This window comes from Melanerpes formicivorus, unplaced genomic scaffold, assembly GCF_026170545.1.
Source record: "Melanerpes formicivorus ecotype bairdi unplaced genomic scaffold, bMelFor1.0.p_v2 SCAF_2, whole genome shotgun sequence".
NCBI classification, from domain to species: domain Eukaryota; kingdom Metazoa; phylum Chordata; class Aves; order Piciformes; family Picidae; genus Melanerpes; species Melanerpes formicivorus.
Genome location: NW_027142354.1, coordinates 20659908 through 20780363, shown reverse-complemented (window position 1 = coordinate 20780363; position 120456 = coordinate 20659908). Strand labels below are relative to the sequence as shown.

The 120456-nt window shown below is 42.1% G+C and overlaps 4 protein-coding genes and 1 long non-coding RNA gene across 6 annotated transcripts; 2 read left to right on the top strand and 3 right to left on the bottom strand.

The window, feature by feature from the left end:
- The first annotated feature begins 5344 nt into the window (after positions 1-5344).
- On the top strand, positions 5345-23254 carry LOC137445642 (solute carrier family 22 member 2-like). Of its 2 annotated transcripts, XM_068147532.1 has the most exons (11): positions 5345-5774; positions 7172-7275; positions 11571-11725; positions 12498-12666; positions 13437-13551; positions 14109-14215; positions 14382-14596; positions 16489-16597; positions 17311-17423; positions 18376-18475; positions 22095-23254. In XM_068147532.1, the coding sequence occupies exons 1-11, from the start codon at positions 5364-5366 to the stop codon at positions 22210-22212; spliced, it is 1716 nt and encodes a 571-aa protein (XP_068003633.1). In that variant the 5' UTR covers positions 5345-5363; the 3' UTR covers positions 22213-23254. The 2 variants fall into 2 exon arrangements, with proteins under 2 accessions (XP_068003633.1, XP_068003643.1); XM_068147542.1 differs by lacking the exon at positions 22095-23254 and having other exon boundaries at positions 17311-17437; positions 18376-18460.
- Positions 23255-24235: 981 nt separating this feature from the next.
- Positions 24236-34388, bottom strand: LOC137448309 (solute carrier family 22 member 2-like). The gene is made up of 11 exons (XM_068152719.1): positions 33905-34388; positions 32316-32419; positions 31125-31279; positions 28848-29016; positions 27845-27959; positions 27633-27739; positions 27316-27530; positions 26398-26506; positions 25917-26029; positions 24884-24983; positions 24236-24403 (listed from the first exon to the last, which is right to left on the bottom strand). Exons 1-11 carry the CDS (start codon positions 34313-34315, stop codon positions 24337-24339), a joined length of 1665 nt encoding a protein of 554 aa, XP_068008820.1. The 5' UTR covers positions 34316-34388; the 3' UTR covers positions 24236-24336.
- LOC137448316 (uncharacterized) lies at positions 33666-55981 on the top strand. The gene is made up of 3 exons (XR_010989048.1): positions 33666-33796; positions 54434-54526; positions 55212-55981. It is a non-coding gene; the product is annotated as an uncharacterized lncRNA (long non-coding RNA).
- On the bottom strand, positions 36731-96253 carry IGF2R (insulin like growth factor 2 receptor). Its single transcript, XM_068152706.1, has 48 exons — positions 96039-96253; positions 88296-88429; positions 84554-84678; positions 82882-82980; positions 81513-81642; positions 80021-80141; positions 78487-78601; positions 76993-77155; positions 76659-76839; positions 75725-75828; positions 75177-75341; positions 74724-74864; positions 74211-74357; positions 73187-73318; positions 72680-72827; positions 71326-71503; positions 70640-70755; positions 70066-70228; positions 68186-68365; positions 67566-67667; positions 66711-66812; positions 65932-66106; positions 63565-63732; positions 62704-62847; positions 61255-61433; positions 60816-60903; positions 59073-59279; positions 58743-58873; positions 57967-58064; positions 57137-57273; positions 55961-56151; positions 55203-55329; positions 54747-54869; positions 53487-53749; positions 51695-51907; positions 50299-50448; positions 49080-49241; positions 47840-48047; positions 47305-47451; positions 46618-46852; positions 45555-45691; positions 44478-44592; positions 43419-43565; positions 41495-41679; positions 40843-41029; positions 39600-39764; positions 38823-38892; positions 36731-38437 (listed from the first exon to the last, which is right to left on the bottom strand). The coding sequence occupies exons 1-48, from the start codon at positions 96185-96187 to the stop codon at positions 38036-38038; spliced, it is 7449 nt and encodes a 2482-aa protein (XP_068008807.1). The 5' UTR covers positions 96188-96253; the 3' UTR covers positions 36731-38035.
- A 10084-nt stretch (positions 96254-106337) lies between these two features.
- Positions 106338-107327, bottom strand: MAS1 (MAS1 proto-oncogene, G protein-coupled receptor). The gene has a single exon (XM_068147520.1). It carries the CDS (start codon positions 107325-107327, stop codon positions 106338-106340), a length of 990 nt encoding a protein of 329 aa, XP_068003621.1.
- Positions 107328-120456: the final 13129 nt, after the last annotated feature.

Below are 120456 nucleotides of genomic sequence, written 5' to 3'. Positions count from 1 at the left end.
ATTCTCATGGTGTAATTAAATACCAAGTGCAAACACATGTTTGAAATAACGTAAGCAGCCTAATAACATGGTATGTAGTCTCCCTCTGTAGTCAGCTTTTAGATATCTAGCACTCAGTTCTGATCTGAAGAGCTGAGATCCCATGATGCAAAGCACTGGTGTACCACAGGCTCTTTGGCAGTCCAAATTTGCTTAAATATTTTTTGACAGCCACCTCTCTCCCAGCAGGATTCACATGAATTCAAGTGTTGTCTGGCCACCTGCAGTCAGCCTTATTGTAAGCTCAGCACTTTATGCCCTGGTTAATTTGTCAGACACATCACCATGTTTCAACACATTGTTCAGATTAACTGTGTACTGCAGGTTGCTCCAATCACTGTTAACAGCCTGCACAGATCAGTGTAAGTTCCTGCTATACAAATGGATATATATATGGAGATACCTGTCCTTCTCTATTGACTGAACAGGCCTGGTCAACACTGTAGACAACTAGTTCTGCCTGGTTTTTACATGGCTGACATTAGCCTGTGTGAAGCCCTACCAAAGCCCTACTGAAGCTGTAAGATAGATGGTCTTCCTGTCACCACAAGAAGGACATCCTGCTTCTTCCCTTTCCCCACTTGTTCATCCTGTACTCCATAAGCTGGAAAGAGCAGCTTCCAGACATGTGGTCCTGTTCTTTCCTATGCACTGATTCTTCCTCACCCCTTCACTGAGTCCCTACAACTGTCTACTTCAGAATAAATTTACCTACTTAGTTTTATGGAGTACAGGATCCACAAGTGCCAGAACAGGTGGTAGGAAAGGGGATGGGGAGTGAGACCTTCACACCAAGAAACTGGACTGGCTCAGCACATCTCACATACCTGCAACCCAATGAAAAAACCATAGGCCAATGGGAGCACTCACTGTTTTTTGGGGTGTTTCTAATGATTGTCCATGACATTCCTCTGGACCTAGCATGTGCTGCTTAGGTCCATTGGTGGCACATGATTATGGCTATGCTCACAGCTTCCTGTTAAACATCTATGCTCTTGTTATACACACAGGAAATAGAGCTACAACAAGCTCCATATAAAAAGGCATATGACATGGATAACAGAATGATTTACTGGAAGGTAATCAGTGCTGAAATGATCTCTCATGCAAGAAGACTTGTAGGAGAACACCTCAGGAGGCACCTGAATGGACATATCTGCCTGAGGCACCTCTATAAAATCATTTTAACCTAAGCTCTCAAAGACTTGAAAATCAAAACCTTTGAAGAGCTAGCCTGTTAGATGCTTCTGCCTCAGTTTCTTGGTCATCAGAAATAATTTTATGACTTGATGCTTTCAGATCTTTGATCCAGGGGTATTATTTGACAGCCATGATTTCTATATATCATTATCAGTGTGCCTTGCTGTTATGGATGGATTACATCTGTCTTGTATCTGTAATTTTTTTATAGTGTTTTAGGCTTTGTTTTGTTCACATTTCACCCAACCCTGTGAGAATGCATCTAAAGCTCAGGAAGGGCAGAGTGCAAGAATGCTTACCCCAGCTTTTGGAAGTCTGACATGTTTTAAAGCAGGCATAGTAATGCATTATTTCTGTAACCTGACGGGATTACTAATTACACACAGTAAACCTGTCAGAGCTGACACTGTTTCACAAACCTGCCACTGCAGGGCAACATGGGTCTTTTGTTGGAAAGGCACAGATGCCTTCTGCTAACTCAGGCCTCCAGCTTTCTTTGCTTTGCTCCTCTGGCTGCCTTATGTGTTTTATGTTGATTGATTTTATATTGTGCTGCATCTGTGCTAATAAATAAAATGGGCAGGCCCATTATTGATTGCTGGAAGCATGGGACATGGCATGGCTTACATTTGTATACACCATCCCCAGACAGGGTGATCTTTTCCGTCTCACTGATCAGAAAAAGCCTGGATGGCATCGCTACCCCAAACCTGTCTGGGTGTTGTGAGGACAATGGGGAGCATAGATATGGGAGAGTGTTTGAGCTCATTAACAATCCCATTTAATTTCTCCTTAACAACATCACTCTAGCAAATGGTCATGCTACCTCCATTCATGTATGCTCAAACACACCAGGACAACTGCAGAAGAGAGGGCTCCAGGGAGATCTAATGGTGCCTTCTGGTAGCTAAAGGAGGCCTAAAAGAAAGATGGGGAGGGAGTTTTTACAAGGGCTTGTAGTGATAGGATGAGGGGAAAGAGCTTTAAGATGGAAGAGGGTAGATTTAGATTGGATATTAGGAAGAATCTCTTTACAGTGAAGATGGTGAGACAGTGGAACATGTTGCCCAGGGAAGTGTTCAACATGAGGTTAGACAGGAGTTTGAGCTACCTGGTCTAGCGGAAAGTTTCTTTGCCCATGGCAGAGGGGTTGGAACTAAATGATCTTTAAGGTCCCTTCCATTCCAAACCATTCCATGATTCTATAATGAATCCTTGTTCTGGTCCCAGTGAAATGAAATAAAACAAATAAATAAAAATTAAATAAATAAATTTTAAAAAGCAACCCTGCTGCAGAACATTTTAAAGTGATCACACAAATTCACTTAGGTGTGTTCAAGTGACAAAAGTCACAAGTGCTTACGTTGGTGGGATGGACCACTCAGGTCCCCTAAGATTGGTGTTGCAGTACACAAGAGAGAGTCTTGTCAGGATATTTGAGTGCAGCTCAGGTGTCAATAAGAGAAAAAACCTCTGGACATCATGCAGTAGCTGAAGCCACTCAGTGGTCACTTTCACTGTAGGACAATATTTTGCTTACTGGAAATACAAGAGATTACTCAAGTGACACTGGGCATTTTCCAAGAGAAAGAACATGAATCTGCCTCAAAAGCCAACATAAAACCTTCTGCTAGCCTAATTGGCATATTAACACAATACTTTTATCACTCTCCTAAGCATGAATATACACTAGGTAGAATCAGGAAAGGGAGCAAAACAGATGCTTTATGCCCTTCTTGTTGCATTTAATTTTATTTTGGCTGACCCAAGTTTTAGCTGTTAACAAATGCATACACTGCTGAGTGCTCTGTGTTGCTGGTGGGTACAAGGTTTAAAAGCTGCTAGCGCAGTGAGCTCCTTGAATATTAACAGAGGGAATAGTCCATTCCCTACTTCTGATGTAGAAGCGATCTGAACAAAGTTGGCTAAAAAATTTAGTTGTAAGCAAAGGTCTGGTGTTTTCTTAGCGTGAAAGATGTTTATTGCGAAGTATCAGTCCCATTTGTGATTCATGACAGTTCCTAGGTGTATGAATAAACCAAACCAGGTTGGAAGAGACCTTCAAGATCATTGCGTCCAACCCATCAACCAATCCAACCCACCCAAACAGCTAACCCATGGCACCAAGCACCCCATCAAGTCTCCTCCTGAACACCTTCAATGACGGTGACTCCACCACCTCCCTGGACAGCCCATTCCAATGGGCAATCACTCTTTCTGTGTAGAACTTCTTCCTAATATCCAACCTGAACCTCCCCTGGCGCAGCCTGAGACTGTGTCCTCTTGTTCTGGTACTGGCTGCCTGGGAGAAGAGACCATCATCCGCCTGTCTACAACCTCCCTTCAGGTAGTTGTAGAGAGTGATAAGGTCACCCCTGAGTCTCCTCTTCTCCAGGCTGAGCAACCCCAGCTCCCTCAGTCTTTCCTCATAGGGCTTGTGTTCCAAACCTACCACCAACTTTGTTGCTCTTCTCTGGACTATGCTTGTTGCAATTCATCAGGACAAGTTATTTAATAGCCCTTTAAAATAGCACATTATTTATCACCTTTGTTTTCCTCCAAGGTTAATTGTTTAGTTTTGTGCTTCATAAAACTCAGAGTGCTCCTCAGGAGAGGTTAACTCAGGGACAGCAGCTCAAGGGTTCCCTCTCCACGAGTTTTTGCAAGCCCCCTTTAGGTACTGGAAGGCTGTTATAAGCCTTAGAAAGAAAGGTAATAAAATGTGGTTTTCCCTGAGGCATCCATGATCCCAGGCCCACTGGTCTCAGCATGGGGAGCAGAAATACAACTGACAAAGCAGTTGTGAGGAGGTGAACACTGCCACAGGGTGGGAGAAATGGCTCAGACGTGTGGAGCCTGTAGCTATTGAGACATATGTGAATGTTACAGTTCCACTTTCCCACAGCCTGCCTCGTTAAGCCCACTGATTTCACTTTATTTTAACAGGTGCCCTTCTCCCCAGTTGCCTTCCCATCCATTTCAAAGATGCAACACTGTTATTTTTCACTCCCTTTTCTCACATGGTTTGGAGGTACAACATCTCTTATCACCTCCAGGGCTTCACAGACATGAAGGCCATCTAAACATTTCATTATCATCCCCTTTTTGGGTTCCCACAACAAAACCTCTCTGCAGAAAACTTGCAGGCAGATGTCTTTGCCCATAGATGGGTTTTGTCCAAGTCCATGCTGTTAATGTTCAGCTGCACTGACATTCTTCCAGCCTACCATCATTACTTAAATTGTTTGACAAAAACTAATTGTTTACAGTGCAGGAACTCAAGAGACAACATGAAAAGACCTTATGCAGCTGCAGCTATGGGAACATGACATGAATCATTCCCCTCAGAAAAAGAGGCTGAGAATTTCTCCATTGCTTTTCCACATTAACAGTGTCTGACAAATTCACATGAAATAACTGTAAAATATTGGTGAGGGAGGGCTATTTTACAGCAGCCTCTGCCTGCAGTCTCCCCAGAGCGCAGGGCAAGAAGTAGAGAGCAGGGTGGGTATGCAAGGGCTGATGACCAATCTTCAGACTACTCTCAGCTCCTTGGGTTTGGGACAGTCATGTTTGAACTTCTACAAGTTACGTCTGGGCAGTTCTGACTCAAAAGTGTCAGCACTTACTGTGGTGACTGGATTGCTTCACATTTGGAGCACAACAATATTCTTTAGTTATCAGATGCCTAAAATCTGTCCTGTTGTGTCTTCTCTACATTGCACTTGCAGCATGCAAGTGGTCACTCAGTGTAATATTGAGTATAAGCTTCTCCAGTTGTATACATAGAAGGGACAACAGTGCTTTCATAATATTTACAGCCTTGGACAAAGCAATTCTCACCTACAGACTTTCAGTGACAGAGTGAAATGGCAATAATCTAAGATTTCAGCTTGGATGTGTCATATGCAAAACAAAGTAACAGAGGCCAAAATGGGAGAGCCAAGGTGTGTTTAGAAATGGTGTTTGAGAAACAAGGGTTGTGATGCATGACTTGACAATTGACAAAGTTAATTATTTGTTTATGAGTTTTGAGCAAACACTCTGGCTGCTATTTAGCACGCAGCAAAGAGCAAAGCCCTGGAAAGCAACTGAGATAGTTTAATGAGTTGCAACATACAAAGATGCCAACTCTGGATGACATTTTAGAACAGATTGGAGAATTTGGCTTCTTCCAGAAACAAACCCTCTTTGTTTTATGCCTGCTATCTGCTGCCTTCACCCCAATATATGTGGGTGTCATCTTCTTTGGGCTCACCCCTGAGCATCGCTGCTCCAGTCCTGGGGTGGCTGAGCTGAGCCAGCGGTGTGGCTGGAGCCTGGAGGAGCAGCTGAATCATACAGTTCCTGAGTGGCATGGCCATGGGGTTGGTTTCAGCAGTCGCTGCAGGAGGTATGAAGTGGACTGGAATGCAACAGGTATCAGCTGCACTGACCCCCTTTACAGCCTTATGGGCAACAGGACCACTGTCCCCCTTGATCTCTGTCAGGATGGCTGGGTCTATGACTCCCCAGGGACCTCTCTCGTGACTGAGGTAAGACAGAGCTGGGCAATACTGGATTGGTAAAGTTTGCTTTTGGCACAGAGCATGAGCAAAGATTTATATGGATAAATAATGGGAAATTATTGATTCTCCTGGCAGGTTAGTACTGCAAGCTTGCCATCAGCTGGACAACAGCTGTCCTCATAATTCAGTATTTCAGTCACAAAATTTAGGACAATACCTTGTGGCCCAAACCGAGGAATTTCTCATTTGGGAGATAAAATGAATAGTGTAATGAACAAGAAGTAAATGGAGCTAATTTTGTCAGATAATGAGTTAGCAACATTCTTTTTTTTTTTTCCAACTTACACTACTTAAATGAGAGAGTTTAGAATGAGAAAAACTGCAAATTGTGCAAACCAGTATTAACAGTCTAAAAGCCTCAGAGACACCTGAAACATAGTAAGGACCTCAAAAGAGATCTTTTCTACTTCTCCCCAGTCCCAAACTTGTGTTAATTATACCTAAATCACCTAGCACCTAGCAGCTGCTTCTGTAACACATTCTTAATAAAACTGCAGTGCTGGATACTTCACAGCTTCCTGGGGCAGGGTATTCATATTCCCTTGCTTCACCATCATCATTGTCCCTTGGGACTGCTGGGTGGAGGCAGAGAAGAGCACTCCCAGCCCTCCTCTGCATCAGCTGAGTCAGGGAAACCACTTATGAACTGTGTGGTGCAGCCCCAGCAAATTTGTCCAGATTAGAAAGAGCTAAAATATGCAGCCAGAGACAATCATGCTTTTTCTGGGCTGAAGTACAGTTACACTTGAATGAGTATTTCCAGCTATAGAGAAGTTAATACCAGTTTACCTCTCCTTGCTGGGTGATTGCTGGTAGTCTGTTAATTGTAAACCAAAACCAAGTAATGGAGAAGCAGTTCACTTTAGACAAAGGTCAACCAAATCTTGGGCATTTTGCCAGTCCTAATGAGGAACAGGACAGCCACCTCTTCTCTCCCCTCTAACAGGGCTCATGGCAGCCCTGACACCCCTCACACCTGGCACTACTTACACACAACAATATAACACACAGATACAGATAGGCCTTGGCATCTGGGAAGGAAATGATGTTCCAGTGTCCTCCAAATTTCAAGCAGACGGATAGGGGGGAGTGGGGTAGATTTTTCTGAACTTTTTAATTTGCTCATTTGGTGTTTCTCTTGTTTTCTTACTCTCCTTAAGAGTCATTGCGCAATCATTTTCCAGGGTGTAACTTTCCCACCAGTTCTGGGAAAATATGGACAAGATGGATTGCAGCTGTCAGTTTAAGAGCCTAGAGGGTTTTTTCACCAGAGCCCATTTTCTAGTAGTGTGTCACTGGTCTCCCTACTGAATAGCCATGTTCTGTGTTAAATGTTCCTGTTCTAACTGTGGCTACCCTTGCAGTTTAACCTGGTGTGTGAGGACTCCTGGAAGCTGGACCTCTTCCAGTCATGTGTGAATGCTGGGTTTTTTATTGGCTCCATGAGTATTGGCTACATCGCAGACAGGTAGGTTGTATGCACAGAGGTGTAAGATGAACTGTTTCATCTGGTTATATCTGCTTTCTGCATGTAGCTGAACAACCTTCACAAGTCAAAGAGGGAAAAATGCAATTAAAACTTGATTCAAAAGGCACATGTGCCACTTACAAAGGTGTGGATGGTGGTTCCCTGTTTGGAAAGGCGGCTGTGACCAAGGAAGTAATCGAAACATCATGATGTCGATCCACTTTTATGGCCTCTGAGTTCGCTCCATGGAGAGTCATCACATTCACTACCAAAGAGATTTTTTTCTTTCATGGTAGCAAAATGCAAAGTGAACTCAACCTGTCCCACAAGAGAGAGCGGAGCAGAGAGAAAGCAGTGGGTTAGACTTAACTAAACAATTAAGCCAAGGTCAGCTGACAAACAGGTTAATCCCTCCCAAGCAAAGCAAACAGCAGAGATCGGAAAAGGAGAGAATTGTTTTGGTACAACTCATCTTATACTAGATATTTATCCAATGAATTTGTTCAGAATAATATTTTGTTTTCCTTTTCACACCCAACAGTGATTTATTTATATTTTTCTACTTTTCTGCTCAAAATCTGTAACTAAATTTTAAAGGCATAGCCTGAAACCACCACAATCCACCCCTTCTAAACAATTTCATTGGCTGTTAATACTATCCATCTAATCTGGCCAGTTGTCTAATGATTTTGGAGGTATTCCACCCTTTTCCCCAGTACTCAGCTTACGGGATGCAAAGGTGAGGATATATAGCAGCTACTCACCTAGGCATGACAGGACATGAGACAGCACTGAACAAAATGTCTATTATCAAGCAAAAGTATGAAATAATATGAGGGAGTAGGAGGTCATTGCTGCTAAGATAAAGCACATGAATGCTCTAGCATCTAGGGGCTTTCTACTGCTCTGCTTACCACCATCCTGCCCTAGTTCACTGTGGTCCCTGCACTGCAGACACCCGAGAGCAACACAGTGTGTTGTGCTTAGGGCAAAAACAAATAAAAAATCTTCACATTTAGTACAGGGACTGGAGAAAAGGCCCATGAATTCTGTTTGCTGGATCTGAGATATCCATCCCCTTCTTGTTCAATAGCCTGAGTGCAACTGAGCGCTACTTTTACTATGCATGAGACTGATGGAACCCACCACACTTGAGAAAACTGCTGTGAATGTTTCAAGTGATTCAGGAGAAGTTTTCATACATTCCTAATGTGTTCCTCTCTGAGGAATTAGACCTACTCATTTACTCAATTTGCATCTGGACACACATCTGGGAGCTGACTTTCAAGAGTCACAGGTGTCTTGGAAATTGCACTTCCGTGTCCCTAGAGAGTTCCTGAGGTCAGTGCTAACATGGAGCATTGCACATTTGCCTTTCAGGGCTGGAGCACTGGGAGAAGGTTCCTCTCAATGTCTGATAAAATTCTCTTGGGGTGGACTTTAACATAAGAAAAAAATGCCTGTACTTAAGCCCCATGACAGGACAAAAGTTTGAGTGATGGGATCTGTTGATGTTATTACAGACAAAAGAAGCCCTATTTTTTGGCTGGCATAGTATCATAGTATCATAGTATCATAGTATCATAGTATCAGTCAGGGTTAGAAGGGACCACAAGGATCATCTAGTTCCAACCCCCCTGCCATGGGCAGGGACACCCCACACTACATCAGGCTGGCCAGAGGCTCGTCCAGCCTGGTCTTAAACACCTCCAGGGACGGGGCCTCAACCACCTCCCTGGACAACCCATTCCAGGGCTTCACCACTCTCATGGCGAAGAGCTTCCTCCTCACATCCAGCATGAATCTCCCCACCTCCAGCTTCATTCTATTCCCCCTAGTCCTATCACTACCTGAGATCCTGAGAAGTCCCTCCCCAGCCTTTCTGTAGGCCCCCTTCAGATACTGGAAGGCCACAATTAGGTCACCTCGGAGCCTTCTCTTCTCCAGACTGAACAGCCCCAACTCCTTCAGTCTGTCCTCATAGGAGAGGTGCTCCAGTCCTCTGATCATCCTTGTGGCCCTTCTCTGGACACCTTCCAGCACGTCCATATCCCTCTTGTAATAGGGGCTCCAGAACTGGATGCAGGACTCCAGGTGGGGTCTCACCAGAGCTGAGCAGAGGGGGAGGATCACCTCCCTCGACCTGCTGGCCACACTTCTCCTGATGCAGCCCAGGATCTGATTGGCTTTCTGGGCTGCAAGTGCACATTGAGAGCTCATGTTGAGCTTCTTGTCCACCAGCACCCCCAAGTCTCTTTCCTCAGGGCTGCTTTCCAGCCAGTCACTGCCCAGACTGGATTTGTGCCTGGGATTGCCTCGACCCAGTTGCAGGACCCTGCACTTGCTCTTGTTGAAGCTCATGATGTTGGCTTGTGCCCACCTCTCCAGCCTGTCAAGGTCCCTCTGGATGGCATCCCTTCCCTCCAGCGTGTCTGCTGCACCACACAGCTTGGTGTCATCAGCAAACTTGCTGAGAGTGCACTCAATGCCACTGTCCATGTCCCCCACAAAGATGTTGAATAAGACAGGTCCCAGGACTGATCCCTGAGGGACTCCGCTTGTCACTGGCCTCCACTGGGACATGGACCCATTGGCAGCCACTCTTTGGGTGCAGCCATCAAGCCAGTTCTTTATCCATCTAGTGGTCCACCCATCAAACCCATGTGTCACCAGTTTGGAGACCAGGATGTGGTGCGGGACAGTGTCAAAGGCTTTGCTCAGGTCCAGGTAAACGACATCAGTTGCTCGCCCCTCATCTATTAATTTTGTCACCTGCTCATAGAAGGCCACCAGGTTGGTCAGGCAGGATTTGCCCTTGGCAAAGCCATGCTGACTGTTCCCAATCACCTCTTCACTATTCTTTTGAGCCAGTAGTGCCTCCAGGAGGATCTGCTCCATGATCTTTCCGGGCACAGAGGTGAGACTGACTGGCCTGTAGTTCCCTGGTTCCTCCTTCTTACCCTTTTTGAAAATGGGGGCAATGTTTCCCCTTTTCCAGTCTGTGGGGACTTCCCCAGATTGCCATGACTTTTGAAATATAATAGAGAGGGGTTTAGCAACCTCCTCTGCCAGTTCTCACAGTACCCGTGGGTGTAACCCGTCAGGTCCCATGGACTTGAACACTTTCAGGTTCTTCAGATGATCACGAACCTGATCTTCACTTACAATGGGCAGTTCTTCCTCCCCGTCCCTGGCATTGTCTTCCATAACATCAGGAGTGTGGCTAGAGGCCCTTGCAGTGAAGACTGAGGTAAAGAAGTTATTAAGTACCTCAGCCTTTTCCTCATCACTTGTGACCATGTCACCATTTTCCTTTCTGAGGGGGCCTACACCTTCCCTAGTCTTCTTCTTCCCATTAATATACCTGTAGAAGTTCTTAGTGTTCCCTTTAACCTCCCTGGCTAGATTCAATTTGAACTCTGCTTTGGCTTTCCTAACCAGGTCTCTTGCTGCTCGGGCAGCTTCCTTATATACCCCCTGTTCTACCTGTCCTTCTCTCCACTTCCTGCAGAGTTTCTTTTTAAGTAATAGTGTGTCCAGTAGCTCCTTGCCCATCCAGGCAGGCCTCCTAGCATTCTTACCTGCTTTTCTCTTTGTTGGTATACAGAGCTCCTGGACACAGAGGAGGTGGTCCTTGAATACTGACCAGCTGTCCTGGGTCCCTCTTCCCTCCAGGGCTTTGTCCCACAACACTTTGGCTAGCAGATCCCTGAAGCGATCAAAATCTGCACGCCTAAAGTCTAGGGTCGTAAGCTTTATTGTGCTATTTTTGTTAGTGGACATTGGCTAATACATCTCTGTCAGCTAGAAAACAAATGTCTCTCCAGTGTTCCAGTGAACTTGTTTCTTTTGGAAATAATTTATTTCTGACTATCCATGAATTGCAGTGATACAGGGAATAACAAATAACAGAGATGTACCCAACTCTCTTCAAGAAGAGTTCAAGATTGATGAAAAAATAGGTAAAGGTCACAGTTATCAAACAAGATCCCCATTAGAAAGCTATTTCATCTTTGAAAGGTAGGCTGAAGAGCCATATTAGAGCATTTCCTGAACTCATTAGCTGAGTCAACCAGAAGTGAGCAACAGCCTGAAACCACAGGACAGGGGATTCCCTTGACCTTCCATTCAGTTGAAAAATATTGCAAAGGAAAGAGCAAATAGAGACTCCCGCTCAAAATGAACAGAGAAAAGGGGGACAGGGATCATCTCCAGCCTCCTTGAATCATTTGGTTTACCACCCTACCCTACCAGCAGTCAAGTTCTTTCTTCTTCTTTCTTCTTTCCTTCTGCAGGTTTGGCCGTAAACTCTGCCTCCTGGCCACAATCTTCATCAATGCGGTCTCAGGGGTTCTCATGGCCCTTGCACCAAGCTACGCCTGGACAGTGATCTTCCGTCTGCTACAGGGACTGGTCAGCAAGGGAGGCTGGCTGACAGGCTACGTCCTCAGTTAACGGTTTCTTGCAATTACACATCCTGGGCAGCAGTCTTGTGCTTTGCAGCAGAGCTGAACCCTGTGCCATCCCATCTTTAAGGAACTGTGTGCAACAAGAGCAGACAGTGACACTGTGGTTTTCACTGCCAGACTGCACCTCTTTGCTTAAATATAGTTGTATAAGACCCAAGTTTGCACAAGCCTGTAGACATAAATGGAATGACAAGGAGGCAGCTCTGAATACTAGGGAGTGTTTGTACCCAGAGAGGAACATGATAAAATGAAGGACAAGGTCAAAAGACAAGAAGTAATTGAAAATGCTGCAAGAATGTATGACACTGGGAAAGGCAACAAATGGTGTTGTGAGAGGTTAACACTGGTGTTTCACACCCTTGGTACCAGAACCATTTTTGTTGTACTGTTTCACATGTTTGGCAGATAGGGAGATTTTGTTCCCAAGCCATGCAGGAAGAGGGAAATTAAAGCAAACAAATGCCAGTTGTGTATTTCACTTTCCCATTTAGTTCTTAGCTAGAACGAGGTGCAAGAAGAAAGTAATGTTTATCCTTTGTTAATGGGTGAGAGCCTGACAACCTTGAAGGCAGAGACAAAGTTCCCAGCTGAATAGAGGAGGAAGGACTTGTCTGCAATTTAAACTTTACCATCCAAATCCATGCCTGCACAGCACCACAAAGCCACATATAGGAGCTCCACATGTTTCTAGCTGACAGGATTTACACTCCCTTGACTCTCCAAATCCATTTATTTCTCTCATATGATTTGCAGTTGCAGAATTTGTTGGCTCCACTTACCGGAGGGCAGTTGGCATCACTTACCAGCTTGCCTTCAGTCTGGGACTCCTCGTCCTCACTGCTCTGGCTTATGTGATTCCACACTGGAGGTGGCTCCAGCTCACAGTGACACTGCCCAATTTCTTCCTCCTGCTCACTTACTGGTAAGTGACTGCTCTTAGAACTCACAGTAACAATGAGCCAAAACCAGGAGACTGTAACTGGGCACTGAGGCATCGGCAGAGCCATCTGCTGCAGCGCGACATGGAGGATTTTCAAAACTACATCAGATCAGATCTGGCATTTTTTTGTGGTTTTGTTGCCTCAGCTAGACACTTAGTCTGAATCATCTAAGAGTAAGTGACTGTCTGAATCCTGTTGTAATGCTTCTTTGTTTGGAGTTGTTGCCATTCATCACAGAATAATAAGTCCTTATTTCTTGAACACAACTTGACCTACTGTGAGATGCAAGTTTGTCTAATCATCAACTAAAAATAACTTCTTTTTTTAATGCAATCCACAGACTTCTGTTAGCTATTTGCAAACAAACTGAGTGAAAAAATTTGGGTTGAGGGTGGTTTGTTTGGGGTTTTTTTGAAGTTTAATTTTAACAAGGACAAACAGAAGGATCACGTTTGCAGCTGTTAGTAATTTCTAAAACATGTCAACAAAATGTGTCTCAGGATAATGGTTCCAAATGATAATAAACTGATTTAGTCATTAAAAAAAACAACAAAAAGGCAGGTTATGTTGTCATTGCACAAATCAGTGTGCAGTCACTGACAGACAGCATTACAATGGAATTCAGTGTCACCCTTGGATATTCAATACATCACAGGATCATAGTCTGAGAAACTCAGTTCCCTTTTCATTTTCTGTGTACCAGTAACCTGCATTTTCCCTCCCTGTAGCTGTCATGCTGTATGTGTTGCAGGTGTCTGCCAGAGTCCCCTAGGTGGCTCATAGCTCAAAAGCAAAATGACAAAGCTATGGAAGTTATTAAGTACATTGCAAAGGGAAATAAGAGGAAGCTGCCTCTCTCCTTCCAGGTGACTGAACTGCCTTTGCTGCATATATGCAAACCTTGGGGCACATCATGTTATGGGTTTATGATTGCTTTTGGTTTAGAGTAGGGAGCAATTTGACAGTCAAAAGCATTGCAGTTCTCTAAAGGAAAGGCAAGTAAGGTTTTTTTCTCTTTGACTGCCTAGGACCATTGCAGAGCATACTTGGGAAAAGAAGCTTGCCAAAACAGACAATAGAAAAGTAAAATAGTAAAATTCATCCCTGAAGTAGTATCAACCAACAGTAAATTTGCCAAATCTCATGTCTCAAAATTCTAGATCATCCTTATTCTTTTTTTTTTTAAGCTGCTTCATCCCGTGCAGCAGTCTCATACACAGGACTGCACAGATATGAAAGCTACATAAATTTTCATATATCCTTTCCCCAAAATGCTCTGGAGAAATTATTTTGTCTTCAGTTCTTTAGCTGGCAAATGAAAATTTCATCCTCCCATTAATCCAGAGGAAAATTTGTTGCAGTATTTATCACCCTCTCCCCTACCCACTGTAATCTCTTGTTCCTCTGTCACTTGTGCTCCTAGAGTCTCAGTTATGAAGATGAAGTTGGAGAAAAGCTGAAACCTTCATTTCTAGACCTGGTCAGGACAACTCAGATGAGAAAATACACCTTCATTTTGATGTACAGTTGGTAAGGGAAGGTTTTTGCAGCCCAAATGGAGGTGTGTGATGCAGTGCCCTAAGTCATCTTTGTTGATTTAAGCCTGGATTGCTCCCAACCAGCTGTGAATCTCAGTTCTTTGCATAAACTCTCTCCCAGAGGGTTTGGCTTCATCTGCACCCTATTCTCTGCCCAGGTTCACAAGCTCCGTCCTCTACCAGGGGCTCATCATGCATATGGGAATAGCTTCTGGGAATGTGTATCTGGATTTCCTTTATTCTGCACTTGTCGAGTTCCCAGCTGCCTTCATCCTCATGCTAACACTAGATCGCATTGGTCGCCGTTACCCCTGGTCCGCAGCAAACCTGATTGCAGGTGGTGCTTGCCTCCTTACAGCGTTAATGCCAGACAGTGAGTAATACAGACCTCCTCTGGCTATGAATTCTAACCCTGTCTCTTCATTATTGCTGAGGAAAATGGAAACCAATCTTTGCTAACCTGGCCTATGTCAGTTTCGTAATCCAATGAAGACAAATACCATAGAAGCTAATGTATGTCCCACCATCAGTATTTATACCAGCTAGTGAGAGGCTGGAGAAATTGAGAGAATTACATTTCCCAAATGGCAACAAATCAGATGGCCAGCCTGCAGCTCCTAGAGCACAAGGCATAACATAAGTCTGCAATTTTTCTCTGACATGAAGTTTAGATTTGAATGCACAGCTCAGAGTTTTCATGCAAAACCCCCCGGTTTCTGATTCTGAAAAGGCAAATCATATGGGCACATGCACACACTGCAAACACTGTCTGGGTGCTTTCTGTATCTACAGATCAACAGTGCTGCTGCCATAAATGCAGGATGTTGAGCAACCACCACAGGCACTTGGCTTTTGTTTAGCTAAGCATTCTCACTGGGACCCTAACCTCAAAGCATTATGTCCCTTAAGGGCCATTAAATTAAATTTCTTTCCTTTTACTTCATGGAGTACAACTATACTGAAACCACAGATGTAATAGTGCCACACAACTATCAGTTTGTGGGGAGACAAGGCCTAAAACCACAACATTTTACAGAAAAATGTCATAGATTTTTTTTAAAAGCCAAAATGTCCAGGCAATAGAAACTTATCTCAACAAGTGGCTGGGGAGTGCAGGGACTACACAAGGGACCACTGAGCCTTGCTGGGAGAGTGCAAGGGTGGGAACCTCATGAGCTCATTGTTGCTGCCTGTGACAGGCTACGGAGAGCAGCAGTAGCTGGGTGAGAGCCTTACAGCAGTGACAGTCAGAGCCAATGAAGACACTGCTACCAAGCTGGCTCAGCCCACCAGGCTTGACAGCAGCACCCACCAACAGAGACCCTAGACTTCTCACCAGCCCTGAGCTGAGCCACCTTCAAAGCCCATGGCAGCCTAGCTCTCCACAAAAGGTCGGTTGTTTTTTTCACCTAGGCTGGCTCTGCAGGGGACAACACGGCAGACAGAGCCCTGGTGGGGGAGTAAGGACACTCCTGGGCTCCCACATCTGCAGCTGCTCCAAAACACATGCAACACTGCTATCTCAGCTTTGGAGAGGCTCTGCCAGCAGGGCTTACCAGCAGTAAAATACTGCTCTGGGCTGTTGCATCCCTTAGCTGATTAGATGAGGGAGGGACTGAATGCTTCTTGTGCACTAATAGAAGCAGCTGAAGCCACAATCCAAGGTCAGTTTGGGGTCTAAAATCCCACATGGCATGCGAAGGTGTCTTGTACTGACTCTATGCAGAGGGCTAAGATAATAATTTATTTACAGCACTACAGCACAGACTTCTATAGCTCCAGGTGTGAAAACAATTGTAGAGCACACACACAGAGACAGGGGCACAATCTAAACTTGTCCCAGCCTGAAAGTCATCAGGAGTCTCTGTGCAATAGCACAGAGTATTTTACTGAGAAGCAGATTTCAACTGCTAAACAATGCAGCTGCCCTCTGTCTCATTTCATTGTAAGCATGAAGAGGTTTCTGGCATAAGCATTTGGTTAATGCACTGGATAATTCAAATTATTTTGTATTATTGATTTCTTGTCTCTGTGACAGCAGCCTATGAAAGTCTAAAATCTTGGTTATTTGCTGGAATCACAAGACAACTGCATTATAAATTCCTTATTGAATGAAAGGGAACACCATCAAGTGCTGTTCCCTTGACCTTTTATGACAGCAATCTTACTGGTTTCTTAAATTAAATCTTTAATGACATTTTATGCCAAGAGCAAAAAGAAACATGGTTTTGTATTCCTACCTTAATGTGTAAAATGTCTTTCCAGCTCTTTATTGGCTTAAAATGGCTGCAGCTTGCTTGGGCAGAATGGGAATTACCATGTGCTACGAAATCATTTGTCTGGTAAATCCCGAGCTGTATCCAACATTCCTCAGGTAAGTGCATAATTTGCTGCTAGTTGGCAAAAACCCTGTGTGTTTCTCTTAAAGAGATCACAAGAGGTCAGCTCAAGGCTGTGGATGCAGCTGAGGAGTCTGTGACTCATGTACTGCCCTGGAAAAGGTGTTTGCGTGTGTAAAACACACCTCAGTAAGGTGGAGGAGAACTCCTGGGTGGTGCAGCAGAAATCCACTGCTTTCCATGGCCAAAGATCCTTCCCCACTTCAGAGCCCAGCACTGAGGAAGCAGGTTTCTGAAAGGATGTTTAAGCAACCTTCCCAAACATCCTGCAGGTTCCCCTTCCTGTACCCTTCAGTAAACCAGAAGTCAAATGTTCATTAATCTCCCTGTTCCAGTACAGGGACGGTTTTAATGCATTGCCTTGTGTAACTCTCTCTGTCCTCACACTTGCACTATTTCTCTACGGGAGAATGCTCTGCACTTGCTTTCTTTAGAGCACGTTCACCACAGCAGGGGGCAGGGCCTTTCTAACCCCCTTTCTAAGCCGCAGGGTGTAATCTCACTTTCTCTCCACGAGGGTCACAATCCAACCCTTCTCCCATCAGCTGCACATCCCCTGGGCAGGGTTCTGACCCACTCTTTACAGCCTGTTCCCAGATGCTGCAGGTTCTGCCAGTGTGCTGGGCTGCAAAGCTGAGGCATCTCTAGTTAGAGCTGTGAGCATGCACATGTTTGTCCAACTTTGCAGGAACCTGGGAGTCCTTGTTTGTTCTTCCTTGTGTGATCTTGGTGGGATCATAACACCCTTCCTTGTGTATAGACTAGCAGAACTCTGGCACGAACTGCCCCTGGTCATCTTTGGTAAGAGCTATGAGGTGGGTCAGCTGGTCACAGCTTAGATGAGTGAGTTTGGTGAGCTATTTCTTGCCTTTTAAAAAGAAGCAGAGATGTGTATATATGTATGTGTGTGTACACATGTAAGGCACAGACTGGTAAGTCTGTTTCATGTGTGGGTGTTTGGAAGTTGTGCCAAGGCCATCCCTTAGCCTTTTCTGCAGAAGAAGTCTTTGACTTCCTGCTGAGCCTTCCCCAAGGAAGGAACATCTTTTGGTCCTGCCCCTTTTGTGTCCGTGTGGTTACAGGACTTGTGCTCCAAGTAGGATAGCCTCCTGTCTCACTACAAAAAAGTCACACTCCACTTCTTGCTGCCACCTCAGAGTCCCAGTCTGTCAAGGATCCTATGGCAAAGCAGCATGTAGCTCTAATATTAAGAGTATCAATCTTAAAAAAAAAACAACCAAAAAAAAAACCCAAAAGGGCTACCCTGACTGTTGCACATATTTAGATCACTGAGCTCAAATGCACCATCTGCCCTCAGTATGGTCATAGCAGGCTCTTAAAACTTAGAAGATGAAATCAGAAGGTGAAATTGGCTAGATGGGCTGGTTGCAAACTTTTGTGCATGTCCTAATAGAGCCAAAAGTAAGGATGAGAGTTAGAGTCACCCCAGTCCCATGCCAGCTGGACAGCTAGAGCCCAAATCTGTTTCCTTTGCACTGTGTGCACAAAGCAAGGGAGCCAGACCACCTCTGGGACCATGGCCCAGAACGGCTTTCCAAGTCTCAGATGCACCTCAGAAATATGTGCAGCATGAGAAAGACATAGTTAAAAAGACAGGAGTTATAATCACTTCAAGAAGTCCTTACTCAACTGTCAGGGTAGTTGTGATTCAACAAAAATTAATTAAGAGCTGGGAAATAATCACAAATGTGACCATTGTGTTGCCTTTGTGATCCCTGTTCTGTGTTTGCAGCTGTGATTAGCTTAATTAATGGCGGCTTGGTTTTGCTTCTACCTGAGATGAAGGGGAAAAGTCTGCCTGAGACCATTGAAGATGCTGAAAATTTGCACAGGTATGACATTAGGAACTCTCCCACATAGCAGAGCAACTCTCCTTCACAGTCACAAAACCTACTAAGGAAAAAATGACTGCACATCTTCAAGGAACTGCTGGATTTTGTAATAGACATATAAATAGAGTGGATGGCTGGTGGGTAACTCATCCCCAGTAGCAAGATCAATCTCTGGACTCTCTTGCATAAAATGACCAGAATTCACTAATACTTTACATGGGAGCCAGACAGGTGAAGGTGTGGTTTCACAGATCAGCTGAAAAGCATTAGCCTGGGTTTTGGTTGCTCCTTAGGCAGGGCATGCAGCCATTCTGCCTTGACAGGCAACTGTCAGCATGGAGAAAGGTATCCTTCCTGCCACAGCTGGCTGACATAAGCGGCTGATGGAGGCTTTCAAGCAGGAGAGCACCTTGGCACAGTGGCAGGAGCTTTTAGCAGCCATCCTCTCTGCCATGGAAAGGTGAGGCAGAGGGGCAGAGGCACAGGTTCCTGGAGAAAGATGACATGGAAATCCTACTTGAGCTGGCTCTTGTGCCTGTGCAAAGTAAAGCTGAGGAACACATCCCTCAGTCACACCATGCTCCTGAAAAATTAACTGTCCCATCTAAGCACCTGAGTGTGCTAGGTGCACCCACATGTGCCCCACCCTTGCTCAACACCCTGGTGTTATGGTTGATATGCAGCTGTGGCAGTGAGGGGACTGCTCATGTCTCCAGAGATGCTCACACCCAATGAGGACAAAATTGGCTGAGATGCTGTTTTAAATCTGGGGAAGTAAGGCAGGCACTTTTTCTTTCTAGCATGACTCATACCTTGAGTACTGTGTCCAGTTCTGGGCCCCTCAGTTTAAGAAAGATATTGACTTGCTGGAACGCATCCAGAGAAGAGCAACGAAGCTGGTGAGGGGTCTGGAGCACAAGCCCTATGAGGAGCAGCTGAAGGAGCTGGGGTTGCTTAGCCTGGAGAAGAGGAAGATCAGGGGAGACCTTATTGCTGTCTACAACTACCTGAAGGGAGTTTGTAGCCAGGTGTGGGTTGGTCTCTTCTCCCAGGCAACCATCAACAGAACAAGAGGACACAGTCTCAAGCTGTGCCAGGGGAGGTTTAGGATGGATGTTAGGAAGAAGTTCTTCACAGAAAGAGTGATTGGTCATTGGAATGGGCTGCCCAGGGAGGTGGTGGAGTCACCATCACTGGAACTGTTTAAGAAGAGACTGGATGAGGCATTTAGTGCCACAGTTTAGTTGATTAGATGGTGTTGGGTGATAGGTTGGACTTAATGATCTCGAAGGTTTTTTCCAACCTGGTCTATTCTATTCTATTCTACTTTCTAAATACCTCTTGGATGGTAATACTCCACAGGCACTACTCAGACTTACTGTAGCTGATGCAGAGCCCAAACTGATTGTGGTTGTTTGGGCTTTTTTACTGGTCTGGTGAAAAATTGGTTGTGGGAGGAGAATGATCCAACCTGGCCAGAAAGGAATGGCAACATAGCACAGGGTAGAGCATGGAGAGGGCACATCTAGAAAAATATGGAAACTCAAAGCATACAACCATACACCCAGAATAATTTTTTACAGAAGGGAATGTCATGTTATAGAATTTCCAGACAGCAGTGGAGCTGCAATGAGGCCACAGAAAGTTTCCAATTTACTTGTTACTCTGATGTTCTTCAGATTAATCGAATCTCATTTGAAAAAGGTGCCAGTGATGAGACATCCACTAAATTTATATTTCAGTGAATACAGGCATAGCGATTAAATGCTGGGTCATGGGAGGATGTGATGAAGAGGTTAATTGCAAATTATGAAAATTAATTTTTATTACTTCGAATTATTAACAACCGATTAATCGCTATTTTATATACAGATCCTAGGGCATGATTGTGAGATATATCCCATAACTGGTTTAGTGTGTACAATTTGAACCCAATTAGGATATTTACAGGATTAATTTCGATCAAAATAACGACGGGTGCAATTTCGCCGCTTGTCCACCAGATGGCGACTCGACAAGATGCTCACGGCTGCTTAACTCTACAGAAAGATTACAATGTGTCCGAGGCTTGAACTAGAAATTGTCACGCGAGCTAAACGCAGGAGGCTTTGAACTGAATGTTAGTAGGTGCAGCACACATGAAAGATACACTGGGTCTTTTGTTTGTAGCGAAGCAAGTTGCTAGGTTATGGCGAGCTGCTGCTGCCTGGCCAGTTTACGCCGGGGCTGGCGCCTGGGCTGGTCCGTGCGAGGAAGGGGCTTCCGGGGCTGAGGCTGCAGCCGAAAGCCGCTGGCGGGCCCGCGGGGCGACGCTGGGCTTCGCTCTGGGCGGTGTTGGTGGGAGGGGGCAGCCTCCTCTCTTCTACAGCGGCGGGGAAGGCGTGAACGTAGACTCTCTCTGGAGGCCGGCAGGTTCCCTTAGAGGGCTCCGGCGGTCCCTCGGGGCTGCGGTCCCTCCTGGAGCTGCTGCTTGGAAGCGGAGAGGACGGCACGGTGCGGTCCCTCGGCGCGACTGCAGCTGCCGGGGCTGATCCCTGCCGGAAGCTCGGTACTCGCAGGGCCGGCGCTGGCTCCCTGGGCAGCGGCCCCGGGGAAGGGGCGCAGCTGCGCGGAGCGGCAGCTCCCATTGGCTCAGCTCGAACGGAGCGAGCGATGCCGATTCGTCTCGGCGACTGCTTTCCTGTTTTAAGGTTACAAGGCAGTCCTTTGATGGGTTCAAAGGAGAGGGCGGGACGCTCTCTCACGGGTCCCCACTTTAAATTACCCTGGGGTTTGCAGGGCGCTCAGGGGTTGGCTCCCTTCTCTCCCACAACAGAGCGGGGTCATGCAGGATGGGGTTGGGCGCTGATCCTGCTTTCCGAGCTAAGCACACACGGTTGTGGCTCGTCAGTCTGCTGCCTCATGGCTGTAGCAGACGCTTGGACTGCCGAACTAGGGCTAGTCCTCCCCCAACTGAGCTTAAGGTTTACCCTCGGGGGTCCAGTGTTCTTTAAGACATGGCAGGCTCTTCTTCCAAACGGCAGGGCTGGCCAATGCGATGCTGGGACTTCCAGCGAAGGACCCTCCTTTGCGACTCCTTGGGTAAACGGAGGCTCCTCGGCCCATTCCGGGGTGCTGGCTTCTCTGTGCTGCAGAGGCCGTTAGTTTGTGTGCAAGCGGAACTTAACAGAAGCAATAGCAAGGAGCTTAATAGCTATGAAGCTTGATAGCAAAGAGAGAGTGACTTGTTTACAAGGCAGGGTAATACCTGTAGGTTCTCAAGGCTGGATTTGGCCAATGGGCCATCTCATCAACAAGCGGCTTTAGCCTACAGAAAGTGTGAGACTACAATTATGTCCTTACTTGGCAGTAGCACAAGCATCCCATGCAGTGGGTGCACGTTAGTTGTTTACCCCTCAGAAGGTAAGTTGGGGTTGTTCATGCTGTCTGTCTGGTGCCCTGGGCCTTTGTTCCCCTCAGCTCTGGGCTGAGTACCCACTCTGGAAAGGAAGGTGGGAGGCGGGATGTGCCCAAACATGCTGGGACAAGTTTTACTGCATTGAGGGCATAATTCTGGGCATATGGTGCCTTTACCACAGAGCAGTATCTGCCATTTGCCTCTTCCCCTTCTTTTCCACAGGCAAGAAACAAAGAAAGAAAAAACAATTTATCTCCACGTTCTGACTTCTGAAGCTGCTCACAAGGATCATAGAAGCAGAGAAGCTGTCCATTTAGGACCATGGAATCATTTAGGTTAGCCAAGTCACCACTAAATCATGTCCCTAAGCACCACATCTACACATCTTCTAAACACCTCTAGGAATGGTGAAGAAATTTTTCCTACTATCGAATCTAAATCTCCCCTGGTGCAACTTAAGACCATTTCATCTTGTCCTGCCACTTGTCAGTTGGGCAAACAGACTGACCTCCTCTTCAGGGCAACTGTCTTTCATATAGCTGTTGAAAGGGATAAGGTCTCTCCTGAACAGCCTTCTTTCCAGACTAAACAATTCCCTTAGCCAGTTTTGATACCACTTCTGCTTTAGACCCTTCATCATCTTTTTTGCTCTTCTTTGGACATATTCCACTACCTCAAGGATTCCTTTTACCCCAGAGGTGCCTTTGTTAAGGCAGGGAAGTAAAAGATGAGTGGCAGAGCAGCTGTAGCAAGCCCAGCTCTTGACCCCACATACAGGGGACATGTCAGAACAATGTGATGATCTTTTCACCATTGCACTCTCCCAACTGCCAGCAGTCTGTGGCCTGGGGACTTCCTGAGCCAGAGGTAGTCTCCCTACCTTTCTGCTCCAGTCCCTCATGGGCCAGCCCTCCACAATTTTTAATGCTTGGCTTTTGAACGCATTCACAATCCTGGCATCCCAGGGCAGTTGCTCATACAATGCGAGTGGGAAAGTCATGAAGGAACACTTTGTTTTGCTTGTTATAAAACTAAGCTGCTCACTCACAGGTCACTCCTGTAGAGACTGGGAGTGTATTTATGTGGCCAACTCACCTCCATCAAGCTACACCTGATTCTATGTGAAAACAAGCATCTAGACATCAACTGATTTACTGTCACAATTCCCCCTACATCACTTAAAATCTTGGTAAAGATAGTTCATCTGTGGCTTCTGATGATCAGCAGATTGGTTTTGTGAGACAGGTCCTGCAGTGCAGCAGCAGGCAACTCCAGTACAGAGCCTGTTTCAGGAGCCCAGAGCATCCAGAAGCCCCTCTTGCCATTCTTTGATAATGAGAAATAAGTATATAAAAAAATAAACATAAGCACTTTTAAGCCCAGACTGGCCTTTTATGATTTGGTACCTCAGATTTTGACTGGGTATTAGACAAGCTGGAAAACAAAAAGGAAGGTGAATACCAGTTGTAGGCAGTGAAACCTCAGGACCTGGAAAGCTGCATCAAACTGCAACATCATCAGGAATCAGTGGAAAAAAGCCCATCACAAACACCTACTGTGGGTGGCATGAACAATAAAAGGACAGTATGCCCTTCCTATTAAAGCATATTCATGTTGGTGTTTATGTACACTTGTTTTCCTTATGCCATAAGACCAAACTAGTTAATCAGGGGTAAGGATGGAGGTGGCAAAGGGAAAGATGAGCCTAATAAATTATATGGGTATGTAGATCTCATTCAATAGCATAGTGGAAAGCCACTGCTGTTGTGCTTCTGAAGGTGGAAAGGTCCTCTCCACAGCCCTTTGGAAGCACTTAATCCACATCATATTTATCAGTTTGTGTATATTCTCTGGATTGGGGTTTGTCTCCTGACCAGTTCCAGTTCTGGGAAAAGGTCCAATTTCTTCTATAAACACATATGACAGGGTGCCAGACAGTAGGGAGAGGAGTGGAGTAACTTCAAAATAAAATCTAACATGTTGTTTTGATCCCACAAACAGGGGAGCTGAAAACCACATCAGCTTTGTACTGGCCTGTAGGATGTGATTTTCTGCCAGTTCAATAACAATAAGCCCTAATGAGTATCTGATACACTACAGACTCTGTGGCCATGTTTGGTGGGATAAAATTAGCACCTGAGTCTCCCAATAGCAGCGATGTTGGCATGGTGTCAGCACTGACAGCAACAGTAGAGGGCAGGAACAGTGCCCAGAAAGTGCTCTTTCAGACCACATCTGCATCCAGGCCGTCCATCTGATGATGCCAGGGAGAACACCAGTAAAATTACAGTCATTGTTTCCAAAACCCAGGTACTGAAGGTTGATAGCATTGCAAATATAGAGTAGGTAGCCAAAAAGAAAAAAGAGGCAAGACTCTTTATAGAGTATTTATTCCAAACTGTCTTCTACATTAGTCCACTAAAGCAGACAATCAGACTGCTGTCGAGAAAGAGTTATGCCTTCTTCAGTCTTGTGCTGGTTCTGATGTTTGGACATGAAGATAGATTTGTTTTGTCTTTGGAGCACTTTTCCTGCAAGAATAGCAAAGTGTGAGCAGCAAACTCAGAATTGAGGTATTCAGTGAGCACTCAGATTCAAAGTTCCTTATGTACTTTGCCTCTCCCCCAAACAAAATGAGCATCTAATTCCTAAATATTCTAGATTTGCTCTAGCTCCTCACTGGTGCTTCACTCACTGCATGAGTGGCTGCTATCAAAACCGCTCTTTTTCTGATCCACAGTCAGGTTTTTTTAAGCACCAGTAATATTTTTAGAGTGTGGCTGCAGGTTAAATGACTAGTGCAGTTATTCACAGACCAGAGAATTCTATGCTGCTTGTTTTCAGATGTTTAGGCACACAAGTGGTAAAAGAGTCCAAGATATTTCTAAGCTCAAGTCTGGAAATTAACTAGCAGTTTCTTTGAAACATAAGAGGCAGTCAGGTAAAGCCCTGGGCTTCCCCAGGTAGCTCCAGGCAGTGAATGCTGACAAGAGTTCATCATCTTGACTCACCTGTGAAAGTTTTCAATATCTTCAACAGTCTCAGGCAAAATTCTTCCTTTAGTTTCAGGTAGAAGCAACACCAATCCACCCGCAATCAACCCAACAACAGCTTCAAATCAAAGAGATACACAGAGCTTGTTAGCATATACACCACTTTCTACTGTCTAACACAAAGGGCTCATAATGAAGTTTTATTTCACTCTTCATACAAGAGCTGCACATTAAAGTGCTATATGCAAAACTGTCATTCCACCTCTCAAGGATGTAGCTGCCATGTAGAGCCAAGTTCAGTTGCACGAGGGCATCTCAGACTGCACAGGCAACCCTTCCTTCACAGAAGGAAATATGGGAATATGCCAGGAAATGCATTACATTTTTCTGCTGTTCACATATGATTACAAAATACATACAGAATGTATTATTTCCTGAACAATTTAATTTACCCATTTTGAAGATGCTTGGCATCCATATTTTACATTTACTAAGCACCCTCTTAAATGTCCTGTCTGTTAAAAACTGCATATTGCCATTCTGCATGCTTTTCTATAAGTAGTGCACTGATCTAAAGATTCAGAAAAGTTTTGAAGACCCTAACCTGAGAGTTCAGGTCACCAGTCTGCAAACACTCATCTTCCACTTATTTACCAATCTCTTTCCAAATAGCTGGAGAATAGCCAGTTAACAGAGTGTTGGAAAAGCTGGAGCAAAACTCCATTAAATAGACGTTTATGTGAAACTCTAGGGTTTAGCTCCTGGACTGAGACAATACATCTCAGGGAAATGGAGTAATTCATCAGATTCAAATCCATCAAGTATTAATCTCAGCAAAATGCTTCTCAGCTCTTTGCTGTCTGTTGAAGGAGACAAGAATGCGTAAACAAGTACCAGGTTGTTACAAATAGAAGACTATGGCTTGTACAGATAGAACAGGGCTTCTTCTGAGCTTGGAGCACCTGCCTCAGTGGTGTTTCCCTCCCTTTGAAACTTGCACCCCACTGTTGCACCACAGAAGTGGCCAGCAAGAAGGTACAGTGGCACTTACTGAAGACTATCAGTGGTAGATCATGCCAGACTTCCACCAATCTATAGACAATGAATGGGACAATGACACCACCAATATCACACAAGGAAGAGCAGACCATCACCCCAAGGTTCCTGGTTCAACAAAAAAGGAGTGATGTTAGTCTCAAATACTGCAGATAGAAAAGGATGGATTATGACTCTAACCCTTGTGCAAGACAAATCCAATTACTACATGGGACTTCAGATCCTTCATCCATCATGCTTGTCTCCACCATTCCCTTTACTTCAATCACATGAATTTTCACTCCTCCTTAAAGTACATTAGTTTTCTTTACTAAACTACTTTTTAAAAGCATTTTAAATGCTTTTTTTATGTTCAGCAGTCTGTGTAGTTGTGAATCATTTGAGGATAACTTCATTTAGCCTAAAACGTAACGTATGCATAGGCCTCAACTCTTTGTTTCTAGGCCAAATATCAGTGGGGAGGAGGGTGCACCTACCTGATGTATGTTGGATACAGTTCAGTGCTTACAAAGCAAACCATTTCAAAAGCCATTGTGATTCCCATTCTCCCAATGCAAGCAGCAGTCACTTTTAGCCAATGTATGTCTGCCAAGAAAATGCATTTGACACATTTAAGAATATCCCAGGAATTTAGCGGGTGTCAGTTAATACACCACTGTTATTTTAGGGTGACCTCTAATCCCAAGTCACCTGATGGTTTGTTTTTTTAGGGACCTTGTTTCACCTGTCATAAATCACAGAGTAATAGGGTTTGGAAGGGACCTCTAGAGATACCTAGTCCAACCTCCCTGCTAACACAGGTACAGCTAGATCAGGCTGCAAAGAAACACCTCCCGGCAGGTTTTGAAAGTCTCCAGAGAAGACTCCACAACCTGTTTGGGCTGCATTTGCCAGTTTTCCATCAAAACAAAGTTTCTCCTTAGGTTCAAGTGAAACCTTCTGTGTTCTAGTTTGTAGCCATTGCCCCTTGTGCTGTCACTGGCCACCACTGAAAAGAGCCCAGCTGCATCCTCATGACCTCCCCCTTTTAGATATTCATATGTATTTAGACAATCCCTTCTCAGTCTTCTCTTTGCCAGGCTAAAGAGTCCCAGGTGCCTCAGCTTCTCCTCATAAGAGATGCTACAAACTCCTGATCATCCTTGTGGCCCTCTACTGGACTCTCTCTAGTAGCTCCCTTCATGAAGGAAGGAATGGGAGCAGTCACCACTGCATGAGCTGTGGCACAGCAACTCTCCCAATGCAGCATGGGAGACCCATGCTCCCTATGGTGGACATGGACTTACAGACCTTTGGGCTTGGACCTTAGTGAAAGGGAGAGAGAGGTAGGTGCTATTCTTAGGGAGCAACACCATGGTGGAAAGCCACCACATGGCCTATCCCAGGTGACTCACCTTCCGGGATCAGAGCAGTGACAAGGCAAGCTGCCCCAGCTACCAGGTTTGCCACAGCCCAGGGGTAACGACGACCAATGCGGTCAATGGTGACAAGGATGAAGAAGGCAGCTGGGAACTCGACAAGCGCAGAATAGAGGAAATCCAGATAGATGTTCCCACCAGCTATTCCCATGTGCATGATGAGCCCCTGGTAGAGGACAGAGCTTGTGAACCTGGGCAGAGAAGAGCATCCTGGCTTTGTTAATCAGTCAGAGAACAGAGGTCTGTGTCCTGATGGAGTCTTCAAAAACAGCTCTCCAACATTATGTTCTTACCAATTGTACATCAAAATAAATGTGTTTTTCCTCATCTGTGGTGTCCTGACAAGGTCAATGAGTGCAGGACTCTGCTTTCCACTATCTTCCTCTTCAAATTTAATATCCTGCAGAAGAGCCAGCAAAAAGGAGAGTAAGTCTCTACTGGAAGAAACTGATAGAAGCTACCATCATGATGCCTGCTTACATGCCCAAGCAAACCCTGAGCTCACCTCAAACTGGGAAGGCATCTTTTTCCGATTTTTTTTAGCCATTGCACTGACAACTTCCATAGCTTTTTCATTTTTCCCTTGAGATATCAGCCACCTGGGAGACTCTGGGAGGCACCTACAATGTGAATGGATGCTATTATATATCAAAACAAAAGCCTACACACTGTTCCCACATAGAGAAACTGGACAAGGCATTTTAGTTGAGGTGGGGGTTTTGTTTGTTGGGGTTTTTCTGGGGGTGTCCTTCCCCATTCTGCCACAAAAAGTAGCACATTCCACTGCTGAAACTGAAACAGAAGCTGTGAAAGTGGCTTAAGGCAGAGATAAGTTTGCTAAAGATAAAATCAGGGAAGAGCTCTGAGAGTAATGCTGTCATTTTATTCAGCCTCTTCACCACAAACTGGCTCCTCTTAGGGAGCCATGTTCCAGCTGTACTATCACCAGTGAAGTAGTAAACAAGCTAGACTTTTCTTACAAATTTACAAATATGGGGGGAAAAGGAAGACAACAAATGTCTTTCTACCATTCCTAACTTCTCAACGCATCCAGGCTCCAAAATGCTTGAAAAATTTCAATCAAAACAGAGGAGACAACCCAAAATAAAGCTGAACCTGTATGCTTTCTTTTGGTTGGACCACAAAAGGCTGGAACTATTTATCCTTAAAAGAATGGGTAAACAGCCTGTTACAGTTATGTTAGCATTCAACAATCTCTCAGTAACCATCTTTCCAGTGTAAGATACCAAGGCATTTCTTTTTCTTCAGGAAATACTTCATGAGATAATATATGCTATCAAACCACGCACTCCCAGTGTTTTTCAAAGCGGTCTCTTTTTTAAGCAGAAGTCGGATTCCTATTTTCCTCTCCTTTTATGCTGTATATTTTGCACTAAGTGGCACACATGACCAAAAACGGTGCCAAAGGGCCCTCAATATCAACCCTTGGGAAGAAGGAGAGGGTGACTTCTGGGTGGTAGGCAGAGGTACAATGAAAGTTCATTTACCAGTAGTAGAGCAGGAAGAAGCAGCTTGGCAAGGTGACAGTGAGTTGCAGCCATCGCCAGTGAGGGATGGCATAAGCAATAGCATCAAAGACCAGGAGCCCAACAGAGAAGGCCGTCTGGTAGAGGATGCCCACTGTCCTCCGATACTTTGGACCAACGACTTCTGTCACTGAAAATACACACACAAAGAGGTGAATGACAGCTCAGCCATGACTGTCCAGTGCAGCAGTAACTTGCTCCATGATGATACTGGAAGACCAATGCTGCACTAGGGCCTGCAGACAGGGCAAGACTAAAGAAAGTCCTGGTAATCCTGGGCTTCTTGTCACAAAGCCTCTGGACAAAAATCCACTAATGCCCGCTGGGGAAGGTTTGCTGCTCTGTCACCCAAAATCTTAGCAGAGGAGAAAACACTGCTCCAGCTCTTACACTGGCCTAAGGCGTCCAGTACCATCCTGTGCTGTGGAATTCTCTCAGTAAATCAAACACTCCTCAAGGCCCACAGATGGATTTCAGTGCAAAAATGTACCACCAACTTACATAATGTTTCCAACACAGTAATAAAATATTATGTTTTGTTTTCTTTTCCAAGTGCAGCCTTTCAGCTTGCATCCAAGTATACAAGAAACACTTGTACCATGAGTTTGTTATACACCTCCCTGGTCATGACAGCTTCATAACTCATCTGCACTTTTCAATTGCACATCACAGGATAGACCCACAAGTGAAGTCTTGATATAGAGCTAAAAGCAACAGCAGGCAGGCACAAACACACTCATAATCTTGCTTCTAGTTTTGCAATTTCGAAGCAAACTGATTAGAAAGAACAGAAAGCAGTTATTCAGCAACTGAAAGAAGTGCTGTGTCTTGGAGCCATGGATTAGCTAATACTGGTTGGCAAAGCAATCCATAAGAAACATCTCCTACAGGCTCAGTAGGACAGAGGCAAAAGCAGAAGTAGTATAGACAAGCGTCCCAGGAGAGTGCAATAATGCAACTGGTCTGTCCTAGTAACCTTCTCTCGGCATTCAGTACTGGCCACCCCTAATAAGAAGTTTAAAGGGACTTCAGGGCTTTTAAGGATTCTATGCGACTTCTCTCTCACAAGAGAGCTTCAAGGAAAATCCAGAAGTAACAAAGTGTACCTGAGGGAAAATAGCAGGACAGGGTAAGGCATTGTCCTGTCAGATGCTCTAAAACAGCATATATGATGAAGATTTTATTTTTGACAGCAAAATATTTAGGAGGCCAAGCAAACATCTAGAATATGCAAAACAATAATCATGTCTAGGAAGGCAGCAATCTAGGCTGTGAGCTAGATGTGTTTACTTTATTGATATCAGACATATGAATAACTGCATTAGCAAGATGTCTCCACTAAGAAACTTTGCATTATAGAGTGCAGGCATTTACATTTTTATCACCATGACAGTGAACTGCATCACTCAGCCACCTGATATCCTAATCCAGATAAGGCTCTGCTGGGCAGCATTTAGGACATTTCACTTGCTGCTTTGGTGTTTGCTTGGAATTGGGGCTTTTTTGACAAGCACCTGAACACCACACCAGAAAAGTCTCAGGCAGCTCTACCATGCACCAGAAAGCTGAGCTGGCCCCAACTCTGCTGCCACACAGCTATGTTTCACTGCCAGACATGACCAATGCAAGGTGCTGGAAGAAACACCAGCATAGCCTGGCTCCTTGCAATTGCCCAGGCTGGCCTCCACTCAGATAAGTTCATAGATAAACGAACAGCTTGTCTTTTTGTCAGCAAGTACATGCTGTTCCTCAGTTATTTTTAGGCTGCAAACCCTCTGTTTGCCCTTTAGTGCTCTTCGTGTCATAAAAATGCCTCCAATGCTCCCTGCTGTCAGCCTGCTGCTCTAACGGCCTCCTCCGTCTGCAACTGGGCTGGCGCAGCTGGAGTCTGCCTTAAGGCCATTTCCTTTCCCAGTTGGTGCCCTAGGGAAGAGAGGGGAACCTGGGGACCCACATTTATGAAGTGGAGGTACACCATAGGGAAGGACCTATCTCGAGGCAACAGCCCTAATATACTGTTGCTTGCCTGAGCTTTGAAGGCTGATGTTGCTTCTCCCTAAGGACAGTGCTTGAAAAAATCATGAGAAGTCAAAGGGGGAGAAAACTCCTTGACATCAGCTTGCAGATAAGATCTTTAAAAGTCACAGGCCATGTTCGTTAAATGGCTTTTGAGATGGGCTTTTCAGTCATCTTTTGCAGCAGTCTTGCTTCTGAAAAAAACAAAAAGTCTGAACTCACCCAGGATGTAGCCTGCAGTCCAGCAGCCCTTGCAGACCAGCCCTTGCAAGAAGCGAAAGATAACTATCCACAGATAGCTGGGCACGAAAACCAGGATGACTCCACAAACAACATTTGCAAGAATTGTAATTAAGAGGCAAAATTTACGTCCAAACCTGGGTTGGAAGATGACACAAGCGAAGCAAAACAGCAGTCATGAAAACAGTTGACTTGAAGAGCTTTGTGCATCTCAGGAAAAAATCCAACTCTGTTATACAAGGGATAGATGCATACTGACTTTATTTTTAGCCCATTACTCCCTTTTCAATTCTCTGAAAAATTACCATGCCAATTGCTCTGCAATTCCACAAAGGCTTTCAGGCTTCTCAGAGGAAGAACCACTTCCCAAGTTAAATAGCAGCAACAGTCCTGTACTTACAGATTTGGGCTGAGACTGTTATCTCTGAATTTCAGAATAGGCAGCTTAGCAATTTGGCTTTTATAAAGAAATGAAAAATAATTATAGGCTGATAATGTGGTTGTGATAAGTCTGTATACACCAGAAAAATATATTTATATACCCCAATCTTTAATACTCAAAAATCTTCTATGCATGGATCTTGCTAGGATTAGGCTGCATTTCACAGCTGGAACAGCTCAGAGTCAGAGCCTGCTGTACTAACAGTCTCTAGGCAGGAGGGCAACAACAGGGATAAAGGACTTTCAAACATCAGCATTTGTTTCTTTTTAACTTTGGCCACTTGGACAAGGGTGACTGCCTCTGCTGGCTCTCAACAGGGCTGCCAAGGTGCTAGGACAGAAGGATTTTCAAACCAGCACTCTTGCTCTGTATCTGGTGATCTCCACAGCAGCTATTTCAAAGTTTCTCCAAAGGAAGCAAGATGTTTCCAGGATCTGCATTTCCCCAAACCAGAATTTCCTGGCTTTGGTTAACATTCTAAGGCTCTTGTGTGGCATAGCAGGGAGTTTTGGGCATACAGTCCTAAAATAGTCCTCGCAGGCTCTGCAGGACTCAGGCCAAGAAAGATTTGTGCATATTTAATACTGTGACTGAGCATCCAGGTTGTTGACTTTGTTTTGAGAAAAGCAGAGATGATACTAGTTGCATAACCATTCTCTGCCTTTACCTAAGCTTAGCTGCTGAACACTGATAAGGGAGGTCAGAGAGTTTTACTGTCAGCCCACACATACCTGTCTGCTATGTAGCCAATGTTCATGGAGCCAAGAAAAAAACCAGCATTCACAGAAGCCTGGAAGAGGTCCAACTTCCAGGAGTCCTCACACACCAGGTTAAACTAAAAGAGCAACCACAGTCAGAAGCAAGAGTTTGAAATGAGGAGCTAGCTTACATCCACAAGTCTCTGGTTTTATTTAAAGCTATGCATCTTTAATCAACATGAAGCCTAGCATTTGTCCTGATGCACTGTGTGAATTCCCATGAGGATATTCTTCCACATGTCAGTTTCTCTTTGGAGAAAAGTAACATGCTCTATTCTGCTACCCTTTCCCTTGCATGGCTGCCAGAGCAAGAGACAACGTAACAGCATCTGAGATCCTTCACAGAAACAGTCACATCCAGCAGTAAAATGCATTGTTAAAAACACACAGAGAGACATGTGGCATTTCTGGTTATCCTGCAAAGGAAGCAACCTGCAGGTCTGGGTTTGGACCATTTTCAGAAGAAAAGGCAAGGCAACTGATGTGAGAGCATGACTCCATGAATACACAGGCTGCAAGTTTTCAGCTTCCCACAATCTCAAGAGATACTTGTAGAGGCATCTGCATTACAGCATCTGATCAAGCCTTTTGCAGCAAAGATGTGGCTGCCATACTGCTTTTTTGTAGAAGTCTTGGATCATCTTCAGCTTCAGGGGTACACATCAAACCATCTAAAAAGATCTGGTGCCTCATTTCCTCACCTGAATATCACACAGTCCATACATTATGGAAATAAGTACATCACCTAAAATCTAGCTTATGTATCAATATTGAAGCTGATGGAACACTGAAGTTACCTGCTCTTCTGTGTTAGATGCATGGGGAAAAACCCCTGACTTGTACCATCTCTAAAAATTTGGTGGAACTTTCTGTGATGTCATCCCAGATGTTACCAATTTAAAGTTAAAGCACCTAAACCCCTAAAGTACTCTAAGTAGTTTAAATACCATTTTCAGTTTATTCACACATCTTCTGAGAATGCCAAAAAAAGCTTTTTCCAGTTTATTCCTGATTTAAACTGCTTAACTGGGGGGGGACAATTATCTTTTTCCCCACCCATAGCCACTCAATCATATTTGAAACAAACTTGGAAAGACAGACTTTTTTCATTTGGAGACCTTCAAGTCTGGGCGTAGATCGCAAGCAGACTGGGAGATCTGAGCAATGTACCCAACTCCGGGATCAGCCAGTTTTGTTTGCAGTGATGCAAGCTGCTGCTCTTGCAGGTGCTGTTTACACACCTCCACCAATAGGACCTCTCATGGGATGGGAGTTGCATTCAGAATTGGACTTTATCTAGCTGAGGATTTATTTGCTGAAATATATTCTGCTCCCCAGTTGGAGATACAAGCCTCCTGAAGCAGCCAATGCAGTGCTTCACCACAAGGACAGTGGTAAGATGACTTGCAAAGCACCTGGTACATGTTGACACTGAGAGAAGATCCCTTGTCCAGGTAAGCAGGCATCTTTTTTAAGACAGCCAAGGCTACATCAACCCACTCCCACATCCCTCAGCTTGTCTGTAACAGAGGTGATAAGGGAAAGGGGGCATTCATTTTTACCTCGGTCACGAGAGAGGTTCCTGGAGAGTCGTAGATCCAGCCATCCTGGCAGGGACCAAGGGACACAGTGCTCCTGTTGCCTACTAGGCTACCAAGGGGGTCAGTACAGCTGATGCCTGTCTTGTTCCAGTCTACCTCAAACCTCCTGCAGCGGCTGCTGTAACTGGCCCCATGGGCACTCCATTCGGGAACTGTGTGATTCAGCTGCTCCTCCAGACTCCAGCCGCACCGCTGGCTCAGCTCAGCCACCCCAGGACTGAAGCAGCGATGCTCAGGGATAAACCCTAAGAATACAACACCCACATATACCGGGGTGAAGGCAGCAGAAAGCAAACACAGAACAAAGAAGGTTTGCTTCTGGAACCTGTCAAATTCTCCAACATGCTCTAAAATGTCATCTAGCGTCGGCATTTTGGCATCAAAAGCACCCCAAAGACTTCATCTAGGTCTTCTCTGCAACACTGATATATTTAGTTGGCAGCAGAGCTATTTAAGTAACAAAGACATTTGACCAAAAGTCAAGACTAACTCCATAAATTATTAAACTACATGTTGCAAGCTTTACTTTTTAGGTTTTCTTTGAAATCAGACCTTAATTCACCCAGGGAGAATTTCCCTTTAAGCCCCAGTCAGAGCACATGTGTTCCTTTTCTCCAGAAAATCTACTAACAGCTCCTGCACTTTGGGCTTTATTAGCCAAACTAACTGGTCAGAAAAGAGGCATTCTAAAGAGCGAGTGTTGATGGAGAATTCCAGCAACATGTAAGTAAATGAAAAGTTTAGTGTAGCAGTGAACAAGGCTTACCAGCCAGGTTCTATAAAGAGTAGGTAGCACACTGTGAAACAGAAGTGTCTCTACATTAAGGAACAGCTTTCCTACAAACTCCAGCAAGTTGTGTGTCATCCTCGCAGCCATACTCACCCTCCACCCTCCATTCCTGAGGAAAACCTCTCTCAGGGAAGATAATTTTCACCTGATTACATTTTTGCAGTGATATAAGAGATAAAAGGCATTCGCTAAGTACACACTGGGAATAATTATTTTATATAATGGGTTCCCAAAGTTATGTCCAAAACAAGACCTGGAGAAGACCTGTAAGACTTTAGGTAGAATCCATTGTGATGTACCTCCCTCTCCCCCCACCCCCCAAAAAAAAAAAATTCCAGTTATATCACACTCCAATACTTCATGCTTTCCGTGGATTTACACTTGCTTCTCCAACAACTTTTACTGATAATAGCTGCTTCCATCAGAAAGAAAAACAGAAGTGAAGGTAACATTTTAAAGATGGAAAGAAGATGGTTAGTACCTTACACAGTTCAGGCAACCAGGGAAAAAAAAAATAAAAAGTTCAAGATCTCCTTTCAATACATCCCAAAAAATAAGCAAGCTTAGAAGGACATTCTGGTCCAGTTCTTCACATGCTCCCACTGCACATCAGCCATAAGAGCAACAATGGCTTCATCAGCTGTGAATGCTGCTTTGCAGAGCAACATTCTTAAGATCATTCCCTGCATCTCACAGATGAGGTAGAAAAGGGGCAACTTCCCAGGCAGGAATAACTGAAGCAAGTAAAAACTCCCCTCCTATACAGCCACTTACAGCTATGTTACCCCAAGCTCAGCACGACACCACCCCACCCCACACAGATTTCTCCTCCCTCACTACAGGGTCTCCACGTGGAGCTGGAGAGGGGAACAGCAACACACAGGTGCACAGCAGGCAACTAGCAGCCAGAACACCCAGCCTCCCTCAGCAGGATATGTGCAGTCAGTCAAGGCCAAGGAAACTGAAATCAAAGCCCATCTGGGAAGAGGGTGAAGTTTAAAGCCATTAAGCTGTATCTTAAAAGCACACCCAGCAGCTTTGTTTAACCAGTTGATAATGGTGTGCATTAAGTTCCAGACAAACTAAAAAAGATCTAGTCTGGGCCCTTTACCTGCAACTTCCAATCACCCAATCTGCCGTCTAGAGAGGGGCTGGATGGCACTATGACATCTGGGTGGGTATCTTAGAGACTCACTTTCCAGGAAGTTGTGCTATTGACTGGCAGGGTTTCTACTCCCAGCCAGCCATTTGTACATACTCATGTGGTCCCTACTACTCTCATAATAGTTCCTTCTCTATGATTAAGCAGGGTATTCTACTGGACAAACTGCCTGAAGTCACACATCCATCTCTGAACAAGGCAGGATTCAATAAGCCCACCTACAAAGCTTTAAGAGTGGGCAATAGTTTCAAGATTAGGCCCTGAAATCACTCACTGTGGTCAGCAGCATATTAGAAGTACATCACTGATGTTGCTCAGATGGGCATTTCCACGGAAAGTACCTGTGTTCTACCTAAGCCTCAAGTCACAACAAAAAGACCATGTGGTGTTATGTCAACACATGGGAAGCCATTTCAGGCCGTGGTTCACGGATCAAACCCCAAAATGCCAGCCTTAAAGGCCAGGAAGGGAAATAGCATTCTTCAACACCTATTGAGAGAACTGCTGTAATGGTAGCTGACAGTATGGAAAATTCCACTGTCAAGCTTCTTGTTCCCCCAGTCAGCCTAACGCTAAACACAAAAAAATGCTGCTTTGGTTATGACAAGAAGTGGCCTTAGCAGAACTCATTTATAGTGTCATTGGTAACTACACAAGAGGAAGAAAACCCAAGTCTGATAAAAGAAAGAATACACCACTGGGGTTTACCTATGTGTTCTGATCTCTGTCATCAAACATTGGTTCTTGTCTGGATTTTCATAGCTAAGTTATTTGCTATCACTTATCACCAGGCTGATGAGCAGCATTGCACACTAGCATAAGAAAGATTCCAGACTTGAGATGTGGGACTTTGAATACCCACTTCATACCTTTTATTGAAATTGCTGAATACTTCATATTACACTATTTTGATTCAAAATGGAGTTTTTATAAAAAGAAACCATTGTTGAAACTGAGTAAGCCAGCCAAGAGGAACAATGAAAAGTTTCAAAAAATTCTGACCAACACACATACTTGTATGATGCTTTGAAACTTCATCACTACCCATAATTTATCTAGGAAACCCCTGGAGAAGGACAAGACTGCTAGAGCAAATTTGAGTTGCATTCATTGCCAGCAAATTTTTAAATCAATGACCATGGCCAAGATCCTTGCATGAGAACTAGAACACAGGTTATCAGAAAACTCTGACCCAATTTTCCCCCTTGCAATTAGTACCAGAGAGAAGTATTGTCACGACCAGGTCTCCTCTAGCTGTTGGGCTATTCTTGGTGATGACAGACTTGGCAGTGCAGACTATATTAAATTCTGTCTCTATGTCCTTGAAAATCCTGGCTCTCTGCGCAGTCAGCCTAGCTCAGACATAATCTAGGGGGATAAACAAAACAATAAAAATCTTTGGGCGCTTGTCAGCTGCTTAGGCAAATACTTAAGTCAGTTATATGACCAGTACCATCAAAACATCATGCAAAAAGCCAGCAACCATTTCAGGCTAAAGCTATAGAGAGTTGTACCTTTCAGTCAATACCTTTAAACCAATGATCTGTTTAAATTAGAATGAATATTCAAATTTACAGGATAAATTAGACCAGTTCCAAAATTTACATCAAATCATCCCCATAGTTACATTTTTTCCTTGTCCCAGTGGGTGACCCCATATAATATACCCTGCCGGCAGGAAGAACATGTTGCTATTAAACAAACCTGAGTAGTGAGGATCAATAAATACAAGGAGTTTAAATGCTAGTAGTCAGACAACTTGAGTCTCAGGAGCCAGGGGCTTCAGTGAACCTTAATTCTTTTCCTTTTAAAGGTTTCTCTTATTTTGAACAAGCATTTAACATCCATGCTAGGGTTTTTTCTTTTAAAAAAACAAAACAACACAAAAAAAAAGTGTCCTGGCTAGAGAGAGTCAATGTAACTCAGCTATCTGGATGTCAGAAATCCAGTCATTACTGAACAGATCATTGTAAACAACCAAGAAATCTTTCTCTTCTTCCCTTTTCAATGGTTTCTTGTTAAAGGCAAAATTCAGGAAAAAAAAAAATCTTTTGGGCTGAAGTCTTCATATTTGGTTGGAAATGTTGTCCTGTTATATATAATCTCTCTATATATATTTGATTAGGCACAAGAGGAGTTATTAAACATTCAGCATGTCCTCATCACTATCATCATGAAACGATACTGTATTTGTAGAGTTCTGTGCCGCCTGCTGGCCTGGCTTGGGTTTTGCTTTCCTTTCCTTTCCTCCATTCAGCAAACAAGCTTTGTCATCACTTCCAAGATTGGATGGCTTCTTTTGTGGGTGCTTTCCCTTGTCTAGTCCTCTTCCTGACTGAATCTTTACATCTGGAATGGTTAACACTTCATCCTCACTGTCCAGGTCATCCACATGGAGAGAGGTAAAGGCTTCAGATGTAACAGACTTTGTAGTAATGTGACCATTCTCCTGCCTTCCTTTTGTTGTCCTTTGATTTGGTGCTGCTACTTCCTCCATAAGCCACTCTGTTTCATTCTCATTAGCTTCTTCTTCACTACTTATCTACAAGGAAAAAAAAAACCCACAAACTAAGAGCCTGTAATATCCCTCCAGACTCTGCCACTTTCTAATATCCCCAACCATTAGATTGCACACCACAGGTGGCCTTAGGTGCCATAGCACACTATTCCTATCACTTTTTGTTATGTCTGAAACAGACTTGTTTTCCTGTACATTTGTGTTATTTGGCTATTTGTGGATTGCTCTTCAAATTCTCAACTATTTTCCTTTTCTATTTCACAATATTAACACAGGTATCTCAGCTGCGTGGCTTTCCTGAAGCCACTCAGTATGGTTTCCATGCTCTCAAATACTAGGAATTCGGGGGGGGGGGGGGGGGTTATTCATATTAAGAATGTCTGACAAAAAACAACATCTGATTTATTACCTTTGTGTACTTGTAGGAAACACCTGATGTTCTTCTGCAGCAGTTTGTTATCTTGTTTATTACAATTTCCCTAAAGAAGAAGAAAATACTGCATTAGGATGACTGTATTGCCACTACTAGCCTGCATTTTTCCCTCTCTGAATTTTACTGTCAACACAAAGCATTTCACTAAGCAAGCTGCAAGCTATCACATAGTGAGACTTGACCCTGAACCACTCCATAACAAAACTCTGTCCATGATGATGTACATCTTGCCCCTTATCACAGCTTAAGAAAACACCTCTGGCTTTTATAGCTATGAAGGAAAAAAAAAAATTAAACTTGTCTGGAAAGCAGAAAATTGGCAAGACTTGCACTTCTTCATTGCTGCTGTCAGCTTGACACCATGAAAAGAGTGACATATCAAATGCTAATAAACTTGACATATTATTTTATGCTCCTTAGTTAGCAGCCATCCACAATAGAGTAGCCCAATTTAATTGTGTGCTCCCGCCCTCTATACATGAACCTTCAGACCAAACAAATTAACAACAGAAAAAAACACACATAAAACCCCCCACAAAAAACCCACAAACAAACAAAACCCCCCCCAAAAAAAAAACCCAAAACCAACCAACCACACATAACAGCAAACAAATAAAAAACCCAAACATCCATACAGTTCGACAGTCAATGCTGCCAAGTGAAAAACAGAACTTTAAAGCTCACTACTTCTCTTTCACTGAGGCAACCGAGTCCTATCAAAGAAATTTCTAGAGTCTCACAATGGTTTCTTACCTCCTCTCTCTTTTGTAGAAGAGCAAGATTATTAGGCATGCAGTGAGAACAACCAGGAGGACACTCAGCACAGCACCAACAGCCTGACTTCTCTTTGAAAGGCCTTTATGTACCTGGGCCTCCTGGTCAGTTTGGTGCTCATTGCTTCCTGGCTCATTGGTTGATCTAAAAAGAAATGTGCAAAGAAAAGGATGAGTAAGGTGTACTGACCAGTTGCATCAAAACCTATTAGAACCACAGCATTCAAAGAAATTAAGCACTCCACACCATCCTGTCAGTCCTAACACCTATAATGAATTGAATTCAGGGGATTTCCTTATAAGTAAAAATCACTGGGCATGGGGGAAGAAATGTATGTAGTACTGCACTGACATCCTGATATGCTTTTCAACTGATTGCAATCAAGACTCCAGCGCATGATTAGGTGCTCTGGGCCTTACACAGCAGTGCTTATGCACACGAAGCTGCTACATTAGAACCAAACCTGCACCTAAGCAAGTTACAGAAGCTACAGCAATTATTTACCTCCCAGCTGACTATGGCATCTCACAAGTATCAATGGTTAACTGCCTGCTTCAACCAGAATAACTCGTTTCCCTGCGTTTTTGAGCTAGCAGCCAGGATGTGAACAGTCACCAGGTCAGTAGCCACCAGTCTCTCCATTCTTCGCAGAGAGACTGCCTACATGCCAAGAATGACAGTAAGCACCTAGATAAAGTCCCTCTGCTTTTAATACTGTCACCTCTTTATCCAAAAAGGAGTAATCAACTGCAGAAAGACTTCATTATCCCTCCAAGACCTGTAATGACTTTCACTCTGTACTAAAGAACTAGGCAAACACAGGAGAAGGCTAGTCTGCTATGGCTTTGAAGTTTTCCAGACAGTAGGGCAAGCAGGGTGAAAAACCTTACCCAAATACTGGTTACTTCTCTCAGTAACATAAACCAATGCATCGTCCTAGCTACAGCCAGTTCTACTTAGTAAGAACAACAATATTAAATTTCACCATGACTCTCCATTTCCCCTGCAAACAAGCAGCTGCTGGACCAGATCAAGCTGGCAAACATTTATTTAGCAGTCACATGCCAAACATCAAACACATGAACACCAATTCCACCTACCCATGAGTCTACTGCTTTTTTAGCTTTGCACCTTTGTTTTTTTGCAGTAACCATGATGAACAGATACCAAAACCATAAAAGTGCTGACAAAAGCTGATTTCAGAAAATAGTTAACTACTCACATTAATGGACACACAGCAGAGGTGTACCAGGAAAATAAATACTGGCAATCTGCTGTCTCGTGAAGGAATTCAGGGATGCCTTCCTTTGCTTGTTGATTGCAGTGGAAGAAAATGGTTGAAGAGACAAACTTTGATTTATCTTTACCACATTTGGAGTCTGATGAAAATATGACATCCAAGTCATCATCTACAATGAGAAGAAAACCTTGTAAGTTTACCACTTCCTTGAGAACTCTATTAACACCATACCCTGGAAAGTTATGTATTTGTTCTGCAATAATTTTGCAGTATCTGCAGGTGAGCTTATACATTTATACATAGCTGATCCCGTCAGCTGCACTGGAACATTAGGTTAAGCCCTCCAGAAGAAAAAGTAGCTAAATAAAGGAGATCACTGCTTATGCAGTACAACCACAGTGGAAAACGAGACCAAGTCATCCATCTTGCATCATTTCTACTGAGGTCTTTCAACAAGTGTCAAACCCAAAGACTACATTTGCTACTGAGATTATACAATATGAAAAATACAACCAAAATTCTGTTAGGCAGCCTCTGGATACCTTTACAGAAGTGTATTAGCATAGGAACTGTTTTCTGATGAATCAATTCACACAGCGTATCAAGCAACTCTAGCTAATGAGCACGTACTTACCCTCAACATAATATTTAGCTTTAGCGGCAGAACCAACTCTCCGAAAGCGACGTTCATTAGTTTTCACCTGGCAGATGTTCGCTCCAGAGCATTCCGAGAAACTTGAGTTTCTTATACCAGAAAGTTGAATTTCATACACATATTTATCACCATTTGTCCGTATGTCACCAGAAGCTGTATACAACCTGAGGAAACAGGGGATCCATCCTTACGTTTAAGGTCACAGATTAAGGTTATTCCCAAGACATGACTGCCAGTAGTGGTAACTGCTACCACCGGCTGATTCCAGAGGAAGCTGGAGTGACTGGCTCAGCAGACAGAAAAGATGCAGAACTGAGGCGTCCTCTCTGGACATTACAAATTATTACATTTAGCATAAGTATAATCTTTCTAAGCAAGCACAAAAAGCAAACTTTTCTACTTACATCACTCACAGTGAATGTATGAACATGTAAATACCTCCAAAAATATTAAACTGGAGAAAATAAAAGCATGATCCATTAGCCCATACACAAGCTAGCCTACTGACTGCAAGAACCACATTGTGTTGTCTGTAGCTATGATAAGTCATATAGCTGAGCTGTTTCCTCCAGAAGGGTAACTAGTCCTACCATAAGGTGTTACAAGGTGTCTACATCTACCTGAAGGGAGGTTGTGGCCAGGTGGGGGTTGGTCTCTTTTCCCAGGCAACCACCAACAGAACAAGAGGACACAGTCACAAGCTGCACCAGGGGAGGTTTAGGCTGGATGTTAGAAGAAGTTCTTCACAGAAAGAGTGATTGGCCATTGGAATGGGCTGCCCAGAGAGGTGGTGGAGTCACAATCCCTGGAGATGTTTAAGAGGTGACTGGATGGGGTGCTTGGTGCTATGGTTTAGTTGATAAGATAGTGTTGGGTGACAGGTTGGACTTGGGGATCTTGGAGGTCTTTTCCAACCTGGTTAATTCTATTCTATAAATACTATTTACAATTACATCCTTTCACACTGCTAGTCTGAGTAGGAATGCTGAGATACATAGCTATTTATTGTAGCCACCTGCTTGAAGGCTGAGCTTGCTCAAATACAACTTGTCTTTAATCTCACATTACACCAAGTTCTATTTTTGTCTGTCTTCCTCTCCTCCTTTGTCCATGTCTGTTTGACTTGCTTTTTCTCTGCTTGTAGTGCTATCACCATGTCTGCACAGCAGTCTTGCCCACAGCACTACTGCTCAGTCACTCCAGTGCTGCATGCTGGTGGTTTGTGCCCTACAAACAGGGTTTAATTCTTCCCATAACACTAGTAGGGGCAGTTTTCTTTTGATAACTCTAGGACTGGTATTATATATAGTTCTTGATAAGAGATTCTGGACTAGGGTTTTGTGCACTGTGTACAGTTAGTCGAACTGGTCTTCCCCCTGCCTCTCCTGAGTTCATTTATGCTTGACCATTCCTCCAGAGCTGTCCTTCCTCACTTCTAAGGCTTTGAAGCATGGGTTCCACATGGACTGTCTGAGCTGGAAAAAAGGTGCTATGTAAAAAGCCAAGGAGTATTCTAAGTGAAAGGAAAAATAGAAGGGAAAAAAATAAAGTTCTCTGGCACTGAATTAATGTCTACACACTATGGAAGGAGCAATAACCCACAAAATAGAGATCTAACATCAAGGCATGAATTTGCAGGCTTCAGAGCAGTCTGAAGTACACCTGGACATGCTCACAGCTATAAGTCAAGCTGTCTGATGTGGTATTTATAAGCTGTTTAAATCACTTATTGGTACAAGGTGAATCGAGTCCTATTTCTATTTGACAGCTAAGAACTGTTAAGGCAACACAGAATACTAACACCAAGCTCTCTTTGTTTGGCAGAACTAAAGTATTGGGGTTTTTTTGTTGTTGGGGTTTTGTTCATTTGGGTTTTTTGAGGGGTATTGTTTGTTGTACTTACTTGTAATAAACATCCCCTAAAGAGAAGTTTTTCCCAGTTGCAGGATTAATAACTGTTCCATTCACTACCTCCACCTCCTGCTGCTTCACAGCACAAGCTGCACGTGTGTCCCAAGTGATGTAGTAAGCACAATTTTCTTCATCAATCCTACCAAACAGACACAACTGATGATTCCAGGAAACAGTAACAAGTGCTTAGTATCTTGAGAAAGAGAAGACACGCAGCAGATAACTGAAGTGAGGAAATGTCTTGCCTAAGCAGCATGCCGAGAGTAAGCTAAAATAGTCAAGCAGCACTTAAAAAAATCTGTTTGAATTGCAGTGCAGTCTTCGGCATTTTCAAAACTCAAAAAGGTCTGCTGTATTTGAATTTCCTACAATGAAAGTTCTAGAAGTCACACAATGTATCAGAGGGTTTCATTGAAGTATTTTACCTAGCAAACATGTCAGGCTGCTCCTGGCAAGTTTAACATGCTGCACATTAACTAGGACAGGGCACATAAGCTAATCAGATTTTGTTACCTTTTGACTCAGGAAGGGCATCTTGCTCAGTTTCCCTACCCTACAAACAATATACTGTTAACCAAAATGAGACCAGAAAAAAAGCCATTGAGCTTTCTTAGTATTTGTGAGCATGCTTATACACCTCACTTTAGACAGCTTCTGGTTATCTGTATTGATGCAACAATAAGCCATGCTCTATTAGCACAATCACCTGCAGGAAGATTTCTCTACTAAAGAGATTTCGAGCAAAGTTAACAGTGGTTGGACTGCAACTGACATTTAACATAATGGCATGCCATTCATTGTCACATCAGATTTGGAAATATAAAACTTAAATTTATGCCCAGAAAGTTTTAGATGAAGAAAGAACACAATTGTTTATGAAAGTGAACAGGTGCAGAGACTCCAGAAGGTCCATGTCTTACCAGTACAGACCAAGTATTATTTCAGGGACTCAGGGAATAATGGGTAGTCACCATCCTAAGACTTACAGTTTACTAAGGAGGTATGAAAGAACAAACTATGAAGATCAAGGCTATGTTAATTTGTTACTCACCTCTGCAGCATGGGCATGCCAACAGTTTTTGCGCACTTCAGCTCTATAATTGTCTTCACTTTCTTGTTTTGCCTACATTCCTGCCCACTGGAATAACTAACATACACTGTATCACCTAGAAGAGAAAAGTGGTGACACTCAAGGTTTCTGAAAGCACCTATCAGAAATTCTCTTTGCTCATTCTCCAGACTTCAAGATTAACTTCTCCCGCACAGGCCATGTATCAATTACAGTACTGCAGTAGTCTGAGGCCTTCACAGTGATGATCATTTAAAAATCATTCTCAAACACTTTTGTTTTTCCATCACACTATGTGTTCAAGTCAACAGTATGGCTGTAACAAATGTTTACATTTAAGATGTACTTTTTTAAACCTAAGAATAAATAAAGATACTCATTTATAAACAAACTCCAGCAATACATACCACTGTTTGCATAGCTAAATTTCCCTTCATTTCAAACACTCAGTAGCAATTAAAAACATTGTTTAAACTGAAACCTTGAGTAAGGTTGAGATTTGTTAAACTAGTCATCTGTCACATGCTGCTTTAATTAAAGGAGGTAGTGATCTCAAACAAGTCTTTCATAATGGCAAGAAGAAAAATAGTTCCCCCTCCCACAATTAGAGTACCATAAACAAGCTGAGGTGGGAAAGGGATCTCTGGAAGTCATCTGGTCCAAATCCCTTCCTCAGACAGGGCCACCTGAAGCAAGCTGCCCAAGACCATGCCCAGAAAGCATCTGAGTATCTCCAAGGTAAAAGACTCCACAACCTTTCTGGGCAACTTGTGCAAGTGCTTGATCACCCTCATTGTCTGAAAGTATTTTGTGATGTTCAGATAAAAAAAATTCACCTTCTACAGCTTTAATGACAGCACTGTATTTGCTCCAGTGTTTTCTCATGGTTTAAACATCACTATCAGATTTGATTAGCAGTGTTTACTGGCCTTGCTTTTAAAAGATCATCCACTGGTAAAGAGGTTTCAAAATAAAGGCTTCACCAGCCATAATTTGAGAGTCATTATAGCTAGATTGTACAATTTCACTATCTCTCTACAGGAACAAAAGTAACTCTACCTGTCACATTCAGCTTCTGTGTATGAACAAGTCCAAGAACTTGAACATCACCATTTTCACTCTTCCTGCAAACACTGGCTCTCTCAGGGCAGCCTGTAGGTCCCTCATGTACCCTCTGACAGAGATTCACATAGTACCTATAAAGAACATGGTAGATAACATTTCTTTAGAATTAATTTAGGTTAAACTGAAAAAGTGTGACATAAACTTTAGAGCCCTCATGGGAAACTATCCAGGTTGAAAAAAAATAAATATTTGACATAAAAAAAACATGTGCTAAAGTTTAGCAGATTGCTTCTATTGCTAAATAAATGTGTGCAAAAAGAATTGATCATTTACCAGATTAAGTCACTTGTTAATTTTGACCTAGGATGAAACTAGAAATTGGAACAGAGTCACAAAATTCCCAAAAGGTTACAGTACTACCCTAAATTCAGTGGCTCCTTGGATCTATACCATTAAGTTTTATTAGAACAGAGTAAATAGTATCAAAGTGGTGAACAAAAGAGTTCTCATAGTTTATCCTCAATTTAAGATTAAATGCTCTCATCCTTGCCAGTTAATTTCTATTTGTTAACTGGAGGAGGAAGGCTGGAGATGTTGATGACTTCCTGCTATTCATCTTTTTTCTCTAAGTTGACAAGGGGAGAAAAAAAACTCTGCTTAAACTTCAGACAAAGTTACACACTGCAGTCAAAAGACAGCAATGAAATCATTAAGATTTTTGTTCAGCATGATTAAGAAAAAAAATTGTCTTTATACCACAAAATTATTTCATTAAGGCAGCAGTTTAAAAAGAAAGCCTTGAAAAAATTTCTGGTTTTGACTTAATCATCCTTTTTAAAGTATTATCAATAGAAGAAAGAAGTGAGGAGTAAGAGAGCAATTATTCACCCTCAAAAAAATGGACTCCTTCAGTTTTTTTGTCTGCATGCTGTGTTAAGCATTTATAGTCTTAAGACACTGTCAGCAATTTAAACAGACTCTGAAGAGCAATCAAACAGAAGTCCTATGCCATATTGTATTCGTTAAAGCTGCTTCCCGGGAGTTACTCATTACTCACAAGTTCCCATTGTGGAAAAAGATCCATGATCCCGTCAGAGAAGAGAGCATTCTGAAGTCATAAGTTCTGTGCTTTTGGACAAACTTGCACTCCATTTTCTTGGGAGGACAAACAGCCTGAGTCTTCCATTCAAATGTCACAGCACAGCCAAGTGTCTCACTCAGAAGGTATGGTCTCCCAACACCAGCATCTTCATCACATGTGAAAACAATAGTAGATTCCCTTCTTGCAGTGGCTGTAAGGGGGAAGGTTGGAAAGCGGAGAGAAAATAAAACAAAAGAATACCAACTTGACTTTGCAAAAGGCTTTCAGGAAAGTATGGATTTCAGTGTAGCAATTTTGCAGTTCCACCAAAACCTGTAATCAGATGTAAACGCTTTACCTAGCAATTTTATTCCCTTAGCTAGCTTTCATGCTTTTTAGAAAATAGTCTTCCTTCCCAAACAATTGATCTCCATCAATTATCACTTATTACTTGAACATTCATGATCTAAAGGCATGAATTTTTTATTTTAGAAGTATTTTGCTCACTTGAGTAGTCAAGTTCGTTCCAGAGATTCCTTGTCTTGCCCATTCCAAGCCCTTTATTTTCATTGTATTGTATCAGAGGCCTTTCGCCCAGCCTGATAATGGCTACCTCCCCATATTAGCTCAGATCTTTGCACATGAAATATAGGAAGTTCTTACCATTTCCACAAAATCCCCACTGTCCATCTCCCTGGTAGTTTTCAGTTGTAGCACACCATGGCCTATTCTTTTCTTCTGTAATACATTCCTCATAGGTCTTTCCTTTGTACTTGAAAGGGAAGACACAAAGCTCTCCCTTTTCAGTTACTGAGAAAGAAAGTTACATCCTCTTAACAACATGCAGTAGAACAGCGGGCACCATATCCAAGGCCTGTACTTCAACACTAAGAAAAGTCACAGGCAAAGAAAGACAACAGAAATACTGAAACACTGAATCTAAAACCCAGTTAGAAGACCAGGGTGTACTGTACAATTAGCTATGATCACTCCTCCAGAAAAGTTGCACTCTCTCTTCTAAGAGATGCATGTTGATGTTGCAGATTATTACAGTGCATGTGATTTAGCAGAACTACACGTTTCTACTACCACGCAAAACCCACGTTGCTTCCCTCATATTGCAGCAAAACCTCACATTTTAAAGGTAAAAAAAGTTGAGAAGCTTTTTACATAAAGAATGAATCTGCTTCAGTCTCACCTGGAGGACACCGATCACCTCCTGTGTACTGCAAGATGACCGTTTCATCCTGGTGGCTATAATCCATTCTCATTTCCTTTATGTTTCCAAAAGATGATGCTCCACTTGCAGATGTTAGACACACTGCCCCATCTTTGCATTTTCCCTGGGGCAAGTCTGCTGCCTTACTGCATACACCAACATGGTAAAGGTTGGATCCAGAAAATACCTGTAGACATCCAGAAGCATTATGAAGAGCAACTGAAGGAGCTGGGGCTGTTTAGTTTGAAAAAGAGGAGGCTGAGGGGAGACCTCATTGCTGTCTACAACTACCTGAAAGGACATTGTGGAGAGGCTGGTGCTGGTCTCTTCTCACAGGTAGGTAGTGATAGAACGAGAGAGAATGGCCTCAAGCTGTGACTGGGTAGTTGAGACTAGACATTAGGAAAATTTTTTTTCATGTAAAGAATGGCAGGCATTGGAATGAGCTGGCCAGGGAGGTGGTTGAATCACCAACCCTGGATGTGGTGCTTGGGGATATGGTTTAGGGGTGAACCTTGTAGAGTAGGGTTATTGGTTGGACTTGGTGATCCTGAGAGTCTTTTCCAACCTGAATGTTTCTGTGATTCTGTGAAACAATGCTGCCTCAGAGCCTGTAGGCAGTATTTTCAAAAAACCACTCAGGTGTTTTATACACCAAGTCTCATACAGTAGAATAGAATAGACCAGACCAGGTTGGAAGAGACCTTCAAGATCATCGCATAATGCAGGAAGAAAATAAGATAGCTAATTTTGGAAGACTTGCCTTATTTAATATGGCAAACCTGTGGATAAAGTACTCAGGATCAAGTCTGTTCAGCAGACTTGTTTTCATATCGGGACTCTACCACAGGTAGATTTCTCCTTCCCCATCAGCATAACAATGAATCTCCTTCTCAAAACCATTAAAAAGAACCCACTTTAATGTTATTCCCTCTAGTATTAGTCCCTCTATCAGGGGCCAAACACATCAGCTCCAACCACTGCTGCAGCACATGCTTTAGTCTCTTCTCATACCCCAGCATACTTAAAACCCGATACAGTTTTAAAACACTGATAGTAATGGACAATTCACAAATTAAAAAAACACCACCACCACCACACAACAAAACACACAAAAAAACACCACAAAAAAAAAAAAAAAACCCCTAACAAAAAAAACAAAACCCAAAAAACCCAAACAACCCACCACTCCAATCCTCACACCACCTGAAGGCATTACCTCAAATGATCTTCCAGAAAGGCTGGACAGGTTAAAAGTATAGTGTAGCTGTTCATCAGTCACAGAGCAGCCTAAAGTTTTGACTTTATCTGGACACACAATTGGAGTTTCCCACTCAAACACAAAGCTGCAATCGAGCTTCCTTATCATCTTTGGCTTGCCCTGTTAACAAAGAACACAGTAGGTTTGAGAATTTGTTGTTCTATCTGCCTTTCTCCCTCACCCCACAACAATTAACCTCAGTTATCACCAAGGCTACACTTCACTGACTCTAGCACAAGCACCCTGCCTATTAAACCCAGCACCAAAACAAGCCACAAGTGAAGTACAGCCTACAGGTCTCTCCAGAAAACAATCAAGACCACAACTGAAGCACACAAGATTTCTTACTAATTAGGGTTGAGATTTTAATGTTGAGCTTAGTTGCAAGCAGCAACAAAAGCAAGAGCACTGTGTTTCTGTAGAGGACATTAAGAAAGTTCAAGTTAAGGTTTAGAAAGAACACTTTCTTTTGACATAGTTTGAATAAAAATGCAAGTATGGTCTCTGTAATGCTTAGAGCTGCCTAGAGTTTCAGGTCATGCCCTACATTCATGGAAAATGGTTCTGGTGAGTAACTTCAACAAGCTCTAGTTTGTCAAACATCACACTTAAGTGTGTTTGCAGTTTGTTGAAACATTCAGAAAATTCAAGCAGTGTTAGATTCACACCATGATATGACTTCTATTTAGTGTTCAGGTGTCAACACAAAATAAAGGCACAAGTACCTAAACACATTTTAAAGCTACGCATGATTATGGAAAGGGTTACAATACAGAGGAAACATTTCACAGGGACAGCTTCACAAATAATTACACAGGTTCTTGCATTAGCTTGTGGTACGAGCTTTTGGACCTACAGAAGGGGCAATAGAGCATTAAGTTTAATGCCAACAGTAAGTTATTGCTATGTTACTTCAGTGGAATCTGATCCTTGAAACCATCAGAACCTGGTACTCTGAAGCCCAAAGTTCATGCACTTTATGACATTTTGCTTGGTCATGAATACAAATACCAAGTATATAAGTAGTTAAGAATGCAAATATTAAGTATATTCATTGCTGAAACAAGTGCATCCTTACATGCTAGAAACAAGTGCTTGATTCAGCTTTAACCAAAGCTAACACTGGCTGCTACCCACTTCCCATTGCATTCCACCAATTGTTTAACAGATATCTTACCAGACTAGTTCCTTGGCTGCAGTGAAATACAATAAGAGAAGTATAGTTCATTTTGTTGTTTATCTGACAAGGAGTAGTACTGTTGTAAGTGATGTAAACTTCATTTCCTGCCTCATTTAACTTGGGAGGTTCAGTAACACGACCAATATCCTATACAAGCAAAAATACACATTAAGGGACATAGGGAACACATCTGGATTTCAGATCAGCCCAGAGATTGATTAGTTCAGATTATTCTGTTTGGTTTACATGAGAGCACAACTATTGTACTTTTGAAAACTGTATTCTATACTCAGAGAACATTTGTTACATTTCAATCTTAAAAAAGCACAAGTTGAGCAGCTCGAAACACTCTTTGAATAAAGCTTGGCAAAGGCCAAGAAGGTTCTACATCTTACAGGTAGATTCTGCTTTAAATCACTGTGCCAAAATACCAACACATTACTTTGAAATTATGTAGTATTAACAATGGTCCTAAATCAATGTGGAAGTTCATGGCAAACAATCTCAACCTTATGTGCATCTTCCACAGCTCACAAACAAGATCTCAAAAGGCGTGAGCCTCCATCTCTCAATGTAGCAACAGGGAAAAGCTAACCCACATTCTGCCACAGGCTTGCTATTTAGGCAGCTGTTAAGTTCTTACATGAAAGTACCAAGTGCATTTTGGAGCATGCTAGGACGTACCCTGTATGTGTAAGGGTATGAAGACTGGGGAGGGACCTCTCAGGATCTCAGGTAGTGATAGGACTAGGGGGAATGGAATGAAGCTGGAGGTGGGGAGATTCAGGCTAGATGTGAAGAGGAAGTTCTTCACCATGAGAGTGGTGAAGCCCTGGAATGAGTTGTCCAGGGAGGTGGTTTGGGCCCCGTCCCTGGAGGTGTTTAAGCCCAGGCTGGATGAGGCTCTGTCCAGCCTGATCTGGTGTGGGGTGTCCCTGCCCATGGCAGGGGGGTTGGAACTGCATGATCCTTGTGGTCCCTTCCAACCCAGACTGATACTATGATACTACTATGATACTGTGATATTGCAACAGGCTATCATGGGACCAAGGACACCCTTTCTGTGCCACAAATGGCAGACTAAGAGGCATTCTGCTTCCCAGTCTCCATATACAGTGCACAGCACTACATTAAAAAAATAATCTCTACAGAGATTCATATCTGTCATGGGATACAATCTTCTGACCCAGAAAAAAAACACTGGGGTTTGGCATAGGAAAATACTCTTCATAGAGAAAGCAACAACAAAGGAATTTTGAAGGGTAGATTTTAATTTTGTATTCAGTTTCTTTAACCCATTTTCAAGGCTCTGGTCCAAATCAGGTCTCTAATCAGGCACACTGTTTATACTAGCAGGGAAACATATTTCAGTGATTCCAGGCATAGTACTTACTATTGGCGATTCATTAACAGGAACCATGCAAACAGCTGCTCCAGGTGGGCAGCTGACATCTTTGATAGGATTGAGAGGCTCACAGATGTTGATGTAGAAGTCTGGAGAAACATCTGTTACATCCTCATCCACAAATGCCTCATAATACCCAGTGCGATGGATCAGAGGAGACAGGTCAATAACAGAAGTGCCATTTAATACTGTGCACTTCACCTACAAGAAAACAGGGTTTATTGCTCTTGCTCTTGTATTATTTGCTTTGATTTATCCTTCATAGGACCAGAAGCACTGCTGTATTTAAAAGTTTCAAATCTATAGATTATCTATAGATACTAAGCACCTACAGACTGCATATGAAAAACCTCAATCATTTAAACATTCTTATGCAGTGGAGAACAATACCAAGAATCAAAGCTCTGGCATACATACTCCAGCATGCATAGTCACAATGTCTTCACAAGATCGGTAGATACTACAGTTCTTTCACCTCTACATCTTCTACACATTATTGCACCATCTCCAATAAACAACTTGGTTATAACAATGTGAAATTACTGTATTGCAACTTGATGGCTTGAGCACTGTCATTTCCTCAGAGCCTATTTTATACATTATTGAAGTGCATAAGCTTCCTGACAGCCCACCTGGCATTTGGGAATTTTATTCTTGTTTACATATCAGATAAAGAGCAACTAACAAGATTACTGTTTAATTTCAGGACAAACAATCACCACTGCTACCTAATGATCACCACACTGAAATAGCTAGGGTCACTGTGAATACACTGAAAAGGGATCAGAAAGGCACAAATTACTGAGCAGAGTTAACAGGCTAGAAAACACAATGTTTTCAGGCACTGTTGATTTGTATTGCAGCATGACATGTTACCTAAAGAGGAAACCAGAGCCATACATAGCAGAACTCCTACAGAAGGAGGGGACATGTGACAGCTCCTCTCAGGGAAAGAAAAACTGGAAAAAAAAATTTCTAAATGGAAGTGAGATCTGTGATAGTATTGGGAGAGTGATAACTAAGAGAAAAAACAACTTGTCACAGAGAATTTTGCTTCCACTGCAAGTAATCATGACAGCAAAACCAATGATTAGGCAGATTCACAGAAGGTAATGTTCAGGTGTTAAGAAAGGATCTGCATTCACCCTACAGCTCATTTAGGCTTCTATTTATATTGCTGACTTTTACTCTGCACATGCAATACTGATAACAGCTAATTAACTAACTTGAGACTAGCTCAAAGTATTGTCTGAAACACAATTCACCTAGAGTTGAACATACTACATTACTACATGTTACACAGCATGTTCTAAAATCATGCTATTAGATTTTATCAGTCTTTGCACAGAGCAAACATCAGTTTGCCTTTAGTAACTTGCTTAGAAGCAAAGACTATCCCCAAGCACAGAGATGCTGTCCATCTTCAACTCCACCTAAGCTCTGATGGCCTGTCACACTGGAAGTTCTTAACTGTGATCTCCCAAGAAGCTTCCATTTAAGATGCACAAAAAAATCAGCAAAGTTCCAGAGAGGAGTCAATATTAAGTATTAAAAGTTTCAACTTGGTTCATGATACGGACCAGAAGTTTGCCAGGTACTGTTCACCCCTTCTCAAATGCATTTTCCAGTGATATTTTTAGAACTACTACATGAACTTGTTTTCTGTAGTAACTACAGGAAGAGACCTTTCCCTCAAGGAATTTAAAACATACATTCCTATTATACTTCATTCCCCTTAAAATGTAATCCCACAAGTGTTTTCCCTAGAAGCAGTTCTTACCTCTTCCTCACAAGCCAAGGAAGTATGCCAAGAGAAGTAATTAGTGCATGTCTGCTGATCATAAGACAGAAAGACAGGCAGGCTGTCATCTCCAACATCAGACTTGCATACAAAGATAAAATAGCTTTTTTGCTTCAGGTTACCGTCCACAGGGCAAGGATCTCCATTTTCATAGACAAGTTTTAACACCTGATCTTCATAAGTTAAAGTTTTACTCAGTTTTCCAGCATTAATTGATTTTGAACCATCAGTGATGCAGACAGCTAATGTACAAAAGAAAACAAAATAAACCAGATCAAGTCAGATGTAATTGCCCTTCATAATTGCACCTTACAACATGAACAAGCAGGAAACTTAAGGTTTTCATCTCACTTTAATTTTCCTATGAAAGACAGGCTTTCTCACACCATCTGGAGCTGCCATTAAACTGAGTTGAACTGCACTGAAGCAAAAACTAGATGTTGTCTTGAAATCTTCATTAGCCAGCAGAAGTTACTGCATCTACACCCATTTAAGAATTTGCTTGGTTACCACTTCTCTAAAAAATTAAGCAATTACCACAAAATGTCAGATACACAGATTTTTATATATATATATAAAAAAAAATTAAGATGCCTCTTAAAAAACCAAATCCATCCAGTATTTTCTTCTAACCACACAAAAATAGTTTAATTCACAAGCACTACTTCTAACATTTAAGACGCTTAAATATTATCTTATGTTCAGTTTGACAGAAAAGCACTTAAACCAGCTTAAAATACAAGGCAATCTTCTGATGTTTTAGAAGCATTCCAAACAGAACACAAAGCTACAAGGAGGGCTGGCAAAGGATCAGTGTGGACACAAGGCTCAGTGTAGGTGTATTACAGCAATACATCACCACTGAGCAATTTTTCTGCTCAGCTTACTCTAGCTAAGAGGTTTTACTTTCTTCCTTTTCATGACAGCCAGGAGGTTCAGTAGAAGCACCTTCACTCCTGCTTTCATCTCCAAAAGAACACCCACCCACTCAGACCTGAAAGGACTGGAAATAAGCTCATGTAAGTTTAAAAATGGAGTTCACTGGGAATACATCACTACATTTCCTAAAACAGTTTTAGGATCTTTTCCTAGCTAGCTCAGACACAGCTATTCATTTCACTCTTTCCACATTTGCATTAAAACCTGCCTCTCGTATTTTACTGTAAGCTTCAGCATAAACATTTTCTTTGGGTACTCTGTAATCAGTGATTACAGTATCAGGGTGGACAAGGTGCTTACCAGCTCCATCAGAACATGAGGTTTTAGCTTCAGCGCAGATGTTCAACTCAATGTTTCTGTTATGTGCATCAGTGATGGTATAGCCAGACTCTCGCTTCAGTGATGTCAAATCAAAGATGTGGCCTGCAGGCAGAACAGGGAATAACTAAATAAACCTTTCTTTATATTAAAAGCTTAATTTAGTAGGGAGGTCAACTGGCTTCTATTTCCCTGCTAGCTTAGAAAGGCAAAGAGTTACTAATTCATGGTAACAGAGGTAAAACTAGTTCCAGAATTATATACTATTTAGATTCTAAGGGACACTACACTACTTCAGAAGATATTTCTACATACCAATAAGCTTGTTGGTCACTATCCAGAGGATACATGATGATGCTCTTTTCTATTGAAGTCCCTCAAGAACAAAAATGTAGTAATGCCTTTTCCATGTGCAAAATCCTAAGGTTTCTTCCTTACCTGTTGCAGGATTGGTGACCCGGCAGTCATCTTGCACATTGCTTTTAAGAGGACATGCAGCAGCAGTGAACCACAAGAACGTATATTCACAATCCTCAATGGCCATTATAAGTTCTGGCTTTGATTCCTGGACATGGAATAGTGGAAACAGCAACAGCTCTACAGAGTGATAATGTTAAGATTTCATGCTAGGATTATCCCTGAAGACTGTAGCTGAGCTCAGTTCAAACACCAGTCCTAGGGCTTAATAGACCATCATGGTCCAACATATTAACCAAAGGGCAGAATACTTAAGTGTGATGATTTTAAATATACTGCAGTTAAGATCCATTGTAAGGAGCAATAAAATTCAAAAGATGAGAGCTAAAGGCAACAGAAAATTCAAAAGATGAGGGCAAGACAGCTTAAATGGAAGAGTACTTAATAGTAAGGCATAAAGAACTACACAGTCAATAGAATTATTTACTACTTGAAACACCTCCCAGCATACAATACATTCATCTTCAAGACAAACAGGTAATCTGAAACTATTACAGATAACAAAATCTGTGCTAGCAGATTATACAAAACTATCTCTTTAAAACTACTCAAAATCTTAAAGTTCAAGTACTTATAGGCTAGTCTGCTTACAGGACTGGCTCCCATCCATCTACCGACAACTAGGGAGTTGGTAAGAACTGCTCATCATTCACTATACACATGCAGTGGTATGAACTACTCATGAAAATATACAACCCCATCAGAATAAGTCCACTTACAATTTTGCTTTCATCACACTTGAGGCGCAGTATTGTTGTTTTCTTGCGAATTTTATCTGGACAGGGCTCTCCATTAGTATATTTCAGAACAGAAACATAATTTTCCCACCGGGGACCATCAGCCACTTGCCCAAGACTTGTACACTTTGTACCCTCCACGAGGGCAGCAGCAGCATCAGAAGGACAGGAATCTATACAGATGAACAACAACTGAAATGTTACTCCAAATATTATTAAGGCTTACGTGCCTGTAATAAACCCCCCTAGTCTACTTTCAGGTATGCAATGGCTGATCCATCTCCAAGTCACTGTCTAAATCAGACTCACTGGAGTGCTTTCTCTGCTAAAAAAATCATGAGTAGCAGTAACTGCCTCACTCCACTCAAGGTCACAAAGTAATGGCACTCACTGCCTGGGAAGTGGACTAATACACAGAGTGAAAGGCTGCAGCCTGTTACCTGGTCCTCCACTGCACAAAATATGGAATCAGCCAGAAGATACTAAGTAAACATCTTGTGCCAAAAGATTAAAATAATCTTTAAGAGCTGCATTGGATTTTGTATAAGGATGGGAGAGCTAGGCTGCTGAAGTTAGAGAATATAAGAGCTGCTAGTGAATCTCATCTGCCAAGTAGATTGAAATCAGGCCCACAACCCTCTGGTGACTGTCTCCACATAGAATAGAAAAGAACAGGTTGGAAGAGACCTTCAAGATCATTGCGTCCAACCCATCATCCAACACCATCTACTCAACTAAACCATGCAACCAAGCACCCCATCAAGTCTCCTCCTGAACACCTCCAGTGATGGCAACTCCACCACCTCCCTGGGCAGCCCATTCCTCCCTTCAGGTGGTTGTAGACAGCAATAAGGTCTCCCCTGAGCCTCCTCTTCTCCAGGCTAAGCAACCCCAGCTCCCTCAGCCTCTCCTCATAGGGCTTGTGCTCCAAACCCCTCACCAACTTTGTTGCCCTTCTCTAGACACGTTCCAGCAAGTCAACATCCTTCCTAAACTGAGGGGCCTGGAACTGGACACAATACTCAAGGTGTGGCCTAACCAGTGCAGTGTACAGGGGCATAGTTTGATTTTTTTTTCCCCCCAGTCTGAACAACAGCCAACAATACTGTCTTACCACTTGCTTCCCCTAGCTACAGTGAGAATATATTTTGCTCTTACGTGCAGCATTGTATAGCACTAAGGGCCTGCAAATATTAATATAGTATTTCTGTGTTGAAGCAGATAGAGCAATTGCCTCCCAATTCTCTCTATGTCGTGTTAGAGATGAAAAGTCATAGAAGTTTCCTTCGTCATCCCTGTAAGAGAAGTAAAGGATTCAAACTAAGAAGAATTCAAACAAACAACCAACCTCAAGTAATTTTAAGTTGCAATTCTTAAGTCACTACAGTAATTTTTTAACCTAATAATTCTACAGGCAGAGTACTGTGCTGGAAAGGAAACCTACACCAGACTTACAGCAAGCACAAATGCAGTTATAGTAGATTGCTTTACCTTAGGGTATAAACCTATCATGATGCCAGACAGTAAAATTCTGGGCAAATCATTAGCCACATTTGACCCCATTAATCAAATTTAATGAGCTACTAATTGCTTGTGACAGATATAGATGACATTTTGTCCGAAGCTTGTTTTGGTGTTAGTTCCAAATGCACAGCAGTTGCATTCTTCTTTGGATTACCTATAGTTAAATAATAACTAGATACCCAACAACCTAACATACTCAAAGTTCAACCATCAATAATTGCATACCCAAGAATTGACTTTGATACTAAGCTTATTCCCCAAAAGAAGCTCAAAGAAAACATTTTTCTACACTGAAATTAAAGAACTGCAGACTGCAAGTTACTTAAAATACACCACACTGTCATTGAATGTCAGACGACCTTGTTACCACTGTCAAAAGGCAACAGCTAAGTGGCAGTATTGCACTGAGCTGCAATAAGGCTCTATTTTTGTTTCTCTATTTTAAGTTTGTGGAAACAACTTACTTGTAGGAGCACTCAGTAGATTTAACAGGTGGGCAAGCATACGGAGTGTGCCATTCAAACATGTAGGTACAATCTGGAGTTTCTTTCAAAAATACAGGCTGAAAAACCAAAATACAAAAGGCATTTACTTTCTCATTTAGACATACTGAAGTTACCAAAGTGTCTCAGCCTTGCTTCAAGAAGATCCAGGGACCTATATTTACATAAATTAGAGTTACACAGCACCTCTGATAGCTGAAATCACGGCTTCTTCTGAAACCTGACTTTTTCCATATGAACCCTTCTTTTAAAAGCACAGCCATTAGGAGCTTCTGCCTCCTCCACGAAATAAGGGGAAGAGCAAAATTATCTATAGGCACCATTATTTAAAAAAAAGGAAGGAAAGCACAAGTACAGAGAAGAGAGACACTAAAAGCTAGTAATCATTTTGTTTCGATCTGGCTATGCGACACCTTTTATTTCTTACTAAGAAACAGCTGCTATTTCTGGGAGAACATCCCTTCCCAACATCGTCAAGAGCATTGCCAATGGCAGGCATCCTCTAAAAGGAACAACATGCCCTGATGTTCCTGAACATGACAAAGATACCTTCATTAAATAGGGAATTGAAAATATTCCTCATTTTTTGTACCTCACAAGACCTTTCAAATTCCTGCCTAATCTGTAAATGATAGGCAGTCCTTGAAGAAAGTTCATGTTCTTCACCTTACTTTCACACATATTAAGAGGGCAACTCTGGAAGACAGTCCACACAGGCAGCACATTTTGAAACTAACCTCAGATGTAGTCTTGTCACAATAGAATAATATGGCAGTTGATCGTTCGTATATTTTATGACATTTTTCTCCACTGGTGTAGTTAATCATTATTAAACCATTCCTGAATGTCAGATTTTCTGTAAGCAAGCCTAGAAGCAAAGAGTTGAGAAAAAAACATAGGTGATCCAGTCAATACACATGACTGCAGTAATGCCTCTGGCAACAGGGTTACATGGGTAGCAGTAACATGCACAGTAAAGTACTGAGAAAGACCTCAGCCTTCCTCTAAAACTTGTAACCTTGGTTAGTCTTCCCATTCTCTAAGTTCCTTCCAATGAAGTGCTATACCTGCTACTTTTTTGAAAGCATTGTCCATCTTCTTTACTTGACATGATGACACATTGACAGCCTCTGTTTTGCAAGGTTCTGTTATTGCTCCACAAACTCTGAAGTAGTAGTCATACTCATCTGTACTCACTTTTATGTCTTTATTGGAAAGTGGCTTCAGGTTATAAACATGACCGTACCTTGGATCTTCCACCTGGCAATTTTTCCCTTTGGGGAAAAAAAAAAATAAAATAGTTAACAAGTTAAAATACAATTGAAAACTATGAGCCATGCTAAATGCAGTTAAGGATAATTAAGCCTTACTGGCACAAATAAAGCCGCAAAAATGAGTGGCTGTGTGACCGTTTGAGGCTGTGCCTTTAAGAAAGAGACAGTGCTGGGACACTATGGCTGAATGTTTTGGAATGTTAACGAAAACAACCAGATAGCTATGGTTTCTTTCTTCGTCTTTGTGGGGGGGAGAAGGCTGAGCCCTTCTCGTAAACCCACAACATTCTGTCACTTTTAGTGACACTGAGGAATCATTTTAGTCCAGCTAAGCATCTCATTTCAGTAAGTCACCAACATTTAGAACCATGAGACTAGGCGATGAATGGAACTTCTATAATTGACAATAAAGCAAGATGAAACAGTTGCTATAGTTCAAACAACTACTTTAAAGTGGCCTCAAAGCTTCTTTCTTCAGCCATGCTAAAGGTTAAGTACAGAACCGGAGACACAAAGTACAGCACTTGCTTAATTATCTGGAAGAACAGCAAGGTCATGAGACCAAAGCAAAAGTTGTTGTAGATGTCAGTCTTTCATCATCTTTTAACAGCTATGAAGTTTGCTGAGTTAGAAAATGACTGATCATAGGATACATTAACTATAGCTTTATGGGTCTACCAAGATGTACAAAAGCTTTAGGAAAATTCTAGTTTCACAAGTCGTATCAGCTCATATACATCAGTATTTTTACTGCTGATCAAGTCCTCATTAAAGTGACTCTCTGCTCAATATCCTGAAGCTTTTACAATCTCATGTTTCAAGGTTTTCATCACATGATTATTATGCTCCCCCCAGTTATTCAACAGGTTGGAACTCTTGTCAACAGTGCCCTGCACAGTTAATTGCAAGCAGTAGCTTGTAAACATTCCTCTTAGCAACGAGATCACTGACAGTTTCAGTAGCATCCAGGACTGCTGCAACAGGAAGTCAGTACATTCATAAAGCATTATCTACAAGCTACAAAACAGAGCCTGCAAGGGCAGAGAAGCACCTGTACACTCAACTTCCAATCTAAGAACCAATTACCAGAACTAGAATCTGTGATTTCTTCCTGTGTGTCTGGAGTGAATTGTAAACTCTGATGGTCTCATGCTGGTCTCTCTCACATTGTCTAAGAAGTGTTAAGTTTGAATTGCTAGGCATACTATCAACCATGTTCTCATGAAGCTTGATGCTTTTTAAAGATTTACAAATAGGAGGAAATCTACCTGTGATTTAGTAATGTAGTACTATGATTTGTCAGAGATAGCACTGTTACTTTATCTTCTTTCCCTACATAAGGAAGTACATTTGCCTGCCATCCTAAGTTGTACTTTTAACATCAGTGTAGTTCTTAGTTGGCTTAAAGCTCAGAAGATATATTCCTCCACAAGCCAGCATCATTTACAGAAATATTCACAAGGCAAGAAACAGATTCACTAAGTACTTCTTGTACAGATTTGTTTGAGACTTTAAAGCTCAAGTAACTACACTTACCTTCTGCTTTGTGAACAGGACATGCAGCCAAGGTTCTCCAAACAAATACAAACTCACAATCATCCTGTTGGTCAAACACTGGTGATCCCTACAGGAAAGAGACATATGAATGAGGCTCCTTAACAATTACATTGTAAGTCCTAAAACTTACATAAAGAATCTTTTTTTTCCTTAATTACAGTTGCACAGTCTAAGATCTCTACTATCAAATTTCAGTACCCATTTTCAGAAAAGAGCTGGTTTTGACGGCTCACAGGATTCCCTGATAGAATTCACTGTTGTGTTCTACAGGCTTTGGAAAGCAGTTCTAAGCAGAAGCAAAGGATTACTTTTTAGAACCAGCCTCTCCATTCCAAAGGGAATAAACACTGTCTATTTTGTTAAGTTAAAAGTCTAAGCTCTAAAATCCTCATTAATAGCCACTGGCACAGAAAATTACCATTGTTTGGCCACACTGGAAGATTATCCGTGTAGAATAACGTTGCTTATCTTTGCATGTGTCACCATTCAAGTAAATAATGCTTAATGACCCATCAGTAGCAGCCTGTGGGTTCATCTGTATGACTCCGAGGTTCTGGCTTCTATCATTGTACTTCATACAAGATCCTATGGCACCACCTACAGGAAAAAGGAAAAGCTTGTGTTTTAGTTCCAAGTTTAGCTCCCAGCTGAGCATAAGAGAAAATTTCTTTACTTTGAAGGTGACAGAGCAGGAACAGGTGACTGGAATAGGCTACCTACAAAGGCTGTGAATTATCCTTCTCTGGAGTTTTTCAAAACCCACCTGGACATGTTCCTGTGCGACTTGATCTAAGCAAACCTGCTTTAGCAGAGGGATTAGACTAGACCTCCAAAGGACCCTTCCAACCCCTACCCTTCTGTGATTCGATAACTAGAGTTAAGTTTATTGTAAAATAACATAATGGAGCAGCCTTAAGAGAGCTTTGAACATTAAAGCAAACTATCTCAAACTCCTGAAGCAGAACACAAGAAGGTTTTTCATAAATAAAGGCAGAAATAGGCAGAAATACTGTGTCTCTAAAGCCTTTGAGGACCTGAACAAGTTCACGTTCTGCATTCCCTGAAATTTTAAAACTGCCATAACTCTTCTGCTCTGAAGCAGACTACAGCAAAAGGTTAAATCTGCAATACTGTGGTCAGTTCTGGACCCCCACAGTTCAAGGAGGACAGGGAACTGCTTAAAAGGGTCCAGTGCAGAGCCACAAAGATGATTAAGAGACTGGAACAGCTCCCTTATGAGGAAAGGCTGAAGAAGCTGGGTCTCTTTAGGTTGGAGGAGACAGAGGGGTGACCTCATTAATGTTTGTAAACACATGAAGAGCAAGTGTCAGGAGGACAGAGACAGGCTTTTCTCAGCTACATCCAATGACAGGACAAAGGGCAACAGGTGCAAGATGGAGCACAGAAGGTTACACAAACATGAGGAGAAACTTTTTCACTGTGAGGGTGCAGAACACTGGAACAAGCTGTCCAGACCGGTTGTGGAATCTAATTCACTGGAGACATTCAAAACCAGCCTGGATATGTCCCTGTGTGGCCTGCTCTGGCAGGGGGGTTGGACTAGATGATCATTTGAGGTCACTTCCAATCCCTACCATGCTGTGAAGTGCAGTAAAACATAGCATAAGCTTCTCACTCTGGAATAATTCAACAACATTTAACCTCCTTCTTTAGGACATCAATAAGAAAAACCAAACCAAGGACACTGACAAATACTGCCCTCAATGCATTTTTCCCAAATGTATTCCCACACATGTCAATGCAAGAATTCTGATGAGCATTAAGATGCCTCTCAGGGATGTCATTCTTAATATAAGGTCTTGCATAAGAAGTGGTAACTTCCAAAAATGCACGCTACTTGACTTACCAGGGCATCCAGACACACTGGGTAAAGGCTTGCAGACATTCAGGAAAAACGTTCTCTTCTTTGCTTCCTTAGAAGTGTCTATAGCAACCCATGGCTCACTCTCTTTGCTCAAGTCACTTAAGTCATACTCATTGCCGGCAGCATCTGAAAAAGGTGCGGTACATACAGTAAGCTAAGAGATAATCTATTTGATACCTGCAGTACTGTTGGGTTCGGAATGATACAAGTCTCACAGAATGTCAAGAGTCAGAAGGGACCTCCAGAGATCAACCCCCTGCCAAAGCAGGATCACCTATGGCAGGCTCTTCAGGAACACATCCAGGGATGTATTTATTCACTCATGAATACACACAAAGCAAAATCATTTGCAGAATCACATTATACATTCATTGAGACAAAGTGCCATTTCCAGTAAAAATATCTCTACACAAAACATAGAACAGAGCTCCCTTAACAATTACTTCCCCACAAATAACTACTCCACAATTCACAGGTGCATTTTTCTAGAGGACAATACCAAATTAACCTTTTTTTTCCCCCCAGAGATGTGGTGAAGCAGAACCCAGACATGATAAGTATTAAAGGTTTTCAAAGCAATTATCAGTTCTTATGCTCAATGTTGGCTTCTTGCCTATCTTCCTAAGTTAACCACAAACAATTTTGTTAAGCTGTTAACAAATTTGTTAAGTTAAGCTTCAAACAAATTACCTCTTCTTCCTCTCTACAGCCTCTGTGAAGACTTCAGGTCTTACAATGTCTTTACAACAGGTATTCTTAACGATCTCCTCTACCGAAGTTTGCTATTCAGTTAATCCTTCCAATACTTGCTGGAAAGAGCCTACTCAAATTCCAGCTACTTACCTGTTACTTGGCAGTCTACAGGGGCAGGAGCACAGGCCAATGCTGTGTGAAACTCAAAAAAAGTATTATGGATGCTCAGCATACTGTTTATCTCTTCACGCACAAACTTAAGCTCTCCAGGATAGGAATCGTTACAAATGAAAGTCACTGTGAACGTGTCTGATGCTCCTGTAAAACAATCAATCTGTTGGTTCACACAAGAATATTTGAACTCAAAAATTCAAGCTAATGCTTAACTTCAGTTTTTTTAACACTTTCTTATTGTAAACTGCTTCAAGGAAAATATTAACTTGTTTTAATTGTAAATTTTTAATTTAATTGTATTTAATTTACTTGTAAATACAGAAGTCTTTAGAGGTCTGTCCTAAACCACCTAGCAGCCCCAACTGTCTCCAAATGGGAGACCAGAATGCCTTACACATTGAAGAGGATAATTCCCTTCCCTGAACTGTGCTTCCTAGGTCTTTGACATGATATATTTGAAGAAAGAAAAAAAATCCTAGAAAATATCAAGACAGCTGTACCAGCAACCTCTACATTACATCAGGCACAGCAAAGCATTGGGTTCAGAAATTTTGTTTGTAAGAAATTCAGTGTAATCACTGCAGGGAAAAAAAATACTGCAGCATGTTAAGTGTTGTTTACTACTCTTTTCCACAGCCTACAAGAAATGGCAGAATTAGGGAGAGGTAGTAGTAGCCATTAGCAGTGCATCATTGTGTTATCAAAGTGGTAGAAGCTCACAAAGCAAAATACACGAGACCTCAATCACTTTTTTCCCACTGCATATTAGGTATGAAAGCATCACAACTAAGACAGTAAGAGCTATCGCCATTGCAATTTGTACAGAGAGCAAATATCCAGAAGCAGCTGAAGCTCTGAAATCCAAAATCCTGTTTTCCTAAAAGCCTTTTGTTGTTCAGGTGTTATAAAGATACCTACAAAAATTCAGTTTTAGTACCCTTTGAGAGAGCTTTTAAGCTAAAAGTTACACATTTTCAACAGCATTATCTGCAAAACAAACTTAAATACGTGAAGTAGGGATACATGAGATACTAGAGCACTCATTCAAGAAATTCCATTTAGAAGAGTGTGAGCTCACTGAAAATTGACCTTTCAGATATGAAAGAATTTTAGAGAACATTATTCATGAAATTGAAACTTGAAGCAATAAAAAACTTCATTTAGAGTAAGAGCTAGAATGTGTTTTCCTCTCTCCATGTGAGGAGCAACATTTTTTGTCTCAGTAAGGAAAAAAGCCCCTGTCCTGAAGGGTTAAACCCCAAAACATGCCCTAGCCCAGACAATAGGCTAAGCACCTGTGAATGTGCAAACCTGAATATTTCTTGGGGTCCAAATAAACATGTAATTTGTAACACAGCTGTGAACCGTGTGTGCACCTGGCCATGTTTGGATATGCCCCATCCTATAGGTCCAGTTATCAGGGTCCTATGTTACCAAGGGGTGTTAATTGTCTTGGGACAGTATTTAAACCAGCCAAGAAGTTAGGCAACTTGCCTTGCTCTCACCCATACAGCAACAAGAGCCAAATGCTGCTGCAGTAGCAGCTAAAGGGCCTGCTCTAGCAGACCAGCTAGACCTGGGCCTTGTTCTCGCCACAGAGAAACAAGAACCAAATGTTGCCAGAGTAGCAGCTGAAGAGCTTGTCCTAACAGGCAACAACTACACCCAGGCCTTGCACCTTGACCAAGGCAGAAAGGGGAAAGACTCCAAGATAACTGAATCCCAGAAGAGGCTACAACCCAGTAACGGAGCACACAAGAGAGAGGCCCCCTAGCCCTCTCCAAACCAAGGACTGCTTGAATTGTAGTCACAGCATCTGGGAAGATGCCAGACAGCAGAAAAAGTCATGAGTCCCTGGCTAATCTGCCATGGGATCACATCTGTGGGAAAACCACAGATCACGGCACCTGTATTTCCAATTTGAATTGCTGTATTGGAAATGTTAGATCTATGCTTGAATCATTTAACTGTCTTTATATGTACAATGTAATACCCACAACCAACTAAAACTTGTAAATATACTTTGTAAATAAGTTACAGCAGTGCTTGAAGATACCACCGCCCAAGATATTAAATTATTATATAACATATGCAGTTTATTACAGTCCCACACTGTATTTGGTCTGTTTCCAGGAGTCTTGACATGTACATGTATTATTGAGAAGCGAGCCATTGCCGTTCTGCATGATTTGATTTCTTCCGAAAATTTTAATATGAACTAGCTTAAATGACTGATGTCAAGCCCAGTAGCTTTTGGTACATGAAGGAAGGGAGGAATGAAGACCATTCACAAAGTTGGTATAGTATCAGCACTCATATCTGTTCTGCATTTCCTGAACTCACCTGATTGCACACGAAAAGGACCTCTGTAGGTAAGAGTTAGAAACCCTTCACTAGACAGATACAAGGTTTTGTCCAATTCCACCAGTCTCACTGATGTTAGATTTTCTGCTTCACATCCAGCAGCTGCTTTGCCATTGATTTCACCACAATCTGGCATGGTTTCACAAATGTTAAGCTAGTTTTGAAAACACACGGGTGTGATGTTAATTGCATCAGAAAAATTAAGTCCACATAATCATTTCCACATCAGTAGAACTCATTTGTCAAGAACTATTTCAAGCAGCATTGTGTCCGTCATTTCTTGACTGCAAGACAAGCAACTATATTACAGTAACAATATCTTCAATCTTTAGCTCTAAGGGTTCACAAATGCTCCCCACTAGAAGTACAGGATGTGCTTTAGCAAGCTTATTCTTGCAACTTAAAAAAACCCAAACCTATTTGCTGACAGCCTGGAACTACTAACACATGCAGACTGCATTAAGAACACTGACAGGGACAGGTTAAATCCCTTTCTAGTCTTCCATTGTGATACTACACAAGTCCATAACTAGAAAATCATGCAGAGCCTTGAAACTGTGGCTACATTATGTTTGCTAAGAACCAAACACTCTTAAGGCTGAGACAAACCAAGTTATCCTTAATTACTCCTCTCAAACAGTACTTTCCTGATGACTAAGATTTCCTAACAGGAGTCAAAGCTCCAGCTGCTCACTAAGCAAGACTGGAAAACTGCAACAGCAGCATCCACAGACAGACTGTACAGTCAGAATCCTTACCAAAAACTTCTTCCCAATACCAGTAGCCATATAGCCTTTTGCAGAAGCTAACGGCTGCAGATTGAACAGGAAGCCAGTGTTTGGATCTCGCACAGAGCAGGACTGGGGAAAAAAAAATAAATCACATCATCATCATCTCTTCCTTCTGTTTTAAGTTTACCTCTTACTTGTAAATCATCCTTTCGTTCCTCAAACACATTCCTAGCCTGCATATCAATTAACAACCTAAGTTTAGACAACCAGAATACAGCTCTGGAAGTACTAACACTTTGTTTAATCCTTTTGCATAGTTGTCCATTGGCATCAGCCACATATCAACATATCAAAGCGCAGTTTAACAGATGACATGTAATAGGTTAGCTAAGAGGAAGGACATTCTGAGGGTTGCCTTCCCACTAATATGTCTATGCTGAGACCAGTCAATTAGAAGCAATTGAGTCCCTCAATGTAAATTAATGAACAAAAACCACAAAACACCAAAAACAAAACAAAGGAACAAGACCCCAGCACACACCGAAAAAACAAAGCCTCATTTGATGTGTACACAAACAAGGACAATCTTTATCCTTATGTACAACGGCAGTTTTACCAGATGCCTTGTAAGGGAATGAAATATTCAAAGCCACATCAAGTAAGATGTCCTAGAGACAGAACATTTGAAAAGTGTAAATTCTGCCCAAACTATTCAGCAACATTTCAAGAAGGCAATAAAATATCACAAGAGTACATTATGATCAACTTCTGACTTCACTGTAGTTAATTTTCTCCAAGAGCCATCCATTTAAATACAACAACCAGGAGTGCTAGGAAAAAAAGTGTTGAGACTATAAATACAGTTATCATCCTCCTTCTCACCTGAGAATCATCTTTTGTTTCCTTAATCGGACAAGCAGCCTCAGTTTCCCATATGAACGTGGTAACACATTCCTGAACACCTATGAACTGTGGGCTGCTACTCTGGAAACAGATTGCAGAGAGAAGACCAAATTAAGTGTAAAAGGCATCAGCTGCCACTTTATGCAAAACTCTCATGTTTTCATAACTGACTTCACTACAAATGCACACAAGTCCCACTCCACTTCCATCCCCCATCTTTGTTTTGAAGGTCATGCTGAAAGTTTTGTCTAGCTAAACACTTGGCCTGTCATTAAGCCTCAGCAAAGAACTGAGTCTGACATCCAAATATTCAGATTAAATTCAATACTGAATCTAGATGTGGACAACCAGACCTTGCCTCAGTCTCAGCTTTGAAGAGTTTAGGGGTATAATGCACATTCCACAGGGGAAAAAAAACAAAAAAGAAAATACAACAAACAAAAACCCCACACAACAAAACAAACTCCAACAAAGAAATGTCTCTATTTCATGTCCTCAAGAAGTTTCCCTTGTCATGAACCTTCTACAGATCTTCATGAGGTTACGTGATGTAATAGGTTTTTCAACAAAGCAACAACAGAAAGATCATTCATCCTTACAAGCGTGCCCCTGGAACAAACGAAGTGGATGGTGGTGGTATACACAGAATTCTTTCCATAAGCATCAATGCACACAGAGCCATTTGTGTAGGTTAGAAAAACGTGTCCAGGTCTTTCAACTACTAGTTCTTTGCTGGCAACACCAAGATTACTAATAGAGGTGACTTCAGAGTAAGAACCCTAGGAATAAGAAAAAGCACATTAGCAATTCTAAACTCAATTGAAGAGAGATTTTCTTCTTTTTGACTGTTTCTTTATCACAGTGATCTTGTGTATAGCAGGTTATCTTGAGAGTGCTGAAGGTAACAGAGAGATAAAATCATAAAATAGAATCATATAATTGCTTTGGTTGAAAGACACTTCTATCATAGTAGTATCATAGTATCAGTCTGGGTTGGAAGGGACCACAAGGATCATGCAGTTCCAACCCCCCTGCCATGGGCAGGGACACCCCACACTACATCAGGCTGGCCAGGGCCTCGTCCAGCCTGGTCTTAAACACCTCCAGGGACGGGGCCCCAACACCTCCCTGGACAACCCATTCCAGGGCTTCACCACTCTCATGGTGAAGAACCTCCTCCTCACATCTATCCTGAATCTCCCCACCTCCAGCTTCATTCCATTCCCCCTAGTCCTATCACTACCTGAGATCCTGACAAGTCCCTCCCCAGCCTTCCTATAGGTCCCCTTCAGATACTGGAAGGCCACAACTAGGTCACCTCAGAGCCTTCTCTTCTCCAGATTGAACAGCCCCAACTCCTTCAGTCTGTCCTCATAGGAGAGGTGCTCCAGCCCTCTGATCATCCTCGTGGCCCTTCTCTGGACACCTTCCAGCACGTCCATATCCCCCTTGTAATAGGGGCTCCAGAACTGGACACAGTACTCCAGGTGGGGTCTCACCAGGGCTGAGTAGAGGAGGAGAATCACCTCCCTCGGCTTGCTGGCCACACTTCTCTTGATGCAGCCCAGGATCTGATTTGCTTTCCAGGTTGCAAGTGCACACTGAGAGCTCATGTTGAGCTTCTTGCCCATCAGGACCCCCAAGTCTCTCTCCTCAGGGTTGCTTTCCAGCCATTCACTGCCCAGCCTGTATTTGTGCCTGGGATTGCCTTGACCCAGATGCAGGACCCTGCACTTGCTCTTGTTGAACCTCATGAGACTGGCTTGTGCTCACCTCTCCAGCCTGTCTAGGTCCCTCTGGATGGCATCCCTTCCCTCCAGCATGTCTGCAGCACCACACAGCTTGGTGTCATCAGCAAACTTGTTGAGGGTGCACTCAATGCCACTGTCCATGGGATTGTTTAACCTGGAGAAGAGGAGGCTCAGGGGTGACCTCATTGCTCTCTACGACTACGTGAAAGGTGGTTGTAAGCAGGAAGAGGTTGGTCTCTTCTCTCTAGCAACCAGCACCAGAACAAGAGGACACAGTCTCAAGCTGCACCAGGGGAAGTTTAGGCTTGACGTGAGGAGAAAGTTCTTCACTGATAGAATCGTTTGCCATTGGAATGGGCTGCCCAGGGAGGTGGTGGAGTCACTGTCCCTGGAGAGGTTCAAGAGGGGATTGGATATGACACTTGGTGCCATGGTTTAGTCATGAGGTCTGCGGTGATGGGTTGGACATGATGATGTTTGAGGTCTCTTCCAACCTTGGTGACACTGTGTGTGTGTATGTCCATACTGTGTCAAACATGATACGGATGCAATTGTGAAAATTAAAACTTTGATCTTTGAAGATATGGACAAAAGGTCTACCAGTCTGCAATGATTATGGATAAACAGAACACCATTTTTCACAAAGCAGCCAGAATCCATGTGCCTATCTTGCACACCCCTCATTCTCACCCACTCAGCCAACGCTCTGGGATGGAAAGGCTACTCACATGCTCATATCGATATTTCATCTGACAGACAGACGCGCGCCGGTCGCACCCTGGGACAGCAATCAGTGGCCGACAGACATTTATGTAGTACTTCTTGCGCTCATTTGGCTTTGAATTGTCCATGGCATACCAGTTTTCACCTCTCCTCTCAGATTTTGCTAAGCTGAGCAGGAAGAGAATGTTTTACATGACAAATGTATTTTTCATAGATTCTCTCTAGCTTTCTCTGTCAGCCTCAAGAAACAGAACAAGCACTAGGCACTCCAGAACAGCTTTTCCCCCATAAAGTGCTAAACATTAAAAAGAATACTCCTAGAATGTAGAGCACAGTTCACAGAGTAGCAAGCTTTTGTTAGGCAAAACCATCAAAAATGTCAACTTACATCTTAGGAGGCAAGTCAATATACTAGAGGGAAATAATCTCTGAATTTCAAGATACTTGCAGTTAAGACTACCACAACAAATGCAGTTTCTAGTGCTGTCTATGCAGGAGCCAACTTCTGGCTAATAGCTTAGCACTGGATGAACATTAAACTGTGAGGGCGAAGTTATGTTGTCTATGCTACTTTCCTACCTTGACAGGTCATACTGGTCCATGGTGTTGGGATCTGTCACAACACATTCCAGTGGCATTTCCGGACAAGCATGTTCAGTGTACCACCTGAAGTTGTATGTATAGCTATCTTCTGTCTAAAAAACAGCAGCAAGCCAATGGCAAAACACTTTGGGACTCTCAACAACTCTTTTATATGTTAAGCTTGTTATTTCTCCTTGGTTTTGGGATATAAATTCTCAGACCAATTTGCATAGGTCTGTTTTGCTGTACACCTCATCAGTTGCTGTGTCACCAAAAATACTCTTTCCAAAAATAACAAAACCAGAGCAACTAGAGCAATGTAACTGCTGACTGCTATGTTGAAGGACACAAAGTCCTACTACTTGTTACTTCTCAGCTAGTTTGGGATTTTTTTCATATAGAAATGCAGGATGATTGGAAGCATTAGTAATTACATGTCCCAGAGACTAAAGTATGAAGTAGGAAGTTGGATCTCAGTGAACAGCTTACTGATCAATGTCCAAGACAAGCTTTATGGCTGCAACAAGAGGCAGATATATTAAGAAAAATAACTATTTCTCTTTGCCCCCTTTATTGATACTGGATATTTCCATCCATGAATCTCTGCTTGCACTAGCTTAGCATCAATTATTGTTCAGATTTTGGGACAGAGAACATTCCATTCATCATATAGAACATCTTACCTGATATTCAGGCTGGCCATTTCCAGCCTGTCGGTCACACAGGAAAGTTATAAGGGTAGATCGCTGTGTTTTCCTCTCATCATTGTATGCTGTACCATTTTTGTAGGTCAACTGAATCAGACCATCATAATACGAAAGTCTGGAACTGGGCTGTCCAAGACTCCAAAATTTATCCTTACTGGAAAAGAAACAGTAGGCTTTGAAACTGAACAGAACGGAAAACTAATTCTGTCTTTAATAGAAGGCTTTCAAATAGTAAGCACATAAGTAAGTTTATACAAGACACCATAATACAACAAAATAATTAAGTAAGGTTGATTAGGTGTAAGTGAGCTAGGATGAATAGAATGATGCCAAATGGAAACTTAAAACATGAACAGGTATCCTCCTTTGGAAAGGAAAGGAAGTTGTACCTTGCTTAGGTATCTAGAAAACTTCAACACGCCCTTCTCTAGAAAAGTGACAGAAATATCAAGTTCCCATTCTCCAGAGCAGCATTCTAACTGCAGACAACCTAATGCTGGGCTCAAACAGGTTCTATACAAATACATGTGGAAAGTGAAGAGCTAGCATGGCATAACAGCAAGGTTTCTCTCTTGGAAGAGAGCTGCCTTCTTATGCTCTTAGCTTGACATAAGCTTTGGTTCAGAAAGGGTTCATTACTTTGACTTAACACTGGCTCTCAGATCCAGTCTGACCACCTTTCTCTGAAGAAGGGTGTTAGTGTCTGCTTTGAACTGTCCTTGGCTAAAGAGTAACTCTGAGTCAACTCAAGTACAGGTGCATGTGTTTGCGCTATATCACATCTCCAGCAACAGGCTGATCTGGAACCTGAAGCATACAGACACCTTATCAGACATAGCTGGTAGAAGGTAAGAGCAATAACACAATCAAAAGAGCAGTACACACTGGAACTGTGCCTGCACAGCACTTACAGTAACAGAGAAATAATGCAACATCCAAGCTCTGGATTCCACCTTGGCATATGGCAGTCACTGCTCATAGCAAGTCCAGCAGTACCTTAGGCCAAGCTCTTGGAACCCAACTGGAGGTTGGCTTAATATGGCTGCAGCAGTTAATCTACAGCCTACAATCCCTATGGGAAACATAAGGGGGAGCAGCAGACTCATTCAATCTCAAAAGATAGCTGTAAACAAGATTACATGTGCATGGACTTTGTTTGAAACACTTAGCAGCATAATTACTGCACTACCAAGTAATGTTTTGCATATTAATTACCTGAATCTATTGCAGGCAGCAGAGTATTTTATATGCAGATTGATCTCTCTTGCACACAGACAACACATCATGCAACAAGAGATCCATTACAGACAACAGAATTAGAGTTACTCACCTTTGTGTTACTTGACATGCTGCTGACTGTGTGCCACAAAACTCATCTGGCATACTGCCACAGACGTTTATGTAAAACAAGTAGTTGGTAGTATTAACTACATAGTACCCACTTTTCTTGGCAAGAGGCGATAAATCGAAAAAGAAACCTAATCAGAAGGGAATATATTTTATCAGATCAATTTTTTTCTCTCACAGTCAGACACCTAATTCACCTCCCAACCACCAAATAAGCGTCCTTCCATGTAATTATTGTTCCAGAGATATGGATACACTAAAATCATGTTTTCTTATATAGAGAGGCCTACTACAGTAAAATATATATTACACCTGTTTTCTTCCACACACAGTAGGGGAATAAGTTCATGCTGCTTCATACACATTTAAAAGTGCTATGGGTGCTTAGACTTGGGCTGAATTCACTTTGGTTTTGTGCATCAAAAGGACTCAGTCTTGTGACAAGTTCTATCCCTCATGGCCTTGCAATTTTCCTAACAGAAATACATACCTGCCTGAGGATCAGAGACTTGACAGTTATCTCCTTCAGTTTTAGAGAGGACACATGCAGCAGCAGTATACCAATCAAATGCAAATAAACATATACCCTCAGACATCAAGATTGGAGCACTTTCTAGATCACCTGGTATCACAAGAGCAATGTGTTACATATACAGTCAGGCTGCCAAAAGGAACTAGGATTTTAAATCTAAATACACTAGCTCTTCCCCAACAGCACAACCCTTATAAATGTTCATGTACCTTGCCTCTGAAAATGTGGGCTAAAATAGAACTAAAAATTTCTTGCATCCCCCTTCCCAGAATAAAAGTTTAGCTCAGTACTGAAGATGCACTGTTCAGTCTCTTCCTCACTGCTACCACAGTCATTGAACAAATGTTTCCTTTCATACACGTACTTCGTGCTTTGCTACAAAGCAACAGCTTTATTACAAAGTAGTGCGTAACCCAATCCTAACAGCCAGCACACTTGAAGCATTCAGCTTCTTCATGCTGAAGCACAGGAATATGGGTTCCCTGTTTTCCTGGGAAATTGTTAAACCAGTGGGCTATTATACGGAGAATAACAACATTAACAACTTCTGCAAATGCTCTGCTTTTCATAAATTGCAAGCAGTTCAAACAGAAAATATGCTCATTGGAAAAGAAGGTTAAATTATTTGATCTCAGTTCAGAACCAGTCTTTCCCAAGAAAACTGAGGAAAAGAAGTGTTTTGTATAGCTTCCAGGTATCTGTGAAGCTGTAATTACTTAAATATACTTTCTTCAAAACATGATGAATCTTAGCTCAAGAGACTTACTCAAGGGTCCTTAAAGAGTACTTGTATACAAGGTGAACAGAGCTTAATACCCACAATTACATTATCCTCCTAGTGAACAAACCACAATGCTTCAGTTTTTTCATAAAAGGAAATCAAAGACAAAGGCACATACTAATACTTAGCACTCATGTCTAGGCAAATTAAATTATCTCCAGTTTTTAACTGAATCAGAACACAGCATGTAGATATTCTTACCTGGTCTGCACACTAAAGTGATGACAGTTTTGATTTTTTTGCCACCACCACAGCTGTCTCCATTTGAATAGATAAGTTGAATATTTTCTCCAACCTTTTTAGGAGATGATACAAATGTTCCAAGATTTGTAGCCTTGTTTTGTTTATCTGTAAAGACAGTAAATAAATTGCTTTTGTTTCCCTGTAAAGAAGTTTACAGTACTAGAATAATAGCAACTACGCAAACAGCAAGTCTTAAGAACACTTATCATTAGGAGTTCATTTTTACCCAAACCATGCTATGAAGCCTGGAGTTCTTTAGACGAAATGATGCAAGTAGCCTTTTGTAACTAGAGTCTTTGGGAGAACAAAAGATACCTAACTCCTAACTTCCGTTACCTAAAGTAACTGAAGACACTCAGGGGATCCATCTCCATTTGCAGAGGAAGTGCCAAGGCTGCATGCAGAGCCAAAAAACTAAACAAACCCAAAACACCAAAAAAAGAAAAAAACAAAACCAAGGAAAAGACTCACCTACAGAGCAGATAGCAGCAGTATCTGAGCAGTTGGAAGCTCCTCCTTTCTTCCATACTTTATGGCAGACATTGATGTAATAATTTTTCCTCTCTCCTTCTGAAAAACTACTGTCAACAGCTTCCCAGTTCTGGGCTAACTCTGAAACAGAGGGGATTGTTAAGAGCAAGTCATTAAGCTTAACTGTTGTAACCTCTCCATGCCAAAATGCCCTTTATCACAAGAAACCCCACATGTTTGAAACCATTTAAGATGGCAGCAACCAAGGCAGTCATGGATACAGCTACTTTCATAGGGCACTCCCTCATTTTGGTACACTTCTGGGAAGTGAACATCAGAACCCCAGGAATTCAAGAACAGCAAAAGCAGATTAATGCTCAGCTGAAGAATTGCACTAGAAATGGTAAGTACAATCAGGCCAAAGTAACTGAAAGCTAGCTCTCATTGCCATACCTGAGCTGCGGATCAAAGGTGACAAGTCATAGTGTTTTCTCTTATCAGTAACTCTGCAAAGGAGATCTTCTTTCTCTTTAACACATGCGTATTTTGTATCCCAGGTAAAAAAATAGGTGCAGTCCACTTCACCAGTAAACACTGGAGATCCTCTACCATCGTTACCTTAACAGGGAAGATGGATAAGCAGATGTTAATTGGGGAATGGGGAGAAAATGAGACTTGAAATTTTTTTTGCTGCACAGGACTTCCATTTGTGGTTTGTGTTTTGGTTAGTTTGGTTGTTGTTTTGGTGGTGTTTTTTACTGCTGACTAAGAAACAAGACTCTTTTATACCTCAGTATTCTTGATCATCAGTGCAAATTTAACATAACAGGGCTACCACACAGCTTACTACAATCCTGCCAGGCACTGAAATTTGTGTTTACTCTAATAATATCTATTCCTTGTACTAGCTGTGGCTCAAAACATGCATTCCTTTGAACATAAGGTTACTAGCAAGAACAGGAGTCAAATCCTGAGCAGTCATCACACCTTGTAGAACTCACCTGCTGTTTCATTGCATTCAAAGTTTATGACAGTCATTCTCTGAAAGCCGGAACTACATGCATCCCCATTCGGATAAATTAAAGTGAGATCCCCATCAGAGTATCTGAGTAAAAAGTCAGTTTTAGATAGAAACATGGGATCAGACACAATCACACACTGTTCTTCAGGTAACAGAAGTCATACTCTTATTTGTCTCACTCAAAGTGAAAACAAATGTTTGTTCAACATTAATACTGACATTAGGGCAACAAATGTTTGCATCCACTGATTTTTCTGGTTACTTTTCACGAACTTGTTCAGAGTTTAAAGAATGCTCTAAAGCAATTCTAGCTGTGGTGAAGTATCTGTTCCCACTAGTTTATAGCATGGCTATTTTCGCAGGTAGAGGAAATCGTAATTCTCGGAAGACCACTCCAACAAGTCTGTCACATGCTCAAAGACAGAATGGAAATTCATATCCAAATAAATAACTTCTGCTTTGCAATCTCATGCAGACTATTATCCCCAAGAGCTACCTCGAAACCCTGAATATCCAAAAAAAAAAAAAAAAGAAGTTAAAAAAAAATCCTGGACTAGAGCAGTCATGGATATGACTAATGCATGCTCTTGCAAACGAAGGAGAGATTACCTCTTGCTGCAGACAGCTCCTAAAATATCTGATCCAGATGTCACTTTACATGCAAGAGCTAGCACAGGACAATCTGCAATTTTGACACCAAAGTTTTCTTCCTATCTAGGCAATTGACTCTGCCAGTATCACCTGCTCTTTTCTTTGCTATTGCTATCCTGGTATATTGCTAAAGTTTTCCTAGAGAAACTGCACAAAGTTACTTGCATTTTATATCAAATATTGATTACATGACAAATAAGGGGAAAGTAGGAAACAAAGATCAATCAGACCAGTTATAACAGGGATCAAGAGCCTCTACACACCTTAGGGTTTGATTCTGAAATCTTCCTGCCACTTTTTGCTGGTTATTTGAAGACTTGACTTGGCAAGACGACGTGTATCCCATTCTGTCCTTACAGATACCTGCAGTGGTTTTCCCACATACATTCAAATAATAATAATACTCCTCTTTGTCATCTTTGGCTCGATATGGTATCACATAATCTGAATGAATAACAACAGGAAAAGTGCTCTAACCCACAGCAGAACAGATGTAAAAAACAAGTATCTACAGCCACCATTCTTCCTGTTTCCAAAGACAGAACTGGAAAATCAGCTAGTAACATCACAAACACAAAAGAAAAACAGTGATCTTACCTGGAGGTTGAGTAAGTGGTCTTAAATCAATGGAGATATCATGTTGCTCATTAGTCAGAAGACAGCTCTTACTCTCCAGGTAATCCCTGTGACAGGCATACTCAGTAACCCACTCAATTTCATACCGGCAATTTGTTTTTGCTGTGAGTTTGGGACCTGCACTCTAACACAGAAGTTAACAGAATTTAAATTACTTACTTGAAATACAATCTTTAAAGCAACAATGCCATATTCCTTTAGGGTCAGTAACGACTAACTTCACCTGTAAATTGCTCAAGAAGTGCAAACATTGTCTCTGGCCTCTTTGATGTTGAAAAAAAATATAACAGCTCTTACTAATGATGTGTTGGACTATTAGAAGTCTAAACAGCAGTAAAGTATAAGGCAGTACCAGAAGGACAGCAGAAGTGATATTACTTTTAAAAAAGCAGTTTTCCATAACACATTGACAAAATCAGAATACATGATCCCAAATTGCTAAGCACAGCTTGCATTGTGTTGGCCTCAACAGCTGTTGACAGAGGGGAGCAGAGATCATGTGCTCTGAGAGCAAAGCAGCCTCCAGACACTTGTGTTTTAGTAACTTTGATTCCCTTGGTCCAAATCAAGACTGAAACACATTTGAGAATTCTTTAGCCAACATTTCTGTCAGATGTATTTCTGTACTATTTTTGCACCTCTGGGAGGGGCATCTTAGTTCTTCTCACTTTAAAGTGAAGCATTTAGAAATCCACTTTGTTTCATAAATCTGTATTTGTCCTCCACTAAAACAATAGGCGGATACATAGATATGTATCTGGTAAGTTAAAGGGACAAGTAACATTAGTAATACTACTCATATTACAAGTGTGCACAGCTGAAGTGATGTATTAGGAAGTGACAGCAGAGAAAAGCCCATGGTTTGTTTCTGCAGCAATGACAGTGAAGTACAGTAACTATCTAGGTCAGATGAGGGATAGAAGATTAAATCAAAAATTTGCCAGTCAAGAACTCCTCCTTCACTAACCTGCAACCAAAATCATCTCAATGTCAAATGGCAGAGCATTAGCAATAGCTGCTCTGGCCCAATTCAAGGAGTATGGGTTGCTATTATCCAAGCATTGCATCAAAATGATCACTGAAGCTTGGTTAAAACTGTGTTCTCAAAAAACTGAGTTGCTGCCTAACACTAAATTTTACTTTAAGTTCAGGAGCCTGTTTAGTAAGTGACATGCAATGACACTCATTGGCTGGTTGTTTTTTTTCTGAAGAAGGTCAGATCAATAAAAAAAAAAACATTTTAAGAAAATAGCTGTTAAGCATGCCCTGTCTGACTGAAGATGGAAGAGTGCTCATGAGCCAGCAAAGCTCTGTGACAAGTTCTTAGAAGACTTCTTGAAAGAGTGCATTTAGGATCTTGCACTCCTCACAAGCTGCAGACTAGGAAGTTCCTGTTCTCTTCAGGCCTGAACAAAAATGAAAGCTAATGCACACAAACTGAAACAACAAAGTTACCTCTTCTCCCCTCTTTGATGGACAAACAAAAGTGATCGTCACCGCAGGGTTGTGACCGAGGCAGAAGTCTGGCCTTTCTTCATCTCCGTATGTTTTCTCATAACTCAACACTAGCCTAGAAACAGAAAACAGCAAACCAAAAACACAAATTAAGACACTGTGCACTGTAAAGAAGGATATCCTTGAAAGAACATGCACTCTTACCATAACACACTAGAGTAGCTTTGCTCCTGAAAGTAACTTTTATGAAGGACTTAACTTGTAAACTAAAACAAAACCTTCAGCCTTGTAACTGATAGGCCAGAACCTTTGGCCTCCCTATTAATAACCTAGTTTATTCTGCTTTTCTTCATCTTGCATCTGAGATAAAAAGAACACTGCAGAAATCAGTAGGGCACTATTGACCCTACAGACAAGGTAAGGGGGCTCAGATGCCCTGAAGCTGAGAAAGACCAGCATACTAAGTAAGTCTTCTGAGCCACACTGCGTTGCTCAGACGTTTGTTTTGGTGAGTTGGTATCATCACTTTAGGCTTGTCTGCGGCCAAGTCCACAGGGCTGCTCACACTACTGCCCCAACTCTTCCTTTTCCCTGGTAAGATGGAAAGGAAAAATCAGGAGCAAACTGTGAAAACCCTTCAGGTTGAGACAAGGAGAATTTAATGGAACAATACAAAGAATGAAGAACAGGAATAACAACAATCTAAATTAAGTAATATACAGAGGGAGTCATATAAAACACCAATGGTTCATCCCATGCTGCTGATGCTTGCCACCTGCACCAAAAAAACCACTGCCAGAGCGTGTCATGCATGATATTGTAAGGTACTGAACACACCACTAGTTGGTTCAGCTGGCTGTCCCGACTTCTTGAAGAAAATTAACCCTAGCCTAGCTGAAACCAGGATGGTTGGTGTGTTCTGTTTAGTTTGTTTTTCTTTCAAGCTACATTTCCAGCACAAAAGGCAGCAAGCAGAACAGAGGCAGCATCAAGGGAACACTTTCACTTAGTTCCAGCTCTGCCACCACCAGGAACAGCAAGTCTTGCATTGTTTATCCATTTCTTCAACTAAGAACTTGTTAATGCCAAAATACAGAAGGGTAACATCTAGCCCCATACTCAACATTTAAAATATTCCTATGTGGCAGAGAGAGCCAAATACAGTGCATAAACCCACAGAGAGGCAAGTGCATTTATGGGCCCTCAGATAGTAGGCAGATGGGGTCAAATCTCACTTCCTGCTTGTTGGCAGAAAGCAGCAATTGTTCTGTGTTTCTGAGAGTTTTGCAGTTCTGTAAAACTTTGTCTCTCACAATGAAGAATAACATTTTATCTGTTATGGCAGTGCAACAAGATGCCTGAAAAAGAGTCTGCCTTGACAGTACTTAAAGAAATCTTTTTCTGCCAATGCTTCAAAATTGAAATGGTATTGATGGTAAGATTTTGGAAGACTCATCTATTACTAAGACTGCTTTTTTTTCCTGCCCAGATGACTGAAGTGTCCACAGAAGTATCAGCACAAAAAATTACATACCTATCCTTGTCATGCAGTTTAAGCTGTTTGTTTGGATGGCCAACATCATATGCCTGACCTTTATGTAACAAGCAAGCAGCACTCCCAGGAGGGCAGTTTCTGGTCTCTCCACTTGAACTTCCTGTTATAGAATACAGAAAACAGAATACAGGACTCAGTTTCTAAGCCCTGCTCTACTTGAAGTATCTTCCTATTTTACCTGTGGGTTCCCTCACTTTCATTTCTTTACCCTTTTCTAAAAGTACTATTAAAACTGGTTCCCCTAAAATGTGAACCCAACAAGACAAACCTGAAGAGCTTGTGATAGGCTCATGCTGCCCTGTTTATGCACAGCAAATTCAGCCTTCCTGATAGAGCAGCTGCAGCTAGTTACCAATTACTAGTACACCTGCTTGGATGTGTAGGGCTTTGAAAACCTCCAGAAGCACACCAAGTATTTTCTGTTTCTTCCCCCAACACCAAAATAATACCAAGTAGTGGGTAGAGTTTTTCTCACTCCTCTGTTTTCTTATAGGCCATCTTATTCAAAGCTGTCAGAAAAATGAGTTCCAGAGTAGGGAATTTTTAAAAGAACAGACTCACCACTGGAATGTTAGAGGTTGGAAGGGACCTCCAGAGGTCACTAACTCCAACCCCCCCTGACAAAGCAGGATCACCTAGGGTAGTCTACACAGGAATACATCCAGGTGGGTTTTGAAAGTCTCCAGAGAAGGAGACCTCACAACCTTCCTGGGCAGCCTGTTCCAGTGCTCCATCACCCTCACTATAAAGAAGTTTCTCCTCATGTTGAGGTGAAACCTTCTATGATCAAGTTTGTATCCATTGCTCCTTGTCTTACTACCACACACCACCAAAAAGAGATTGGCCCCATCCACTTGACAACCACCCCTCAGGTATTTATGGACCCTTAACAGATGCACAAAATACATATTTAACTGTAAGAGTGAAAAACACAGCAGGAGTATCCAGCTAAACTAGGCTTTCCAGCAAGCTTCAAATGAGTGGTTTTGCTAGTTTAATTCCTTAAGTATACAACTCCCAGCTGACATGAAAGGGCCAGCTATATACTATTACTTACCCAAGAACCTAAACACTTGTTTTAGATGCATCTCAGGACATTCACTTGCAACTGAACAATAGCCTGAGCTGGAGTCCAAAGGACTCCATTTCAAGCACATGAAGTACTATGAATGATCTTAGTCCTATTTGGTGGCAAACAGAAGCAGCTACAGACAACCTGCACTCTTCTGCTCAGTCCAGTTAAAGTCAACTCTTTAGCACTACTTGCCCATCCAGAGGAGTGTATCTCTGAACACCTCAACAGACGGCTTCACAGAAAGCATCCTTCAAAACATCAGTGTAGTTTGAAATAATAGTGCAAGTACTAAAATATTGATCTTTGCTCATAGGACAGCCTCAACTGAGGTACTGGGGGGGAACTACACTACTAGAAATGTATACACCAGCAGGTGACAGAAGAAAGCGTTCACACCTATATCTCTGCAGATATTTATGAACAAAGAATCATCATCAGAATCATCCACCAAGTAGTGTCCTGAAACTTGGATGAGAGGATTCAAGTCATGTTTCTTCCAGTCTTCATCAAAAACATAGCAAGGGACCTAAAACAAAAACAAAAAAAACTGCCTGCAATCCATGCTATACAAGTAGGCACATACAAAGCCAAGTTAATATGCAGAAAAGGTTTTCACTTTTGGTAGCTCAAATACATAAAGCTAGACTTCTAAAGCTACATATGCTGACCAAAATGAGGCATCCAAAGTTAGACTGCTCTGCTCCAACTTTTAGAAGAGTTTTGCTATAAACAACCATCCTGATCAGAAAATAGGTTGAAGAGTAATTTAAAATTCTCAGCTCCACCAACTTCCAACAGATGCTTTATATGATGTAGCAGTTTGGGCCAGGTGGCCCCTGTTGTGGCCACATGAGACACACCTCTGGTGTCCCAAAGGGTCCAGCCCAGTGGGTGGGCACAGGAAGCTGCATATTTAATCCCATAATGTCCTACTCCCTACAAAAGCCACCTGCAGGGTCTTGCACTTCCTTTTTCTTTCCTCGCCGCTACCTGGTAACGGGGGGAGCTATCTCGTGGCCTCTTGGGCCTGGCTAGGCCCAAGGCCGGGGGAAAAGGACAGTCTCAGATCTGGCCAGCTGAGATTAGCCTAACAGTGGAGGAGAAGGGGGAAGAAAGAGCCCTGGGGGTTTTGGGTGTACCCTCAGGTGGGGATGGGATGTTTCTGGGTATGCTTTGGGATCTCTTCTCCCAGGCAGCCAGTACCAGAACAAGAGGACACAGTCTCAGGCTGCACCAGGGGAGGTTTAGGTTGGATGTTAGGAAGAAGTTCTATACAGAGAGCGTAATTGCCCATTGGAATGGGCTGCCTGGGGAGGCGGTGGAGTCGCTGTCATTGGAGGTGTTCAGGAGGAGACTTGATGGGGTGCTTGGTGCCATGGGTTAGTTGTTTAGGTGGGTTGGACTGGTTGAAGGGTTGGACGCGATGATTTTGAAGGTCTCTTCCAACCTGGTTTATTCTATATTCTCTATTCTCTTTTGTCACTGTGCTTATGGTTCTCTGGAAAACATTCACTGCTTTTCCATTTAAACTTTCCACCACTTTTGCAATCCGTTTGTCTGAGTCTCATTCTTTTTGCCCGGGGGGGGGGGGGGGGGGGGGGGGAAGGGAGGTTCGGCCTTTTCAACCTACCACATACAACTATGAAAAAGTTAGGTTTGTGGAAGTTACTGGTATTCATTTTCAATGTAGGTGGGTGGTGATAGCAAAATTACCAGATGTACCAGAGTAGGTTCTGCATCACAAGTAGGGTAGTACATACATTACCTCTTTCACAGGTTTAAACAAGTCTTTTTTGCAAGCCACAAAGGTCCTCCATTCAAAATAGTGCACACATTCTGTTGCCATTACAAATTCAGGGGTACCCTATTTAAAGGAGAGAAAACAATTATTTGAAAAAAAGGAGTTTTACCTCTGTAGACAGAGAAATTCATTCAAGAGATTAAGAAAAGCAGAAGATACTATGACCTTTCTGTGATATGCTTTCTTAAATAATTTGCTGTTAACAAGCGCTGTTAACAGTTTTGCTGGTAAACTCAGGATGCGGGGTGCTAAATCCTCAGTCTGCATTTGTACCAGTGCTCAAATTATCATGTGCCAATCCTAATATGCAGTAATTATATTAAATCTTTCAGAAGTGCTCACTGTGCTAATTGATATTGCCAGAGCACCACTCACATCTAGTTACTAGAAAGGAAAACACCAACACAAATATGTACAAAGACGTGAACAGCAGAGCAACGCACTGTTTACCACTTCTGTCTTTCACCCTACAAAGAAAAGCAGTTAGTAATCTTTTGTGATGCACAGGAAGAATACCTATTATCTCAGCTACTTATTTTTATGTGCTCCCCTTACACACATCTGTAACTACTTCAAGATAGGGGTTCTATCATAATTTGGAGCTGGAAGTTCATCTGAACATCTAGGGATGACAACAATTAGAGGAAGACAACAATTAGATTTTCCATTCTTCCTCCACCAGTTCAGCTAGAAGCATTTTAGCATATTTAAACTGATTCCCTCCTCATTTAACCCTGCCATAAATGTGCTGGAAACAAGTTGTCCAGACACTATTACAAAATCCTTCTATTAAGTCACATGAAGAGGAAGTGTTAGAACTATGCTAACTCAAAGTTTGAAGATTGTTATGACCTGGTGTTACAGCTGGAGTTGAGCAATGTTTTTTAATTTAAAGAATCATCTACTGAAACAGATCAGGCAGCATTTAAATCTGGGCTGCACTGGCATTTTGTTTGAATTGGCTAGATTTCCAAGTAGAGGTGTGAAACAGCATCATCAGTGCCAATAGTTACACTAATCTCCAATACACAAATGCATCAAGTGATCACAGTCTGTACAGAAGACCAAGCTGTGGTATTAGCTAAGTGCATGGGAAGTGTAACTCCAAAAATGCATGTGGAGTGAACTCCTTACACACATGCCCCTAAAAACTTTACAGGGATCTCCATTCACATTTTAAGCAGATTCTCAAGAACAACCACTTTCCCAGGAGCCCAGAAGGACACATACCCACTCTTCATTCAACTACATGCAGACAAAAATCTAACACTGCTGTCAGCTATGCTGACCCATAACAGAGGCCACTCATTTTCTTCAGTGTTGGTTTCGTAAATAGGGCAACTTGGACACTACTGACATTTAAACAATAGCTCTCATTGTTGATTCATTCCTCCATATTACACTATTAAAAGACTACAGTGCAATCCCTGTAAAAACATTGAAAAGCAGAAGAGCCCACAGTGAGAGCTAACCAGCAGATCTGCAGTTAATTTTGGTACTAAAACTTAACTGGCTCTTCCTTAAGCTATGAAGCTCAGTGACTAGCACATCCGCAAGTGCAGCAAGTCTCCTTAAAAAGCAAGTTAGAAGTACATGTCAGCTCCATTGAAGATAAGAACATGAGATTGAGACTCACCAGTGTTTTCCCACACAGGAAGTTAATGGTGCTCTGAAATTGGTGTGGACTGCCTTGCTGCAAGCAGTTATGTGTAGTGTTGAGTTCCACAAGGGTTTCAGAAACTTTTTTCAAGTTTAAGTCACCTAGGTTTAATGTTTGAGGGGGGAAAAAAAAAAAAGTAGTTATAACCCAGCACCTTCACAGGCTCCAATTTCAATCACTGATCAGCATATTATAGATCAGCCTACTTGAAGACAAGTATCTGAAAAGACTGCAACCAAAGACCTTCCTTGCAGTTCTTGTGATTTGTATGACTAGATCCAAGCTAAGATAGTGTTTGACATCTCTAATCACACATCTACTTTCTCAAAGGTTTTTAGCAAACACAGGAAATTTTAAAAAGCCCAACAGCATATGCCACTACAAATTAGTCACTATCTTACAAGCAAGAGCTAAACAACTTCATCAGACAGCTGTTATGAACTAGTTTCAAGTAACACAATTCATTTCCTTCCATCAGCTTTGATGCCATTTATACCAAAAGCACGAGCACAATACAAGAGAGACTATGACAATCAGAATGGTTTGGCTTGGAAGGGATCTTCAAAGATCATCTAGTCCAACCCTCCTGCAATAAGCAGGGACTTCAACTAGGAAGTTGCTCAGAGCCCTGTCCAACCTAACCTTGAATGTTTCCAGGGATGGAGGTTCTATCACTTGTTGTTCTACCAATCTGTTCCAGTTGTTTCACCAGCCTCACTGCAAAAAATTTCTTCTATATGTCCAATCTAGATCTACTCTCTTTCATCTTAAAACCATTACCCCTTGTCCTATTGCAGCAGACCCTGTTGTAAAGTTTGTACCCATCTTTCTCAAAGGCCTCCTTTAAGCATTGAAAGGATGCAGTAAGGTCTCCACAAAGCCTTCTCTTCTCCAGGCTGAACAACCTCAATTCTTACCAGCCTGTCTTCACAGGAGGGGTGCCAGTCCTCTGACCATTTTTGTGGTCTTCCTCTGGACCCACTCCAACAAGACCATATTTTTTCTGAGCTGAGGACTCCAGAGCGGCTACTGCATGTTAAAACACACACTTGCTGGAACTTTGACCAGCCTATTATCTCCTAACCCAAGGCCAGCAAAAACACTCTAGACCTGAATAATAAAATCTTAACACCAAGAGGAGAAGTAAGCCAACTGCAGGAAGCAGGTACAAGAACCTCAAAAATATTCTATTGAACTGCACTAGACAGAAAGTAACTTTAGCCACCAAATCTGCAGGTAAAGGTGAAGCAGGTGCAATCAAAAAGGAAGCTTGATGCTAACATACCAAATCCCCTCAGTAACTTATAGCTTTTCTATTCATGCTGCACACCCTCACAAAAACTGCCTCACAAGAAGGCATGGCAAGACACTGATATCATAAGACATTGGCAAAGTGTCCTTTTTTTTCCCCCATATTAGCAGAAGGAATCCAACACAACTTTCTAGGCAAGCTGTGTATAGTAACAATATGCACATGACTAAAAACCCTCCAGTTATACATCTATACAGTTAAAAGCACCAATTTAACAGAGAACTTATGGAAGCAACATCTCAATACTTACCTTAATGCTCTGGAAGCATTATTTTTAACTTTAAGAGCTTAGAAAAAACACACTAAAGGCACTTGTGAGCTGACTTAATTTTCCTCAGTTTAAATGATACCCAAGAAAAATAAAGTTAAGAGAGTACATCTTGTTTACTACAGTCTAAAATGTGTGCTCCCTTTCCCCCTGCATGCAAGAACTTCAGTGACAAGTGACTTATCCCATCCCTGCTCAAAGAGCTAGTAGTCTTATCAATCATCCCCTCACACCACCAATTTCCCATGAGCTTCTTTCCAAAGTACCAGTTCTGCAAACACCTTTACCATAATACCAAGCTCCCTCTTCCATGATCACTCATGTTTATCCATACTTCAGAAATGTGTTCTTTTCACATAGCAACACACTACAAATCTGCTAGTATGGCTAGTACAAAAATTATCATCAGATACTTCATATTGCATGCCTGTGCTAAACCGGTACCAAAGGCACTGTCCAGAACACCTTTTGTTCATGGACTCCACCCGTTCAGCTGTTAGGAAGGAGAAAGGTGATCATGGAAGACATCCAATCAGTTGTCCAGAAGAAGAGGGCATTTAGGTGGCAGTCATTATTTCATGGTCCATCTTTCTACTGCAGCTGGACAAAGTGTATATTTCTTCACTGAGATTAACAAACAATTATGATAATATTCCTGCTCATCATTTTAGTAGTAGTCCAGCTAAATGGCATACAAGTTGCTGGGCATCACACTAAAATGAGTAAGTACCACACTGGGGAGAATAGAGCTCCTCAAGCTCACTCAAGCTGCCGTATTTCTGTTTCACTCAAAAAATCATGTTATAACAGATGTTGCTTCCTTTTCTAACCCACAGGTAACTGAATTCTCAACCACATATGGGTTGAGACCCATATCAGCAGAAAGCAAAATTCTTGCCGTATGTTTTAGGAATGAAACACATTAAGAGCACCAAGTAGTCTGAGATGTCACACTCCTCAGGGCAGAAGATGCTACTATATGCAACTGCAGTTTGAACTCAAACATAACCTAATCAGTCAGCCCAGAAAACCTTGGAGTTTGGACATATACTGCACTACACACAAAAAACCCCAAATCCAGCCATGAACTGAGATACAGGTTTATAATATCATTGGGTGCATGAATAACCCCAAGTGGCAACACTAGCAGTTTGTTTGAAACACACTGAATGACCACAGCATGAAACCCAGGTATTTCTGGAGAGGGGTAGGGAAAATGGAGAATGATTAACAGCTGTGCATCTGCATACAACTTAGAATCATCTTCCTCCTCACCACCTTACAGCAGTTCAAGCACTTTTACTGAAGACTCTCAGCTTTCTATAAGCGCTGTCTACCTATGGAAAGCAACACTAAAAAGCATGATAGAAAATTCTAATGAAATGAAGCAATAGTTAACTAAACTATCAGAAAACCTCTTCATCAGTATTAGTATCATTACTTTATTAGCCAAACAACAGAAGAAACCTTGAAAGTGACAAGCATCCATGAAAACAGGCATACGAATATTGGCTAGGGCAGAAGGGGCTTCTGACGGATGAAATAATTACAAGCATGTGTATAAGAATGTGTCAGTTTCATATTTAGATAAGCACACAGAAGTCTACCACACCTCAGAATACCAAGAACATCTGTGAACTACCAAGGCAACCAATAGATTTGACAAGCATGATGTTTCTCTGTGTAACAACTTAAAGACTGCATTACAGAGGCTGAGCAATACTCCAGGATTGTACTACTGAGTAACTTGACTGAACAAAGAGATGATGCCACATCAGGCTAGGCTGTGGTAGTTTAGAGATGTAAGTCAAGCTTCATCCTTTGTTCAGTATCAAGCTTCAAAACGAGGCCATGCACAGTGCACATCCTGTCACAGGTAGATGCACATATTCCCCTTTGAGACAGCCTTCCATAGTGTCATACTAGATTACAGTTAACTAAATCCTGAATTTCATTGTCCTCTTAAGTGATTAGCTCATGTTTCCCCAAATCTACCCAGTACACCTGCAACAGAATAGTTTTAAACTGTTCTGAGAAGAAAAAAAATATCTTTGCTAACATCTTAAGTTCACAATAGTTAAGACTACTCATTAATGTAACTCTGAACTCCTTATGAGGAAAAGCACTTAATTACTTACCTACAGACTGATAGGTATTCTTGTTGATGTCATATGCACAGATTGCACTTGATTGTCCACACTCTTCGACAGGATAACATAAGTTAATTTGATAAAGCACATGTTTATCCACATCAATTGCTTGCCATGTGTAACTGAAAAGACAAAAAAACTCCATCAGTTAGTATTCCTATTGTCTGTACTGCCATCCTCTAGACATCAGTCCTTGAAATAACCAGGCTACAAAGCTAAGAGCACTACTAACTTATATTTCTTATTTATGTTCTATATCCATAAATACCAGAAATAGTTGTTAGTGCCCACTTGAGGAGCATATAGCAGATCCATTTTTCTATTTCTTGAACACCCAACTGCACATTCTTCCTCATCAAATCTCTGTGAAGCCCATCTGACTACATACATACCAGGTGGTGAATCTTTTTCTTTGAGAGTCTGATAAAATTCTCCAACATAGGTAGCTGGCTACATGTTACTGCACTTCAGCAACACCCAGTAACAGCAGCAGAAGCTACAAATCTATGTAGAATACAACAGCCAGTCCCATCCTGTCTGCCAGCAGTGGAGTCACCTAGCTTCAGCATCCAAACAGAGTTTCAGACTCTCATAACATTCAGACTGGAAGACGTTAATAATGCATATTAAGAGTCTAGCTGCACTTTCATGCCTTTTTTTCTTTTCAATATACATACATATATATATAATTATTGAAAGGACTGTTTATGAATGGTGATGTCAGAAGCTGAAAAGCAAGTAGAGATATCCATGACAGACTCAGAGAAAGATCACACTAGCTAGCTACAGCCATATCAGAAAACCAGCTGTTTAAAAACTCATATGGGAACATGAAGTTCTGGTTAAATACAATGGGAAATAAAGAGTAAAAGAAGGTGGAGGGAGGAGGGGGGAGTGGCACAGTTCAGAGGCAGAGCACGGATTCATTTCCCTCACAGCAGGTGTTAAAACGGCACTGAGATATGCATGACACAGCACCACTCAGTTTCCAGGCAGGCCCAGGTCAGCTAGTTTGGAGTCAGGAGCTCTTTAGACAGCCTGGCTTACTAGTACAGTTCTGTGGCCAAGCTCTGCTAAAAAAGCACAGCTCAGTAAACAACCAGCCTAGCTCACATACACTTCTCATTCTGGCAGCAGCCTGCATCCTCTGGATGGTATTGATTTTTGTTTCCCTACTATCCCAAGTGGAAACCTCAGTAGAATTTAATACAGTCATCCTCAAACTGAGGACAACAGTGATTTATTATGATATTGCTGTCTTTCACAACTCAAAAAGGTTCTAATATATCTATCTGACATACAGAACCATTTGTCTGAATCTACAGATTAGTACTACACCCAGCAAGGGAGCTCAACTCCTTCCTCTCACCTATTAAGAAATTAAAAGTTTGACCATAATCTCCACCCATAAAGTTTGTTTGCCTTGATCTCTGTCTCACAGGTGTTACATAACTTGACATAGTAACAAGACAGATTCCTTCAGGAGTACTCAATTGCGTTCCATTATGAAGCCCAATCCTTGGGTGAGGAAGTGGCAACAACAGCTCAGCTATTTTACTCTCAATTTTGAATCCTCCAAGAACTCTCAAACCTATTGCACCTCATCACTAATCAAAGAGCCTGCAATAAGATGCTACGCAATTTTCCATCAAATTACTGACTACAAGGCTCTTACTTCCCAGCCGTGTTAATTTCAGTCTGCTAATGTCTGGAATATAAGGACAAGAGAATTGTCTCTGCAAACTGAAAAAAATAAGTGTATATCCTAAGTACGATGGTATATAAATGCTCAAATATAAGAAGGCTCAAAAAATAACTTACCAAGTACTAAATCACACCTGAAACACCAATAAAGTTACTTTTTCATCAGATTAAAGGACTTGTGAGTCCGGACAAACATTTGCCATAGCTCTTTTCTCACAAGTAGAAGGAGCTGACATTTTACAGTCACAAGAAACTAGCTCAGAGAACTAATCATTTCTGAAGCGGACAAAGGCAATCCTGATGCAGGATGAAGTTGTGAATTAAACTACAGCACAGAGTAATCAAAGTTCAGGAATGAAAGATAGTTTGACAACATACAATTGCACACAAACAAACAAAAAAACCAGTAACAACAAAGACCTACACACACACAAAAAAAAAACCCAAACACCAAAACCACTATCAGAAGAACCTGACTCTACTTTTAAAGGCTCTTAAAACAGCAGGAGATGAAGACCTCACAAGGAAGCCCCAGAAAGTTACCATTTAACTGAAAAACTCCCAAGGGTTCCACTACTCCTTTTTGACTCGTTTTAAGACAACAAAAAGGAAACACATAATACTATGACAAGCTAAAGCACTTTTCTGTGTCTGGTGTTGGGTTTTTTGTTTGTTTGTTTTTTAGAGAATTTGCAGATTCAAGTGTTTGTGAACTGAATGAGAATCTACGTCCTTCACACAACAGAATTATCAGTCTATGAGAGATTAAGGAATCTGCTTTCCCAGTTCCATGTTATGAAGCAGAGGAAATCAACATCTTCAAGTCAATTCTCCGACATGCCAGAAGCAAGAGAAACAAGATGAGTGTGTTTCAGCAAAGCAGTCACTGAAACCAGCCCTTCCCTCCACTCTTTCAAAGGCCTCTGGACAGGGAGGGCAGAGGAGTACTTCAAAACAGTCCACAGAAAGGAAATAAGAAATCCTATGTTTAATCACATTACAAATCACAGCTTCAGTGGCATTACAAAAATTAAAATCTAATGCAGCTTCAGAGCAGTATTACTTCCCAAAAAGTTCAAAGGACTTTTTTTTTCCTCTCAAATGGATATGAAGAGCAGAGCAGAAGTTATTCATTAGGAGTAACAGCAAGCCAGATGTAGCCTGAGCAGCTCTTCTCAGAGAGATGCAAAATACACTTTCACAGCAAAAGCATGAATTATTTCTCTCACAAGTAAGATTTTTGGCACAAAGTCAGTGCCTGGAAATAGTTTCAAGTTGCATGTACTCTACTTTCCAATAAGACACAAGCTGACACCTCCACTGCATCCCATAATGGAAACAATCTGTTGGCAATTACATTGCCTCAGCCATGGTCAGGTTGGGCAACGGGCCAGCTTCCTCTAGCTGCTCAACATTTACCTTCACCAGTGTTGATACCTCATGTAATTTCCCCTTCATTAGGGCTGGCCTAAGTTATCTTGCTGGATGGGCTTAAGCTATCTCAGACTCAAGGCATGTGAGCTTCTTTAGGGAGCTATTACATCAAGAGCTTTAAAAAGTGACAGCCTTGGTCATGGGGTGGGATACAATGCACCCTCTATCCAGGGAGCTTAATACAACCACTACAGCATGGATGGCACCATTCAAGCAACTGTTTCTGGTGCAGTTCAAGGTCTGGGCTCAAAGATGGTGTCTGCCCTGATTACAACTGCTGGTTGTTTTAGCGGTCATATCACGATTCCAGCTGTTTCCAGATAAACCCAACCATGGACTATCACACAGTTAGAGGCCTGAAACATACAGCTATGTCAACCCCCGCCCAGGTTGGGCTCTACTCTTCTCCCCTCCCCTGCATGTGTCTGGCCTCAGCATCTGACACAAGTTAGATCCAGGAACCACAGTCTCTCAAAATTAACTCAGCAAAAAACAGGTGCATGCACATGTTTGTGGAGAGGGGACTGCGCCCAGTCAGTGACAGCGGGCAGGGAGGATCCTCTTCTAGAAGCAGTGCCAACCCAGGCCACTGTCAAAAGCAGTTGTGCAACCAAGCTGCAAACAAGTTACTGGGAATAACCTTGCCTGCAGGCCAGCCTCTTCAGCTACCTAGCTTTGGTTTTAAGACACTGAAGCAACAGCATGAAAAAGAAAATTAAACTACTTTTCAGCAAGTTTTGCTTTTTTTGCAAGTTGAGCTTTGCATTCTTTTAATAAAGAAAATAAACAACTCATGAAGAAAGCATGAAAAAAGAAAAAGAGATATGAACATTAGAAAGTCTAGTTTACTTTGCAAATCAGTACCTCAGTCACCTAAGTCAGACAAGGCGCAGCTGGCTAGCAGCTATCACAGCACAGATGTACCCATGCCAGAGCCACTTGGAGGTCTGAGCACTAGAAAACCACCTCAAATGCAACAAAGTACCAGAAAGACTAATAGTACCATTCTTAAAACCATGCTCAAGTTTTTAGTTCTCAAACTCTTACCCAAGGGATGACTGCTAGGAAGAAGCTACTCCAAACAGCTCTAGATCATGGTTAGAAAAGATGTTTGCTCTCCAAGGAACACACTGAAGAGGCTTATTCTGCTGAAGGGGTGTTACACAGAGAGACCAGCACAGAGAGAGGGTAACATACAACCACAGACTTGGAAAGCAGATCCCTGTATGTATTATTATGATTATGCATCCACACAATTTTGTGCCCAGCAGCTCTTCAGTTATCAGAACACTGCAGAGATTAAACTAATACCTGAAGGTATTTATGAGCAGGTTCAACCAGCATGATCACAGGTAGACAGGCTCAGGAACAATTACCAATATGACCACTTTGAATCTGAAGTTGGTTAACTCAGACCCACTTGTTGCCACCAAAAAAATCAGTTACATGTGAGTAACATTTTAGCACAAATATGTATGGTAAAGAAACTTAGGTCAAAGCTCCTTACAGAAAATGAGAGCTTGAATGGCACAAGGTACAAAGCTATCATTATACTTCAAGAGCTTTTTAATGTCTTCTTCATGCTTCACTCTGTTCTGGGTTACCTGCCACTTATTCCAACCATCACATACAGCAAATGCCTTCAGGCAAGCTTTCTTGCATACGTATCATGTACATGACAAGCTGTTCAGCTTTCTCCATCCCAGACACATTTGGTCTTCCATGCTACACCATAAACCATCTTAAAGAACACAAGAAAAGGGATAGAAATCTGAAGTTCAAGCATGCAAGAGCTATAGGAAGGTAGCTCCTGCATTGAGAAACGTTTAAGTCTTTACAATGGCAGCTTCCCAGGTATGTGAAGCATGCACATATGCAAATAAGTCCAGTAATGACTTCTTTATGATATCTCCCACTTAAACATGTCACAGCAGTTAACACAGTTGAGCAAGTTCACCTAAAGGTCACCTCCCTGTACTCAGAACACACTTCTTCACGAAGGCTAAGTTGAACACACACACACACACACACCCCCCAGCACAGTTGTGGTTTCACAACAGAAGCTGAAAACAGTGTTTGAATTAGCCAAACTGTACATACAGTCAACTGCAGGAGTTGTCTTATTATGAACATTAAATGTAAAGTTGGCTTACAATCCCAAACTGGAAATTCTACATAAGAGCAATCATGTGATGAACAGCAGAACAGCAGGCAGAGGTAGTTTCAGGCATTTGTTGCTCTGCCATCGCACTCAAAATGTTTCCGGGAGTATGTTTACAAGAGAAGGTTAGTTGTAACTTCCCCTATGTTACCTGGAAGGTGAATCCAAATTGCCAAGCTTTCTTTGGTTTTTAAAGTAGAGGCATTTTTAAAACAGTTCATAAAATTCACTAGCTCCTGAAGTTTTTTCTCATGTGTCGTCACATAAAAGATGCAAAGGGAAGAAGGAAAAAACATAGGGAAATAGAACAAACTGGCTGGTAACTTCTTTCCCAGATGGTCAAAATGCAGCAATCCTGGAAACACCTCTAAACAAAAGATAAAAAGATTTCCAACTTCAAGTTACACAACAACAGACAGCTGTCAGAGCACACAAAAACAAAGGAGAAAGCGTGACAAAACCAGTCACTACAAGACGTGACATTTGACAAATTTTCAGAGGAGGAAAGCTTTTTTTCTTTGACTGCCCAAGCATACTACCACTAAGCTCAGCTACACAAAACAAGCACCAAACTCACCAACTCAGGTTTACATAGCTTCATGCCACAGTTGTTGCACAAGAGTTCTGAGACCTTTTCTCCTCCCTGCAAGACAGCTGTCCTAACCTTGGTATCACTCTGCTCTTATTTAGAACAGTCAGTGCCTCTTCTAATCCCCAATATTTCCTTTCTTTGCCCCACTTTTGACATTCACACTCCAGACAGGACTGGTGAAGCTGCAGCAGCCTCTCTATTAGGCCACACACAAGTCAGAACAGTTGTAAAACAAATAAAAACCGTGGCTTAAGGCAGTGCAAAAACATGTTGGTCAGGCACTTGGCCTGCATACCCATGTTACACCTTTTGGCTGAGATATCAGACAGTAGTGTAAGCATTTGTGTTACCTAATCATATAAGGGTAGCTTTTCTGCAATTGTGCTTGCAATGATCTGCATGGAGTCATCCCATTTGTCAGACTGCAAGTTCTCATTTTCCCCTTTATCCATTCTAGACTACTAGTCCTTCAAAGCAGTTTTTCCCAACATGGCACAGCTGCAAGTGCATGTTTTTGAAGCAGCTGATCTTAAACCTAGAACTGCCAGTTATGCTATCTACTCACAATTAATTTTTCACTTGCCAGCAAAGGAAAACTAGCTTAAGTAAAACAAAAAGAGACTGTATGTCTCTCAGTGGTGCTCCCAAATATTTCTCCTCACAGATATGCAACAAAACCAAGACAGATACTGCTAGGATCTGATGTTATTCACAAAACAGAAGCAGTGTTTAGGGTAAGGCATTTAAAAGAAAAAAAAAATATTTGAGTCAGAGGAGTTACAATCCCTCCAGAATAGTTTCTCATTTCATCCTCAGGCCTACAATTATGGTGGTCATCTGACAAAACTATTTTTTTGCCACCCTCATGGGTTAACCTTGCAAGCAAACCTACTTTTTCCATTTTTCATCATTTACCAATATAAAATTTCAGAACCCACCAGAAAGCAAGCCCGTTCCCTTCAGTGATGCAAGCTCTGCCTGCAGTGCTACATTCACTGTGTTACATTGGTGCCTGTCCCATGCTGTTGCTTGTGGTAATGTATTCCTGTAGGCACTGCTGCATGTTCCAGCTAAATAATGAAGAAATTAAAACTGAGAAGATATTGTTGTCTGACTAAATTCAGAGTGGTAACATGCCAAAACATGAAGAACAGTGCTATTTCCACATAGCAGTACTCACTTCTCAAAGCTTTCTTAACTTGCTTTTAAGTAACCTAATGGCATTTGGCAATATTCTTAGTAAAAAGGAAACTATCGAGTGATGTTTCTTCCAAATCACTTCATGTTTTTTCACACCAGAACCAATACAGTAATACAAACCATCAGTCCTGACCACAGGCATATTGAAGGGAGCAAGTCTGCCCACCTTCTCACCTGAAGACTTCCTTTATCTGCAAAGTTTCACGAGGAGGTCCCACAGAGAACTGCTCGACGGCGCCAGCCTGCTGACACCCGTCAGTCCACTGAAGAGCTTCAGAGAGCAGCTTTACTGACTTCCCAGCGCTGCAGCACAGATCAGGCTTGCTCTCGTGCCTGGGAAAACCTGCACACTCAGCCGCGACCGGCTCTTCCCACAACCTTCCCGGTCTGACCCTTACAGGAACAGGGGACCAAAAGCCCTGCTGGGGCCGCCCTGGGGCCGGGGCTCGCCAGGACAGGCTCCCAGGCTGAATTCCCACCCTTTCCAGTCGTTCACATGCGTTCCCACGAAGGGCAGGAACGAGAACAAGCACCGTGATAATCTCCCTCGCTCCGTACTTAGCCGGTTGCAGTCCTTCCCACGGGAAGGCCCTCTGCAACAGCTACGTGTTCCGCACCGCCGACCACCCCCACTGCCCACCTGCACAGGTCCCGGTATGCGTCGCTCAGGGCCGCGGTGGCCCCGCCGCCGCCTCCCCCTGGCCCAAGGGGCAGCGAGAGGAGAATGAGGAGGAGCGGGGCGAGCGCGACATCAGGAGCCGGGCCCGTAATCGGTGCAGCGGGTGCCATGGGCGCGGGCCGGGCCAGGCAGACACGGCTGCACTGGGACGTCAGACAGCTCCGGCGACTAGCAGCCTGTCATGTGACTCTCTCCCGCCCACTCCCGGTCATGTGACCACCGTCATGTGTGGACGCGGCGTTCACATGATGCGACCCCGTCCCTGCCGCTACAGTCCAGTGGGCGGGGCCCCCCTACCCCTCCCTCCTCTCCCTCCTCCCCGCCTCCTCTCCCCCCCCCCAGGCTCCCACCCTTTGGCCCTGCACGTGCTGGGAGTGCTCACTGATCACCTGCCACCACCCTGTGGGGGTGCGCGCGCACGCGGGGGCGGTGCAGGGAAGTGACGCGGCTGTAGCTGTGAGGCCAAGCGGCGACGGCCGTGGGGCAGTCTGTTCGTGTTGGCGTAGGTGCGCAAGGATGTAAGCGTCACCGTGGGCCCCGCTGCCTCCAAGGAAACTGTTAAATGATACTAAATGAAAGCACAACCCCAGAAATTCTATTTTCATCTACAGTACTACTACATATGCATCAACCTAACAGTGAATCAAAGTTGCAACACAGCAAGGATGGCCACGGAGCTGTAGAAATACTGAGATACACATTGTAAATACAAATAACCTTTATAATTTTAAAGTGAAAGCTTGCAGATTCCAATCCTGTGACTTCGATTTCATGTATATTTGCTGAAACTTTCCTAACTGAGGGATCCAGTGGTTCTGGATCACAGTTTTTCCTCTGTTTAAAGCTAAATCCCTGGATAAACATTGTTGGGAGCTATTTATCAGTCATTTTTGTGTTTAAACTACATTTTGCAGATAGGAATGTTTCTGATTATCAATTTACCCATATTTAATGGTACTTCTCAGCAGAATACTATAGGACAGTGTTAAAATACTCTGAAGTATAATCTCATAATTTAACCTTTTTCTCAGGAGGGGCTGAGCACAATGACTGCTAGTTACTACAGTATCAGAAACATAGAATGGTTTGGGTTGGGAGGGACCTTAAAGATGTAGTTCCAGCCAGACGCCTTTCACTAGACCAGGCTGGCCAAGGCCCAGTCCAGCCTGGCCTTGAACACTTCTAGGGAGAGGGTATCCACAGCTTCCCTCAGCAACCTCTTCCATTATATCACCACCATCACTGTAAAGGATTTCTTCTTAATACCTAGTCTACATTTACCCTCTTCCAGCTTATAGCTGCTCCCCCTTGTTCAATGACTGCAATGCCTTGTAGTCTGCCTTCAGATACTGGAAGGCTGCTATAATTTCTCCCCAGAGCCTTTTCTTCTCCAGGCTGAGTATCCCCAACTCTTACAGGCTGCCCTCTGATCATCTTCATGGCCCTAGTCTGGACCCACTCCAATAGTTTTATGTCCTTATTGTGTTGGGGGCCCCAGAACTGGATGCAGTACTACAGGTGGTGTCTCACAACAGCAGCATAGAAAGGGAGAGTCATCTCCCTCAGCCTGCTGGTCATGTTTCTTTTCATGCCGCCCAGGATGAGGCTGGCCTTCTGGACTGCAAGTGCACATTTTTTGTTCGTGTTGAGTTTATCATCAACCAACACCCACCAGTCCTTCTCAAGACTGCTCTCAAGCCACTCTCCAGCCTGTATTTGTACTTGGGATTGCCCCAACCCAGATGTAGGACCTTGCACTTGGCCTTTTGTTGGACTTCATGAGGTTGTCATGGACCCACCTTTCAAGTTTGTCAAGGTCCCTCTGTATGGCATCCCTTCCCTCCCTGTTTGTCAACCAGACCACACAGCTTAATGTTATCTGCAAACTTGCCAAGGGTGCACTCAATTCCATTGTCCATGTTGCCAACAAAGCTTATTTTGAAAGTATTTTCCTTTTTCTAATACAAGAGTTATTTCACCTAAATAATTAGTACTGTGTATAGCGGTGAGTTGTCATCTGTTCCATCTTGACCATCACAAGGTAGCTGATGAGTTTATGATTTGCTTCATTTTTCCTTTCTGTGTGAATTATGACTTTATACCCTTATACTTAAAGGACACTAAAGTGAAAATGCCATTTTTTGCATCCCACTTAAAATTTAACAAACTTCATACACTGCAGAAAAATTACCAATTTTATTGAATGCATCAAGGCTCAACCTCCAGTTTCTTCATATTCCTTTCAGGAGAAAGAAGTTATGCAAGACATTTCTCACATGTACTATTTGTGGAGGACTAAAATACTCAGTGTGCTTTATTCAGTTTATTCTTCTATCACCCTCTTTTGCTGTAATATATTTATGTATTCTCTTCATTGTACACATTTGTTTTCATAGCCATGTTCATAAATATGTTTGGGTCTACATTATATGTCTTCTCAATATATATTTCATTTTCACTACATTTCTCTGTAAAACATTTTAAGACATCTGAAGTAGACAAACAAGAAATAAGGTTACATATAAACTAATTTAGAAGAAAAGTAACAATCTGTTTATTTAATAATTGATACCCCATTTTTCAATATGTTTTGTATTCACAAGTTGCTGAAGTAGACAGCAATATGTATATATGAAAAAAACCCTAAACTATTACAGGATTAATGCCAAATAGCAACATTGTATAAATGGTTCAGTTAGAGATTTGCATTAGATTATAATAATAGATCGGACGCATAGATCACAAGACAAGAAAGAGATTGCCATATTGCACAGTTTTTAATCTAGAATATCTCAGCCTGAGTCAGTGGAAGTAACCTAGATTTTCCTTACCATTTTCTCAGTCAGAACCTGAGTTAAATGAACAGTGCACATGTAAATATGACAATGAACATGCTAAGAAGTATACATCATATTGACATGGAATTGACAACTGTCTTGAAGAGGTTTCTGGAATTTTCTTATGTACTGACATGAAATTTGAAGATATGATAAATGTTATCATGGGGAAGAAAGTCTTACAGTTCACCCTTCCTGAAATGAATAAAAACCATGGTTAAAAAAATCATTAATGATAAATATTTACATTTTCAGACAGTTACTTCCTTTAGCAGCTGAAAAATAACCAGTAATAGTAGGGAATACTGTATATGTCCTATCTGAAAATAGGGTGGAAGGCTTGTTTCATACAAGAGAGAAAATAGTTTTCTTTGTATGTTATTTCCCTTAGCGTTCACCTTCACAGTGTTCTAATCTGCAGCTGAGCCTCAGAGCATGTGCTTTGAAACAGGTGTTGAGGGAGCTGCTGCTTTCTGACATGCTATCACTAATTTGTCTTTGAAGCCTTTGGTAAAACTACTTGGAGGCATTTTCTGCATCTTTTCCTCTTGTTGCTCTACACAAGATAATAACAGGGAAACAGACACTGTGTTTGATGATGAGCAGTGGCACTGAAAGCTTGTTCAATCTTCTTGGCAGTGTTTTGTTATCCTAATGCTACACTAGGTAGGTACATGACCTCATGATCACGGCCAAGAGAAGAAGGTAATGGCTGCAGCGACTCTGAGTAAGCAGGGTAGGAGGCATCCAGTCTCTGCACAATTTTACAAGTCTTATGCTAAGGATCAAACTGAAGGGAAGTATTGAGTGGAGTACCCAGTACAAAACTCAGGATGGATAGAAAGATGAGATTCATGGCATATATTTGACTGTGACTGCCCAAAGACTTAAAGTAGCTGTGCTGTAGGCTTAACATTTTCTGCTATAGGAATTAAACAAGGAAGAACCCACAGGATGGCACAATGGCTGAATGATGCTTTGGCAGGTGATAAATCCAGACAGGGAAAAGTACACATAAAGGGTTTTCAGTGCTGAAGGCTGCTAAGAGAGGCCAGTGTTGTGCTCAAAAAGGTATACACAAAGAGATAAATACTCCAAAAGAGTGCTGGTAATAAAGAATACAGTTAGCAAATAGACCTCTATTTACAGAGGACCTCAGCTGTGTCAGGGCTAGCCAGAGAGACATGGTTCATTGCCTCGGCCCTGATCCAACAGGCCCAGCCTGTCCCCTGGCTACGTCCTTCCAGGCCAAGTCTATGGAAAAATTAATCAAAATTAGCCAAGAAAAAAAAAAAAGTTGGCTGTATATATTTCCACAAAAATAATTACACTTAATTACCTACAGTGAGCTTAGACAATGTATTCATCTGAAAATCTTCACTTGTAATGGAGTGCTATTTTCTCTATAAATAATGCATAAAAGTTATAGCTGAAATACATAAGTCACTCTGAGTAAAATCTAAATCCAGATAGACCCAAGTTGGCACAGAACCTAAACCACCCTTCTCCGTTGCATCTATGCAAATGTTTTGTTCTTCTGAGATGGAGCCGAGGTGTTCTTTTGTTAACATCAGGGTGTTCACTCCATCTTCTGCACACAGCTCTTAAAGATTTTACATCTCTTTGTAGACTCTTTATACATAAATATTTGAATTTATTCTTTACCTTAACAATGTTACCTTTTATAATTAAAATTCTTATTTATTTGCTATAATATCCAATTGTCAAGGCCTGTATTTGTTATCAAGTAAATTCTTAACTGGATAAATAAATACTTAATTTAAAGTTACTCTTATTCCAGAGATACTTTGTGTGCAGCTCTAATTGAGTTTCTTAGAGTCACTTCTTGCTTAGTGGTGTGAGAACGACAGAACCCAAGCAAGAATTTAATTCTGATGCCCTTGAGGACAATCCTTTGGGGCAACTATGGAATACTAAAGTACAAACAATAGTGGAAAGATAGTAGACAGTGTCAGTGGTGTAATGATTATAGCAAACTGGGAAAAAAAGAGATGAAAATAATTCTAACAAATTAACATGTTATTTTAGATTTCAAACCTATGAACTAAAATTCTGATTGGAATAAGAAATTTACTTTTGTTTTCCCAAGCAAGAAAATAATTCTAACAAATTAACATGTTATTTTAGATTTCAAATCTATGAACTAAAATTCTGATTGGAGTAAGAAATTTACTTTTGTTTTCCCAAGCAAGGTGCTGAGGGAGATTTAAGATGCTGTAAAGGCAGATAACAGGGCAGAAATGTGAGGTAGGGGCTACCCCATGGTAGAATCACACTGTAGGGCCACGGCAGCTGTAGCAGATAATCAGTGACTCTCCATGGAGCAGCTGGTGCACAGGCTGGTGAGAAGAAAAGCATCCCCTGACTTGACTAGGGCCTGGTTAAATGCAGCTATCAAAATATTGCAGTAGCTACTGTGCTACATCCAGATCCTTGCAGAAGTTAATAAATGTGGACAGTTGCACTGAATGTCAAGAAAGGAGCTGCTTAAAATTGAGGAGATTTTTTTTTTTTTAAGAAAGACGTTGAAGGGGAAATAGCTGTTGGGAGGTACAACAGGAATATATTCAGTCACAAGTGGCACACACAGGCTGGTAAGAACGGCTTGGGGTTTTCCCAATACAAGAATTAGAGGCACTAGATCTTGGAAGTGGCAGCTCAAAGCAACCTAAAGGAGAATAATTTTCAGGAAATAATTAAGCCATGAAACAGTGTTGGAGACATAAAACCCTGTATGGTTTCTAGTGGAGGTCAGATGTATTTGTTGAAGAGTCCAGTTTGGAAAAACAAAAACTGTAATCATATGCATAAAAACTGAATAATTGTATGCAAGGCAGAAGTACTAGAATCATGCAGGCTACCTCATCTCAGCACCTCTTCTGTAAACTGAGAGTTTTGCATCTACCGTACTTTTCTTTGAATGTGAGTCCTGGTGCTGCATATTTTAAGCTCCCAAGAGGCAAGTGGAAAAGCAAAAGAATTCCATGTGGACATTACATAAGTACGCAGTCAACCAAAGGCAAAGCAAACTGGTCTTCCTGTTGTGTAGGTCGCTAGTAGCCCCGAGCAGTAGCTTTTAGTAAATGATTTCTGCATGGAATAGGAAGAGAAGCAGGCAGCATATTATGGCAGCTATACACACTCACATTGACTTTCTGCTTTCCCTTGACCTAGGTACCATCTGAGAATATCCTCTCCTGACCAGTATCATCACTGCAACATTGTCAGGCTGTGAACACCACAGCTTGAACTAAAGGAGTAACCAAAAGTAGGCAACAGCTGTCTTTTCTGCTGGAAACTGGGCAGTGCTGGGGAAGGAGAGGTAGGTACATAGATTTGAGCCTGATACCCACTGCAGATATTAAAGGGGTGCACTCCCCACCACCAGGTCTGGAGTACACAGTCCTGGTCTAGCATAACAGGCTAAGGAATGTGGGTATTTGTAGGTCAAGAAAACAGTGCAGGGAAGGAATTGCAGTGTAAGAGTCACTTCAAACGGTCTGTCTCTGGGCATTGTTTCATCAGGCATTCATGATACACAGAATTCAACGAGTCATACATGATTCCTTGTGCTCACAAAGCCCAATGTGTGGATCATCCTTCCCCTGAAACTGGCAGAGCAGGAGGATCTGGGACGGTATCTCTCTCAGGTGCTAAGCATCACAGGCTCTCAGAGGATGACATTACCAAGGACCTTGATGGAAATCTAAGAGGTTTTTTTGGATGACCTTGCAATTGAACTGTCCCTCCTATCTTTCCCCCAGAAAGTGATACCAGGCATCACATCAGGAAAAGCTGTGCACTTATAGATTGTTCTCATGCTAGGCAAGGGAGCAAAGAGATTTTGTTCTACATCAGCAAGCAGTACAACTGGGAAGTATTTCAGCTTCCCTTAAAGAATTTCCTGGGCTATGCTCTAGGCTTGAAGCAAACTGGGCAGTATGTTCTTATCTCTGCCCTTGCTGTCACAAGGATCATTCACAAAGTTTGTAAGTTACAGAGGAAAGCTGCTGTATAAAATTTCATGATTTAGGACCTGAACCCATCTTCCTGTCCCATGTCATTCTCTCCACTCAGGAGGTAGATACAGCAGCAAAACTAACTGTGCACCTGTGCAGTACCAAGGGGTGTGGCTTTCCACTGCATTTCCAACCACACTTTTATATCCCACAACATCCATTGGTATCAAGTAGAACAGAAGTGTGGTAAAACAATACAATCCTCATTCTGTTCCTTAGGCAGGAACAGAAAGATTAGATGCCAAGACTACATTAAAACAGAACCCACATCTCTACACTCCATGGTTAGTCCTTTACCCACTGGATAATCTTTCCTGCTCTGCATCACTGTGAAGTGCCTGTTAACATCATCTGATCTGCACAGGGTTATTCCACCCTCTCCCATGGAAGCAGAAAATGTTTAAAAATACGAGGTGGAGAGTCACATTCTTCTTGTGCAAGAATGCAGAACAAATTAAGTGTCACATTTTCCCTGCTGTTTTTGGTGGGGGGTTGGGTTTTTTTTTTTTTAGTAATGGAATAATGTGCTTATCAGTTCCCCTTATACTGCAGCTTGTCTGCACAGAGAAGAGTCATCAGGTGCTGTGATAAAGCAGAAAGAATATCCCTAAGGTATTTTTATCTGTGGACTGGGAAACATTAATAATTTTTCAATTGTTTGCTGTTCATTCTTACTCATCCTCCTGGATGTTCATCTCATGAATGCTGTTTGCTCTGTGAACTGATCTATGGACAGTTGTCCAAATTCTGAAATATATGAGGGCATGGCCAGACAGAGGTCAAAAGGGGTAAGAAGCCAAAAGTCCTAGAGCACCTATTCAGCTCATGAGTATCCAGATTGCCTGTTCAGATCTACTGTGCTGGCTGCATGCAGCCAAACCTGTCATAATAATCCATACACGTTTAAGCACTGTAATGTTTTGAAAGAACTGAGTTACATGTGTGGTTACATGTAACTTTTCCCCTCTTTCTGATTCTTCATGTGATTTTTCTAAAGGGCCTTGAGGCAAGGGTTGGGAATGGCTGTAGAGAAGAGCCTGGTTATTTTTTTTTCTGGGTTAGATCTACTCTAGTGTTCAACTTTCTGGCATTTGTCAGTGTTGACAAATTCCCAAACAGCCTTCCAGTCTCCATTCACACACATGCCATATGTATGTGTGTATCACATCCACACATTGCCCCTGACCCTCCCAGGGTTCACAGTTCCTAATTTCTGTATCTGTCACTTGCCATCAGCAATGGGGAGCTGCTCTGCTAATTTGTGATATCAGCAGTATCACTGCCCTAGGAGAGAATCAGACTGCAGTAACCTACCACCTGAATCAATAGCAGTGACTGTCCTGTGACTAGAGTTTCAAAGACAAAAACTGCAACAAGTAGAAGAGCTGCCATAGATAAAAGTTTTGATGGAGTGAGGAAATTAGGAAGGTATAAAGGTAACTTCTTCCTGCGTCTTTTCTGCAATGACACACTGCAACACTTTAATGTAAGGAGAAATAAGTACATTCATACAAGGAATATTTATCCTTCTGAGTTCTCCTCTCTATGTGGATTCCCATTCAATCTTCAGTCTTAATCTTACATCTTTCTTATTCTGGGACTGGCAATCTTTCAACAAAGGAGGGGCAGGTTCTGTTTTTCGTTCCCCAGTTATCTATTAAATGTGCCAATGGAAACTTGGCGGGAAGCTGAAGATGCTGCTTCTGTCTGTGGCAGAAGATCTCAGTTTCTGCTGAATTTGTTGCTCCATGGAGGCCAAAAGTGAATGTAGGTCCCAGATGTCTCTTTGAAAGTGACACAGCTCTCTTACTGCCCAGACCTTCCATATTCCATGTCCATGTGATAAATCTGAGTTAGTCCCATCCCCTCCTTGCTATTGTTGAGCTGGCTCCATCCCCTCATTGCTGTTGTTCTGCCCCTGTATTCTGCATTGGTTAGGCCACACTTTGAGCACTGTGTCCAGTTCTGGACCTCAAGTCAAAGATGTTGAGTTTCTTGAATGTGTCCAGAGAAGGGCAACAAAGCTGGTGAGGGATCTGAAGCACAGCCCTATGAGGAGCGGCTGAGGGAGCTGGAGTTGTTTAGCTTGGAGAAGAGGAGGCTCAGGGGAGACCTTATAGCTGTCTACAACTACCCTACTACTGGTGGTCGTAGCCAGGTGGGGCTTAGTCTCTTCTCCCAGGCAACCAGCAACAGAAGAAGAGGGCACAGTTTCAAGCTGTGCAAGGGGAAGTTTAGGCTTGATCTTAGAAAGAAGATCTCCCTAGAAAGAGTGATTGGCCATTGGAATGTTCTGCCCAGGGAGGTGGTGGAGTCAACATCACTGGAGGTGTTTAAGAAAAGCCTGGATAAGGCATTTAGTGGCATGGTCTAATTGATTAGTTAGGGTTGGGTGATTGGTTGGACCTGATGTTCTTAGAAGTCTCTTCCAACCTGCTTAATTCTGTGATTCTGAGGCACCTTTCTTTTTTTCTGTTTATCAAAACTGATTGTTATAAAGCAGAGAGACCACATGGGGAATACACATTCTCCAGAGAACAGTTTAATACTAAGTAAGTGGATGGACAGCAAGTGTTGGGACTGACTTTCCCATAGACTTTTTGAATAACTAAACCTACAGGAACATGGACATTTTGGAGATAAGCTAGCCCACTCTTCATAATTAGGGCAAAAGCCTTATGTGAGTTAACAACATCCTTATATTGCTGGCTAATCCTGTGTGTCAGGTAGTGAATTATCCAAGGACCTAGAGAAATGCTGATGGAAATTATTCAATATATGCTTTGAAAAGAGACTCTGGATTATTCCCTTAACCACAGAGGTACTTGACCATTTACTATATACCCAAATGTCTTGCGAGAACAAGCTACACCATATGTTTTGGGGTATGTATAGGGACTTATACGTGGAATTTTTCCTCTTTTCCCCAGGGAGCAACTGTTGCACACTTAAACTGGAAACAGTTGAAACTAAATCCCAGTTTGTAATGTGAATCCTGTCTTTAGTGGGTTTGACTTTTCAAAATGTGAATACACATGGGTCCTGATGACTTCAATAGCATTTATGGGTGCTCAGTGCTCGTATAAATGTCACACTATTTATAACATATTTCTGTGCCCTTTTTTAATACTCTCTGATGGCCTGTCTCTTTTCCACTGTGGTATCACAGTAGTCACATCAGGATGTAGCATGTGTTTGAATAATTAAGAAAATACAAATGAAAGTTATCTTTATTCTAGTAATTTTTTTCCCATTGCTCAGCCACCAAGGATAACAGTACCATTTCACCACTGCTTTTTACATTCTGTGGAGGAAAAATACTTCTAGTTTTGTGGTGGTTTATTAAAACCATCTAAGTCTAATTAGAGTTTCCCCAGTAAGCTTTAGAATATTGTTTCAGCTATATCCAAACTCATGCCAACTTCCTGGCTTCTTGGCCGCAACCCGTCAGTGAGTGCTCTACTAAGAACCACTTTGAGGCTCTCCTTGAACCTCTTCTTCTTGCTACTGCCTACGAAGAAGTAGACAAGGGGGTTGATGCTGCTGTTAACTGTGGAGAGAACAACGGTGACATGATTCTGCTGGCTGAGCAAAGACGACCAGTGGTGGTAATTCAGAAGATACAACAGCCTCATAGGCATGGCAAAGATGAGGAAGACAATGACTGTGGCCACAATAATTATGTAGAGCTTTGATGAATGAGGCCTCAGAGAGTTACGATGAATCCTGATAACCAAAATCAGGCTGGACAGAATCATTAGAGGAATGAAGATCATGAAAGTCAGGATCCATGTGAAGATGAGCAGTGCTTGGCAGTGTTTACCATCATCGAATTGTTCCTTCGTTGAATCAGTTTTGCATGTGAAGTATTCAGCTACTGTCATCAGAAAAGACAAAGTCCACAAAATTGCACACACAATTGCGGATTGATGTCGTGACCGGTGGCATCGGTACCAGATGGGGTAAACAATAGACAAACATCTCTCAATACTGATGGCTGTCAGGAGATAGAGACCAGTATTATATCCAAGAAGGAAGACAATAGATAGTGTGATGGTTATGTAATAGTAAAAACCATACGCGAATCCAAAACCAGCAATGTACTCAATTGAGAGAATAAAAGTACAAAGCAGTAAGGAGATATCAGCAATGGACAGGTGTGTGATGTACGCAGTGAATGGGTTTCTTTTGATCTGGAAGCAGAGGCACCAGAGGACAATTCCATTTTCACAAAAACCCAGGAAGGAGATGATCATAATTACCCAAAGTGGGGTCACTATCTCCCAGACCCTTTCCTGTGTAGAAACATTTCTGTGCATTGAGATGTTCTCTGTGCCTTCGCTGGGATGAAACGTTATGTTTGACTCATCCATGAGGAAAGCTCAAGTTTGGATAGCACAGCTCTTCCTTCTGTAAATATGTATAAAAATATACTGTGAGCATTGTGCGCTCTTACCCTCCCCATTTTATTTCTATTTTGTGGACCCTCTATTTCTGGTCATATCTGAAAGCCTCAGCAAAAGGAAAACCAGTGAAAGTCAGTTGGAACTGCTTTTGGCAATGTTGAAGATTGCTAAGCCCACTGTGCTAGCAGAAATTCTGAGGTTTCTTCTCTGTGAGGTTCAGCATATGAGTACTAAACCACAGCTCAAGAGATACTCTCAAAGAGCTCTTGGACAAACAGTGTGTCCAGCACATTGCTAAACTTCATGCTATAGTAGTGACAGATAGTGTTGGTGGTTCTTGTTAGAGCCCTGGATTTTCCCAGATAGGTCTGTTCAGCTTCCACTAAAGGTTATGACACTAATTTTAAGTTAAATATAGGTATTTCAAGTGGATTTGGCTTACAAGTTTCTCGTTGTTTTTGGTTGGTTGATTCATTTGTGTGTTGGGTTTTTTTAACAAGAAAAAAAATTATACCAACGTCACTTTTCCAGGAAGGGCTTTAATCAAATGAGCAAAAATAATATGTCAGTTACTCAGGATTTTATTCCCTCCAAGTACAGAGATGAAGGGAAGGCAAAATGCCACTGTTTTGAGACAGTCATTATTTACCGGCTTCAAGTGTCATTTATCATAGCATAACATAATTTAACTGTATTTACATACTCAGAAAACTTAGCACAACTGCCAATATCCTGCAAACAATTACAAATCCAACACATCACGAGAAGTAGTTGTTCAGGTTCGCTGCCATTGTTATAATGGTTTTAGCTGTTGTTTTGCTGAGTTCTGAAACAAGTTCTCCTTTTGCTTGTCTCCTTTTGTTTCCTAACACAGAATTAGCAGAAATGGCTTCATCTGATTTTCATATGAGTATTTCATGTCGCCTTCCCTGTTTACTTCCCAGCTGCCCCATTGATGATACAGTGTCACTTTCAGGACCCTTGCTGATTTGCAACAGAGACTACCTGTTGACAATAAGCTTGCCCAGCTGACTTCATTCATCCATGTAAGCAGCCTTGTTCATTAAGAATTCACCCATATCCTCAAGTAATTAAGAGCATTAAATGCAATGTAAAGAAGGTTTAGGAGGGCAACTTTTGCAGTAATTATTTAAACAGAGCCATTTACCCCAGTGGTAAAATTTCTTTCATGAGCCTTGTGTTTCCTAGTTTCAAAACAACTTCTGAAGACCGGATATCTCAATCTTCAAAAGAGCATTTAGAAAATAGCCTGGGAAGCCCTTGGGCTTGCTGGCATTTAAACTGTACAAAAATGTTAATGGTGATCCCACCTGCACATTGACCTTGCCACTGTCTGAAAAGCAGTTGGAGAGAACAAATAATATAGCTGGAAATGTTGTAGAGAAGTGTGAATGCAACAAGTAAATGCATTGGCCAGAATGAGTGGCAAGTCTCCCAAAAGCAGGTTATACAAAAGCCAAACAGGGAAGGTGCTCCAATGTTGTTTTGCTGGAAGTGTAGTAAAGCTCCACAGGAGAAAAGGAGAGTAGAAACTATCTACCTCAGGAGTTAAAACAAGTAGAAAAGGGAGAAAAAAAAAAAAAAAAAAAAAAATTAAAAGACTCAAGTATATAAAAATTACTTAGAAGTATGAAAAGCTTCCAGAAAATTCTTGATTCATCTCTCTGTATAAATGGATTATTTCTTTTTGAAGAGTTAAACAAAGAGGAAAAAGTTATGGACTTACTAAGGTCATTCCCACATGAGAGCATTCAGAGATGAGAATGGAAAGAATCCTCTTCTTCCAGATACATCCATGGTTTGTTCAGATTTCTCTGAAGCTGTTGAAGAACTTCCTTCAAGAAGCTGAAGGCTACGTTCTGCAAACATTTGCATTTGGTATGAAAGGGAGCAAATAGTAACTCTGATTCTGACTCCCTCAAAAAGAAGTATGCAGTTCTCCCATTGTTCCAGATGTCTGAGGCATGCCAAATAAAGGGCCTATGGCTCATCATCTGAGACTGTGCTTCAAATGGCATCACTCAGTAACTGGCATGTCATCTATCTGAAGCCTGAGAGTTAACTCTTGTGGGAACTGAATGGCAGTATACGGAAAGTTGTCCTGAGCTGCTACAATGCCAAGAGACATAGTTTAAACAAACATGAAGTAAGCTGGAAATCTCTTTGGATACGATAAGATCTGAAGGAAAAAAAATCTCAAATTAGAACTGTGCCATCTAAAATAATATGAAAGGGGGGAAATTAAGGAAAGAGAGAGGGAAGGGAAAGGAAGGGAAGGGAAGGGAAGGGAAGGGAAGGGAAGGGAAGGGAAGGGAAGGGAAGGGAAGGGAAGGGAAGGGAAGGGAAGGGAAGGGAAGGGAAGGGAAGGGAAGGGAAGGGAAGGGAATTAGGGAAGACCTAAATCACAGAATGAAGAAAATATAAAGGAAAAATACCACAGACTGAAGAAAGTAGCCATCATTATATTAGTCTCACACATTCATTTATCTTGGTAAAAACTGATATTGATATTATTCTATTTCAAACAAACAAACAAACAAACATAACCCACCAGCAATGTGAAGCAAAAATCTGTTCTTGAGATTTAAATTGTCTCCTCTGGAAAGTTCAAACAAGCATAACAGCAGATAAAATCCCCTGAGGATGTCCCCTACTTTTGCCCCAAGTATTAGATTGTTTGTATATTCAGATATTAGCAGAACAAACATCCCGAGCCAAAAAAGGAGAGAGCTTTCTTGGTCTTCTCCCTTAGATGTTTCACAAAAACTACCAAATACCCAAATGGGAAAAAGTACTAACTAATGTGAGAAATAAATGTCCCCAAAGGGAGGGTCAGAATAAAGTTAGGGAAGAAATAGAGTGAAATAAAAGAACTTCCAGTTGCTTTTTCTTGGCTTAACTTGTAAGCTACCTTACATTCAACAGCTATTGGACCAAAAATTTCAAGCTGCCTCTGAAAAGGAAAAAAAAAAAATGTTCCTTTCCCATAAAATGAAATATGCAAACAAGCCATGAGAAGGGTCCTTGTAGGAGTATGTTAACATTTCAAGGTTGACCAGGAACCTGGGTTCATAGCCCATTCAGTCTGATGTGCAAACAGAATCCAAAATCAGGGATGCCCTGTCCTCCACGTCTGCACAGCGCAGGTGGTTTGTGATACCTCCTTTCTCACACACAGCACATCTTTCATGACCAGTCCCTGCGGCTCTACCAGTCATCATTTACACAGCCAGGACAGCAGAGTGGAACTTGGTCTTAAGGGGAACGTGTCACAAATACAGCTTATTCTTGTTGACTTTAGGAGTAGTAGGAAAGTCAAAATAGCATAGGGTCACCCCAGGTCTCATGACCATTGGAGTCTCTATCAGATTCTGCCAAGAGATGGAATGACTATTTCTGAATCAGTTTAACAGTACAGATATTGGACAAGGAAGCTACATGGAATGCAAACAGATCCTGGGACTACAAAATAGTACCAACAAAAAAAAAACATCATGGACATCGTGAATACTCTGTTAATTTCCATCTAAACTGAATATACAGCAAGACATGGATGATAATTTATCCTAAATCTTCTCTTTCATATAATAACCTGGTGGGACAGAGGAGCTTTGCAGTGGATGTAAATCAAAGGTACTAACATTTTTAAATATCCTATTTATGTATGAAGCTAGCAGTGTCACTTTGGAATAATTTTGCTTTTAGCCTGTGAATAATTTCATGGTCTTAGAATAGAATAGAATAGAATAAACCAGGTTGGAAGAGACCTTCAAGATCATCGCGTCCAACCTATCACCCAACACCACCCAATCAACTAACCCATGTAACCAAGCACCCTGTCAAGTCTCCTCCTGAACACCTCCAGTGACGGCGACTCCACCACCTCCCCAGGCAGCCCATTCCAATGGGCAATCACTCTCTCCGTGTAAAACTTCCTCCTGACCTCCAGCCTGAACTTCCCCTGGTGCAGCCTGAGACTGTGTCCTCTTGTTCTGGTGCTGGCTGCCTGGGAGAAGAGACCAACCTCTGCCTGTTTACAACCTCCCTTCAGGTAGTTGTAGAGAGCAATAAGGTCACCCCTGAGTCTCCTCCTCTCCAGGCTAAGCAGCCCCAGCTCCCTCAGTCTCTCCTCATAGGGCTTGTAATCTCCAATTCCTGGAAGAAGGTGGCAATACAAAAAGAATTCACAATTCATTCATTAAACACAATCCAACAAGCTTGGATATGGAAATCAAATTAGAGGGGGTTTATGTGATTGATACAGGTGCCACAATATTAAAGAGCCTCTGTGGACCTTGGAGTCAAGACCTTCTAATTATATGCTTACATGAGCCATAACAAAAACCACTAAGGATCAAGCTTTGGTAGCACTTTCAGGCAGTGCAATTTTTCCCAATGGTCGTTCAGTTATTGCCACTTTCCAGTTGAAATTAATTCCATAATTATTCAGCTCTATATAATTACTCAGTTCAAACAAAGACTGGACATGGACTGAAGAACGGGGCTCAGAGAACTAACAGAGGGCTGAGAGGCACACTGAAAAACAGAGCAGCCATAAGATGACCAAAGCCCTGACAGAGGGCTCTAGGGTATGACTGAGAACAAATAGAGGACTCCGGTGCACACTAGGCACAGATGCCTAGTTATAAGTGTCCTAAGATCTGTTAAGGTTCAGAGGTACTAGAAGAGACAGAATGATTTATGGTTATTCCTTAATAGGTGAGATGAGAATATTGTTAAAGTAGAAGTTAGATTTAGGGTAAAGCTTGGAGTTAAGATTACCCTAACCCAAAACTCACCACAGAACTTACTAAACATCTACTCACTTCAGCTCGTCTCATCTGTTCATTATACTACTCGTATCAGCCACGATCCTAGCATATGTGTTTTATAGGCAATAGACACAAAAGCTGAATTTAATGTTGGCTTCTGTAAAGCAAGGTGAAAGTGCACATCACCAGCTACTTTTGAAGCCTACAGGGATGATGTGTTCATAGTTAGAAGTGAGTTTATGGTAACAGTTAAGATGCAAGAGAACAAGACAAAGACTAAGAACACAAAGTCCAGAATTCAGGTTAGGATGAAGACTCCTTAGTGGCTGCACGGTTGTTATAAGGCCAGTTGTAAATTCCTATTAATGGCAATCATAGGATTGTGTTTTTATGAGAACAGGATGAAATAGCAGGTTCCAAAAACAAGGATTACTGCTTAATCCTGAAATCCTACTGAGAGATTTTGACAACTAAATTTGGTAGAAGTGATTAATAATATTTTCTGGGTGATTAAGACCCACCATATGTTGTTTTGAAAGTGATTTTAGGGCCAGTGGCAGAGGGCCTGAAAAATAGGTGTATTCTGAGACCCTGTGAAGAACCTTATTTGAGATAAGAATAAGGCACCTCATGAGAGACTGGCAATTCATGTTTGCTATTGGGACCATGCAGGCACTTAAAATAGTTTGGAAAAGCTATTTTCAGATTACTTCTCTTTGTCAGAGATGTTTTTGAATTATTTGTGCATTTTACATTCTGCTCTGAAAGGGCTGAAAAGAAAGGGGGTTTAATAATGGATAGAAAGTTAGGGGTAGTTGGGCCCAAAAACAGTGCACAGGGCTCTAGAAATCTCTGAAAGCAAAGTGCGATGTCTAGCCCATTCCTACATTGCTCAAACTAGTGACAGGTTAGAGGAATTGTTTACATGTACCTCCATAGACTGACTGTCAAGTGAGCATGGGAAGATCTGGAGATGTTCCTACTCCTGACTTGTGCCACACCTTTTTCTTTCCACTTGGACAGCTCTGAGTTGCATGCCAGTGCTTGGCACTCAGGAGCAATGCCACACAGCAGAAGAGCTCTAGTTCCACAGTGCATGAGGCGTGTGCATGTTTCTGCTGGAAGAGGGAGGACAGCTCCATCCTGGTTCCACTTGTGCAACCCCACAACTGGAGAGTAAACCCGTCAGTTTGAGTACAGACACATTCGTACAATAGCAGGTGGACATACTTACCTGCCTGGGTGTAGTACATGTGGCATTCTGGATCTGAGCTCATACCTCTGTGCCCTGTCACAGGGCTGGTGAGGAAGCAGAGGGCAATTCCAGGAAGTTTCCCAAATCAGAGAAGGGTGAGAGCAGAGGGAGACTACCAGGAAGCAATGAGCTCTTAGTGATGCTATGAACTTGGGAGAAGCTAACATTAAATAACAAGGTTCCTATTGCCATCTTTTTCTGTTGTTTGATTGTTTGTGGGTTTGGGTTTGGGTTTTTTGGTTTTGTTTTGGTTGGGGGGGGGGAGGCTAGTAAAAGAAAAAATACAAGGGTTTTAAAGTTCTAATAAGTTAATGGAAAAGGTATTCCTGGGGAAGGAATAGAATGCATATCTTTACTAAAACAAATATACGTTCACTTCTCAAAGAACATAACCTCTCTCCATAATATATTTCTCTTTCAGTTGGTAGATGAAGTGTCCTTTACAAGTAGAAAAGTATTCCTGTTTTCTGCTTTCCTTCCATCAAGTCATGGAGAGGGGGAACCTGAGTTTTAATGAAGTACAGGGCAGCTGTCTTCTTTCTTCACAAATCAGTCTCCCATCTTTTTGCATTCTGATCTGTTTTGGGCTACACTTCACTGATATGAGTCTTTGGTCATTAGCCAGGAGTTCCCTGCAAAGCTTCACCAATGTTTTCATCCCTATCTCCCTCATCATGAGAAATTGCCATGAGTCACACAGTGCTTATTCAGACAGCTGCTATGTTCAGCCATGCTGAATGTGAGGAGGTCTTCTCTATCTCTCTTCTTGAGATAGTCCTCTACCATCAACTGTCTGTAAACCTACCCATTAGTCCTAAAACACATAGCAGATGACAGTGCTTACCTTGGGGACAGTGGGATCTGTCATCAGTGGAAAGCTACCCTTGCTAAAATCATTGTGTCTTATTTCCCTCTTGCCCCAGTCACCAATGACACAAACACTGGCACTAAACCCAGCATTGTCACACAACAGAAGAGAAAATACACTTGTCTGCTGGCAGCCCCACCAGCTACACCACTATGTAGTGCAAGACAATACAGGAAACAGTATTTGCATTCTACATTTTCATTGTAGATATATAAGACAATACAGGATACCACTGGGGAAAGAATAGAATAAAAATGGGAGTAATAACTTGGCATGTATGATTAAATAGTACAGGCAGTTTAGACCATTTTAGCCTTAGCTGTGCAAAGCAGAAGTTACAGGGTTAGAAAATATGAGAGGCACATGACAGAAATGAGTCAGAGCATTCCATGACAAAAGGTTGGAAGAAAAAGTGTAAGTGCCAAGCAGCCAGTAAACTTTGTTTTTACTTTGTTTAGGTTGAGATAAGATGGTGTGGTTATATACAGTTACCTCATACAGACTAAGATATTGTGTATTACTGATAAAGATAGTGAAAGAAGGGTCTAGTACCATGGTGCTCTATCCTTCAACTTGTGATGTTTCTGGAGTTTCAAATGATGTCCAAAATCTTGAAACAGAGTTGCTGATCAGATTATGTGGAGTGCCTACCCTAGTAAGAAGGACTGTCCTGAAACAATCTTTACTCCTGATTGTACTAAGGTGCTATCTTCTTTCTTTTGCCACTCTTAAATTCTGTCAATATCACATATTCATCATTTACATGCATTTCCAACCTAGCACAGAAGTTTGATCTTTGTTTGCTCTCTGCAGTGCAGGATTAGATGTTAAATTAAAATCCTTGATGCTTGTTACAGTGAAACCTTAGTTTCTTTCTTTGGGTTCACTGAACACTCATGACTTTTCAGGTGAACTCTGGTGGCTCACTTATCTCCCTGCACTCTGCTGCTACATGTAAGACAAATAGCTATGGTGCTGAAGATCCCTTGTACTAGAAAATTATTTTAAAGGATGGCAACTTTTGTAGGGAGGCACCAGTATTGGAAAAAAAAATTAAATTTTTTTTTTTTTTAAAGGTAGATGATATAGGAATTGTTGACAGCCTTTTCTCACCACTCTTTGGACTTGGCCAGGATAGGTCAGTGACTTCTCAGGTTAGGACCTTTACAAGTCATATGATGGCATGCTTGCAAATGTAATTACAAATTAGATAACAAGCAGTAACCAAGAGCTTTGTAGTGACATGACTGAAAGACATCTGTATTGCTATATGACGCTGGGGTTTCATAAAGGAACTTCCATCTGAAATGTGAAAGTTATCTAAGTGCATGGATTCATTCAGTATTCTAAAATTAAATCTTCATTGTGGATAGCACATTGTGGTTCTGCAGGGAAACTGTAGCCCACTTTTCTCATGTCTTATTTCCCCTTTATTGGAATGAACTTCCCACAGTGTACTGTGGAATAGGAATTTGTGATACAATTATCTTTTCTCTTGTTGAATCATAGAATCAATAAGGTTGGAAAAGACCTCAGAGATCAAGTACAACCTGTCACCCAAGACCTCATGACTACTAGACCATGGCACCAAGTGCCACATCCAATCCCCTCTTGAACACCTGTCTGATTGTGAACCTGACTGACAGAGATGAACAAGAACACAGTGCATGAAAACATCATTTCAGAAGGGAAATACTTCTTTCAACTTCATTTTTTTCCCCAAAGTTGATTTTTTTTAAATGAACCATCTCAAGTAGCCAAACATTTTCGTTTAAGTTTTTCTATTATTTTTTAACTGTTTCTAATACTAGTCTCTTTTCAAAGACAGAATCTAGACTCAGAGATAATTTGTATTTTTCAAAGTGATCCAGCTTGAGCACAAGTGCAAAACAAACTCGTACAGTAGGTCTACTGTATAAAGACAGAAGGTCACAGAATGAAAATGCTGAACTATCTCTTCTATGAAGTGTATATATCTGGAGTGAATCTAGAATCCTAAGCTATCCAAAATAGCCAAAGATATTTTTTAAGTGTAGGAAGAATACAAAACAATGATTCTGAGAGTAGAAATCATGAGGCCTGTTTACTGTGTCTTGGATTTCCTCAATCATAAAAAATTCCTCCTCTGCAAAATGAGAGTAACATGAAAGCATGGGAGGATAACTTGAAACCTGTGAAATGCTTAGCTGGCATACTAATATAAATATTAAAAGGAATTTACATACTGCTTCAACCTCAATAACACAATAAGAAACAAGTTTGATTCTATTACAGTAAAAATGGTCTTGGCTTTGCCCCCCATCCCCCCACCCCTTTTCCAACTTTCTGCCTTATACCTGCCACAGACATGAGATAATATGCTTGGCTGTGTTAAGTCATCACAAAGCCATGGAAATCTGTATAGTAAACCAGGTAACAATTAAGCCCCTGCACATGATCTCCTTCTATGATCAGGTGACCCGCCTGGTGGATGTGGGGAGGCCTGTGGATGTAGTCTACCTGGACCTCAGCAAGGCCTTTGACACCGTCCCCCATAGCAAACTCCTGGCCAAGCTGTCAGCTCATGGCTTGGATGGGAGCACACTGTGATGAGTTAGGAACTGGCTGGAGGACCGAGCCCAGAGAGTGGTGGTGAATGGTGCCACATCCAGCTGGCAGCCAGTCACTAGTGGTGTGCCCCAAGGATTAGTGCTGGGCCCTGTGCTCTTTAACATCTTTCTTGATGATCTGGATGAGGGCATTGAGTCCATCATCAGTAAATTTGCTGACGACACCAAGCTGGGGGCAAGAGTTGATCTGCTGGAGGGTAGAGAGGCTTTGCAGAGGGTCCTTGACAGTCTGGACAGATGGGCAGAATCCAACATCATGAGATTTAACACATCCAAGTGCCGGGTTCTGCACATTGGCCACAGCAACCCCATGCAGAGCTACAGGCTGGGGTCAGAGTGGCTAGAGAGCAGCCAGGCAGAGAGGGACCTGGGGGTACTGGTCGATGGTAGGCTGAACATGAGCCTGCAGTGTGCCCAGGCAGCCAAGAGGGCCAATGGCATCCTGGCCTGCATCAGGAACAGTGTGGCCAGCAGGAGCAGGGAGGTCATTCTGCCCCTGTACACTGCACTGGTTAGGCCGCACCTCGAGTACTGTGTCCAGTTCTGGGCCCCTCAGTTTAGGAAGGATGTTGACTTGCTGGAATGAGTCCAGAGAAGGGCAACGAAGTTGGTGAGGGGTTTGGAACACAAGCCCTATGAGGAGAGGCTGAGGGCGCTGGGGTTGCTTAGCCTGGAGAAGAGGAGACTCAGGGGTGACCTTATTGCTCTCTACAACTACCTGAAGGGAGGTTGTAGACAGGCGGATGCTGGTCTCTTCTCCCAGGCAGCCAGTACTAGAACAAGAGGACACAGTCTCAGGCTGTACCAGGGGAGGTTTAGGTTGGATGTTAGGAAGAAGTTCTATACAGAGAGATTGATTGCCCATTGGAATGGGCTGCCCAAGGAAGTGGTGGAGTCACCATCATTGGAAGTGTTCAGGAGAAGACTTGATGGGGTGCTTGGTGCCATGGTTTAGTTGTTTAGGTGGGTTGATTGGTTGATGGGTTGGATGCAATGATCTTGAAGGTCTCTTCCAACCAGGTTGTTGTTTATTATTATTATTATTATTATTATTATTATCATCATCATCATCATCATCAAAGGCTGCCTTTCTGCCTTTGAGCTCTTCAGGTTCAAGATGTCTGGCTCCCACAGTGATGTGGTGGTATACCTTGCCAAAGCTTCAGCATAAACATCTGTATTGGCTGTATCATCAGTTTGCATGCAGAAACGGTACTAGACATATCCTCTCCTATTCATAGGTTGGGTTTTAACAGCATTTGCCCTGCACAATTGAGATAACACAAAATAAGTTAGAGAATAACAACTAACTGAATTGCAGCTGGGAAAAGAAACTAAAGTTCTGCATTTTTCAGGATAAAACTCTATTCTGCCTCCCATTAACAGGGACTTCCAGTAACTACAATGTGTTCAGATTCATGTGAAGTCTCATTTGTTTTAGTAAAAAATATTTTCCTCAGAACTGATATGCTCCAGGGACTATTGCTGCCTCTGTTTCCTGCTGAACACAGTTTTTAGTACTGCTTTTCCTTCCTTGTTGTGCTTTTCTTTTATCTTCTGATGTTGGACACACGGTTTTACTTTCCCCATGCACAAGACACCAGCATTTCTGTGTGACTTTTGGCTGTGCAATATGTGCTGCTGACCACAGTGGAGACAGACTAGGAAGGGTTTCAGAGCATGCCCCAGGTGGTTAGTGTGTCTGCTCATCTGGCAGTGCAAAGGAGAACCAGGGCAGCACAGAAATACTCAGGTTACCACCAGCCCCCTAGCCAACACAGTTCCAGTGAAAAATACAGGATATGACCCTGTCAGGGAAGCACTTAATTGCATTTTAACTGCTCACAAGACACTTAGTTTAAAGAGCTAGAAGGTTGACAGCTCTGTGTCATCTGTCCTGTTTCTCTGCTTCACTGTCCTATATTATTTTCTCCCAGTTCCTGGTCTAATCTTTTAATACCTTCTTGTGGTTTACATGCACCCACATTCCCACTGATAGGGATACACAATCCCATTTGGAGCTGAATTTGCATGCATGACTCAAGGCACACTTAATACCCATAAAAGATTGAGTTTTCTCCACCTATATTGTCATGTGGACTGTTCTACTGTGGTACAAAGAAGTCAGACTCTGATCTGAGATATATTCTCAGCATAGCTATTTCCTTAGTGAATGAATTCCTATATGAATTTATGGAAGCAGATAACAAGGTGTCAGTCATAGAGGCTTAGTTTCTGATGGTTGGGGGGAGGACAGGGACAGGCGAAGAAAGAATCAATAAGAAACTAGAATACAGTTGATGATGTAGAAGCTGTATTAGTCAGAATTTGAAAAGCAGGTAAAGAGATCAGTAAACTTTTCCACAGGGAAGTTTTAGAGATACTGTAATGGCTGAAGACCAAAACAAGAGCTATTTTTTGACACCATACTGATACTGAGATACTGAGTGCCATACTTCAGAGCTGCCAGGTGACTCCAGGGACAGAGTCCTGAAACAACTGCTGGAGGGCTGGCAGGCTGCCTCCTTTAAAAACAATCAAGCAAACAAAACCCAACAATATTGGTATTAATAGTGGAGGAGCATGTGGCAATGCCAGCGATGAGCAGTGTGAGCAATCTGGCAGTGCAGGCCTAGAGCCTGACATGGTGGTAAGCCATGCTCAGCATAAGTGCAGAGCCAGCTAGCAGTGTAGCAAAACACTGCTGTGCCTGCAGCATGTAACTAAAGCAAGGCACTGGTAGCTATAAACATGGACAGTTGTCTTGGGACAACAGGACATGCACCTGCATCAACAAACCTCGTTGTGTCATTAGTAGTTGGACCAATAATCTATAATAGTGCGATGTGTGGTCACTCATAGGGAACCAATGAAGCTGTGCCAACGAGGCACTCCGAGTTTATATAAGTTGTAGCAGTTCCCTTGCTAGGCACTTCTGCCTTTCCTGTCTCCTGTTCTTCTACACTTTACTGTGCTATACCTGCACTACAGGCCTGCTCTACAGGCCTCCACCTCAGGCCTGCACCATTGGCCTGCAACACTGGAACAATAAAGGAACAATACTCGATCATATTGGTTAGCCGTATTGATTCCCATCTCCGTCGCCGTTAGGAGCAGAACTGCAAAAGCACATAGCAAAGAAATGGTCTCAAAGCAGTCAGCCCCTGGCAGGTCATTACTGTTCTGGGCCTGCAGCACCCTCCTGGCCCTGCAGACAAGGCACAGATGTCCAGCACCAGCACAGAGCTGCTGCGTGGCATCCTTTGGTGTGTGGTGCCTGCCCTGCCTGCTAGTGCCATGGCTGCCTTGGTGCTGTGGACCACGCAGATGAATGCATTTCTGAAGTTGGTGCTAAAGGGTCTAACAGCAATCATACCCCTGCATAGCGGTCATGAGGAAGGTCATGGCACACAGCCTCTCCTGCTTCCCTATGCTGATGATGATCTGTGCATGATGGGGAACTCCAGGAGAGCCATGGAGACAGTGGGCAGTTATTCTGAGTGCTACACACAGTATCATGTCAGGACAAGAAGGCAGTGGGGTTCATCCCTCATGTGGCAGACAAGTCACT

What these genes read in the sequence shown, in the direction of transcription:
- LOC137445642 (XM_068147532.1), top strand. Translation starts at nt 5,364, where the DNA reads ATGCCAACTCTGGATGACATTTTAGAACAGATTGGAGAATTTGGCTTC. An exon ending in ATTGGCTACATCGCAGACAG is followed by an intron (nt 7,276 to 11,570) that starts GTAGGTTGTATG and finishes TTCCTTCTGCAG; the next exon opens with GTTTGGCCGTAAACTCTGCC. An exon ending in ACTGCCCCTGGTCATCTTTG is followed by an intron (nt 17,424 to 18,375) that starts GTAAGAGCTATG and finishes CTGTGTTTGCAG; the next exon opens with CTGTGATTAGCTTAATTAAT.
- MAS1 (XM_068147520.1), bottom strand. Translation starts at nt 107,327, where the DNA reads ATGGATGAGTCAAACATAACGTTTCATCCCAGCGAAGGCACAGAGAAC.
- LOC137448309 (XM_068152719.1), bottom strand. Translation starts at nt 34,315, where the DNA reads ATGCCGACGCTAGATGACATTTTAGAGCATGTTGGAGAATTTGACAGG. An exon ending in TTCTTCCTGCTCTACTACTG is followed by an intron (nt 27,960 to 28,847) that starts GTAAATGAACTT and finishes TTCACATTGTAG; the next exon opens with GTGCCTCCCAGAGTCTCCCA. An exon ending in AGATGCCTTCCCAGTTTGAG is followed by an intron (nt 27,740 to 27,844) that starts GTGAGCTCAGGG and finishes GCTCTTCTGCAG; the next exon opens with GATATTAAATTTGAAGAGGA.
- IGF2R (XM_068152706.1), bottom strand. Translation starts at nt 96,187, where the DNA reads ATGGCACCCGCTGCACCGATTACGGGCCCGGCTCCTGATGTCGCGCTC. An exon ending in ACCTTTGATCCGCAGCTCAG is followed by an intron (nt 74,865 to 75,176) that starts GTATGGCAATGA and finishes CCTCTGTTTCAG; the next exon opens with AGTTAGCCCAGAACTGGGAA. An exon ending in TCCTTTTCGTGTGCAATCAG is followed by an intron (nt 63,733 to 65,931) that starts GTGAGTTCAGGA and finishes ATTGTTTTACAG; the next exon opens with GAGCATCAGACACGTTCACA.